This window comes from Gastrolobium bilobum, unplaced genomic scaffold, assembly GCF_033153095.1.
Source record: "Gastrolobium bilobum isolate Gb01-03AN ecotype WA unplaced genomic scaffold, APGP_CSIRO_Gbil_v1 utg15118, whole genome shotgun sequence".
Taxonomy (NCBI): Eukaryota; Viridiplantae; Streptophyta; class Magnoliopsida; order Fabales; family Fabaceae; genus Gastrolobium; species Gastrolobium bilobum.
Genome location: NW_026897539.1, coordinates 22,039 through 156,426, shown reverse-complemented (window position 1 = coordinate 156,426; position 134,388 = coordinate 22,039). Strand labels below are relative to the sequence as shown.

General features: G+C 35.0%; 5 protein-coding genes across 5 annotated transcripts; 2 read left to right on the top strand and 3 right to left on the bottom strand.

Moving 5' to 3' along the window:
• Window positions 1-29,652: 29,652 nt before the first annotated feature.
• On the top strand, window positions 29,653-32,967 carry LOC133307863 (pentatricopeptide repeat-containing protein At4g33990). Its single transcript, XM_061508418.1, has 2 exons — window positions 29,653-29,750; window positions 30,343-32,967. Exon 2 carries the CDS (start codon window positions 30,393-30,395, stop codon window positions 32,862-32,864), a length of 2,472 nt encoding a protein of 823 aa, XP_061364402.1. The 5' UTR covers window positions 29,653-29,750; window positions 30,343-30,392; the 3' UTR covers window positions 32,865-32,967.
• A 16,396-nt stretch (window positions 32,968-49,363) lies between these two features.
• LOC133307861 (egg cell-secreted protein 1.1-like) lies at window positions 49,364-49,774 on the top strand. The gene has a single exon (XM_061508416.1). It carries the CDS (start codon window positions 49,364-49,366, stop codon window positions 49,772-49,774), a length of 411 nt encoding a protein of 136 aa, XP_061364400.1.
• A 1,899-nt stretch (window positions 49,775-51,673) lies between these two features.
• LOC133307867 (protein trichome birefringence-like 43) lies at window positions 51,674-57,094 on the bottom strand. Its single transcript, XM_061508422.1, has 5 exons — window positions 56,856-57,094; window positions 56,365-56,536; window positions 54,424-54,599; window positions 54,161-54,319; window positions 51,674-51,974 (listed from the first exon to the last, which is right to left on the bottom strand). Exons 1-5 carry the CDS (start codon window positions 57,092-57,094, stop codon window positions 51,674-51,676), a joined length of 1,047 nt encoding a protein of 348 aa, XP_061364406.1.
• Window positions 57,095-61,474: 4,380 nt separating this feature from the next.
• LOC133307868 (protein trichome birefringence-like 43) lies at window positions 61,475-69,646 on the bottom strand. The gene is made up of 5 exons (XM_061508423.1): window positions 69,408-69,646; window positions 67,188-67,359; window positions 64,014-64,189; window positions 63,754-63,912; window positions 61,475-61,775 (listed from the first exon to the last, which is right to left on the bottom strand). Exons 1-5 carry the CDS (start codon window positions 69,644-69,646, stop codon window positions 61,475-61,477), a joined length of 1,047 nt encoding a protein of 348 aa, XP_061364407.1.
• Window positions 69,647-85,636: 15,990 nt separating this feature from the next.
• LOC133307860 (uncharacterized) lies at window positions 85,637-86,816 on the bottom strand. Its single transcript, XM_061508415.1, has 3 exons — window positions 86,668-86,816; window positions 86,290-86,599; window positions 85,637-86,074 (listed from the first exon to the last, which is right to left on the bottom strand). Exons 1-3 carry the CDS (start codon window positions 86,814-86,816, stop codon window positions 85,637-85,639), a joined length of 897 nt encoding a protein of 298 aa, XP_061364399.1.
• Window positions 86,817-134,388: the final 47,572 nt, after the last annotated feature.

Genomic DNA, 134,388 nt, shown 5'->3' with positions numbered 1-134,388 from the left:
GGTGGTGGTGGTTGCGGCGGTGGTAGTTGTGGTGGTGGTGACGGTGGCATGGTGGTAGTGATGGGTGGAGTGGTGGTAATGGTGGCGATGACATCGTGATGGTGAGGGGTGGTGACGACGGCACTAGTGGTACGATGGCGGCGGCGAAGATAGTGGCGGCAGTCGTGTTCGGGATGATGGTGGTGGTGGTGATGATGGTAGAGGTGGATAGTGATTGAGAGAGACAAATGTTTCTCATTTTATTTCCGGGAACAAAAAAACAGAAATTTTTTTATTCTTTTTTCTGTTCCCCAGCACAAAAATTAAATCGGTTCATCCCGAGAACAAAAATAATAAACTGGTTTTACCAAACGAGTTTTCTATCCATTTCTGTTCCTAGGAACAGAAATTAAAAAAGAATTGATTCCGGGAAGGTTGTCATGCACACCCTTAAATACGTCAGACCTATATAAAAACCATAGGGGCTAGTCTGGCCTATTAGCCTGTGTAGGCTCTGAATTACAAGTCTGGCCTGACTTATATTTAAAAAATAAAATTCTTGGCCTAGACCTATTAGCTTGTTTAAGCCTATTAAACATTCAACAATTAAAAGAATAACTAAAATAATATTACTCTATTATTCAAAATTATTAAAATCATTATTTTATTTATTTTATTTAAAATAAATAATATGATATAGGCTGGCCTGTAGGCTTATAGGCCTGATATGTACAAAAAAATCCTATGACCTATTTTCTAAATAGGTGTTTTTAAAGGCCTAAGCCTGTTCTATTTTACTATTTGTAATAGGCCAAGCCTGCCCTAATATAGGCTAGGCCATATGTAAGAACTCGCACCGCTAAATTAGAAAATTAATGAGTTAAATATGATTTAAGAAATATTTCCATAATTAGCTTTGGATAAATATGGAAAGAGTATGATAATTAATATTAAGTTACTTTTCAGAAAGAAAGTGCAAACACCGGGTATTTCACGGTATAAATGATATCGGCAAAGTAACTCAACAAATAGAAATAAAAATATGAATATTCCTATAGAAATATCTAGGTTAAGAATATCAAGTTTGAGGTGAAAATAATAAGCAGTGATATCAGAACTAATACTGGCTATTTTGCTGCATAAAATGCGTATCGGTGAAGTGTTTTGGAAAATTAATGTAAAAATATGATAATTCCTAGAAAAATGTCTAGGTCAAGGATCTAAAACATTAGAGTTAAACAAAGAGCAAAACTAATTAAACTAATATTGTTAGTTTAAATGTGTGCATCTATATATAGTTAATGACACAAAACCCTAGAGTGATCCTAACACATGCTAACTGCCTCCCTTTAGTGTGCATGTCTGATGAGTGACTCTTCTCTTCCTGTCCAAATAAGCTTAAGTTCCTCCATGGAAACCAAGCAAGATTTCACCTTTGTTCATCTCCTTTCACTTTGATCATCCCAAACACTTGGAAGCAAGAAACTTGTAGGATAAAACCCATTCTTGAAAGGTTTAAGCTGCTGCCTTGTAAGGTTAGAGAACTATTGTTCTTTATTGAGTGAGTTGGAGGCCTTTACACCACCATTGGAGCGCCAAGGAGTCACCTTTAAGAAGAAAGAACATTCCTTTGACAAGCCATTTTCGTGCACTTGTTTTGGCAGCAGTGGAAAGTGGGTTGTAGACCATGAAGTCCCTTCTTTTTTCTGTTTTGAAGCTCATGGGTATATTCCTCAACACTTCCCTTAGTGTTTTTATGAAAATAACATATTTGCAGATGTAAAATTATGAGTTTTGATAACTTGAACGTTGGTTGATGAATCTAAGTGTTAAAATGCATGCTAAGTTGATGGGATAGATGTATCTACATGAAAGATGGTATTTTAATGGATATTTTTGTGCTGGGCTGCTATTTTTGGCCATTGTCACGAAATATCCGGATATGATATCCAGATATGGCATATCCAGATATGATATCCGGATATGTAGAAAACAATGAACCTGTTTTAGTAAAAATTCGATATCTGGAGCTTCAAAGCTCCAAATAGAGTGACATTTAGACATATGTGAAGCTAAGACATAGGGCTACAACTCTTTAAAATTTTGTAGCCATTGGATAAGTGGTTTGACCGTAGTGTCAGTTTTAAGTCCATCTTGGTTGTTGGAAATTCAATTTGTAGCAGTCACATTGCGAAAAACATAACCAGAGTTATACAACTCCAAATGAGACATAAAATATGTCGTTGAAAAGCTTGAGATGTCTAGTTTAACATATTAGAGTCTTAAAATTTTTGTTAAAGAGTTGAAACTGAAGTTTTAAAAATGGTAAAGACAGTTTGTGCATGGGGGCTTTAGGAGAAGCCTGCAGTACGCTAAACAAAAAAGAAAACATGTTTCATTTCACATGAAATTGTAGGATATGATTATTGATGATGTGTTTGCATTAAACCATATGGTGACTCGCTGGATTGTTTGGCTGTTGGTGACCACGTTGATACTGAGTTGGTATGAGAGAACTTTACCGATACAGGTAAGATTTCGTTCTTCGGTTTTATCTGTTTCTTGTTCTACCAAACCCCATGGGGGATTGGTTTATGTGCATGGTATGTTTTCTGGAAATTATATCTATTATGTTATGAGTATTGGATATGTTGTTGAGCTGGATTATGATATAGTGCATTTGCCATATGTATATGTATGTCGGGTATTCCACACGAGACGGTAATTCCTGAGAATTTCGGGCCACATACATACATTTTATTGTAGACGTACGTAATGCCTACATTTTATTCTCTGGCCAGTAGGATGCATACAGACATGACATGGACATATGTGACATTGCACACTCATTTGATAAATTGCATGGCATGCTCATTTTATATATTGCATTGTTTACTACTATAAATGGCCCGATATAGCCATTCTTTTTATCTTGTTATTAATCTGCTTCGTTATATATTGTCTGCACTATTTTAGAACTTATATTATACATGTTAGTGAGATTGGGGTGGAGGATTCCTTGAGAACTCCTTGTCTTACTGAGATTTCTGTTAGAAATCTCACCCCTTCTTGGGGCACATTTTCAGGAGATGACGTTCATGAGACGGACACTGATAGAGGCAAGAGGGCAGCATAGAGATTTCAATATTGTTATGAGTCATGCATATTATGATTATTCATTCTACTATGAGGAGACTTTCTTATGACTATAGTTGATGGATTATGTTGTTATTTGTGGTGAGCATAGGGGTTGTCTATGCCACTATTAAATAATCTATTTATTTGTTGACTTTAGTATTTGTATTGTAGCACCATGAGTTATGGATTCTTTTGAATTCTTATTTATGAGTATGAGGTATTTCAGATTTTATTTTAGTGTTACAATTACATAAGGATTGTTATTAAAAGAAAAAGTTAATTCACTATGAGGATTGGCCTGGTTTAATTATATAAAATAGTATATTGCTTCTGCGATTAATTATTGCAAGTTGCGCTTTAAATACCATTTGTATGTTAATACACCGGCTGCAGACGAGGTGTTACACCGTAGGCCTCTATAGGCTGGCCTAGCCCATTTACATCCCTAGTTGTAGGACTCCAAATTGAGTGTGGTTTGTACCAAATTGAATATATGCAAGTCTATTATAACATATCAAAAATTCAGGGCAATCTAGTTTGACAGTGCTCGAAACTGAGCTTTAAAATTGAGTGTGTGAGGTATCAAATTAAAGCTTAAGGTGTCTAGTTTCTTATTTTAAAATATGGGATTTTTATAAGTGTCAGATCGTCCCTAGAATTAAAGAGAGTAAATAGTGCCCGAAACTATCTTGTTTGACAGCATACTGCATTGAGTTTATAAAATCCATAACTCCTTCGTTCCTTAATGAAACGAGACACATAGCAAAGAAATGAAGCATATACCACATTAAGGCTATAAGTACAAAAATGGTGACCAGTACAGCTTCTTCACTATCCTTCCAAAACAGTCAACTGCCAAGAGTTGTTTATGGATTTTTGATAATGACCATGTCGTACGTCTAAGTCATACAGTCACTATATACGTTTACAAATCAAAACACACCCCCGAGTAATAGTCTAAGGGTGTCAAAATCACTCGATACCACATAACATGACACGAATTTGACACGACATGAATATACATAACACGAACATGACACAAAATTTTTTTAGTGTTAGAATCTTCAACACGAACACGACTCGCATATTTTGCGGGTTGATACGATCTGACACAAATAACATGCAAATTATGGGTTAAAACAGTAATTGACAAAAAAAAAATTAAAAAGAAATATAGGTCAATTCATGTTGACACGACACGACACACAACACGACATGAATTTTTTCGTATCATGTTTTCCCAATATGAACATGACACAAATTTTAATATGGGTCAACCCGAACACAAATTTTTGTGTCGTGTCAAGAATTTATACCCCTACTCACGACAACGCCATTGAGAGTATGAGAAACTCGCTCAACGAGATTAGTGTATTATTATCCACTTATTTTTTCTTCTATTTTTTTTGTCTTAAGCCCTTTTTTTTAATTTAGATTATTTTTAATTTTTTTTGTAAGCATTTTCATTTTTATTTTTACTTTTAGTTTTTGCTATTACCATGGTAAGTTTTTAACATATTTTTTTATCCTTGGTCTACTTTCTTCTTTTTGATTTTGACAAATTTAATTTTTTTCTGTTTTCATTTTTTATATATTTTTTTCTTTAAGTGTTATAAGTTTCTAACATATTTGATATTATTTCTTCTTTTTTATCTTTTTGTTCTATTTTTTTCTAAGAAGGGTAGAATAGACAAAGTTTAGTTTCTAATAATGTTAAAAATGAGTTTGGATGAAAAAAAAATACAGAGAATAAGTGCTTAAAAAAAACATAAGGTACCTACCAAAAGAAAAAAATAAGAGTATAAGTGATTGAAAATATATTTTCCGTTAAACATATCATCTTATCATCATATTTAAAAGTAGACCTAATTCGTTGTGTTGAGCTACCACTTAAAAGTTGCTTTAAAAAACAATTATTGAAAAAGAAACACTTGCAAGTTGCAACAATGTCATTAATTTATCAACCATCTTATTATCATATTGATTTCGAGTAAGTTCAGGACTGGGAATTAAAACATAATGACCATTGATGTGAAAGACGACAGTAGATTTTCAAATGAAAAAATTGGAAAAAATGAAATGAAGTCGTCATCCATCCATTGATGTGCTATGATGCAATCCACAACTGTAATCTTTAATACCCTCATATCCAGTGACCAGGTACAATAATGTTGGAAAAGGACACATAGTACCATTATTTCAACAGCAAAAAACTCATTAGTAGTTTTACCATCTTAAAAAAAAATGCAAAAATAATGTAATAAAACGTATTAAAATATGGGAAATAATACTCTTATGCTACATAAGAGTACATCATTTTACTACACTAATTCGTTTTTCGTGCCAATTAATTTTTTTTTCTTTTTTAATATAAAATATGGGACCCACATTTAACTTCTCTCTATTTTTTTTATCTCCTACAATCCTACAACATAAGAAAACTTAAACCCTTAAAATATAAATAATTTTAGTATTTATTTAAATTAATTCATTCAGTATCTAAGAATATTAATTAAAAACCTTTTAAGAAAACTTTTAGGAAAAATTTCAAAAACCTCTTATGATTTTCCTTTGGATCACTTAACCCCTTATTTTTTTATTTTTTTATTTTTTTTATCACTTACCGCTTATGATTTTTTTCTTCCAAGTCCATTCTTAATAATGTTAAAACTTAATTGATATATTTATTTTATCCTTCTTAAGAAAAATACTTTAACCAGCTAGTGTATAAGCTTTCCAAGATTCTAAGGGTGTGCATGACAATCATTCTATTCTCTAAAATTGTTTCTGAAAAGAAACAATTATTTTCTACTTCTATGTCTTGAAACAGTTTCTGAAAAAAAAAATATTTAATAACATATTTTATTTTTTTTCCGAGAAAGAGAATTGCATTTGAATTATTTTATCTTATCATCATATTTAAAAGTAGACCTAATTCGTTGTGTTGAGCTATCACTAAAAAGTTTCTTCAAAAACAATTATTGAAAAAGAAACACTTGCAAGTTGCCACAGTAGTCATTAATTTGTCAACCATCTTATTATCATATTGATTTCAAGTAAGTTCAGGACTAGAAAAACATAATGAAAGAGCCACACCTATATGTATAAAGCGGACAGTAGAGTTTCAAATTAAAAAATTGGAAAAAATAAAATGAAATTGTCATCCAACCATTGATGTGCTATGATGCAATGCACAACTGTAATCTTTAATACCCTCATATCCAGTGGCCAGGTACAATAAATGTTAGAAAAGGATACATAGTAAAATTATTTTAACAGAAAAAAACTCACTAGGAGTTTTACCATCTCAAAAAAAATACAAAGGGTGTGCATTGCATCCAAGTTAATACCGCTCATGATTTATGTTCATCCAAGTTCATTCTTAATGATGTTAAAACTTAATTAATATATTTATTTTATCCTTCTTAAGAAAAATACTTTAACTAGCTAGTGTATAAGCTTTGCAAGGTTCTAAAGGTGTGCATGATAACCATTGTATTTCCTAGCACTTTTTCTGAAAAAAAAAAAAAGAAAGAAAAAAAAACAATTCTTTTCTATGCCTTGAAAAAGTTTATGAAAAAAAAAAAAAAATTGATAACATGTTCTATTTGACAGACACGACACCGCAACAAGGAATTTAGAAAACCCAAAAGATAAAACCCAATATCCTCAAAATGGATATTAATGATCTGGATCGGATGGTGGTATTGGAGGAAGAAAGGGGAACGACGAAGAAGATAGAGGCTATTGTGCTGGTAAGTGTTATAAAATAAAGGAAGAAATGGAAGAGAGAAGACAACAAGAAGTAGGGCAGAAATCTAATTCTCATTCAGCTACACTCTCAATACAAACAAGGTCAATATATTGTAAAATAACGTGTTGTACCCATGATTGCGTGATCTCTCCACCTCGAGGGAATTGGTCCTTGACTTTCGGCTGGGGATACTCTTAGAACAATTTCTATAAAAAAAAAACAAGGTCAATATATAACATCACAACCATCAATAAGGGAGTAATGATCCATTAGTGCGATGGTTACATAATCATGAATGAGACATAATTACACTGTTACTACCAATGGTAACGTAATAGTAACATAATTTAAGTCATCCATATTTTATAATATATATATATATATATATATATATATATATATATATATATATATATATATATAGAGAGAGAGAGAGAGAAAGAGAGGGGGAGAGAATCCTTTGACACCAGTGTCAAATTTAAAGTTTGACACATCATCTGAGAGCCATTACATCAAAAAAAGATCAACAACTCTGATTTGTAAGCATGTGACTTTATTGATTTTTATTATTTAACGGCTCTCAGATGAGTTGTCAAAATTTAAATTTGACACCTCATCTGAGAGTCATTAGATCAAAAATGATCAATGACTCTAATTTGTAAGCATATGTCTTTTTTTATCTAATAGCTCTCAGATGAGGTGTCGAATTTCACATTTAACACTGGTGTCAAAAGATCCTATATATATATATAAGATTAAGATTTATGATTTTTTATTCTAACATTAGTAGAATTTGATCCATATATATATATATATATATATATATATATATATATATATATATATATATCAATTTACACCAATGTAAGAATAATAAATCTTAAACTAATTCTTAATTGTTAATTTCTGTCAAATTAACGGTTGCGATTTATTGGGTCACCATAAAATATTAATTTTAAAGACATCATAACCATTACATTACATGCATGGAAAATAACGGTTAAAATTTGATGTAAGATTTATTATTCTTACATCAGTTTAAGTTGATTATATCTCATATATATATATATATATATATATATATATATATATATATATATATATATATATTAAATAATAAAATTCCTGAGTGAGGTTATTGTTTTAAGGGAAGGCAAGTTATAAGACTAGTTTGTAATAAATTCTGTTGAAATAATTATATTACGGAACGCGCCTATCCTTTTCTAACAATAATATTGTACCAGGTAACTGGTAAATGGTATTAATGAGTTTGGTGGAATTCTCCCAAATAAAAAGAAAAGAGTTTGGTGTATATCGAGTCATAGAACATCAACGGATGGATGACATTTTATTCCTACTACAGCTTGCAAGTATTTCTTCTCCAATTGTTTTTTTAAGCAGATTTTAAGGGGTAACTCAACGCACGTTTAGTAATGATTATTATTTCTTTTTTAAGAAATGATAGTTTTCTTCAATTTGTAATTGGTTCTATTTATATTTAATAACTCTAATTTATTAGATATGTGCGTCAAATGTAATCAAATCAATGACTAAGATTAAGTTTTAATATTTTTTATTCTTACATCATTATAATTTGATCTTACATTGTACTTTTATTTGCAACAAATTCAAAGGGGAACATAAACTAATTTATTTATTTTTACCATTTTCTACCTTTGTTTTTTTCAACTCTCATAACCTCCTTTTTCACCACTAAGCATAAAAAGACACAGTGCTCATGTTTACACCCTACCATAAAAATTATGCAATTCTATCCTATCTAAGATAGATATGTATGTGGAGTGGCTAATTAAAACATCAGGTCATTCAAAAATAAAAAAGTCTAGACTCAAATGGGTAAATAAAGGGTATCATAATGATTGACTTTTTTGCTAAGTAACTAAAACAAGAAAAAGTTCCTCAATCATATCAAGAGTGCATGTAATCAACCATCTCAGAGAGAAAGAAATAAAACATGTTCTAGAGCATTTTCAACAGTGAAGCGCACACCAAAAAGAATAAAATTTCTGTTTAGGCTCAAAATCTCATAGGTATGGTGCATGATTCAGCTAACTATACTCTCTCTCAGTCACTCAAAGATGTAATTCTAATATTCTTGCTGACTTTTAGACATACTCAATCAGTGCTCATTCATCAAAAACAAAACAAGTATGCATGTCATCGCACTAAGGATCAAAATCATTAACTAATTCCCTTATCAACTCTTCATTTTTACACAATCCTAACTCTTAACAACAAATCAATCACAGGGGAAAGAAAGAAAAATTGAAATGCAAAGAAAGGTTGATAGAAACTTCCTCGTAAACAAAAAAATTGCATCAGGTGCTCAACAGGGTCTGAACTGCTATTATATATGATGGTGCTCCCCATTCCCAGATTTAGAAGTTTGTTGTCCCAAACAATAACTGTATATTAGCAACAAAGAGTACTTAACGACAATAATATTCAGCAGTAGCATCAGTGTCAAGCACGTTACGGGGTGGGTAAAATCTTGTATCTTTTTTTTTTTCCAATAAACTCAGGGTGTCCTCACCCCGTAGAATGAGACTAATCCCTTCGTGGCTTAAAGCAAGAAGGTTTTCACCACTGGTCCTAAAGTGCTTTTCGTAGGAATCGAACCCATGACTTCATTAGCCACCAGAGCCCGACCCTTGAGTTGCAATCCGCTTACCAACTGAGCTACACCTTGGGGTTAAATCCTTGTATCTTTATATTCTTCATTTGACTGCATTTGGTTCCACATCTTGACCCTAGTGGCCAGTGGGATACTGGTGTCTATCCCCACTTAAACTTTTGTATGTATAAAAAAACTATTTCAGTTTGTTATGGACCTGTATAAAGGGTCCATTGAATGATAGGCCCAATAAGGAGCAATCCAAGGTTCAAATCAAGTATAATTACAGATAATATCCATCAAGGATACTAATTCTAATACGACAACAAAGCGGACAGGCCTGGGCCCTTATCAGAGGTACTAAAGGCCCACATCATACTACCCACAGGTAACCTCTATAAATACAAAGGTAAACCCTAAAGTACGTTATGCTCTCCCCTTTACTGTTATGTTGTCACTGTGCGCACACACACACCTCATTGGCAAAAGCCGTTATTAGTTCGTTGTGCACAGTGATCTGCTTGGGTCAAGGGTATCTCTTTCATAGATACCTTGGAGAGGGCACTAGATCCAAGATCAACATACCAGCCTATTGGGTTGGACATCTCTATCTCCAAGACAGAACATTGGCGCCATCTGTGGGGAATTCTTATTTGAATTTGACATTCCCACCATTCTGACTGAAGATGGCAGTCCAAACAAGGAGTAATAGCCAACAACCACATCCTCAAAATCACCCGCTGGATCCAAAACTGGAAGAGTTGAATCGACCTCAAAACCAGCATGAGAATGACATATATTACGACCATGTTCATGTCAGTGAGGGTGTCAAACACAGCCTCCACCCCAGCACCTCGTGATCGAGTTGTGGCTCCAACTCTGAATAACATCCCTCAACATCCTAGGGGTAATGTTGCTGCTCACGTCACCTAACCTGTGGATCCTGACTCCAGACTTGCTCAAAATGCGACCGCTGCAGTTTTACGGTAAATGGAGGAGATGGAGAATCGTAACAACCTCCAGCGGCAAGACTTCCAGAGAATGTAGGAAGAAAATACCAGGAGAATGCAGGATCTGGAGCAGCGCTTAATAGGGATCATAGGGCCTGGAATGAGAGAGGCCCCAGGCCGAGAGGCTAATGGCCGAGAAGGGAAACACAACTCAGATCATGCAAACCGGGTTACCCAGTTAGAAAACCAAGGGAGGCCCAATCCGGGAATCACATCGGGTGCAGACCCGATAAACAATGGAAGGCCCAATCTTGGGAGCATGTTGAATCCGAACCCAGAGAACATTGCAATGGGTGATAAGAATGTTGTTGTGCAAACTTTGACCCAGAACGCCTCAGCAAGAATGAATGGCTAGAGAAACCGGGATGGTGCACATCCCCACCAAACTACTCAAACCACCAGAGGACGAGCTGAACCCGGTGGGTATAGGAGGAAATACATTAGGGGGTAGTATAATAACAGCCCCTTCACTAGTGAAATACTGAATGCTTCTTTTCTGGAGAATTTTGATTCGGCACGCTTGCCGAAATATGATGCAAGTCAGGACCCACAGGTCCACTTAGACGCCTTCGACACGGACATGTATATCTGAGGGATAGATGAGCCACTCATATCTCGGATATTTGCCATAACGTTGACTGAGGCAGCGCAGACATGGTTTTCAACCCTTCCTTCCAATTCTATTGGATCTTTCGAGGAATTTGGAGAAAAGTTCCTTCTGAATTTTGCAACCAGAAAAAAGCATCCAAAGTCTGAGTTCTCCCTGGGAAAGATACGATAACAACCCGGAGAAACTCTCCAGAGGTATCTTAACAGGTTTAAAGTTGCTGCTTTGCAGGTGCCGGGTTTACAAGAGAATGTCCATGTTCACCTCATTGTGGCTGGCCTGGATGGATCATCTAGACTAGCCAAGTCGGTTTACAAGGACCTTGTGAGGACGTTGGAGGAGTTCAGAACTCATTCCAAGAAATACTTGGAACTCAAACAAATGGAGATACCAAATGCGCCATCAGAGGAAGGTAAAAGAGCAAGCCCAAGAAGAAGGAGCCCGGCCCTAAGAGAAAAGGAACGACCCGGAAATAAAAAACCTAAAGAAGCAGGATCCTGGATGATAGAGACTGGGTTGGAAGATATGAGAAGTATACATCGTTGAATGCCTCACTCTCTCAGATTTGGAGGGAATTGGTGTAAGAACCTGCACCGTTAATTAAGGAAGTTAATTAATTAATTGTGTGAAATTAGGAAATAATTTCATAATTGACCCTAATAAATGAGGCTTAAATAATTATGGTAAGTTAGTAATAATGTTGAAAGTCGCTTTTCTGACGAAAAGTGCAGATACTGGTTCTGCTACTCGGTATAAATGTGTACCGATGAAGTATCCCGAAAAATTATAATAAGTGCATGAATATTCCTAGAATAATATGTAGGACTGTGATTTCAAGTTTCAAGTTAAAATAATGAGAATTGGTGCTAGAATTGATACTGGCTATGGAAAAGCGCGTACCAGAAAGGTACTGCGAAAAATAAAATAAAAATATGTTAAATCTTAGAAAAATGAGTAGGATCAGATTCCAAAGTTTGGGATTAAAATTCTAAGTGTAGCTATTTTTGCTAATACTGTGTGTTTAAAACTTAAGTGCCTATATATATTCACATTTTGCACAAAACCCTAGGTACTCTTGCATTGCTACGTGAGTGGTGGCTGACCAGCTTCTCCCTTCATTGTTCCATTGCTTGTTCTCTTCCTTTTGTGAGCCTTAGATGCCACTTTCTCCTCGTTCTCTTCATCTAAACACATTGTGAGTGTGAGAGCTTGCATTGGGAGTGAGTTGGTGAGCTTATTTCTGAGTTGTTGATCTCTGGATTGAGGACTTAAAGGGCTGTTATTCTGAGTTTGGGAGAGTGGAGCCATTGTTCATGCCATTGGAGGCTTCAAGGAACCATCTTTGAGTAGAAAGGTCCAAGCTTGTGTTGTATTTTCGTTCCTTGATGAAGTCAGAACCTATGTGCTGTGTAGGGGACTTCTTTTCTGTTTCATTTTCGGATTTTTGAAGCCTTAAAGGTATTCATGATCACCTCTTTGTTATTTTGATGATTTAAGCTTGTTTAATCGGTTAAAAAGTAAAACTTGGATCATTTAAGTAAAGGAATGTGTTTTTGAGTTCTTAACATGCTTATGAACATCTGTTTAGGGAGTCATTGGACTCCCAATCGCTTTTGGACCCTTAAAAATGGGATTATGCAGCTGTCTGTTCAAAATTCTGCATTCTGTTGGAGAAGTATTTGAATACTTTTTGTGTAGTATTCGAATACTTGTCCTCTGGTAGTCGAATACTCCTTGCTGGAGTATTGGGATACTTTTCTGGGAAGAAAAGTATTCAGATACCTTGAAGAAGTATTCGAATACTGTGTGGTATTCGAATACTTGGGTATTTGGTATTCAGATACTGTGGTATTCGAATACTAAGGGGTAAAGTAGTCGAATACTTTGTGGTATTCGAATACGTAAGTGAAAGTATTCGGATACTTTCTGGAGACAAGGAGTATTCGAATACTCATCGGGGAGTATTCAAATACCTCCTGCAGAAACAACATAAAATGAGTTAAAATGAGTAAGAAAACCTTAATCACTTAATGTAACCTAGATAAATGGTTATTGATGATTATGTACTGTATAAACAGATTGTGATTGTGCTGTTTGTGGGCCTTGAGCTTGTGTGGACTCTTGGCTTAGATTGTTAGCTTGCAAGGTAAGCATTCGTGTCCTCGGTTTAGCCATTGTTTGTTCCACCATGTCCCATGGGGGGATGGTTATATGCATGATGTGTTTTCATGTATTTTTTTACTGAAATGCTATTGAACTGTTAAGTGCAAATGCTATATGATATGTATGTGGTGTTCCGCCTAGATAGGAAGCCATGGGTTGGTCCTGTGGGCGGGTACAGCATGGGCGTGTACTTATGTGGGTAATAGACGTATTCCTGCATTTCTCTGATCAGTAGAATAGTTATAACACACATGGCATGAATATCTGCTGCATTGCACTGATTTTGGAACTGATATTGAATTGCTGCTTTTAGGACTTATATTGCACATGTAAGTGAGCTTGGGGTGAAAGATCATTGAGGACCCCTTCTCTTACTGAGATTTCTGTTTAGAGATCTCACCCCACGTTTGGGGCACGTATTTCAGGTTCAGGTAGTGCGGGGGTTCAGACCTCTAGCGGCAGGAGGCCGGAGCTTAGCTGATTGCATGCTATTATGATGATATTGTTGGATGCTGACATTGCTTTATCTTTACTGTCATGTTATTTGATTTGAGACTGATGTTGGGCGTTGTTGCCTTATTTGGTGAGCATGGGGATTGTCCATGACATGTTGACTTGACTTTATGTTTTTAGTTGTTTCAAGTTGTATAATTGTATCAGGATTACGTCTGGACTACGTGTTGTAGATCTGTGACTTAGATACTCACTTATTTATTTATGAGGTATTTCAGTTAGCTGTCTATTTGGAATTTACGTAAGGCAATGTTTTGAAAATGAATTAGGTAATTCAACTTGGTAATGATAATGACGTAATAATTGAATAGAAAAAGATATTCCGCAAATTTTTAATTAAGCATAACTTAATACGATGATGTGTTAACAAACCGGGTTAACACGGGGTGTTACATTTTATGGTATCAGAGCACTTTCTAGGAAAAAGCCTGTATGTATTGCAATAACTTAGGATGTTTGGTTGCGAGTCTGTCTTGTATGTTTCCTCTGATTGGGTTTTACTATGATGATGCAATTGACCACATTGTGTGGGCCTGATCAACTCATTCTTTGTGTAACTTGTGCAGAGTCATAGTAAATCCTAGAAACCGTGAGACCACTGAGGATCAGCCGGATCCTGTCCTGACTGCATTGGCTGGGATGCAGGCGGCTAGACTAGCCGATCAGGAGGCCACTAGATTGGCCAACCAGGCGATGATGGACGCCGTTTCAGAGGCAAACCGGAAGGCCACGGAAGACGTTCTTGAAGCAAACAGGCTGGCGAACATGACCATGATGAGGGTCATGTTGGAGGAGATGGGGGCTGGCTGCACTGAGGGTCAGTTTCCTCCACCACCACCTCCACCGCTACCACCGCCGCCGCTTCCACCTAGTCTTCAAGACGACAACCAAAGCCATGTTGAGGGCATTGGTCATGTTAATGGGGTGATGGAGCCCTATGTGGAGCCTGATGAGGATCGCGATATTATAGACCGCCGGCTTAATGCTTTCCGCAAGCATAAGCCACCTTCCTTTGATGGGTCGTTTGATCCCATTGCTGCTGCGAGATGGCTGCAGACATTGGAGAAGATCTTCCGAGGTATGCAGTGTACTGACCTGTAGAAGCTGATGTTCGCCACTTACATGCTGGAGGGTGATGCACATGAGTGGTGGATGAACACCTCTCGTGCCTATGAGATGCAGGGTCATGTTATGACATGGCCATTCTTCGAGGACTACTTTTTGGGCAGATACTTCCCTTATGATGCGCAGGAGAGGAAGCAAGCGGAGTTTGACAGATTGGTTCAGGGCTCAATGTATGTTGATGAGTACCTGGCCAAGTTTAATGAGCTTGTGAAGTTCGCCCACTTTCGGATGGTTGTGCCCACTACGGGGTGCCTTCAAAAAGATGAACCTTGAAGAGGAGGACCTCAAACCATGCATGATAACCTTAATAGCTTTTAATGGAGAAAATACACCTCCTAAAGGCTACATAGATCTAAGGTTGACCCTAGGAACGAAGGAAGCGTTCAAATCAGAAGAGTGAGATTCTTAGTAGCTGACTTCTCGTCAGAAGACAATATAATTCTGGGGAGACCAACCATACACAAATGGGGCATGCTGGTCTCTACAAAGCATCAAAAGATAAAGATGGTAAGCAGCAAGAATGAAATCATTACCATCAGTGGCGATGAAAAAGAATCTAGGGAATGCTACTTTGAAACAGTCAAAGGGAATGAAGGTGGACATTTAAGTCCACCCCGGATACGTCCGGGGGATAAAGCCGGCAAAAAAGCAATCCCTCATCATTCAGTTTAACCTGTCAATGTGGTTGAACTGGATATGAGAGAAGAAATGATCCTCAGGCCAGAACCAGATAGGGAATTAGAAAACCTTGTGCTGGGAAAAGAACCTGGTCAATTTACCCGAATTGGTAAGACCATAGATCCCCGCATTAAGGAAGAGTTAGCCGGGTTTCTCAAAAACAACACGGATGTCTTTGCATGGAAGTCATCAGAGATTCCCGGCATTGATCTAACTTTTTGTTGCCACAAGTTGGCAGTTTACCCCGGATCAGTACCAGTTTCGCAGAAGAAAAGGAAGCTGGGTGTTGCGAACACGGCAAGTATACCGGCCGTACAAGTAATAAAGTGATTAAGTAAGAGTATCGTTCCCACGAGGACTAAATTCAATCAATAGTTTACCGTTTTTATTTAAGCTAGACAATTCAAAAGTAATTTCGCAAGTAACCAATATTTAATTAAAATCAAATAAAGATGACAGTAAAAGAAATTAATTAAAAAGCTAATTTGAAATAAAAATTGAGTTTTAAAATCAAGAATAAAAATGCAGTTAGGTTTACTTCACCTCTGATCCTTCTTAATTGGTTTAATTACAATTTAATAATATTCTATCTCAATTATTTCAGACAATTCTTCATCTAAAAATTAATTGGTGAAATCCTAATGTCTTAGTTCTTTAACCCTTTAAACCAATCGGAATCCTAATGTCTTACAAATCCCTTTTAGATTAAGCCTTAAGCGCGATGAATTACAAAAGTTTGCAATTCCTACAAGTCTATGTCTAGATCATGCAAGAAATGGTGTTCTACCCCTATCTAGATCAAGATCCCAATATGTCTATTGTGAACCCTAACCATCTTTATCCCTATATAATTGGCCAAATCATATAAGAATTTAAACATGCAAATCAAGGTAAACACAAATAATTTGAGATAGTTTATTAATGAAAAGAATTAAACCAAAACAAGGATTCACGTCGGATCCATATTCCTAACTACTAAGAAAATTAGCCAAACATATTCATGTCTGACTTTAACAAAATATTAAAAGACAATTGAACTAAATTCCTGGATAAAGATTGATGAATCTCCACGTTTCTGCTTCGATCCTCCTTCAGTTCTTCACCGCCTCTAGCCTCTGAATCCCAGTCTCTATGCGCACCTTCCTTGCTCTTTGTCTTTGTCGAATTCTTCCTTTGTGTTTGCAAGAGATGCCTTTTATAGGGATGAAACCATATCTTTTAATTTTCCATAATATCTTCAATAGAATCTTCACTAGAATCTCTAATCATATCTTTGATCAAATCCTTCAAATCTTCCCCTTTTTATTTAATGGAAAGATTTCCTTGAAAATATTCAAATGAAGATTTGATAAGATCTTGAATGATTCAGAAATCCAAAGCAACTCTACTCGATCTCTCTAATTTATCTCTTTATTGAGCTGAAATTTACTGCAAAATATAAAAAAATATTATAAGAATATTATTGAAAATAAAATAACAATTTAATTATAATTCTCATAACTTTTAATTACTTTTAATCAATTTCATGCTCATATTGATCCTTAATACATAGTAATTTGGAGACTCATCAGTTATTCCAAGAGAGGGAGAGATAGCCGCCACACTGATGTGTGTGTTGGCTAGGATTTCAGCGGAGAAAATTATAGAAGAAGAGTTACAAAACTAAGGAAGAAAAGGAGCTATATATGTGGCGCCTCATTAACCTAAGACTAGGTCAAATCAGCACCCTCATCAAATCCCATTCTTAATGGGTAATTTCCTTAATTTTATCCAATCAATCCAATTGATTGGTTTTCCTAATTTTAGCTAATTGATTTAATTAATTGATTTCCTTTATTTTATCCTATCAATCCAATTGATTGGTTTCCCTAGTTTCAGCTAGGTAAATTAATTAATTGATTTCCTTAATTTTGATCGATCAATCTAATTAATTAGTTCCTTTATTTTCTCCATCTTCATTAAATCTAATTTAATAACTATATTTAAATTCAAATTTCAAATTCAAAATTCAAAATTAGAATTTGAATTCAAATTTCGAATTTGAAATTAGAATTCAAATTATTTTTATTTAAATTCAAATTCAAAATTATTTTTTTATTGCCAGGGACTAAAAAGGATTTCGTAGATATTGCCAGGGACCAAAAATGATGTTTACTCTTAATTTTATTAATTTAACATTTAAATTAATTAGGTTACATCGTGGATCAAGTTCAACTTGACCCATGATGCCACCTACCCTTTCTTGGCCCAATATGTGGGCTTTACCAACTTAGGCCCATTATCCCTTATTGGGCCCAAACCACATATGCTAGAATTCAAGACAACTTAAGGTGTTTGTGTGCAATCCATCAGGCCTAACATAGCCACTGACATAAATGGGCTTGGGCCCATTAGGCGCAATCCATCTAATGACAACAAAGAGCACTAGCAATGTTTTATTGTCCCAAAGCAAGTTGAGTTCATTGAATGATCAACTTGTTATACTTATTTGGTTATCGTGTGCATTGTCCTCTCATCTTGGTTATCCATCTCATTGACCTAGGTTAAGAAAAACGTATCAACCCCTGTGGTTTAGGGTTAGGTTTTTCCGAAACAGAGAATCTTCATTTACGGACTCTAAAGAGCGGGTCATCTCATGACTCCTTTACTATGCATAGATTCTCGAATCCCGTAAATGTCATCCCGGTTTCACCAGTCTACGGATAACCTAATCTCTCATAGAGATTGACGAATTCCTTTAGCTTGTCACACTACCCCTGAGTCCTTAAGGCATGCCCAAGAGTATACCTACGAGTCTCCATGTTACAGGCATACAAGGTATACAATCAAAGCGAGCCTTTCAGAGCATAGGTCTATATGACAACGTCAGGTCTAAGGAAAGACACACCCAAATAATAAGAGACATTACCTGTTAATACTATGTATGAGATTTCCTTGTAGTGTCTCTTTGTGGGTCAATTCAGTTCGAGCTATTCTCCAATAGGTCAACCCACGAGTCAGCTAAGACATCTCCATGTCTGTAGCTCACGAGGACTATACCTTGCATCTCCATGCAAGTAGCCGAGTCATGCTAGTCTTATCCGAGATCACCAATGCCCATTATCGGTATCTCTAGACTAGGAACATATTTCTGGCAAAGGACATATGGTTTCATTGAGCCTTCATGATCGTGATCCATATCACAGATCCTCAATATGACACTCGTTCCATTCCAAGGGCTTTATCCAGTTACTCATATTCAATATTTGAGACATGCAATATAAAACAAGATAAAGAATGCTTTTATTAATAAAATTTATTCATAACAATAAAGAAGAACATGGGTCCATCTGACTCTCAGATTGTCTCTAGTAAGGGTGTTAACGGGCCAAGCCGAGTCGAGCTTTGGTCTTAAAATGCTAAGTCTGTATTTAAATGTGTCAGCCTGGTCAAGTGTAACACCCTGTATATATCTGGTAGTGTTATCATTACATTGTATTAAGCGGTGCTTAATTTAAAATGCGGAATATTCTTTTTCTTTTCAATTATGACGTCATTATCAATTACCATCTTGATTACTTAATCAATTTCATAAAATATCGCCTGTATGTAAATTGCAATAAGATATCTACTGAAATACCTCAATATATAAATAAAGTGTGTATCTAAATCACGGCATTACATCTCGTAATCCGGACAATATCCTGATACATTATTACAACTCCAAATAAAACAAGACATAAACAAGTCTATGTGTCATGGACAATTCCCATGCTCACCAAACCAACAGCGTCTCAACAAGATAAACATAATCATAACACGAACTAAAAACATAAAGCAGCATGCATATCCAGCATCCAACATGTCAGCATAAAATAACAGCAAATCTAACTCAGCTCCGGCCTCCTGCCGCCTGAGGTCTCAACATTACCTGAACCTGAAATAAGCATTCCTCAAACGTCAGGTGAGATCTCTAAACAAGAAATCTCAGTAAGACAAGGGGTCCTCAAGGATCTTCCATCCCAAGCTCACTTACATGTGCAATTTAAGTTCTAAAAACATTTATATCATTATCAGTTCCAAAACTATGTAGTGCAACAAATATCTATGCCATGTGTGTAATCACTATTCTACTGGCTAGAGAAATGTAGGAATACGTCTATACCTACATGTTGTACAAGGAACACCGCTTGCACCTCACCCACAACCTCACCCTATTGTATGTTCTACATACTCAGGCTTACCGTATAGGTGGAACACCTCTATGCATATCAACAAGGCATTAACATATAACAGCTCAACAGCATTTCCAAAACATCAAAAGCATGTAACACAACATGCATATACCATACCCCCATGGGGCATGGTGGAGCCACAACATGGCTAAACTGAGGACACGAAAACTTACCTTGCAAGGTCACTATCCAAAACCAAGAGTCCTCACAGCTCAAGTCCAACACACAGCAGATCACAATTTGATTTAGGACCAGCAAGTGTATCAACATACATAACTCAAAAGTATTAACATAAAAACTACGTTCTCCTTTAACGATTTATGTCTTAAGGCTTCCAACAAAGCCACAAGCCCTCAATCACATGATTCTGACTTAGTCCATTAATTACAGAAGTTCAACTTCATCAATCTAGGGTCCACAAATCCCCAATAGCCTACTGTACACACAACACAGCTACTGTTCTACGAAATCCCAGAATATCTGGATATTCCACGGGGACATATCCGGATATGCAATATCCAGATATCTCAATGTCCATATCCGGATATACAGATTCCCATATCCGGATATCCAATATCCAGATATCCCAAAACCCCATATGCGGATATCACATATCCGGATATCATATCCGGATATCCAATATCCGGATATTCCACGGGCAGATATCCGGATATTTCACGACAGAATGCAGCAACTGCATTTCGTGAAGATATCCTTCAAAGGTTGGGTTTTTACCGATTTTAAACACTTAAACATGCATTTCTAGGTGTGTTAAGCATTACCCAACAACAAGTTATCATCTTTTAGCCTTAACATGCATCAAGCTTCCATTTTTAAGCATTAAAACTCAAGTTAAAGGTTTGTACAACATACCAAGGCTCAAAACTCAGAACAAAGAGGCCCTTGGAGCTCACTAGACACTCCCAAGGTTTTGTCTCTCACTGCACACGAAAATGGTGCACAAAGGTGGTTCTTTTACACAACAAGGAAGCTCCTTGAAGCTTCAAAACACCTATGGAAAGCTCCCTCCTTCCCAAAACGTGAAAACAACAAGCTCACCCTCTCAAGACAGAAGCCAAACTCAGAAATGAAGTCTCTTTCTCACTCACAAGGATTGTTCACACTCACCCAATGTGTTTACAAGAGAAAAGGTTAAGAATCAAGAAGGAAATGGCATAGAACCTTAAGAAAAGGGAGAGGAACACCAAAGGGCTGAGTTTCTGGTCAGCCACCAACATTGTTCACGCAGGGATTCTGTTATCTAGGGCAATGTGCCCTTAATGAGGGTATATATAGCCCACTTAAAGATTAATACGCAGTATTAGCTTTAATTGCTACGCTTAGCATTTTAATCCCAAACTTTGGATTCTGAAACTACACATTTTTCCAAGAATTATCATATTTTTATTATATTTTTCCGAGCACCTTTCCAGTACGCGTTTTTCATAGCCAGTATCAGTTTCTGGCACCAGTTCTCATTATTTGGACTTGAAACTCGTTTTACAAGTCCTACATATTATTCTAGTAATTATCATGCACTTACATTAATTTTCCGGGATACTTTTTCGGTACGCATTTATACCGACTAGCAGAACCGGTATCTGCACTTTTCTTGCGAAAAGAGACTTTCAGCATTCTTAATCACTTACCATAATTACTAAAGCCTCTTAATAATTATTAAGGTCAATTATGGAATCATTTCCTAATTTTGCATAATTAATTAATTAAATACCTTAATTAACGGTGCAGGTTCTTACATCAAGCATGTTACCTGTTATAAATATAATTATCGGCCTGTGACCTGACTTATTTACAAAAATTAAAAGCCTGGTTTAGCCTGTTTAGAAAAAATAAGACAATAAAAATTTATCCAAACAGAATATACAATCAACAACACTAGTAATTTCATATATATTCATAAATTAAATGTATATCCAAACAAGATAATATAGAATAAAATCATTCAAAAAGTCTGTTTAACTAATAAAATGGGGTGAAATAGATTGAGGAGAAAGATAGGGCTATTACAAGTAGTATAAAAATATAAATAATAATAATAATATACTATGCTAGCATGGGAGGCTCTAAGGCCGAGCTTTTGAATTGGAGTCTGGGGCCTTTTTATTAAAGGAACTTTTATACAAGTTCAAGCATGGTGCCAACAATTAATTTTAGACATTTAAGCTCAGGCCTTCACGAGCCGAGTCAAAGGTCCCTGATTCATTTAGCACCCGTAGTCTCTAGGACACCTATGTAGTAACATTTTTAACAAAACATTGCTATCATGCAATGATTTATTCTCAGACCTCAAGTCATTGACCTCCTTCCTGAGCCGACCAACGTCGGTAGTAAGCTCCTCAACCTTGTGTCCCAGCTGGGAAATGCGATCACTCGTTCAGTGCACCGACGATCGCCAGCTAGAGCCGCCTCTTGAATAGCTAAGGCCCGAGCAATAAGCATATACGTGCTGTCAACCACCGCCTAATAGTCAATGCTTCCAGGAACCTCTATGTTCAGGACTGGATTTGCGAAACCCATAGCTAAGTCCCTTTCAGTCAACTTCAAAGTCTTATACAGCGAGACAGGCACTGTCAGACCAGACATCTCGGCGCTTGGAACTCCACCATCCGTGAGATCCCCAATGATGAAGTCTACAATCTCGCCCTGAGTGACGAGAACCATCCCAAATCCACCTAGCATAGGAGAATCATGCTTCCTCACTTGGTTAGAGAGTTTCGGTTTAACCACTGCCAGCTTAGTCTTCTTCGGCACCGGGGGGGCATCTCAGCCCTGGACCACTTTTGCCCGAAATGAGCTTGGTCCGATTTGACGGGCCACCCAGGAGTTTTCTCCACTGAAGAATGTAGACCTAATTCGTTAGTTTATTTTATGTTAGAAAATTTATTTAGTAAAAAAATTGATTAGAAGATTTAAAAAAAAAATATTTCTACAAGAAAAATCACTATGATAGATGTGTTGAGCTACCACTTAAAAGTTGCTTTAAAAATAATTATTGAAAAAGAAACACTTGCAAGTTGTCACAGTGTCATTAATTTATCAACCATCTTATTATCATATCTTGATTTCGAGTAAGTTCCGGACTAGAAAAACATTACGAAAGAGCCACACCTATTTCTAAAGCCTACAGCTGAGTTTCAAATGAAAAAATTGGGGAAAAATTGTCATCCATCCATTGATGTGCTATGATGCAATGCACAACATTAATTTTTAATACGCACCAACACTGATACGGAATACGAGACACGATATAATATTTTAACACGTTAATTCTAAATTTTTTTAGATTTTGACATGTTAGGACATATTTTGACATTAAATAATATTTTTAATTTATGTAGTGTATGTTATATTTAATATTCAATAATTTAACAAAAAAATAAAACTAAAATTATAATACCTATCAATTTTGTAAAAAAAATAAGATGTAAATATTTATTATTATATTTTCAAATTAAAAATCTCTTATACACTCTAGTGAGATTTATTTGATGTCCATTTTTAATATTTAATTTATCAGTATGGTAAAACATCGATCAATTTTTTCATGATATGTAATGAAATTTCAAATATTATAGATGTTGGAGCGTGTCAGAGTGTCCAAAAATGTCGGACAGGACACGTTAGATTTTTTGATGTAATGGTGCAATATAGCCCACATATGCCCACATATTTATTAACTCAATATCTTTCATAAAAAGTGATTGGAAGCAAGTTGGAATGCATTTAAACTCAAATTTGCTGCATAATTTGCTTTCTGTCTTCCGAACAATTTTTCATATGAAAGATGATGGATTTGGATCTGGAATTCTCATAGATGTTATAAATCTCTCTTTTATCTTTCCAATGAGACTAAGATCACATCAATCCAATAAGAATAGCTCATGTTATGCCCAAAATACAAAACAATATTCTTGCTGTCAAGAAAGTATTCGATTACTTGATGAAGTAATCAATTACTTGATGTAGTAATCGATTACTTGAAGCAGTAATCGATTATTCCACGAAAAATAATCGACTATTTACTAGCCATAAAGAATATAACATCTATAAGCGACTAGTTTTCAATAGGAACACGATATATGCATTCCCAACAGCTCTAAAACATTTAAGGCATCATTTTTACATATAAGCATATTTTGAGAATATTTTAATCATCATTTACATATCTTTAAATATCATTTAAAGATCACACATTCTTGAGCTCATATCTTGAAAATTCATATACTCATAGTGCTTCAAGTTGTATTTCAACACTTAGTGTATATTTATTTCCATACACTTCCTTATTGTATTCTTGAGTTGAAAGGGTTGTTAGACCCATTGTATTTGAGAGGTTACCAAATACCTAGGTAAATTTGGAGTTAAGAGATTGTAAGGTTACCAAGTACCCGCAAACTTGGAGATTGTAAGGTATTCAAGAACCAGAAGTCTTGGAAGATTGTAGTAGTTTGTCAAGCACCCTTGAAAGCTTGATAGTTAGTTGAAAGTTGATAGACCGGTTTCAGTCTCGATATAGGTCACAAGTGGTGGTGACCGAACCAGGATATATCAAGTTTGCATTCTTCCTAACCCTTAACTATTTATTTTCAGCACTTTACTTATTCTTTAACAACTTGTATAGTATAAATCATTTGAATATATTGGTGAACATTTCAAATATCAAAGTTGGCATGAAATTGCAATTTAGAAACAAGAAAGGGGCTTTCGAAAAGTTTGCAATAGTAGCAGAGGAGAAGAAGAGAAATGCTAAGGATTGGAAGTCATTTGGTTTGGTTAGGCTAAGCCTCTATTTATAATGGAAGTTCTGGGCTCAAGATATGGGCTTCGTAGAATCGCTGACTCATTATTGACTCATTTGCTAACTCAATTGGATATTGTTGACTCAACCTAGTCCAATTTAATATACACATAAGGATAAATACTATTATTATTTTTTTGAAATTTATCACCATTACTATTTTCACAAATTATCATTGATATATCTTAACGGTTACAAAAAAATTAAATAAAAATCATTATCATTAAATCAATATTACTAACCATCAATAACAAACAATATCAAAGTTATAACACCACTTTATGTTAAACCCAATATATCTAACATCATAAAATATACGTAAGGGTATACATTATTAATTTTCATTTTATTATTTCTATTTTATTTTATTAATTTAATTATTACTATCTTTTATTATTATATTATATTATTATAAATTTGGGATTTTACATAACTTGAATTCGAAATTCAAGCATCATGGATCATATCCATGATATAAAAAAATCGCCTATCTCATCCAATCCCTTTATTGTTGCCTCAACAATGTTATACAAATAACAAAGTTGTTGAAAGAATGTCTCTAACCAATCTTTATCAGATGTAGATTTGGATAATTCAAAATTATCATTAACAACTTAACCTCTTGAATTCAAAATTCAAATTCAAATTCAAGCTTGTCTTCGTTCGTAGTTTAAATTTGAATTCAAATTCAAAATTCAAAATTTCAAATTTCAAATAAAAATTTTGAATTGGCCCAAAACTTATTTTGGCCAAGTCAACTATTTGACTTTCTAGGACTCATGGCCTAAAACCCTATTAGGCCTACTAAGACATTTGGACCTATTAGTGGAGAAACTAATTTCTCACTAAAAGTCAAAGTGGGCGCATGAAACAATTGGAATTGGAGTCCAACTCCAACTCCAACCAATTACACATATAGTCTTGAAAAAGTCCAATAACAATTATTGGCCTAAACTTGCTAGGTATAACCAATCAAGAAAAACCTTAGTGTGTGACCCATTAGGCCCAATTAGTCACTGATATAAATAAACTTAGATCAATTAAACTCCTTTAACAGGCTCAATTTATCTAATGACCATATAAGACACTACCAATGTTTTGCGGCCCTAGAACTAGTCGAGTTAATCAAGTGATCTATCTTTCTAATTTGGATACCGTGCTGACTTCATCCCTCATATCGTTGTTCACATTTAGTCAATAGCAAGGATAAAGTATCATATATCTTGATTGACTAAAATGTAGCTTTTCACAGAACTAGGAATCTTATTCTATTGACTCTAAGACAGATTATGACTCCTCATGATCTCTTACTATGCATAGATTCTCAAGTCAACTAGAAGTCATCCAAGCTCTACTGGTTATTGTGAACGACTAATCCCTTGTAAGGGATTATGAGTTCTTTCGACATATCCATCTATACTAATGTATTCAAGACATCATACCTAATAGCAATGTTATTAAAACCGGTCCGGTTAATGACCCGGTCGAGGTACTGGGTCACTGGTTCAAATAGTGGGTCACTGATTGAACCGCATGACCCGATAATTGTATATAAATCTATAATTTATATTAAAAAAATTATAAATATACTCAAATAGCTGAAAAAATAATATAAATTCTAAATATTTTAATATAAAAAATAATAAATTATACATTATTGTCCAATAAAGGATCAAACAAACACATAATGCTTGTTATATTGGTGTTTCAGGTTCAATAAACGACATCTCTAACTATCAAATCAAAATTCCATGTATAGTGCATAATTAAGATAATATTAAGATTGTAGGTACATAACTTTTGTAAGTCAATAAGTAACAGATCACCCAAATATGTCAATTATGATTTTTTTTTTGGAAAACTTTTTTTTTTTGAAAATATTTTTTTAAAAAAACCTAGGCTGGGTCACCGGTTTTTCACCAAAACCAGTCGGGTCGCATCGGGTTTGATATTTAACCGATCTAATGTGATAATCAGACCGGTCAGATGACCGGTTCACCGTGTTCCGGGTCGACCCGGCCGGTCCGGTCCGGTCCGATTTTCACAACAATGCCTAAGAGTACACTTTTCTCCCCACTTTTTAGGCAGATAGAGTTGTACAGTCAAAATATAACCCTAAGACATAGTGTTCGATGACATCCTCTGTTAGAAATTTTCCTTTATGTGGGCAATATTAATTAATTAGTTTTCTGTTTAAAAATTAATCGGGTTAATGGATATTCCAATTGTATTATTTTGATAAGCCTGTTGTGATCATGTTGAGTTGGGCTTTTAGCATTTGTTGGTATTGGACCTAGTTGGGCAGCAGTGTAGGCTTTAGTGTGACCCTGGTTTTCCGTGATGGGTGGACCTAGTGGACATAACCTCTTTTTAGGGTATTTGGCTAGGTCCCCTTTCTAACCTATTTATATTGGGATTAAGTCCCATGAGCCGTCATGCTCCCATCGCTGAGGCTGCCACTTTTGGAATAGGTCATAGAGAGGAAGACTCTAGCCGTGAGATCAAGGTTCTTCGCTCAGTAGATAAGATGGTCCAATTAGGTACACAAATTTCTCTCTGAATAAAAATTGATATATGGTGTTTTATCTATAATACATGTATCGATCTTCATGTTAAATTATTATATAAAAAATTCTTACATACTCAAGTCTAGGATGATCTGCACTACCAAACGATGAGTGACTTTACAAATCCAATAATACTCTCTACATTGAATCCTTGTGGAGTCACTAGGCGGGTTCTGTTCAGTGCCATATGTTCTCTAACAAATCCACCCACGACATCAGCTAAGGCATCACCATGCCTGCATTTCATGAGGTCCCTACCTTGTATCTCCATACAAGTAGATGATGTCGTACTAGTCTTGTTGAGATCACCAATGCCCTATCTAGGTGATTCAAGACTAGGAACAAATTTAAGGCAATAGACATGTAGTGTCCTCATGATCATGATCGTTATCATAGATCTTTGAGTGAACACCTTTTCTATTCTTAGGACCTTTATGTTCAGCAACCCATTTTAACTATACATTCTCGGGAATACATAGTTATAATATTATAGTTGTTTTTTTTCTCTCCTCAGTCGCTTTTCAGAACCTGTCGGCTGACGTGGATAAAGAAAAAAAAATCAACTTTAACATTATAACTATGTAATCCCGAAATACATAGTTATAACGTTAAAGTTGCTTTTTTCCGTCTCTCTTCAGTTACTTTTCAAAACTTGCATGCTGACGTGGAGAGAGAGAGAAAAAGCAATTTTAACATTATAATTATGTACTACTCGTAATACATAGTTAAAAAGAGTAGCTTAAAATAAGTTTATCTCAAGTGACTGGAGATATATATATATATATATATATATATATATATATATATATATAATAACTTTATCTCTTGCACACAGATATAAATAGATGAACCCCACTTTTCCCCTTTTTTTTCCCTTTCTTTTCATACTACTTGCATCTATGTGAAAGAAATAAGTTTATCTCAAGTGACTGGATATACATATATATATATATATATATATATATATATATATAATAACTTTATCTCTTGCACACAAATATAAATAGATGAACCCCACTTTTCCCCTTTTTTTTCCCTTTCTTTTCATACTACTTGCATCTATGTGAAAGAAATAAGTTTATCTCAAGTGACTGGAGATATATATATATATATATATATATATATATATATATATATATATATATATAGTCAGGATCATTTTACACCAGTGTAAGTTACACTCACAATCTTATCCGTTGATTCTATTTAAATCTAACGACTAAATTTTTTTAGTAATGTGAGCCATTGGATACAAGTGGATCAATGGTCAAGATTGAGTGTAAGACTTCTAACTCTTTCACCGATGTAAGAATATTCTGCCTCATATATATATATATATATATATGAGTCAGGATCATTTTACACCAGTGTAAGTTACACTCACAATCTTATCCGTTGATTCTATTTAAATCTAACGGCTAAATTTTTTTAGTAATGTGAGCCATTGGATACAAGTGGATCAATGGTCAAGATTGAGTGTAAGACTTCTAATTCTTTCACCGGTATATATATATATATATATATATATATATATATATATATATATATAACTTTATCTCTTGCATGAACCCCACTATTCCCCTCTCTTTTTTCCCTTTCTTTTCATACTACTTGCATCTATGTGAAAGAAATAAAGGCATCTCCTGCTTTAAAAAAACATTAACCTCATATATAAATCCAAATTTAGAATAACATATATAAGGAACCTAAACTCTTTCCATTACCAGTAATATATGTTGGAGATTAATAGCTTATTAGATTTTTTTTTCCTCTTTGAACTCTAGGTTAGGAAACGTTATTTTATGGGTTATTTTATCTCTGTAACTTAGTTATTGTAATGGGTGGTTACTAATTTGAATTTATATTCTGTCTATTTAAATTTTTATTATGTGAAATAAAAAATATCAAAGAATTAGATTTTGCACTTTTGAATTTGAGACAAAGCTTGCATAACAGAGCTCAACTTCTTTTTGACCAAAATATGGGTCCTAGTTATGTATTTATCAGCTTGGTATTAAAACCCAACCAAAAAAAATTAAAAGATTCAGTTGAGGCATTATCCATTAATTGTAGATGTTCACCAAAACTTTTATGAGAATTAATTTCCTTATTTTACATAAGAAATTTTTTTTATGCTATGTTTACAATATATGAGTGGGATCCACAAAAAGTGAAAAGACAAAAAAAATTAAGATGAAATCTAACTATATACTGTGAGTGTAGCATGAATTTTTTTTCTCAACTCTTATAGCCTAAATTATAAAAGCGTTGACAGTTTGTCAAATAATTTTACGATAAAGAATGAATCGCAAGGGAAACTAAACTTACATTACAGCGCTAAGAAATTCAAGAGTTCTGTTACCCTAAGCCCAATTGCTCTCTTCACTTGATAACTAAAATACTAAACCCCAAAACTACCAAAAAAATAAAAATAAAAATAAACTAAATCCCACCGCAGCTGTCGCCGCCACCCGCCATTTGCTTTGTACGGTGGACTTGGAGTTCTTTAACGAATCAGTCGAAACACTGCACTCCTCTTCCATCTCAGGTTACTCTCTCTCTCTCTCTCTCTCTCATATAGACACACAAAAGGCACTGTTTAATTTTTAGTATATGTACATTTGGATATTTGCAATGGCAGAACATGGTTAATGTTGAGCTCTGAGTCAAACCATTTAAATTATTATTGTTATTATTTCTTATAAATACAAAAACATCAACCTGTGTTATTGATTTAGGATAGGATTGGATAAACTTTATAAAAAAGTGTTTTTATGATTTAACTTTTTCTTTTACTTGATTTTGCATTTTTTTAATTTTATCCAATTATATATATATATATATATACGAGGCCTTAATTTTCTTAACATGATTGGTTATATATATAGTCTGTATGTTAAAATGTGGATTGCACCTTTGATAGTTGGCTCTTTGGTTTGATTGTCCAGATTGAAATCAATACTTTCATCCAACCAACCAGCCATACAATTGAATAGTGTGAACTCTCTATAAACTTTTTCAATTTGTTTGTTGTGCTTAAACATGATTCTTTCTATTAATTGATTAGTTTTCCTTACTTATAAGTTGTGTTCTGTCCTCTGTAGTTATCTTGTTGGTGACTTTTTTTTATTGCCTGATAGTTAGTCTTGCAGGATCTATCTAAGCTTTTGTACTGTCATACCAATGTTCTATGCTTTCTCTTCTCAAATTGGTGTCAATCTGCAAACTTGAGCTTGTTTCTAAGGTTTTGCCATCTCATCGATGGGTTTACCGATCTTTTTCGGCAACTACAAGTTCTCTGCAACTGATATCACGTGAGTTTGAGAACAAGAGAAAAGTAGCTGATTTTGATGTTCTATTCCATTCCTGCACAAAGGTTGATGTTGCTAAGCGGCTTCATGCTCTTCTTATGGTGTTGGGGAAAGCTCAAAATGTTCTTCTATCTACCAAGCTTGTTAATTTGTATGCTACTCTTGGGGATGTCTCGTTGTCTCGCGATACTTTTAATCAGATTAAGAGAAAGAATATCTATGCGTGGAACTCAATGTTAGCAGCATATGTTCGCTGTGGCCGATACTGTGAAGCTATGACTTGTGTCAATGAATTGTTGTCCATATCTGGTCCACGACCTGACTTTTATACTTTCCCACCTGTGTTGAAAGCTTGTGCACATCTAGTTGATGGGAAGAAATTACATTGCTTGGTTTTGAAGATGGGTTTTGAGCATGATGTATTTGTGGCTGCTTCCTTGATCCATTTATATTCACGGTTTGGTGCTTTAGATGTTGCCTACAAGTTGTTTGTCGATATGCCGGTTCGAGATGTGGGTTCTTGGAATGCAATGATTTCAGGGTTTTGTCAGAATGGAAATGCAGTAGAGGCATTATATGTCTTGAATAGTATGAAAGTTGAGGGGGTAAAAATGGATACAGTTACTGTGTCAAGTATACTACCCATTTGTGCACTGTCAAACAATATCCTTAGTGGGGTATTGATTCATTTGTATGTGATAAAGCATGGGTTGGTAGCTGATGTGTTTGTTTCCAATGCTTTGATCAATATGTATTCAAAGTTTGGTAGGCTGCAGGATGCACATAGGGTTTTTGATCACATGAAAGTGAGAGATCTGGTATCTTGGAATTCTATAATTGCTGCATATGAGCAGAATGATGATCCTACTACTGCACTTGAATTCTTTAAAAGGATGCAATTTGTTGGAATACGACCTGACTTGTTAACAGTTGTGAGTTTGGCCTCAATTTTTGGCCAATTAAGTCATCAAGGGTTTAGCAGGTCTGTTCATGGATTTGTTATGAGACGCGAATGGCTTGAGGAGGATGTTGTGATTGGTAATGCACTTGTGAATATGTATGCAAAATTGGGTGCTATGGATTGTGCACTTACAGTTTTTGAACATCTTCCTATCAAAGACATAATTTCGTGGAACACTTTGATCACAGGGTATGCTCAAAATGGTCTTGCAAGTGAGGCAATTGATGCTTACAACATGATGGAAGAGAGTAGAAAAATAAGCCCAAACCAAGGGACTTGGGTGAGCATTCTACCAGCATATTCCCATGTTGGAGCTTTGCAACAAGGAATGAAAATTCATGGGAGGCTAATCAAGAACTGTCTCTACTTGGATGTCTTTGTGGCTACCTGCCTGATTGACATGTATGGAAAATGTGGGAGGTTAGAGGATGCGATGTCCTTATTCTATGAAATTCCACGAGAAACTTCAGTTCCTTGGAATGCCATAATATCTTCTCTCGGGATTCATGGGCATGGAGAAGAAGCTGTACAACTTTTCAAGGATATGCTAGCTGAAGGGGTAAAGGCAGATCATATTACCTTTGTCTCTTTGTTGTCAGCCTGTAGCCATTCAGGTTTAGTCGACGAGGGTCAATGGTGCTTTGATATGATGCAGAAAGAGTATGAGATCAAGCCTAGTTTGAAGCATTATGGCTGCATGGTGGATTTGCTTGGCAGAGCTGGGTATTTGGAAAAGGCATATAATTTAGTGAGCAATATGCCTTTAAAGGCTGATGCATCCATCTGGGGTGCTCTTCTTGGTGCTTGTAGAATACATGGAAATGCAGAATTGGGTGCATTTGCTTCAAATCGCTTGTTGGAAGTTGATTCAGAGAATGTTGGCTATTATGTTTTGTTATCAAATATCTATGCAAATGTTGGAAAATGGGAAGGAGTAGTTAAAGTAAGATCATTGGCCAGAGATAGAGGATTAAGGAAGACTCCTGGATGGAGCTCTGTTGTAGTGGGAAGTATAGTTGAAGTCTTTTATACTGGGAACCAAACCCATCCACAATGTACAGAGATATACGAGGAACTAAGGGCTTTGACTGCCAAAATGAAGAGCCTTGGTTATGTTCCAGACTATAGTTTTGTCTTACAAGATGTTGAGGAGGATGAGAAAGAGCAGATTTTGACAAGTCATAGTGAGAGACTGGCCATTGCATTTGGAATTATCAGCACTCCACCAAAAAGTTCCATTAGGATATTTAAAAACTTGCGTGTTTGTGGTGATTGCCACAATGCAACTAAGTACATATCCAAAATTACTGAGAGGGACATTGTTGTGAGGGATTCAAATCGTTTCCATCATTTTAAAGGTGGGATTTGCTCATGTGGTGATTACTGGTGATGATCACTAATTCATGGGAACTGGAAAAGATTGGCCATAACTGAAGACCTTAATTACTGAGATTTGTCAAACCAGGCATTGTTTTGTCATTGTAGCGCAACTGCTAATCAGTAAGATAAATTTTATCTGCCAACCATATTCTTCAATTGAGCTTTAAGAATATGTTTTTTTGAGATTAAAAAGGAGAAAAATTGGAGCTGTAGTTCTGCCTAATTTTCCAAGATGTTGGGTAAATTCCTTCAAAATCATAATGATTTTGGGAAGTGATTGATTGTGTCAAAACAATCTAATAAACGAGAAACCTTGATACCATGGACTAGGTCTGATTATTAAATAATATATAAATATATCATACTAAAGTGCACAGCTGGGTTATTACCAAAAAAAAAAAGTGCACAGCTGGGTTCTTGCAAGGCATTATCCCTACAAGTCTTGTTGATTGCTAGACGGAAACATAATTGACCTGATATGTTTATTGATCATATTGGCTTCAATCATCAGCTGTTCCTTTTGTGTGTTCACTTCCGAGCCTTTGTCAATCTCTATCATATGGAAGTGAGTAGTAATGTGATTCTAGTTCTTTGCTTCTGTCAAATCTGAGGCATTTCTCTCTTCTCGGGAGGGCTGTTATGTTGACATCTATGTGCTTTGAGAAAGCTCATGAGATGCTTGGATATTAAGAAAAATTTGGCTTATTCAACAATATCTCAATTGGGTTAGGGCATATCGGTTGAAGTAGATTCTTCTTTTTGATCAATCAAAACCCCTCCCCAAACTGTACAAGCTTCTTCCAAAGCATACGGCTTTCTGGATGTAGATGATAATATCTATACAGGTGGATCTTCTATATATCGTAGAATTCTTCTATATATCGCACAATGACAGATAGTGGATTTGTTTATGTCTTTTGTTGAATCTTTTTCATAGCTCCATAGATAATTTGATAAGCCAGTGATTTTTTTCCGTGTCTGATTATGTTATTTCTGTTAGATATTAAGCCATTTGTATGCCTTCACTTAATAGTTTGAGCTTTTGCAATAGTTGGTTCATGATATGGCATCAGTGCCTATATGACAATATGGTCTAGAGTTGGATCCTTGTTAGCCTCATTCTTCTAAATAAAAAGTTGAATTTCAGCATAAGGTAGATGGGCCTTTCACTGTCAATGCTTCAAGCCAAAATGACTTTTGTGTGAGGGGCTTGTTAAATATAGAATCATTCATGTGTATTTTTTAAGTATTCATAATATTTGGTTTATGAAAACTTCATTGGTGCTTTTTATTGTTATTGTGAGCAACTAAATTTTTCTGGGTCAAAGTAATTTAAAAAAAAAATATATATTTTAAAAGTTTGAAAATTGAAAAATGAAAAAATAATTAGGTAAAACTAGAAATAACATGGGTCATTTAATTAATTTCTGATTCATTATATTCTCATTTCCCCCCTATCGTTGACGTTTTCAGTGAATAAGAGCCATAAGAGGGTTTCTTGATTACCCATACATCACACCATGACATCACCATGCCACCTACATCTTCTTTTGGCATGATCTCATTGTCTTCTTATTCCTCAGTATTTAAATCCTAAATACACCCAATTTGGCGTGATCTCATTGGTTGCTCATCTCATTGATGTGTTGATGCCACCTTCCCCTCATTTTGACAATCAATGCCTCTTCCCATAAATAGCTGAGAGGTCCAGAGGGAGGTGCTACTGTCGTTTTGGAAATAAAGAGGGTGATCATTTGGTGAAAGATTTGGCTGCTAAATTTGAGTGAATTCTAGCTGCTGTTAGTCATCCCTTGGTTCTGCATTTAGTTGTCGTACTGCTGCATTTCTGTGCACCAAAAATTCTTGATGGCTGAGTTCCACCCTTCGGCTGCTAAGCTTTTCTGATGTCTTTGATTTCTGCTTGAAGGTTAGAGTTCTTGCCATCTCATTTATTCATCATTAATGAGCATGAGATCTTGGTTGTCTTCATGTTCAGTAAAATATGGCTACGATGAATCTATGAGCTCTCTGTTGTTTTGTTTCTTGGTTAAAGATGCATGGAATCTTGCTGTCTTTCTTGCTCATACTTGTTCATAATTCTGCGTGAGTGTGGCACACTCATTTGTGTTGATTCTATGACTTATGTGCTATCTGATTTTTCTTGTTCAAGAAAGCTGACTAGGGAATACTAGGGCAGTAATCAGGAAGTGTTGTAAGCAATGTGGGATTGTTTGTAGTTGGGCTCGTCGATTAATTTTTTGGTGCTTTTATATACCTGTTTCAGCAAGGAGGTTTTAGGTACCAGTGGTGGTGGAAATGAGGTATATGGGTATGGGTATGGGTATGGGTATGGGTATGGGGTATCAATAAGGACTGGTTATCATTTATAAAGTGAGGACAAATGCTTATTTTCAGTGTTTTTGTCTCAGATTTAGTAGGAGGAAAGGCTTTGAAGAGTTGTGAACTAAGTAGCCTTGGTGTTTGATAGTTTGAGTGAAGTTTGTGTCTACAACGGAACATCAATTTTCTGGGTGCGGAAGCTGGACGATTTGTATAAGTTGATGCATTTTCCTGTTATAGATGCAGTAGGGAGGAATATAGCACATGCATGAGTATGCTGTTGGTAGGAAGAGAGTGCAGGTTAGGGGTCTATTTCTTTCATCATCAACATCAACATCAACAACACCTTTATCCCAAATTAATTGGCATCGGTGATAGATGAACCCAAATAAAAGATATAAAAGGGTTGAAAAAAGATACAAAATAAAAATAAAAATAAAAATAAAAAAGTAAAATAGTAATATATATATATATATTAGTGATAAAAGAAGGGGAAAAGAAGAAGGGGGAGATGAAGAGGAAAAATGACTAAAAAGAGACCATCTGGAATATAGGAATAACAACGGGTCTAACCTTCTACCATACTTATAACTTTTTTCCATTTCGTTCTAAGGCACACCGGCCGCCAATCTATTCAGTTTTGCTTTACTACCTTCCCCCAAGTAAGTTTCGGTCTACCACTACCTTTCTTTGTGTTGAGCTCTTGGTAACAAACTTTTGTTCTTACGGGAGCATCCATGGGCCTTCTCATTACGTGCCCAAACCACCTCAATCTATGTTCTCTCATCTTTTCAGCCACTAGTAATACTCCTACCTTTCGTTGAATATCTTCATTTCTCATCTTATCCATCCTTGAATAACCACACATTCACCTTAACATCCTCATCTCTGCTACTCCCATTTTATCCTCATGTTGCCTATGTGCTGGCCAACATTCAGCTCCATATAGCATTGCAGGCTTTACTGCTGTTCCATAGAATTTTTCTTTTAACTTAAGGGGGATTTTGCGGTCATACAAAAATCCAGATGCACTATGCCATTTCATTCTCCCTGCTTTGATTCTATGATTTACATCCTCATCAATCTCTCCACCTTTTTGCAAAATGGATCCCAGAAAGCATCTTTCTTGGGTACCTCTTGACCAAGTAGATGCACGGGATCTTGGTCTTCATCTCTTGCTAGAGAAAACTCACACTTCAAATACTCAGTCGTGCTCCGACTTAACGTGAATCCTTTAGATTCCAACGTGCTTCTCCACAATTCAAGTTTTTTATTAACACCGTCTTTGTTCTCATCAATAAGCACAATATCATCTGCAAAAAGCATACACCATGACACTTCCTCTTGAATATTTTTTGTTAGTTCATCCATAACTAAGGCAAAGAGATAAGGACTTAGAGTCGAACCTTGGTGTACACCTACCGTGATAGGAAAATAACTTGATGTTCCATTACAAGTTTTCACACATGTAGTAGCCCCATTATACATATCCTTGATTTCCTTTACATACTTTGATGGTACTTTCTTCTTCTCAAAAACCCACCATAAAACTTTCCTTGGAACTCTGTCATATGCTTTCTCAAGATCTATGAACACCATATGTAAGTCCTTCTTCTTTTCTCAAGTCTGTTTTTTTCATGCAGTGTTTTAAAATTCCGCCCGACCGCCAGGTTAACCCTGACCCCGTCTCTGACCCTCGAAACCCGGCTGGGTCTCGGTGACTCCCGGGTCAGAGTGGGTCACTGCATTTTTTTATTAAAAAAAAAAAAAATTCACATGAAACGATGTCATTTTGTGAAAAAAAAAAAATCGCTGCTAATCAAAATCCCAAACGTCTTCACCTTGGTGGTTCCTCCTCCTCTCCTCCACTCTGCCGTGGTGGTTCCTCCTCCTCTCTGTTGCGCCGCCGCCTTTCCTCCGCTGTGGTGATTCTTCTCTTCACTAATCCACTCTTTTTCATGGTTGGTTTCTCTGTTCTGAGCATGTATGATATTATTGTATTACTGAGCAATAGGATTTAAAGCTCTCTCTGACCCTGATGTATTTACTCTCATATCAAGAAGACAACCATAGATAAAAAATTATGCAAACTAAGACTTTTAAATTGTATCGCAATGATAGCGAATTGGGAAATTGACAAGGAGTATTTGAATTTGATGATATAACTTTTTATTAACTCTATTGGAATATGTGTTTTATACTTCGATATTTTGATACTTTGATTAGCTTGTGTAATATTGACGTGTAGATGTAATTAGTTGAATTATGTTAAATATATTTTGAATCTTTGATGATTTTGGTGGTTTGATTTTTTTGAATTTTTCATATAGGATATATATTTATTATTTTTTAATATATAAAAGCGGAGCAGTGGTAAAACTGTTCCTTCTTAACTGAAAGGTCATAGGTTCGAATCTAGGAAATAGCCTCTTTGTAATTATGCAAGGGTAAAGCTGCGTACAATGATTTCCTCCACCCCACACTCGCTAGTAGTAGTCGGGTTTAACGGGGAGTGATTTTTTTTAATATATAAAACTGGGTCAGCAAAGTGACCCCGTGACATCCCGGTTGAACCCGTGACCCCTGGCCTCGGCCGAGTCAATGGCCGGGCGGAGTTTTTAAACATTGCTTTCATGTGAGATTATTGGGCTTAAATAATTTGTTACAGGGGAATAAACCAGTAAGGAAGGGTACGAGACTTTGGAATAATGGAAATTGTCTTGTAACCAAAGGATACATGGTTTGTGATGAGATCCAATCAAATGAGAGGTGGGTGACAGCAAAACATTTGGTGAATGATATAGCAAATCAAGTTGTGCCAAATAGGTGTAGGTAGCACGAAATATTTAGTGTATGGTATAGCCAATGATTTGCTACCAGAAAAGTGTGTTGGTGGCATTAAAATATTGGGGAGTTATGTAAAAATGATGTCATGGAGTTGACACGAGGGTAGTCAAGAAATATCTTCACCCTCTCATAGCTCTTATACATGGAAATACAAGAGCTAAGGAAAAGTGAGAACATTTTTCCGGTGAGAGGGAATGGGCTCAAGGGTCTTGGATTACATGGGATGTTAGATATTCATGAGCCTTTACCTACAACTTATAATTTTAGGATAGTTGGTTCATGACATAGTATTAGAACTTCTATGACCAAGTGTTCTTGAGTTTGATTCTTATTATTCTCATTCTTCAAAATAAACGTTGAATTACAACACAGCTATTTGGTAGTTTCTTTGTCTTGTTTATACGAATCATATTAACTTGATCTTGGGCTGCTAGTCGCTGGGGATGTGTACAGACTCACAGACCTGGTGCTATCGACCAGCCTGCTATTTTGGGTAAACAGATATTGGAATTTTATTTCATTGAAGTTGACCAGCGTGCTATTGACCAGCCCACAGACTTTTGTTGTTACTAGTATAAATCTGATGAAGAAAGTGTACTGTAATAGTAGAAGTGATTTGTTTTATGGGCTACAGGAATTATGCTTATCTTGACAGGTGGAGCTTTTGCATTTTACGATATTTTCTCCTCCTAGGCATTTTCAGTGTATTTAATGATCTAACAGGCTCATAAAATGTGCAGGAGATGAGACAAATGTTGTGAACATTCTTATTTTTTAACCAAATAAATTCAGATATTGGACATCGGCATCTAATCAACGTTATTTGACTAATCTCTTATCTTTTCTTCTCTCATTTTTATATCTAGTCACATATATATAATTAGCTATAGCTTGTATCAGGTGGATGTGTCTGTCTATACTACAGGTACTGATGTTAAACCTTCAGAAATTGCTAAATAAGGTTTAAAAGGGGAAAAAAAGGAAGAAAATCAATGTGGTTATTGTTGATACTGTTGATAGGCAGTAGGCTGCATTAATTCTTTATAGGATTGGAAATGTTATAATGAATAATTATTTCTTAATTTTTTTAATTTTAATATTTGATTCGCTTCTATTCTATTGGCCAAGACTCTTAATTCTAATGAAACAGATAGACAAAGCAATGATGTATAAGTTAAAAGCAGTGAAGCAGGCATGGAATCTTTCAGAAGTTTTGCTAATTGTGGATGCAATGACAGGGAAAGATGCAGCAGGTATTCATAATTGAATATATACTCTTTTACATGAAGAAGAAATTATTTTTTCTATAAAAAATTAAAATGAAAAGAAATTTCCCATATTTATGAACTGATTCTAAGTCAATGATTATCATATTATTGATCTTTTTTCTTTCTTTGGCTTTGGTATAATTAATTTGTTCTTGTTGCATGAAATGCGCATCAATAGATCAAGTTAAAATAAGAGAGAAAACTATAAAAAAATTTTATTTTTCAATATGCGCATATAACTATTAACATAAATGAAACCAGGGAACTATGCCACTATACTTACTATTTGGTTATTTAAACTGAAATTATTACATGAAATCATGCAGTGTGTATGCTTCTGATTCTATTGTTTAGGCTTCTTTGCCTTCCCAACCCATTCATGTATGGACCTACCATCGTATTATTAAGTAAGCTATGCAGATAAAAGCTCATGCCAAGTATAAAAAAACAACTGGATGACACCAATGGCTGCAATCCATGCCAACTGCACAAATGAGTGGCCATACAATCCTTCAAATTCTCTCCCTAGAAGATTGCAGAATGCGATGAAGCGGTAAGAGTTGTAGTAGCACGCACTACACGTTAGACAAAATGCTAATAGTGTTACACTTATATACTGTTTGTATCTAGTGTTATTGTATCTTAAACGACGTTTATTTTCTAAACCGAAAAAATATTATATATGGAAAAGTTCAAAATCTCTCCTACGATTTCTCTTAGAATTACTAATCAATCTGTTTCTTTTATCATGTCTATTTTACCTTTATAAAAGTCTATTGTCCTTTTGCATCCAAGTCATCTTTTTCTCAATGCTCTGAGATGGAAAAGTCATACTGCAATGCTATTTCTTTCATCCAATTCTGCTGTCTTTAAACTTTACAAAACTGCGAAAAAGCTTTTCAGCCCAATCATGTTAAGAAAAGATTTGCAATGGAAGCTGCATGTTGGCAACTAATTTTGAGCTTCCAATAGTGTGATAGACACAGTTTTGTTGCTAAGCAGTCCTACTAGTTGTACTCACGAAACTGTAATTCGTCTTCGAAGAAACCAGGCTTTTTCGGAGAACACACATATGAAAACCTCAGACCACATAGTTGATCTGTATTCAGAGAACTTTTGAATAATCTATCATGTAGCTTAATTACACTGTCCCAACAATTTTATTTGTTGTTATTGCAGAATGATCTCCTTGATATATGTGGGCCACACCAAAATCATAAATTTTGGGATTTAATTCGCTGTCAACTAGAATGTTACTAGTTTTTTTTTTTATATATAAGTGGAGGGCCAAGCTCAGAAAAAACTACAGAGTCAACTGTTGCATGTTAACAGACACATGCTCCATCAGCAAATTCAAATAAAAATGGTTCCAAATGGAATCTATGCTAACAGGGGGAGAGGAAAACAATCTCAACTCTTCACCCTTGAAGCTTAAACCAAACTTAGCTAAAAAATCAGCAACATCATTGGAATCTCTAGGAATATATTCCATTTGAAACTGATCAAAACCAGCAGCAGAGATTTTAATTCTGTCAATTAAAGCAGACAAGCCACAAGATCCAGATTCTGCTTATAAGCAAAGAATAACCTCCTTACTATCACACCCAATCCACACCTTGGATAGCTCTAAGGTAGCAGCAAGATTGAGACCTTGAAGGATACCTTATAATTCAGCTTTTAGGGGAAAGCAAGGACCTATATTGCAAGAGAATCCACTCATCCAAGCACCATTCAAAGAAATAGAAAATCCCCCACAAGCTCCTAGACAGGTTGATTGGTTAACAACGCCATCAACAAAAATTTTCACACCATCATAACCTTCCCCTCGATCAGCTCCACCAGATGAAATGGAAAATTCAGGTACTAAGGAGAAAGGATCAACACTGCTATTTCTCTTATGCCAGCCAAATACAGTAAAATCCTGTGGATCGGGTCTTGAGGTCTAGTAAAAGAAACATCATGAACAGTAGAGTTCCTCCATTGCCAAAGGTACCAGCAAGTAACAAAGAAAATTTCCTTCCACGAATCCCAGAGATGAGAAACAAAAGGTTTATAAAGATTAGTTTTAAACCACTCTATTCCTTCAGCAGAAAGGAAATTGATAGGAATATTGCCCCCAAACCATCTCTCCCAGATGTTTCTTGCCACTATGCAGTCTCTAAGGGTATGCATCATAGTTTCCTGCTCCAAACCACGGGTAGGACACACTGCCTCCCCTCCACTCCAATGACAGGTTATGCTTCGAACAAGGAGTTTATTTAGGCATGCTAACCACAGAAAAACTGCAATTCTGAAAGGACCTCTCCATTTCCATATAGCTGACCAGATTCTGTCTTTTTCAGGCCTGGGGTTTAACCAGTGGGTGTACGCATTTTTCACCATGGATGTGCCTGGTCTAACCATCTTCCAGTTGAGCCAATCTTCAAGATTGCTGAGCTTAGGGGGAGGAATAAGACTCAGTTTATAACAGATGGAAAGATCCAAGAAGTTTACCAGATAATCCCAATTCCAATCCTCAGTACTAGGATCTACAACATCCCAAACTTTGATTTCCAAATCAAACAGAGGAGGTTTGAAAGAAGCTAAATCAAAGAGAGTTTTCTGCCATCCTCCCCATACATCAGTCCAGAAACAAACAGATTTGCCATTCATAACCACCCATTCTAGATGCTGTAACATCTTAGAGTGAGCTAGGCATATGTTCTTCCACAAGGTTGAGTCACTGGTTTTAGCTATTAAGCTACGGTTAGGATTTTGATTCCTACCATATTTTCCTAGTAAAACCTGAGCCCAAAGACTATTTTGATTCCACCCATTATAATAGTTTTTATTATTTTAATTTTTTAATCCCAAAATATCGTCATTTCGGCGAAAATTAGATAAAATTATAGATACTTTTTTCCCTATATATGTGTATGTGTGTGTTTTGACACTAATCCTTTCACTCGTTGAGAAACACAATTCCCCTTTTGAGTTATTTGATATGTACTAAACTCCGAAATAATGATATAATGCATGCTTATGGAGGGTTGTGTTTTCCCGTGCCTAATTGCACGGGAGAAAACCTTGGGTACATTAAATATAGATATATCATTACCTAATCAATTTTTTTTTTGGAATTTAGTGGGAATAATAAAGAAAAACAAGGGTATAAATAAAAAATAATTTCCCTACTTGAAAAAAAGATATACAAAAGTACATCTACTGTATTGAAAAAATTTCTATTTCACTGACATTTCCCGTTTACTTGTTGGCTCATGGTTTGTGTTGAATTTGAAACATTGGTAATTGGTATGGTATTGTAGTAGGCAGTGTTATTAAAACCGGACCGACTCGGCAGGGTCGATTCGGTCGGGTCGATCCGGAAACTGATAAATCGATCATATAATCGGTCCGATTGAAGTAACGGACCGGTCATATATCAGAATCGGTGTGACCCGGTCCAACCCGACTGGTTTTCATGAAAATCGGTGACCCGGTCGGTTAACCGGTGACCCGGCCCGGTCCAAAAAATAAATAAATTATTTATTTAAAAAAAATCATAATGGACATATTTGAATATTTTTTTGCTTATTGACTTACATAAGTTATATATGTACCTACAAAATTAATATTATCTCAATTATGTACAATCCAAAAAAATTTGATTTGATTTATAGTTAGAGATGTCGTTTTCTAAACTTAAAGCCCCGTATCACGATCATTATATTTTTGTTTGATCCTTTATTGGATAATAATATGTGATTTATTATTTTTTATATTAAAATATTTGAAATTATTATTATTATTTTTTAGATATTTGAGTATGTTTATAATTTTTTAATATAAATTATAAAATTGCATATCATTACCGAGTCATGCGGTTAAACCAGTGATCTACTGGATGAACCAGTAATCCAGTGACCCAGTACCTCGACCAGGTCAATGACCGAGCCGGTATTAATAACATTGGTAGTAGGTGTTTTGATTGCAAAAAAGTCACCTTATTATATATATATATATATATATATATATATATATATATATATATCCCATAAAACTAAAATAAAAACAAATAAAATCTATTTTAAAATTTAATTAAAATATAGGTCCATGAAAAAAATAATCAACATTGCACAATTTTTTCTCCTCAAATATTAATTGGTTACAAGCCCATTGCTCACTTTATCATACCCATATAAATATATTTTACTGTTGTTTTTTATTTTTAAGTTCTTGAAAAGTAAAAAAGAAAAAGAAAAAATCAAAACAAAAACAAAAACAGATATTTTCTAATGATTTTTCTTTAACAATAAAATCGTGCATTATATTTGAGTACGTGATAGAAAAATGGTGCTAATAATGAATGAACAAAAAATTAACAAAAACCTGTGCATGAACTGTGCATAATTTTATTAATACTTTTATTTTAATTTTACCATGAAAAGCTTTTACAGAAATTGGTCCATATTGTGGACTTAGACGCTGTTTCTCACAATTATAAAATAAAAAATTGAATTTGTTCATATATCTTTCACATAATGTCATTTGTTAGTTTGTATTTTTTTAGAGTAAATACCATTGTTGGTCCTCAGCAAATTTTACGATGTCCGCTTTAGTCCCTAGCAAATAAAAAAATTATTCGTGGTCCTTAAGAAATTCAAAATGGATCCATTTAGTTGAAATCATGATCCCTCACAAATTCAAAAAAGACCCTATTAGTTCCTGACTAAAATATGTCCATTTTGAATTTCTTAGGAATCACGAATAGTCTTTTTATTTGTTAGGGACTAAAGCGGTAATCGTGAAATTTGATGAGGACCGAAAATAATATTTTTTTTTGTAATATGCAGACTCTATGTTTATAAAAATATCATTCCCTTGTCTATTTATATCTTAATAACATAAAACAATTCAATGAATATTTATGAATTGATTTATCTCTATTGATTAGTATTTTCAGAGTATGAAAAAGATAGAACTAGGCTACAAGGTGAAGAGAGAAATATCTTTACATAATAAATAACGAAAGAAAATATTGTGTTGAATATTTTGTTCGCTTTCTTAATGATATGGTGATGATACATATTTATAGGCCTAAAGGAAGTTTCTAGAGGGACTAAAATTTATTTTTTAATTTCTAATCCTTACTTTTTTCATTAATGAAACAATATAATATTTCCAAAGCTTGATCCCGGGAAATTCAATATTTCTAGGACTGTCATTTTCTAAATTTTGGGCTTGGGCTCTCAAAAAATAAAAATACGGGCCACATCTTCAACTAATAAGGGTCCATGGAATTATATAACTGACAGAGACACTTACAGAATCCATTAGCATTTAAATTCCACAAAATCTTATCACAAAGAAGATGAACATGTCTGTCTGTCTTATTCACTTCCCATATGTAATCACTGCAAAATTATTGTCACACTCTTCATCTTCCCATACACCAGCTGTTACTAAGCATTAAATACTCCTCTTACTTACAATATAGATCCTGGTAATTCTCACAAAAACCAGTACAATAACTCTGGATCAAAGATGATCAAGAAAAATTAGTACGGTCATGTCTTCTGCGGATCCAAAAAAATATTATTTATGTCCATACATTTAGTGATAGGGTTCGGAGACAGTCTCCCAAATTTTTTTTTTAAAGAAAATTTTAAATGTATTAAAAAACAAAAATTATAAATAAAAAAAGAAAAAAATTCAACTTAACATAAAAGATTATTTCCAACACATTTTTTTTAATCAAGCTGATTTGTTGTATGGCTTCATAAAATATCTAATAAAATATATGGCATCCCATTCCATCCCACCGTATTCCATTCATTTCCATTTCATCTCTCATTGTATATCCAAACAAAGCTTAATCTCTCATTGTATATCCAAGCAAAGCTTAATCTCTCATTGTATATCCAAGCAAAGCTTAATATAACCAACATTATGCTTTACTAATATGTTTAAAAAACCAAAACCAAAAAAAAAAAAAAAAACAAAATTTCAGATTTTTATGTCCGCACTTGGGACAGAGACGACCAAGTAGGTCCGCCGTTGATCCTAAGTAAGTTTTCACCTCAACCATCCACACTAAGCAAAAACATTCACCTTTTCTTCTAAAAATAAAATGGCTTCCACTCACAACCTCTTGATTCTTGTTGCTTTGGTAACTACTGCATTGATACCATCAACATCTGTGATTGAGTCCAGATTGCTCTCCAATCCATCCACCAAGAGCCTTGTAACTAGGATGAAGATAGAGGATGTAACAGCCCCAAACCCTGTAGCAAGATATTGTCCGCTCTGCCCCGCGCACAAGCACCGTCGAGCTCACGGTTTTACGTTTCGGGTTACTCCAAAATGCCTCCTACAAGGAAAGGTATTCACACCTTTATATAAGGCATGCTTTGGTAACTACTGCATTGATACCACCAACATCTGTGATTGAGTCCATATTGCTCTCCAATCCATCCACCAAGAGCCTTGTAACTAGGATGAAGATAGAGGATGTAACAGCCCCAAACCCTGTAGCAAGATATTGTCCGCTCTGCCCCGCGCACAAGCACCGTCGAGCTCACGGTTTTACGTTTCAGGTTACTCCAAAATGCCTCCTACAAGGAAAGGTATTCACACCCTTATATAAGGCATGCTTCGTTCCCCTCTCCAACCGATGTGGGACATTACATCCTCCTCCACTGGGAATACAGCGTCCCCGCTGTACACACCGGTCCAGGGCCAGGCTCTGATACCAAATGTAACCGCCCCAAATCCTGTAGCAGGATATTGTCCGCTTCCTCTCGCGCACAAGCACCGTCGAGCTCACGGTTTTAGTTTCGGGTTACCCCAAAAGGCCTCCTACTAGGAAAGGTATCCACACCCTTATATAAGGCATGCTTCGTTCCCTTCTCCAACCGATATGGGACATTACAGAGGTAAGTCCTCAAATTGTTGGGAATCACTGTTTCAGCTCCAAGCATGCAGTGGTGAAATAATAACATTTTTTCTCAATGGTGAGACTTACTTAGGCCATGGTTGTTGCCAAGCAGTTAGGGTAATTGGGCATGATTGCTGGCCTAAACCTAACATTGTTAAAACTTTAGGGTTCACAACTGAAGAGACTGATGTATTGGAAGGGTATTGACGTATAATGATGAGGCTGTTCATTCACCTCCACCACCAGAACCACTCTCTGAAGTTAAGACAGAAGCAATAGTTCCATAAGGAGAATTATTATTTTGGCATTGCTGCTTTCCAATGAATAAATAATAAAGGTGAATTTATTTTTATTTTTTATTTTATTTTTTTTTAATGTTGCCACACATCCGTACACTCACTGAGAAACACAACTCTGTTTTTGAGTTGTTTTGATGTGTACTAAATTATGAAACAATGATATGATATACATGTAGGGTTGTGTTTTTTTGTGTCCTAAGGATTGTTACACGAGCATTTCCTTACTTAATTTTTACTCGTTGGTTCATGTTTTGTATTGAATGTACTGAATGTGAAACGTTGATAATTAGTATGGTATTGTTGTAGGTGTTTTGATGGCAATATATTTTCTTGTTAAGTACCACTAAACTAAATAAAAAATAAATAAAACCCATTTTAAAATTTATTAGAACTTTAGGTTCAAGAAAAATAAATAAAAGAAAAGAACATCTCAAATACAACCCTTACACAATTTTCAAATATGCCTCAAATCTTTATTGGTTACAACTTACAAGCCCATTCTTCCGGTTTATCATACACATATAAATATATTTTATTTTAAGAATTAAAAACAAGGGATAGGATATTGTGATACCCAAGTTATGTTACACCAATGTGACACCCAGTCAATCTTACCGTTAGATCGCTTATGTTGATCCAACTGTTATATTTATTTCCATCTTTGTATGGTCATGATTTCCCAAAATTAATATTTTATATTATTTCTACCTTTGTATGGTTATGATTTCTCATATTTAATGCTTTCACTTTAAATTTGGGAAATCATGACCATACAAAGATGAAAATAAATATAACCGTTGGATCAACATAAGCGATCTAACGATGAGATTGACTGGGTGTCACATGGGTGTAACATTATTTGTGTGTCACAATATCCCATCCCTAAAAACAAATCTACATTTTTTATCATTTTTCTTTTAACAATAAAATCCTCCATTATATTGGATGAGTGGAGTAAACGACGGTTTTGTATTAGAGAATGATATTTACGCAATATTTTATAATTTTCTTTCGAATTTAATTATAGCATCATTTATGACTAGTAACCACTCAGTTAAAATAAGTAATTATTCATTTAAGTAAGTTATTAGTAATTTTTTATAGTTATTTTTGTATGTTTGGGGAAATAATGCGTGATTCTTTTCTCTAAATAACTCTCGTGTACTCATTTTAAATAATTTGAACTTTTCATATTATTAGGTAAGTATTAATTTTTAAATGTCCTTAACATTAATTGTTGCAAAGAGAGTATTTGTGTATGCTGATAGAGCAACGAGAGAATTCAATTATCAAAATGATTTAAAAATAGTGCAACACAAAGATGAAAAAAAAAAAATCTTATTAGCTCCGTTTTCCTTGATTATTCCATTAAAAAAATGTTTACCTTGGTCCTATATTTTAGGTAAACTATACAATATGTAGCATCGATCCACTCTTTTTCTCTACCTATTAAAGCAATTAATTAAAAATAATGTTTACTTTGAACATATTGTTTGGTAAATTATATATGTATGTGACTTCAAATAAGAGCTATATAAAGAAGAATGTTAGGCACCCCAGGAAGACACCAATGCGTGCAGGCCATGTGATGGTAACTTGGTGATCCATAAAGTGAAGGATGTCCAACTTTTCTGATTGGGAAACCTTCTCTAGAATCATCTCTGAGCTAATATCATGAAATACATACCAAGTTAGCATATTTACTCAATACTATGTTCTATCAATAATGATTGATTTAAAAAAAAATTGTGACACTGGTTCTCAGGGTTGAACCCGCCTTAGAATTGTGCAAAATTTTTGAAGACTATTCGAGCTTCGTATAAAATTAAGAAGTTTTATTTTTTATCTCCGTAATTGATTTCCGTTACATAGATATATATATATATATATATATATATATATATATATATAATTGTTATAATTATTATATTATTGTAGTTATTGGATATTTCTATATATCTAGTTTAATTGGTTAAGCTATTTGAATATTACAGCAACACAACTTGTTTCAGTTTAACCAGTAATAAGTTGAAGTTCAACATGTACATCATTATCCAAAGTCCAAACAGTTGTTTCCATTCTCAATGGAGTCAAGATTCCATACCCTCCCTCTTTTCTCCTCTGCCATGTCAACCAAAAAGGGGTTGTGGTTGAACATGATCGAAATGATGTGAGCCTGCGACTTATGTGTAGTAACACTAAAAAAAAAAAAAAAAAACCAAAAAGGAGGAAACATCGGTTTTTGTTGAATTCAATTATTCAAGTAAGAACTTAGAATAAAATAAATAAATAATATTTTAAATTTACATTTGAAAAGTTCACTAAAAAAACGTTGAGTTAGACTCATGTTTATGAAAATATATTTTGTTGGAATAGTGAGACCAAATCTATCGAACACTGTACTATTAAGAAATGAAGAAACGAAAACTCCTCACTTAATAAATTATATAAAAATAAAAATAATTTGTTCTATCCTATTTAGCACAAACAACCTTTGGTGTCCAAATTAATTTTTGTAAAATTTGATTTCCAATCAATGGACGTACAGGCATAAGTTCAAGCTTAATTGTTACTAATGGCCCATCCAAAAAAAAAAAAAAAAAAACGGAGACACATGGTCACATAGACATTCGGAGAATCAATTGGCATTTAAATTCCACAAAAACTTGATCAATGCAGGGAAGATGAATATCCACTTCCCATATGTAACCACTGTAAACTTATTGTCACACCCTTCATCTTCCCCAATACAAAAACTGTTTCTAAACATTAAACACTCCTCTTACTATATAAACCCTGAGCAAGTTTTCTCCACAACCATCCACACTAAGCAAAAAATATGGCTTCCACTCAAAATCTCTTGATTTTTGTTGCTTTGGTGACTACTTTATTGGTCTCGTCAGAATCTGTGGCTGAGTCCAGATCACTCTACAACCCATCCACCAAGAGTCTTGTAACTAGGTTGAAGCTAGAGGGTGAGCCCTCAAATTGTTGGGAATCACTGTTTCAGCTCCAAGCATGCAGTGGTGAAATCATAACATTTTTTCTCAATGGTGAGACTTACTTAGGCCATGGTTGTTGCCAAGCAATTAGAGTAATTGGGCATGATTGCTGGCCCAACATTGTTAACACTTTAGGATTCACAACTGAAGAGACAGATGTATTGGAAGGGTATTGTGATGAGGCTGTTCATTCACCTCCACCACCAGAACCACTCTCTGAAGTTAAGCCAGAAGCAATAGTTCCATAAAGGAACAACTATTTTGACATTGCTGGTTTTCAATGAATAAATAATAAAAGTGTCTTTTTTTTATTTTATTTTTTTATGTTGCCACGCATCCTTACATTCACTGAGAAACACAATTCTGCTTTTGAGTTGTTTTGATATGTACTAAACTATGAATCAATGGTATGATATACAAGCAGGGTTGTGCTTTTTTGTGTCCAAAGGGTTGTTACATGAGCATTTCCCTTCTTAATTTTTACTTGGCTCATGTTTGGTGTTGAATCTGAAACGTTGATAATTACGAGGGTATTGTTGTAGGCGTTTTGGTGGCAATAAATCACCTTGTTAAATACCATTAAACTAAAATAAAAAATAAATAAAACCTATTTTAAAATTTAATAAAACTATAGCTCCAAGACAAAAAGAAAAGAAAAGGAAAAGAACATCCCAATTCCCAAACCAACCCTTACACAATTTTCAAATATGGCTCCTCTAATCTTTGTTGGTTACGAGCCCATTCGTCGAGTTTACATTACACATATAAATTATTTTATTTTATTTTATGTTTTTGATAAGTAAAAATAAAATAAAAATAAATACATTTTTAATCATTTTTCTTTAGAGGCAAAGTTTAATATACCCAATATCCAAAAAAAAAAAAAGTTTTATATACCCCCTTCTATTCTAGCGCACTTTGATCTTGAAACTTAAAATAATGCTAGTTGATCTTGAAACTTAAAATAATGCTAGTTGAACAAGTTAGAGAAAAGGACTAAAATGCATATTGTAGAAAGTTTATGGGTGATCTTACACATTTACAAAACTGATAGCATAATTAAGCTGGTCCGGGTCGACCTGTTAACCCGGTCTACTTAGGCCAAGTCATAAAACTCGATCGGATTGTATATTTGGTTTAAATTTATTTATTTTTTAAACCCGAACCTGATTATACTTTTATTGGGAAGCAAAGCGCACACAACCCTAAATTGAAGACGGTAAATTGAATTTTTTCTCAAAATTATTAGATGATGTGTTCTTGCACATGCTATCTCTCTCTCTCTCTCTCTTTTTTTTTTTTTGTATACAATCTCTCTTTTGTTTTTTTAATATAACGTGCTATCTCTTTTTACTAATATTTTTATGTCGAGATAAACCCAAACTGTGAAAAGAGAATAACGAGATAGTTTCACCAAAAAAATAAAAATAATGAGAGGTTACAAAAAAATTGATAGTAGAGAGAGCTCCGGTCCTGAATATGGAGTAATTGGCGGTAATCGCGGCGGAGTAAAGCATACATGCAATACCGCTACTGCATGCAGCTAGCCAATGCGCGCATTTCAATGTGCCTTTCTGGCTTCTTAGATATACCGAAAGACTTTCGTTTTAAAACTCACTAAAACATTACAAAAAAACAAAAAAACAAAAACTCGCTAAAATATGAGAGTAATATGTAATGGAATCAATTAACATATACTCATTGCGTTTCAAAACTTTAGCTTTGTTAATTATTAATAGGAAGGGATACGTTTACAACTTTTTTTGTTTGTAACTCTTACAACCTCAACTATGTTCTCTTGGGAGAACATAGAGTTCTAAACAAAAAAAAGTTAAACGTAACCAGCCTCATTATTGATATATTTAATTAATTGATTTTTTTTTATTAATTGTTTCGTGATTTATTAAGCATTTCTCTGTTTCTTCTTCCCTCTTCACTAATCTTGGCGTATTCAATTCAATAATGTGAAACCGACATTTTAATTTAATTTAATAATACCGATATAAAATATAATATGACATACCATATTTGATGGGCCTATAAAAAATCAATATTGATTTGTTTTATTGCTCGAATAAGAAATGTATGTTCTTTGGGGATACATTTTATTTGTAATACTATTAAACAATAAAAATAAGATTATGCACTTAATCTTGAATGAGAATCGCATATAAAAGCTCATTCCAAGTATCAGGAACACCAGGTAGGCACCAGTGGCTGCAATCCATGTCCCTGTGTCCTCCAGATCCATAAACAGATGGGTGGCCATCTTTCCTCATCTGTGATAGGGTAGTAATTTTGAGCAAATGCACAGGCTTTTTCATGGTTCCTATCACTTTCTCTAAAACCAACTCTGCTGGGTGTGGACCTCCTGGGTACTTGAATCCCAACACTGGCCTAGTTTGTCCTTCACAGGAGTTTGCTCCTGGTTCTCCCCATTCCTTAGCACTGGAGCAATAACAATTCAGACAAAAGTGAATTCCAATTCTAACTCCAAACATTTATATATTAATTTCTGATCAATTTATACCCATATAAAAATAAGAACACTTATATCCTTTATTAACCGTAACGATTTACGTGAACTTTCATCTCTAGAAAATTAAAACCGTTAAATGCAACGAGAATTAATAATTTATAAAGATTTTAGAACTCTTACTCTTACAGTGGTATATGTTAATAGCTCCCTGTATATCTTCCCCATATATATAGTACAGGTTTAATTTTATAATGACAACATACCTTTTGTAAATAATATTGTTTCTACGGGAAACTTTATTTTCACACATTGTGATTGTGTAACATATCATTTAACCTCCTTTGATTTTAAACATATTACTTACATTCATTGTGGTGAAATATTTTATCATTTAATCTCGTGTGATTTCAATTTTTCACTTAGACCACTTGTGGTTATAAAAAATTTCAACTAGGCCCCTTGTGATTTAAAAAATAAAAATCTAAATATCTAAATATTTAAAATAAATTTTCTCTCTCTTTTTATTTTATATCCTCATCTAATGCATTTAAAGTTTAAAAAATATTTCAAGTTATTTATTCTGAAATTAATTTATACATTATATTATTTTTTATTCATTTTAAAAATATATTTGAAATTAAAAAAATTATTTTTTAATAAAAACTAAATATGTATTATCAAAATAAGATATTTACTTTCTTTAGATAATTTTATAACGATATCAGATAAAAACAGATAAAATAAAATAATATTTGATTTGAATTTATTTTCTTGATAAAAATAAGTGATTTTTTAATATTTTATTCTATTTTTTAAATCATAAATGCATTAGGTGACGATATAAAATAAAAAAGAGATGTTCTCCAAAACAAAAGAGGGAAAATTAATTTTAATATTTAATTTTTAAAACCTTTATTTTTTGTAACCACAAGGGATCTAAGTGCAAATTTGAAACCACAGGAGGTTAAATGATATATTATTTAAGCACAATGAGGTCTAAGTGATAAATTTAAAATCATAAGGGGTTAAATAATAAATCAAAAAATTACAATGGGCAAAAATGAAATTTTCCCTTATTCTTATAAGATAATAGTGTTGGAAATTTAAGTGTGAATGATAAAAAGTCGTGCATTAAGAAGTAATGAGTTAAGGATAATACATATAAATGATAAGATCCATTAATCCAATAATTTAAAATTGGGTTTAATGTTTCTGCTTTTCTACAGAATTTTTTTTTTTTTGCCACACTCACATAAAAATGTGTGGCTCCCATTATAGAAAGAAAAGAGAGAGAAAATTAATAGTGAAATTCACTCTTTTTTATGTGAGCGTGACAAAAAAAAATTTCAGAAACATTTTTTCAGTAAAGATGTTGTATCAGATTCATTTATTAATTATGGATTTATTAATTAAACCTATTGATGGGTGAATAGAGAAATTCCTGATTTGGGCTTGTCAGCCGTTGCCCAACAAAAAGTGGGCTAACTCACTAAGGGTACGTTTTCAATTCACTCCCTCGTGACAATTGCCGATAAGTTAAAAGTTACTTTTAAGCTAATAAAGTTAAAAAAATAACTTAAAAAAAGAGTTAAAATTTGTTTGATAATTACTTAAAAATTTAAATTTAAAAGTTATTTAGAAGCTCAAACCTCGTTTCAAGAAAAACTTATAAGAGCTTAAAAAAAAAAAAAAAACTCCTCCTAAGAACATTTGGTTTTTGACTTTTGGTTTTTCTTTCCTTATAATTTTTTTATTTTATTTTAAGAGCTTTTGTAAATATTTATTTGACCTAACTTTTGTTTATAAAGAGAAGAGAAGTTAAAAGAGAGAGATCCAAATAGGTACAAAGATTAAAAAGTTACAAGAAACCAATTAATCATCTTTCCAACCTAACGAAAAGGCCATCTATATGCAGCACTATAGTTCCATGCGTATGCTCAAGCTCATCACAATACATTGGACTATGATTATAGCATGAAGGGTTACCTTTCATAAAATTATAATTATAAAGATTTTGTTTACATTATAATATAGTTTAAGGTGAAAGCATAAATTCAAAATGAATAAAAAAAAATGGCCCTGAAGAAATTGATATAATAATTTTGTAATTCTAATGTCATTATAGTCAATTCATTAAGTGGCAGCAGACACTTACTTGATATGATCCGGAGAGACTCCTTGGAAGAATACCCTTGTTTTGGTAGGGTCAACATTGTCATTAACCCATTGGGCCCATGTATTCAATGCTTTCTCATATGCAACCAAACGATCCATGTCTCTGAATGTGCGATGCCCTTCTTGAATGAAATCCCATCTGCAAGCACAAAATATAATGAAAGAAGATTCCGAAAATTAATACAAAGTTAGCGTGTGACATGGGATTAATTAAGAGTGTCTAGCTATGGTGATTTTACATACGGTTGTTCCCTTCCTGAGTGAAGCCACCAATGCCAAGAGTCAAATATCAACACATCTATTCCTTTCCACGTTTGGCCAGCTTCAATTGAATCTAATTTCAGGACTCGACCAATACTTTCGCTAACAATGTCCACCAGAAATGCATTGCGTGAGAACATCAACTTAACACCATAGGCCTGCAAATTATGTGGTACACAAGCAGTAAGTTATGTAATATTTGACAAAGAAACAAGTATCTACTCCTAGTTTGAAATTTAATCCATTATCGGTTAATCAAGATTCTATGCCAAGCGCTAACCAAACAACTTGTTATACACGTCTTGTTTTATATTAGTCAATACCTTTTGCTATACCAAACACATGCTAAGTTAAAATTCATCTTTTGAAATATGTAGAGTTTATTAGTCATTGATTATTGTTAAATTTGTGAGCTGTGGTTAATATTCCAAAAAAATCCCAAAACTCCTGCCCTTAAGTTGATAGAATAATTTATTTATTGGAAATGCATCTATTATAGGAGAGTATCTACAGTGTTATAGATGCATTGAACTTTTAGTGTATCTTTCATTCATATTGTAACACGTGTTTTATTTTTGTCAAATTATATATAAATAATTTATTTTAAAATTAAGTGAGAGAGTAATTTAATAAAAAGTAAAATACATATCACATTTTAAATAAAAGATGCACCAAAAATACGTTACTACGGTACCACTAAAGAAATTTTCCTAGACCGTTTCCAGAGTGTTTTTCCAACCTCCTAATAATACAAATTTATCAATGGTTATGGTCAACCACATTCATGAATAATTAAAGGGAAATACTACTCTCATTTTACATGAGGTAGTTATCTCATTTTCTCTCACATCGAAAATCGCACCCCTTCTTTTTTTTTTTTCTTTTTTACTTTTTAATGGTAGACCCCACTTAAACTCTCTCTATAGCATGAGATAATACTCTCATGTAACATAAGATTAATATTCCCCATAATTAAATTAGCCATTATTCATGGTTGTGGGCCAAGGAATAATGATTAGCAGTTGACTCAACAATCGAATGGTTAAGCACTAGGTTCATAAAATAGAGGATGATTTTGCAAAAAGAGTATAATATTAACGCCTACACTGGCTCTGTTTCTTTGGGGTGGGCCCATTTCAAACTGAAAGAAATTTAAAAAGGCTTGAAAAATCATTCATATGCATGTAATAAAATATCTTCATGATTACTTCAACAATGCCAATTTGTACGTTTGGAATTTCACACTATCGATTAAACTATTTTCTTCTGTTGAAACTTCCATGTGGGAAGATTACACAGATGAGATTTTTTCAATTGATTAAATAACTAGTTCTTAGTTAGTAATACAATTATACTATATTAAAATTATGCTGATAAGTTATCTGCCTGTATCGGTTTTTTTCCAAAAATTATGTTGTTTCTTCTGTAATCTGTTTGGACAACTAAAATACTTTTATTTAAATTTTTAACTATGTTTACCAAAGTATTACATTAATATTTTTTTATGGATATCACCTTCCTTCTAAATTGTTTGGTTACATTTTTTTTCCTTGCATATATGGTATCTAATGTCTTGAAAGTCAAATACTTAATAAAAATACCAGCTGTTAGGAGGTACTATTATATCATTGAATGATTACATATAAATTGTTTTTTTTTGTGTGTGTGTGTGGGATTACATATAAATTGTTATTACTTGACAACAATGCTTTATTTAATTTCAACATTTTCCATGCATGGATGCAACCCAATGCATATTTTTTTAATTATGCAATTAATCATTTGGAGTCAAAGAGGGAAAGCACAACCACCTTAACATAGCTCAAGTGACTGGGGTAGGGTGAATGTGAATTTGTTGATAGGCTTTAGTTGAGAGAATGACTAAGAGAAGAGGAAGGTGAAAAGTAAAGACAAAAATCTAACCGGGAAGGTGAAAGTGGAGAGAAGTCCACTCCTCACTAAGGTGTATTGGGCTTGTGGCACTGCTACGTGAAGCATGCAAGTGAGTGATTGCCATTGATTCAAACTCAAGGAGTCCCCAACAAACATGATGCTCTTCCCTCTATGTCTTCTTAAGAAGTCTTCACCATTGAGTCTGTACAAAAAAGTTCATTCAAAATCATAAGATGGCGAAGAAAAAAATTCAATTTTACTATTATAATTATTATGTATATAGTGTAAATCAGTTGTTGCAAAAAATTTTGTTTGCAATTAAAGAAGAAGTATATTTCCCATGTATAAAAGACCAACATTGAAAAAAGGAAAGTTTTTTTGAAAAAGAAGATATCACCATAAAAGTCATGCATCTATATCCATCTGATTGGGTGAGAATTGATCAAACGGCATGGCACTGATAAAAAAGCAAAATAACAAAATAAAACTGACACAATGAAAAAATAAAAGAGGATGTGTACCTTGGTAAGTTGCACCCTGTGGGTTGCCATCTATACTTGAGATAGAATTTATCAGGTCTACCATTGTTTTGACAATCAAATTGTTTCTCTATAAAGGGACACTGTGAGTTTTCATATAGAGGGTATGCATTATCATAAACCCAATTCCCCTGGAAAAGATCACAACCACTCTTTGCAAATCCTCTTGCCTGAATGAGAAAGGCAAGAAACAGCACAAAAGATATGGTGAAAGACCCCATAAGAGTTAAAGAATTTGAAAAGGTGGTAGTAGCGGTTGGTCGTAGAGCTTAGGATAAATATGACAACCAATATATAGGAAGGGTAGTGCATTTCCTTTTGTTGTTGCTGTTGTTGATGATGTTTGGATTTGTAGTTTTTTAAATAAATTTAATGCAATGGTTTAATTGGTATCTGCCAAAATGGTGATGCAAAAAGCCGTTGCAAATGTATGTGGTTTTCTATTTAGGCATGAATTATATATGTAAGTGAGAGTCAACAAAGGAGAGCATGAAAGAGAGGTAGAACTTAAAAGGAAACAAATTAAGAAGGTATTTGATGACATTAATGAAGTACTATTCTCCTATGATAAATTGGAAGCGTTTGGTTACAACCATATAGTATTCTCCTATGCTAAATACGTTATTTTTGGTGACAATTCTCCTATGCTAAATAGGAAGCGTTTGCTACAACCATATAAACTTAATCTTTTTTTTTTTAAACTAAACTTAATCTTTTATCATTATAACAATGAAAAAGTGTTTATCATTCTAAAGAATGTAAAGTTGTAACATTTTAAGTGAGAGAAAGAGATAGATAAAGGAGGAGAGAGAGTGGACAAAAAAATGTGAAGGTGTGGGTCCCACCTCTTTGTGAGAGTGAAATGATATAAGTTGTGTCATTTAAAAGGATAAACATTTTTTTCCTATAACAAATTCGAAAGCTTCCAAAATACTCTTATGAAATTTTAACATTCCTTATTTTGAAAGAGTAAAATGAATAAATATAATGAGTTTGATTAATTTAAAAAAAATAAATAAATGAACAATTTGAAAAGATTATATCAGTATGTAGATTTCTAAACTTTCTAGTAATATTCAAATAAGTCAGCTAAATTTTAAAATTTTGTATTAATTCTTGTGGTTCACAAATTTCAATTCACTACTAGAAAAGTCGCGAATAGTGAGGGAAATTTGGGAGGGAAAAATTTCCTTGCAAACTGCGACGGAATTTGCAAGAGAAAAACAATTGCGAGGGAAAATAGGCGAATTTTCCCTTACTACAACACCGTCGCAGAATCCGTTGCAGTTTGGTCGCAATTCCGTTGCAATTTGTGAGGGAAATTAAATCCCTTGCAAACATCATAAGTTTGTGACGGAAACTAGCGAGGGAAAATATTGGCGACGGAAATTCCATCGCAAGATCTAGGACAAAAAACTGCAACTGAAAATTCATAATTTTCCTTGCAATTTCCCTCGCAATTTGCGAGGGAGTATATTCCCTCGCAAATTGCAACGGAATATGTCCCTCGCAAAATTCAAAAAGAACATATAAATCAAATTTATAAGGGACATTGGCATAAATTAGTCGCCGCCTTTGTGGCAGATATTGAGTGCGTGTAGTGACAATAATGCCTATGTCAGCTAATCATAGGAAAGATAGTGACAATAGTGCCTATGACAGATAATACTCTAAGCAAGTGTTACACTCATTTTACTTCATATCTAATGGTCATTTGTCAGTTGGAGCTCTTGAGAGGGATTCGTACAACTGCAAACAGAGGATGTCAGTATTCCTGCTCTAATTTTGAGCATTGAGGTACAAAGCACTATTAAAAAAGTATGAATTAGGGACGAATTTTTGAGACGGAAAATCGTTTGTCCCTAATTGGAACGGATTTAGAGACGGAAAAACAATCTGTCCCTATTAGGGACAAAATTAGCAACGAAATAAGTTCTATCTCTAGTAGGGACGAATATTGAGATGGAAAAATATTCTGTCCCTATTTGGGACAGACTTAGGGACAGAATATTTCCAATTTTCGTAACCCGTCTCTAATTTCGTCCCTAATAGAGACAGAATATTGTCCGTCTCTAATTAGGATATGATTTATAAAATTCGTCCCTAAATCTGTCGCTAATAGGGACGGAAAATAATTCGTCTCTATTAGGGACATAATTTTTCCATCCCTAATAGAGACGAAAAGAATTTCTCCCTAATAGAGACAGATTTAAGGACGGAAAATAATCTATCCTAATTGGGACAGATTTACGAACTTAATTTTGTATTTAAATGTGAATGTTTATAAAATTGTAAAAACATGAACTTTTTGTTGGATTATCTAGATTGTATGGGTGTTAGTATGTGTGCGTGATGAGCTTCCAACTTGCTATGCATTAGAAGTCAAATTGAACAATGAATTGACATAAATATAACCAAAAGACACGAGAATTGTATTAACAGTGTTTTCTAAATAGCCTTTTTTCAAAACTTGAGTCAGTTCTATTTTACTCTATATAATAGGTCAAGTTTGGCCCAATGTAAGCCGGGTCGTATGCCCTTGATAGACTACCTAATTTATTTACACCCCTACTTGAGGATAATTATAATTCTAAAATAGACAACTTTATCTATCGTTAGTCCAATAATGATCTTAGTTTATCTAGAGGGTTGATTTTAGAATAATCAAATATGATAATATAGAGTTGATTTTATCCTCTCTTTTTTGTAAGGGTTGATTTTATCTTAAAAAAGTAAGTATAAATTGACAAACAGATAGTGCCAAATGCCAATCAATACATTAACTAATATATTATTAAATTCATAATTAATAGTGTATTATAAGGATAATAATTTGACATTTTATATTTACTATATTTGACACTAATTATCTTTTATTTCTTTTTATATTTTCTATTCTTTCACACCATTATTTCATTTCCCCCTTTACTTCCCGCTTTCGTCGTTTCACCTCCCGCCTCCCCCCTTTCATCTAAATTTGGTAGCCATAATACTTCTGAATCTTTTCCTATTGTTCCATAATTTCTCTAAGCAATAGAAGGGCTGATAGTATGGATTTTTACATCTCTTTCAAAAACACTGGAATAGTTGTAGGTGGCAAAAGCAAGATTGTCGTGCGAGTGACTGTGAGAGTGTATTCACCTTGAATTGGGAAGAAGAGAAGAAGCATGAAGATCCATCACATTTCTAGCCTCCAAGACAATTATTCCTACTTATAATATTCTAATTTTGCATTTCTGAGTTTCGATTTTGGGCAATATCTGAATCTGGGTTATTTGCAGGATCGTGGACGAGACTACCAAAGAAGTTGCAACAATGGACCCCGTTGAACCGGAGAAGGTTCTCGAAGCTGCCAATTCACATGGCCTGAATCTCAAACTCGTTCGCACTACCCACCATCACTGGTCCTCTAACTACTCTTTTCCCCCCTTTTTTTTAGTTAAATTTCATGACTTTTGGAAGTTGGTGGGTGTGATTTAATCAAATAATTTTTTTTTTGTAAGAGTTGATTTTATCAATTTTTTGTGTGCTAATTCTTGAAAATAGGAATAATACTAAGGTGGAATTTTGTAACTATTAGTGGAAACAGAGATTAAAAATGAAACCAAAAAATAAACAAAAAACCGTCTAAATATCTAAATTCGTAGGAGTTATGTCTATGTGAAGCTAAAGTATTTCATATAAAAATGATTGGTGAGTTTCTTTCTTAAAAAATGTAAACGCTCAGGCACACTGCTTCGCTTTTTTGCTTAAAAAATGTAAAAATGATTGGTCGCGGCGGAGTAAAGCATACATGCAATACCGCTACTGCATGCAGCCAATGCGCGCATTTCAATGTGCCGTTCGGGCTTCTTAGATATACCGAAAGACTTTCGTTTTAAAACTCCCTAAAATCTGAGAGTAATATGTAACGGAATCAATTAACATATACTCATTGCGTTTCTAAACTTTAACTTTGTTAATTATTAATAAATTTAATTGATTGTTTTTTTATTAATTATTTCGTGATTTATTAAGCATTTCTCTGTTTCTTCTTCACTCTTCACTAATCTTGGCGTATTCAATTCAATAGTGTGAAGCCGATATTTTAATTTAATTTAGACTTGAAAATTTCCTGTTGGAGTCAAATTAAATTCCCAAATAATAATACCGATATATGACGTCATACCATATTTGATTTTTTTTTTTGGATTGCTCCATTGGTTTCCGGGGCTTCCCCCCGATTATGTCCGGTCTGATCCGGGTAGATTACCTAGCATTGACAGGTGAGTCTCCCAGCGAAGATTTTCTGCATACACAAGGTCTCGAACTCGAGTTCTTACTTTAGCGAACCTAAGTACCTTACCACTTGAGCCAACCCCCGTTGGTATCATACCATATTTGATGAATCTATACAAAATCTTGATTTATTTTATGGAAAGAGTTATGTTATTTTGAAAATACACAAATATATTTTTCGAAGTATATAGTTTGATTTGTAAGAATTTTTAAACAAAAAATTTATAAATATAACATATCTCATGTTTTATTGCTTGAATAAGAAATATATATTCTTTAGGAACACATTTTATTTGTAATGTAATAAAAATAAGATTATGCACTTAATCTTGAATGAGAATAGCATATAAAAGCTCATTCCAAGTATCAGGAACACCAGATAGGCACCAGTGGCTGCAATCCATGCCTCTGTGTCCTCCAAATCCATAAACAGATGGGTGGCCATCTTTCCTCATCTGTGATAGGGTAGTAATGTTGAGCAAATACACAGGCTTTTCCATGGTTCCTATCACTTTCTCTAAAACCAACTCTGCTGGGTGTGGACCTCCTGGGTACTTGAATCCCAATACTGGCCTAGTTTGTCCTTCACAGGAGTTTGCTCCTGGTTCTCCCCATTCCTCAGCACTGGAAGAATAACAATTCAGACAAAAGTGAATTCCAATTCTGACTCCAAACATTTAAATATTAATTTCTCATCAATTTATACCCATATAAAAATAAGAACACTTATATCCTTTATTAACCGTTGATTTTGCCGACATTTAACGATTTACGTGAACTCTCATCTCTAGTAAATTAAAAACGTTAAATGCGACAAGAATTAGTAATTAATAATGATTTTAGAATTCTTACTCTTATGGTCATTGTTGTCAAAAATAAGTGTAGAAACATACCAAAAAAATTACGTTTTTTACATTTTTACTGAAGTGATACATGTTAAAACACAAGTAAAAACTCTTCCCCATAAAAACTAGTAAAAACTCTGTGTAAAAATATAAAAACGATAGAAACACAATTTTTTACGTTTTAATTTAAAAAAAATGAAATGGGTTAACATTTAACCTATGATCTGATTTTTTTTTAATTTTTAAAAAAATAAAATAAAACCAAAAAAAATTCTATCTCCATTTCTCCCAAATCAAATACACAGTATCTTCTTCCAGCTATCTGGAAAAACAAACCTTGCGGGAGGTCACTGTATTTTCATTTAGGAGTTGTTAAATTTTATTCTTTTGATGTTTTGGAACTTGGTTATAGGAGTTGTTAAAGTCTTTTTGTGTTTTTAGAATTATGTCTTATATAGTTATGAGATTTATATATTTTAAGGGTTCATTTTTTCTGCAGTTACTGCAAATAACTTATCTGCAGTAAGCCAATACGACGTCGTTTTGAGACGAAAATTATGATGTTTTTGTAATTTTAATTTATTTTAGGGTTATAATAGTCTTTATATTCATAATTTTTTAAGATTTCAATACCAAAATGACGTTGTTTTAGGAATAAATGCAGATAACTTATCTGCATTAACTGCAGAAACATTTTTCCCATATTTTAAATATGAAGTTGTTCTTTGAATTTTGAATAGTGACTTGTGTGATATATTTTTTACATGCATATATATATAATTTTGTATCTTGATCTTAAGTAGTATAAACTTAACGTTTTGTGTCATTTTTACGATTTACGTCTCTACTATTTCCCATATTTATAGTAGAAACTCAATTTTGATAATATTGCTTACACGCTGTATACCTTCCCCATATATATAGTATAGGTTTACCTTTATAACGACAACATACCTTTTGTAAATAATATTGTTCTTATATAATAGTAATATTGGAAAGCGAATGATAAAAAGTCGTGCAATGAGAAATAATGAGTTAAGGATAATACATATAAATGATAAGACTCATAAATCCAATGATATAAAATTGGGTTAAATATTTTTATTTTTGTTGCAGAAATTTTTTTCTGCTACACTCGTATAAAAATAAGTGGCTTCCTTTGTAGAAAGAAGAGAAAAAAAAGTTATAGAGCTCACTCTTTTTTATATGAGTATCGTAGAGAATTTTTTTTTCTATAGTTAAAGCAAAAATATTTCTATTTTTAATATTTTGAGTTAAGATGCGATATCAAATGTATTTAATATAGGTTTATTAATTAAACCTATTGATGGGTGAACAGAGATCTTACTGGGCTTGTCGGGTCGCTGCCATACAAAAAGTGGGCTAACGGGCTAAGGGTATGCTCTATGTTCACTGCCTCGTGACAGTTGCCGTACATAAAAGGTTTAAGATTGAAAAGTTACAAGAAAACAATTAATCATCTTTCCCAACCTAGCGAAAAGGCCATCTATATACAGCATTATAGTTCCATGCGTATGCTCAAGCTCATCACAATACATTGGAGTATGATTATAGCATGAAGGGTTACCTTTCATTAATTTATAATTATAAAGATTTTGTTTACACTATAATATATTTTAAGGTGAAAGCTTGCAGGCAAAATGAATAAAAAGAAATGGCCCTAAAGAAATTGATATAATTTTTTTTTAATTTTTGGCTCATTATAGTCAATTCATTAAGTGGCAGCAGATACTTACTTGAGATGATCTGGAGAGACTCCTTGGAAGAATACCCTTGTTTTGGTATGGTCAACATTGTCATTAACCCATTTGGCCCATGTATTCAATGCTTTCTCATATGCAACCAAGCGATCCATGTCTCTGAATGTATGATACCCTTCTTGTATGAAGTCCCATCTGAAAGTACAAAGTATAAGGAAACAAGAGTCAGAAAATTAATACAAAGTTAGCATGTGACATGGGATTAAGAGTGTATCTAGCTATGGGAATTTACATACGGTTGTTTTCTTCCTGTGTGAAGCCACCAATGCCAAGAGTCAAATATCAACACATCTATTCCTTTCCACGTTTGGCCAGCTTCAATTGAATCTAATTTCAGGACTCGACCAATACTTTGGCTAACAATGTCCACTAGAAGTGCATTGCGTGAAAACATCAACTTAACATCATAGGCCTGCAAATTTTGTGTTACACAAGCAATAAGTTATGTGATATTTGACTTGAAACAAGTTTCTACTCCTAGTTAGAAATTTAGTACATTATTGGTAAATCAAGATTTTATGCCAAGCGCTGACCAAATTACTTGTTATAGACATGTCTTGTTTTATACGGGGTAATACCTTTTGCTATACCAAACACATGCTAAGTTAAAATTAATCTTTTAAAAATATGTCGAGTTTATTAGTCATTGATGATTGTTAAATTTGTGAGCGATGGTTAACCTTCCAAAAAAATCCCAAAACTTCTGTCCTTAAGTTGAAAGAATAATTTATTTATTAGAAATGCTTCTTTTATAGACCATTGCCAGAGTGTTTTTCCAACTGGGTCTGCTCCTAATAATACAAATATCAATGGTTATGGTTAGGGGTGTTCAAAATGTCCAAAAGAACCAAACCGATCCATAATCAAACTGCTCCACATTTTAAAAACCGGTTATTTTTAAAAATCGGTTTCATATGAAACTGCATTTTATTTTATAAACTGGTAATTTATCAAACCATAAAAATAATTGGTTATCCATGGTTATTCATAACCAAACTATTTTGGAATTAAAGAACAAATAAGTATTATTTTTTATCCTTAACATTAAAATGTGAAAATTACATAAATATGAATCATTTTTAAATGTGACATTATTCAAAAAGTCTCAAATACTAACAAAATTTATCGAAGAAAAATATTTCGTCGAAAATTTTGACAAAAATCATATTACGTAGAAAATAGAGACGAAAAAAATTTCGTCGAAACTAGAGACGAAACAAGATTTTGTCATAATCACTGACATAAATTTTTGAGGGACAAAAACTTTCAGACAAAATTCTTGATAGAATCTAAATTTCGTCGAAACTTTCGACAGAAACAATTCTGTCAAACTTTTCAACGAATAATAATTCTGTAAAAAATTATGACGAAACACATTTTCATAAAAAAATGGACAGAAAATAATTTTGTAAATTTTTTTTACTGAAAATATTTCCCTCCAAATTTTCGACGAAAAATATTTCCAACAAAACACATTTACAGCGAAAATTTTGACCAAAAATATTTACGTAAAAAATTTTGCGAAAAATATTTCAATTTTTTTTTGATTGGACAGCATCTAAATTCCCTCCAATCATTTCCCTCCAATCATTTCCCTCAAATTTTTTGACGAAAAATATTTTTATAAAACATTTTGACGAAAAATACTTTTGTCAAATTTTTTTTTTCGAAATATTGTTCGTCATAAAATTTTTACGAAATTTTTTCATAGAAATGTGTTCCATTGAAAATTTTGATGGAAATGTTTTTTATCAAAAAATTTGACGGAAATATTTTTCGTCGAAATTTTTTGATGGAAATGTGTTTCGTTAAAAATTTCGACGAAAATTTTTTGTCAAAAAGTTTAATGAAAATGTTTCCGTCGAAAACTTTCGACGAGATTTGAATTCCGTAAAGAATTTTGATGAAATTCTTTTTCGTCAAAAGTTTTTGAAGGAAATGTGTTTTGTGGAAAATTTTGATAGAAATATTTTTTCGTCAAAAATTTCGATGAATATGGTTTTTTGTGAAATATTTTGAGGGAAATGTTTTGACGAAATTTATATTCCGTAAAAAAATTCGACAAAAATAATTTTCCGTCAAATTTTTTTACAGATATGTTTTTAGTCACAAATTTTGATGGAAATATTTTTCGTCAAAAATTTTTGCGGAAAATTTTGATGAAAATGTTTTCCATAAAAACAACGTGAGCAATTTCTATACGAATCATCTCGTCCTGAGAGTTCCAAAACGATGAAGATTCTTGCAAGAAATAGTTGGTCATACCTATAACCGGGAGAAACAAACGACTACTTATAAAAATAGCACAATTCATCAAAAATCGATTTTGAATTTGTTAAAAAACCGGTTTTGAACTTGATAACCGGTTTGGACAAATTAAAAACTGATTTTAAAAAAAAAATGATTCGGTTTAAAATTCAAACCGTTTAAACTGGTTGGGTTTGGTTTTTGACAATAACCGAACCGAACGCTCCATGCACACCCCTAGTTATGGTCAACCACATGCATGAATAATTAAATTAGCCATTATTCATGGTTGTGGGCCAAGGAATAATGATTAGAAGTTGATTCAACAATCGAATAGTTAAGCACTAGGTTCTTAAAATACAGGATTTTTTCATAAAAACAGTATAATATTAAAATCAACACTTGCTCTGTTTCTTTGGTATGAGCCCATTTCAAACTATAAGAAATTTCAAAAAGCTTGAACAATCATTCATTTGCATGTAATAAAATATCTTCCTGATTACTTCAACAATGCCAATTTGTACGGTTGGAATTTCATACTATCGATTAAACTATTTTCTTCTGTTGAAACTTCCAATGTGGGAAGATTACACAGATGAGATTTTTTCAAAAAATTAATTAACTAGTTCTTAGTAATACAATTATACTGATAAATAATCATTGTTTTTCTCTCTGCTTGTATCCGTTTGTTTTAAACAATTATGTTGTTTCTTCTGTAATCTGTCTGGATAATTAATAAACTTGTATTAAATTTTTAACTACGGTTACCAAAGCATTACATTAGTCCTTTTTATCGGTATCACCTTGCTTGGATAAATTGTTTGGTCACATTTTTTTTCTTGCATGTATGGTATATAATGTCTTGAGAGTCAAATACTTAATAAAAGGACCAGCTGTTAGGAGGTAATATTATATCATTGAATGATTACCTATAAATTGTTATTACTCGACAACAATGCTTTATTTAATTTCAAGATTCTCCATGCATGGATGCAACCCAATTCATATTTTTTATTATGCCATTAATCATTTAGAGTCGAGAGGGAAAGCACAACCACCTTAACATAGCTCAAGTGTAGGGTGAAAGTGAAATTGTTGATAGGTTTTAGTTGCGACAATGACTAAGAGAAGAGGAAAGTGAAAAGTAAAGACAAAAATCTAACCGGGAAGGTGAAAGTGGAGAGAAGTCCAGTCTTCTCTAAGGTGTATTGGGCTTGTGGCACAGCTATGTGAAGCATGCAAGTGAGTGATTGCCATTGATTCAAACTCAAGGAGTCCCCAACAAACATGATGCTCTTCCCTCTATGTCTTCTTAAGAAATCTTTCCCGTTGAATCTGTACAACAAAGTTCATTCAAAATCATAAGTGGGTCCAATTCAAATTTCATGGCTTTTTTTTTGGAAGTTAACCCAACCCTCATTACATATTTAAACTGGCTATGCGACTAATGGAGCGGGTCAGGATAAAAATATTTAAATTCCTTCCAAATATGATTTATGAGAATCGAATCAAGGTTCTTTTCTTTTCACTTATTCAGTTTCCTAGTTACCAACTGAGCTACCACTATTTGGTAAATTGCATGGCTTAAATATTTGTTTAATGGTCTTTTGTTGGGCTCTATAATATGGCATGTGATCTTAATTTGAAGAAAAAACAGTTGAAAGCAACTTTACAACAGCACCCTCTCAATGGAGGAAGTCTCTGCCGACTTATGCACTTAAACTTTATGTTAGTTTACATATAAGCTTAACAACCTTACAGAATCTTTAGATATTTGATAATTTAAAGGGAGAGTCCAGCAAAAAAATAATGGATTTGAAATGTGCAGACAGAAGCAACAAAATGTCTTCAGTTAATTAGGGGTTCACAAATCACAAAGACAATCTTTCATATTCTTTAATTGATTTGATGAATACTGGGTTAGAAAAAATCTGAAGGTTGTTGAATAATGTCACCTGGGGGAGGCTGTTAAAGAGAAAACATACCCTGGATCTGACATATTTTGGAAATGTGGTACCAAGATTGGTTAATGTTTTATATGGCTCATAAGACTTAAGTCATGTTCAGACTTTCTAAAACAAGAGCAATGTTTGTTTGTTTATTTTTCCTTTATTTTTCTTTCCTTTTTTCTTTTTTCATTTTGGGATGAGTAAAATATTAAATGGCAGCAACAGAATGAAAATTATGCCAAATTTAAATTAGATCTCTAACATATGAAAGGAACAAACAGTATTAGGAGAGAGAGATAAAATGTCATACTTTCATCTATAGGATTGATAGTGACCCTTTAGTTGCTTTAATAAACAAGTAAACAGTCATTTCTCGTTTTAATATTTTCCTTTTTTGTGGTTTACTCTTGATAGAGGTAACAACTGAACCTGAGGAGTTGTGAAATCTCCATCAGATATCACATTTGATTTAAGCACAGAATCTTACACTAAGGTAAAATACAAAAATCCAAAACAATTAACCTTTTGGGCTGTTCATTAATTTCATGGCTTTTTATTATTTTATGTTTTTATCAGAAGGTCAATACCTTGACAAAGGTATTTTACCCATAAAAGGAGCACTAATTAATTAGTTGTTTATTGGTAACCTTCATGCATAGAGTCCTAAAATTCCAAGGGCAAATTTATATTGGGGTTACTAGTTAAAGATACTTTTCTCTAGTTTTAACCATGTAGAATCCATGACTGGAATTTCCTTCCTAATGTTTTAATTTCCCATGTTAAAATGTTTTATTTGTTTTTCCTGTGAATGAGTGAGTTTTTTTGTTGTTTTTTTTTCCTAGGTGTGGAATTAAAGTTTAGAAACAACAAAGCATGGTAATTTATAGTTGAAAATCACTAACAAAAACGAATGGCAATAAAGTAAGGTAACATAACATAAACATAGAGATCACCTCATTAAGTAAAAATCATAATTTGGGTCATCCAGAACTTTTAATCTAAGGAATAAAAAATGGCGGGAAAGAAATCCTGCCCAAACAGAGCTTCTGTCAACTCTGCTAAGCCTCAACCCCAAATTCACCCGGAAAAAACAATTTACCTGTTCCCTAGGAATTTACCTACATCAATAAATTTATCTCTCTCTCTGTTCTTAACTTAGTTCGCATTGTCCATTTCCATATCACTAGTCAAACAACCAGCAGTTTCAAAAGTAACTGACATGGAACATAGTAAAGTAAATAATAACGTATATATAAAAGACCAATATTGAAGAAAGGAAAAAAAAAAAAAATTGAAAAAGAAGATATCACCATAAAAATTAAAAAGTCATGCATCTATATCCATCTACTTGGGTAGGAAATAATCAAATGACATGGCACTGATAAAAAAGCAAAATAAAATTGACACAATGAAAAAACAAAAGAGAATGTGTACCGTGGTAAGTTGCACCCAGTGGGTTGCCATCTATACTTGAGATACAATTTATCAGGTCTACCATTGTTTTGGCAATTAAATTCTTTCTCTATAAAGGGACACTGAGAGTTTTCATATAGAGGGTATGCATCATCATAAACCCAATTCCCCTGGAAAAGATCACAACCACTCTTTGCAAATCCTCTTGCCTGAATGAAAAGGGTAAGAAACAGCACAAAAGATATGGTGAAAGACCCCATAGGAATGAAAGAATGTGAAAAGGTGGTAGTAGCGGTTGGTGGTAGAGCTTAGGATAAATATTACAATCAATATATAGGAAGGGTAGTGCGTTTCCTTTTGTTGTTGCTGTTGATGATGACGATGATGTTTGGATTTGTAGTTTTAGTTTATAAATGTGATGCAATGGTTTAATTGGTATATGCCAAAATGGTGATGCATTGATGCAAGAAGCGGTTGCAAATTCATGTGGTTTTTTTTTAGGCATGAATTATATATGTAAGTGAGAGTCACAAACAAAGGAGAGCATGTAAGAGAGGTAGAACTCATAAGCAATATCACATGGATTTAAATTAAGAATCACAAGGAACCTAGTTATAAAACCATCTTACAATGATAAGTCTATTTTTATTTTTTTTATTTTTTATGACACAGTATGTTCTTATCACTCCAAACTCCAATGACTTAACTCACTTAAGTGGGTTGCGGCGTGGGTCCGAGGAGTGCTCTATCCAATATTTAATAGCAGTTAATTAGAACATGAGAAGGGATGAAAAGGAGAGATTTTTACGTGCCATCACATGCACTGTTCGGCTAGAAAATAATGCGTGATAGTGAAATTGAATTTGTTGATTTTATAAATAAAATTTAAGTTGTAAACTACATATGGCCATTTGCTTTGCTTTTTAAAAGTATTTGAAAATTTTATTATAATAAGTTTATCCAAATGATCCTTATATTACTCTGAAGAAATTATGTGTAAATTAAATTAATGATCAACTAAGACATTATCACTTTATATCATTTGTTTAATATTATTAATTTTTCATTTGAATTTATGTGAAAGGCAATTTACTAATTAAGAGGTAAGATTACGTGTTGGTAAAATACGCAAGGTATACAATAATAAAAGGCAATTACTGAAGAAAGAATCATATCTACGTTCTTAGAATCAACAATATCAATTCATATTTCATTATTTGTGACATGAGATATTTCATGAAGTTTTCTCTGTTTTCATTTAGGAAAAGGGACAAATTATATTTGTCTTTTTTGAGTAAAACAATTTTAGTTACAAAAACCTAGCGAATGGTTTTAATAAGTCTGATTTTTTGCATAGAAGACAAATTACTGCCACTCAAAAGAAAGAAAAAAACAAATCAATGTATTGAAATAATAGGTTATCTTATTCAAAAAAAAAGTTTATCTTAATTGCTATTCGGAGTATCAATGTTAGAGAAATATAAAATCAATAGACTTACTCAATAGTTTAAATTTTTAGGTTAAAATTATTCTTTACATAGTATTAGAGCCCATGTGACAAAGTAGTCATGAGTTTGATCTTCAATGTTCTCATTCTATTAATAAAAGTGATTAAATATTGCGAAATTTCTTAGCATAGATAACTTGAGCCTGATGCATCATCCACCCTTCAAACTCAACGAGCTCTCGTGTGGAGGTGTATTAGAGAAATATAAAATTATTAATGTAGTTTCACCTAACAACTTAAACTTTTGAGTTAAGATAATTCTTTATAGTCAATTCAATGCATTTCAGGCAGACGCAATGACACTCTGATTTAGCAATATTATTTGAATAAATTATAATAATTTAATAAAATCACTTCTATGCTTACTTGGAATGAATCTGAATTGAATGTTCTTGTGCTGAACATAATTTCTCTATTTTGATATAGAGGATTGATAGATGCTAGAGTATAATATAAACCATTAAAGAGACCTTCAGTTAACAGTTTAAGATTTTGGGTTGAATTATAGTGCTTTATATGGTATTAGAGCCTCGTGTCCCGGGTTCGATCCTCGCCGCCCCCCATTTTCTTTGTGGCTTTTCTTAGCATAGGTAGGCTGGGGCTGATGCATCATCCACCGTTCAAGCCCAATGAGCTTTTTTATGAGGAAGCGTGTTAGAGATATATAAAGCCATTAATGTAACCTCACCAAAAAGCTTAAGTTTTTGGGTTGAATTGGTTCTTTACATGGTATCAGAGTCTCGGTGTCCCGAGTTCGATCCTCGTCGCCCCCTATTTTCTTTGTGAAATTTCTTAGCACAGGTAGGTTGGACCTAATGCATAATCCACCTTTCAAGGCCAATGAGCTCTCTTGTTGTAACATCCCGAGCGCTGACGAGGGCAGGGAGTGATCGTCGGTGCAAAAGGGCATGGACAAGGAGCGGCTCCTGGCAGGCTTCCAGCGACGGGGGTACATAAATGAATCAAATCAACACCCGAAAGAGAGGGATTCCAGAGACTGTGCTGGTATGAGACGGTACAGTTGGGAATAGCTTATAAGAATTAATTGGTACTAGCTATACTAACAAGATGCATCTACTTTTCGGTAACCCGGAACGGAAGAACTCCATAGTTAAGCGTGCTTGACTTGGGACAATTCTGGGATGGGTGACCTCCTGAGAAGTTTTCCCGGGAAGTGTGCGATGAGGATAAAGCACGCTGAAAAGTCTCGTGTTAGTGTGTGGGGACAGTTGTTGATCCTTGCAAGTTGCCAGGCGTTACACTTGTGAGGAGGCATGTTAGAGATATATAAAATAAATAAAAAACCTTCACCTATTAGCTTAAGCTTTTGGGTTAAATTAATTTTTATATGGTATTAGAGCCTTGGTGTACCGGGTTCAATCTTCACCCCTCACTTCTTTCTAGTGGAATTTCTTTCTTAGCTCAGGTAGGTGATCCAGTGCATTTGTCCACCCTTCAAGCCCAATGGGGTCTCGTATGAGGTGGTGTGTTAGAATATAATATGAACCATTAAAGATACCCTCACTTAATAGCTTAAATTTTTTGGTTGAATTAGTTCTTTAGAATAGGTTAAAATATGTGCTCATTCACCCCAAGCAATTACGCTTGACACGTTTTAATTTTTGGTTTGTTAGGGTTGGTCATATTTACCTATATCGATTGATTTAATCAATTGGATGAAAAAGGAATTTGTGTTGAAGTGGTTCCGTGCACCTAATTACTTTATTGGTAGTATTTTTATATCAGATTGATGTGTATTTCTTGCTATTGATGGTTTAACGCACAATGCTCGAAATGTTAGACAATAAGTGAAACGCAATTGAAATTTGTATGATGCAATTCTATATTCAATTAATCCACATATATGGCTTACTTTAATCTCATTTTGTTGTTGAAAGTAATACTTAAAGAAGTACTTGAAAATTGGAATAGTTTCAACCAAAGAGATAGGCTTAGTGGTTAAAGACATCTACTAGTGTCTTGATTACATAGGTTCTGAGTTTGAGTGTAAAGAATTAATTCCCCAAAATGTAATACCCCGTGATGTGAGGAGTAGGCTTAAGATTTTTTGGAAAAGAACCTAGTGTCAGATAACGTCAAAGTTGAATTAAAATTGTCTTCACTGTAAAACAAATTTTTTAGTGACATCAAATGTTTGGAGTTATTTGAGATACGTGAGTTAAACACTTATGTGAGACAAAATATGGTCATGATCCAATCCTTTGTTACTACCGGCACACATGCTAAATATATAATATTTAAATTCAAGTTAAAAAATAAATTTAACAAACTTTAAACACGTAATTGGGAAAATGTTCCAAATAGAGCCGTTATGATATAAAATTTAACAACGGGTAGCACGTGTATTGAATCAATCTGAATATGTTCGATACATGATTCGGTTCAATACCAATTTGAACAGATTGTATTCGGTTCAATATTCGTGCTACCTATTGTCATCGTTGGTACTGGTCCCGACAGAGTCGACTTCATATAATTCGTAGAGTTTTGTGTCTTGCAGGTTTGTTCATATACACCTAAGTGTAGTTTTAATACAAGAGATGTGTGGTGCATCGTGCATAGGCATGTATATCAACTCGAATTAATGGAATACTACGCTGAATCGCTGATTGCAAGGTGTGTACGTCCTTCACCCAAAACTAAGAAACCAGTATTAATATCACCACAACCTTTTCCATCAATCTAATTTTAATGTTCTCTTTCATGCATGCATATTTCTTCTCTTCTTTCATATTCTTCTTTTTCTTTGAAGTTTACATGTTAATTTCTCTTTTTCTTTTTCAGAATGAGCTCCAGTACTACAAAAAAAAAAGAGTTATTTGGCAACATTTAAAAATGTGGCAAACATTAATAAAAAATGTGGCTAATAAACTTTACCACATTTCAATTTAATGTGGCTAATAGTAATGTTGCAATTATTTAGCAACATTTTTTTATTCACTTTGCCACATTTTAACTGGGTGTGGTAACTAGTGGCTAATTCCCAGGATGTTTTCTCTTTTGCACAATGAATACAATTTCAATGTGCAACTAGTCTATCCAAAGCATAATAAGAAGGGTTTGATGTTTGTCATTTTAAATGACATAAGTTATGTCATTTTAAATGACATAAGTTATGTCATTTTAGGAGAGAGATAGACACAAGGAATGAAAATCATGGGGTAGAAAGTGAGTAGTTCTTTTTATTTAAATTTTAAATAAAAATATATATTTTTGTGTCTTTCTCTCTCTTAAAATGACATAATTTTATGTCATTTAAAATAAGAAACAGTTTTTCCTAATAAGAATGTCATATGTATCGTGGAGTTGTATCCATGTATTCGAGCTAGTGGGGAGATACCCATGCATCACAATTTTAATATTATTGATTAGTCCAATAACAATTAGGTTGGATAACCCATGATTGTGTCTGGTTCATTGGTTGTTTATATAATAACCCAAATATGTAATGGTGGATTTAATTATAGATTAAGAAATTTATGATAAATATTAAAGAGTAATTAGATGACAAGTATAATTAAAATGAATTAAAGTCACATTAGATGAAAAAGAGTAAAAATAACAGTATTGGGTAAAAATGCCAGTAAACAAAGTTATCTTAAAAGTGAAAGTAAAATTATAAATATTGACATAAAAATATTATGGACTAATTTGTAAAGTTAGAATGAGAGATAAGTGAGTGGGATAGATAAGTTTCTATCCACTAGATTAGTTTCAACTCACTTAAGTAAACAAAACTCTCTCTCTCTCTCTCTCTCTCTCTCTCTCTCTCTCTCTCTCCCCCTTATTCCTTCTTCTCGTCGACAGAACCCCCTCCCCCATTACATGAAATATTGAAATTCTCCAAAAAAAATCATAGATAGAGCTAGAGACCTCCAAATAACTTGGTTTCAAAGCCAAAAGTGTGGCAAATCCTCTCTTCTTCAAAGCCAAACCATCGTTTTCAAGTGAGGAGTTGTGTGGAGTGAGATACCACCCCTCTATCATTTCATTTTGCGATGAATAATGCACGAAAATGTGAGGATTTTCTGAATTGTGATGGTTGGTTGTGGTATATTCATGATGTAGAGCTTATCCTAACATTGTTTTGAGCGATTTCCACGGAATAGAATCCACATTCGCTTGAGTTGGAGATTTGTGAATTTTTAACATTGAGGTAAGTCATGGTATGGATAGTTAGAGAGTGATTTGGATATAGCTTCCTTTGTTAAATGTGCTTACGATTGCTTATTGATGAAAGACAACAAAAGAAATCATCGTTTAGCTCACTATAAAAAATCATGATTTTTTTGGCTATATGTCAATTTCAAAAATTTGATGGCTTGAGTAGTTGGAGGGTGATTTGTAGGTGAGTCCCTTTGTTAAACACGTTTGGGATTGATTCCCGTAAAAGGAAAAATTATGAAATCGCCATTTAGAACACTTTAATAAATTGGACTCAAAATCAAGTGATATTAAAATGTGGAAACCTTGGTTTTGTGTAAGATTCACGTTGAGTTTATAAATGTGCATATTGATGGATATGTGTTCATTGGTTATAGTGTGAAACAGAGAACGTAAAACCCCGTTCTAGAACCGATTTGTTAACATTACGTATAACATTAAGTGCAGTTACAATCATAGCAATTGAGTTAAAATACGATAAACTTGTTCCTTTTTGTAAATAAACATTTATGTTTCAAACTAAGTTCGTAATTAAAATAATTCCTAAAAATAACTATAATTATAACTTAAACAATATGTGGTACAATTGATGTTTATTTAATTAAGTCATAAATTGCTCCACAAAGTGCCAAGTGGTCCCCTTAGACCAACAAGGCTTAAAACTTAATTTATTCATGTTCCGCACTAAACTGTCTTCACTTTTTATTATATTGGGAATTCTCTACTTTCTATATGATTTTCATCCTGTACTATGTTATAGATCTCTTCATTAGCTTCGTATAGGTTCAAACTGACCTAAATTTGGAGCACCGTAGCTCAAGTTATGAATTTTCTAAGAAGATTGTGTTGTATCCATAAGGGCCCGACACTGGTAACGCAAGACCGGAGCCGATAGCACCACAAAATGAACTCTCTTCTATTTTACGGTGCTAGCAGTGCCAACTTGACGCTGGTAGTGCCAAGGATACATTTTTCTTCTATTTGGGCACCGCTACAGTGCTGCAAGCGCTAAAGGACAGGGGATAGGGGACAGACACCAGAACAAGGGATTAAAGACTGCTTTGGTATTTCACTCATAACTTAGGTTATATTTATCCAATTAACGTAATCTTGGTCTCGTTGGAAAGCTATGAAAAAAATATATAACTTCGAAGAATCGAAGAAGACTAAAGAATCCAAATATATCATCTAGGATATGAAAATGGACCACAAGATTGGGTATCCTTATATTTATACTGATTCCCAACCCAATTGTCTTCTTTCACCTAATTGACATTGTATAACTACAACAGTACATAATCCTTGCCATTTCAAGGTTCACATGATATCAAAATAGGCATTCATGCCATTTCATCATATATGCAATAAGTACAATATTACATAATATTCAAATGTCTTTAATACATAGTCATGGAACTTAGCTACAAAATACTATGCTCAAATCCTTGGCTCCCTTCTACAACATGAGATACCAAGGGAGGAGAGCATAGGCTAAGTCCACAAAAATAAAGCATGATGTATATATATCAAGTGGCTATCAAATGTAAATCCAACTCATGTTCATGTAACATATGCATAGGGTAACTCCAAAAATATTTGTAAGCATGTCATCTACATATGCAATCTACTTTGGCCTCCTGCCATCGGATGCTCTCACATCATCTGTACCTGAAAGGGGGTCCCCATAACATGGGGTGAGATGTACATATATATCTCACCCAAAGTTCACTTTGGCATAAAAGCATGACATTATGACAATAAAACATATAAGTATATATCAAATGCAATGTGTGCAATATTAATCTATTAGCCAGAGATCTACAACGTATGCATTACACAAGGAAGCAACCGTCTTGCAACATACCATGCATAAGGAAACAACCATCTTATGCATCACACAAGAAAACAACCATCTTATGTGGCACACAAAACAATATACACTTATATCTCACAATTCAAGCAATTTACATATACCATAAAACCACAATCCACTCGAAACTTGTTGGAACAATTAAAGGATAAATCTCAAGGTCCAAAAGTGTAAGAACCTGCACCGTTTATTTAGGAATTTAATTAATTAAATATGAGTTTATGAAATAATTCCATAATTGACGTAGAGTAATTATGGGAAGACTTGAATAATTAATATAAGGGTTTAACAATGTTGAAAGTCGCTTTTCTGATGAAAAGTGCAGATACCGGTGAAGTATCCCAGAAAATTATAAAAAATATGTATGTATTACTAGAATAATATCTAGGACTAGTATATCAAGTTTGGGGTCGAAATAATGAAAATTGACGTTAGAATTAATACTGACAGCGTGAAAACGCGTACCAGAAGTGTTGCGAAAAATTATAAGTAAAATATGAAAAATCTTAGAAAAATGGCTAGGTTCAGAATATGAAGTTTGAGATTAAAATGATAAGCGTTGCTATTAATGCTAATACCGACGGATTAAACTTAAGCGTACTATAAATACTAAATGCACACTTCTCTAGGTCAGATTTTTGCATTCTTCTACGTGGGTTTTCTGGTGCATTTTGGCTGCCACCCCTTCTCTCTTCACAACTCTACAGTTTTTCCTTTAAGAAACACCAAACACACCATTGACCACCTAGAAGCACTCTTGATGGAGAAAGAATCAAACTTGAAGACCATTTTCGTGGGTGAGGTTGGACAGTAGCTAATAGTGGCATCAAAGTCTCCAAAGAACCTTCTTTTTCTGTATTAGAAGCCTTGGGTATACCTCTCAACCCTTTCTCTTGAATTTTGTAGAAAAGATTGAGTTTTGAACATGTTTAATGAGTAAAAATGATAACTTAGTGGACTACTAGTTAGAACATACATTAAAAGGGTAACTTGAACCTCTTTGAACCTTGTTGGATACTGTTATTACTTATGACCCTTTGGACACCGAGTCGTGAGGGAGGGTTTAGCGTGACAGGTAAGCTTTCGAGTCCTCGGTTTAGCCATTGTTGGTTCCACCATATCCCATGGGGGAATGGTTTATATGCATAATGTGTTTTCATGTATTGATATTTGAAATGTTGTTGAGCTGTTATGTGCAAATGCTTTATGATATGCATGTGTTGTGCCACCTAGACGGTAAGCCTGAGTATGTGGAGACATACAATAGGGTGACTCTGTGGGTGGGTGCAAGTGGTGTCTTGCACCGATTGTAGGTAATAGATGTATGTAAATCCTGCATTTCTCTGGCCAGTAGAATATTTGACACATGATATGATTATCTGCTGCATTGCACTAACTTTGGAGCTTATATTATTTTACTGCTTTTAGAACTTATATTGCACATGTAAGTGATCTTGGGGTGAATAGATCATTGAGGACCCCTTGTCATATTGAGATTTCTTTTTAGAGATCTCACCACACGTTTGGGGTGTAACACCCCGTTACCGGACCGGTGTGTTATCAACAAATATGATATTAAGCGCAGTTACAATCACAGCGTTTATTTGTAATTACGGGAAAACTTTTTTCTTTTTAATATTGTTTGTACTTTCGAATTAACTGTGATCATAACCCAAAAATTTATGCGGAATTATCAATACCAAAGCCTAATACCATACAATTCTTTCTTTTTAATGTTGCTAAGTGGTTCCCATACCAACAAAGCTAAGACTCATACATTCCATTTTTAACACTAAAGGCCTTAACCATTTTATTTACTCCAACAATTTTATGCCTATCAAATGCTTTTAATTTCTTAGTATGTTATATATTTTTCCTTCAGCTTCAAGTGGGTTCAAACCGCGCTCAAATCGGAGCATTGTAGCCCAAGTTATGAAATTTCTAAGAAAATGGATACTAAAAACCCCAGGACCCCCACACTCATAGCGTGAGTCCCACGCTCGTAGCGTGAGAATGCCCCAGAAGGCAGGGAGATTGGCGCCCATAGCGTGAGACTGGCGCCCATATCATGAATCCTGTGGCCTCCCCCTGATGGTTGGCGCTCAGAGCGTGAACTTGACGCTAAGAGCAGTTCTGGAGCAAGCACCAAAACAGGGCAATTTGACCTATCTATGGTATTTTACCCATAACTTGAGTTATACTAATCCAATTTACACAATCTTGGTCTCATTGGAAAGCTAATAGAAAGCTCTATAACTTCCAATAAGGTTCAGAGATCCAATTCCATCTTATAGGAGACGAAAATTGGGCAGCACTTTGTTTGTTTTTACAACATTTCCCAATTTTTCCAACTATGTACCTAATTCATTTTCATTTCATCATATACATGACCAATTCCCAGCTCAACCAATCCATGACTCATAATTCATTCATCAATTTAAACTTCCTTGAAGCATCATTTACATCAATTGGTTCTTAAGCATAAACCAAGTAGCATGGATAATCCCCATGCTCACCATATCCAAAATATATAACATAGAGATATACAACTTCATATCCAAATAAAACACTATGATCAAATGACTTAGAACCATATATAAACAACCAAATCATGGCAATACAATCTCATGCAAGCCAATGGTCGTACTCTAAGTCCAAGGTACAAAGTAATGCTAGTATGCACATCCTACGTAATCCTCCAAGATGCTATGCTCCTCATATGCCCTCATGATCCAACTCCTCCGTGCTCGCTATAGCCTGAAACGATGTCCCCAAACGCAGGGTGACATATACAAATATATCTCAGTAAACCAAGGGTACTTGAGGATCACTCCACCCTGTGGCGCACTCAATGTGAAACAATAACATAGTATGAAATGCATAACATACAATATCACAAACAACTGGGCACAATCCAAGAACATCCACATAAGGATTCCGTTCAAGGACCCCATCATATAACTCCCGGAATCTTCCTGGTGCCTCTCCCATGGATGAGACGACCCCATGGCAAAATCCAACTGGAACTCCTCATGAGCCCTATCCAGCGGAAGTCCCACGTTTGGATCATCCTGGTACCGCTCCCAGAGTCGGCCCCACGGCAAAACCCGACCAGAATCCCCAAAGGATATCTCTAGCAGAAGTTCAAACCAACACACATCTACTGGCCAGAGATCAAACAATTCACACACAACATGCTCCAAGCATGTCACACAATCAAGCAATAATGCATGAACATACATATTCACACAATGTCCAAAGGCACAAAATCCAACCACAACCTTCCACTAGGTGTGGTGGAGCACACAAGGGACTAAACCCAAGTTCCAAAGGTTTACCTCAACTCCGAAGCCAATGCTCCACATCGTAAGCTCCAAGCTTAATCCGCTTCTATAGCGTCCGTGAGAGGAAACCTATATAATCAACCACCATGACCATTAGTCGATTCGAACACAACAATTCACTTTCAAAATACTCACACACAAACTCATTCACTTAGGCCAAGGGTTGTTTACACTTATTGCTCCTTATACCTCATTATAGGTCAAATTTCCACATACACATATATGTATCTAATGCCCTTTCATCCAAATCCACATACCATACCAACCTACCATTTATTTGACACCAATCACAATCAACACCACCATTTATATCACTTTTTCATCATCAACACAATTTATGACCACAATAGGTCGAATTCTTCAAGCTAGGGTCCCAAAGGATTTTCAACCCATTCCAACATTTCTACACATCCTATAATCATAGAATCACTTCATACAATTTCTCCCTAAGTCAATTACACAATCCTATTAACAATCCAAAATCACAATTTCATGACATCATGCAAAATTTCATAAGTTATGAACATATTTTCACCAATAATTTTTATTGCATTTCTAGCTCAAATACATCATTCTAAGACATAATCATCTAATTTAAACCATAAGTTCATAACCTACGTATTTTTCTCGTTCATGTCATATTTTTGTTTCCTAAAAATATTGACAATATTTTCACGCTTATCGATCCAATTATACCGCAGTATTTTTACACCGGTAAAATCACTATTCATCAAATTTCCCGAAACTTGCCTATCCACTCGATTTTGCGTCCTGAATCCATTTCTGGCATTATTTTTATCATTTGAGATCTCCTACTCCATTTTTCATGCCTCGAGTTACGTGTTTGGTAAATTACTATTTTGCCATTTTCACACAGTTCGGCCTTAATCTCCGGATTTTCACTAATCCTTCCCTTTTAACCCACATTATAGCATATAAATTCACATTTAGATTACGAGGTGTTATATTCACCCCACCTTTTTGGAATTTTGTCCGCAAAATTAAGTTATACTTATACGCTAACTTAGGATACAGCCGGAGAATCTCATTCTCCCGTTCCCAAGTAGCTTTTTAGGTGTGCGGGCTTCTTACCTAATCTTAACATTGCAATTATCTTGCTTCTCAGCCTCTTTTCACTATGGCCCAGTATTTCAATGGGACCAATGGGAGACTTCAAGTCCTCCCCAAATTTCAATATCATCCGATATCATCACATGTGATCATCCCGAGCATACGTCGCAGTTGCGAACTTCCTCTGATTTACCAATTCATTTTCACAAGTTGGGTGATCTTACATATGGGGCCCATAATTTCTTTTGGGAAAGTGTGCTAATCTAGTTAGCTTGGAAACAATGTCCACGTAGGATCACATCCAGTCCAATTCAAGTCGTGCCTCATAGGCACATATCAATCTCCGACACATTTTATCCAGTACTTATCCTTCGATTGATTTTACACCTGCGAACTCTAGGGCTTTCGTCATTAAATCCTTTTTAGTACCACTTATCACATAGTTTTACTTTGTTATACAATCAAGTTTTCTAAACATCTTAGTTCACATTAAATAACGTTTCAGTATCTCAACAGTTCCTCGGCGCAATTTCACCGATTTAATAATATAGTTCCCGCTCGTGGTAATCCCATTCTCCGAGGGAATAATCTCTATTTATGGCCTTTAGCCCCAGGTTGTACATACACATCTTTACTCATGTTCTTAATCTAGAACGTGCAATTCCACTTCTGCACTTGCTATAAAACAGGCACCGTTTCTGTGCCCAATTGTCGAATCTGACCCTACAGGTTCACTAACTTCCACGAAAGCACATTGGCGAATCAATTCCCAACACATTGAACTGTTACCTAATGGACCACTCATTATAGTTTGCATATCACATTGGCCATTTCAAAGCCTTCAACAACAGTTCCACTATGAACTTCTACGTACAAGGTCATGCTAATACTTCCCATCAATTGTTCATTTCTTTCTCAACTTAGCCATCTTAAGGCTTAACATACAGTTCATCACTGATTTATCACATTATAGGTATATGCCTAAGACTTCCATTAACCACCATGTCTAAATATCGTTCAATACTCTTGCTATAAATTCCACATATATTTCATTCCTGTGCACTTTGTAAGAACTCGCACCGTTAATTAAGGTATTTAATTAATTAATTATGTGAAAATAGGAAATGATTCCATAATTGACCCTAATAATTATTAAGAGGCTTTAATAATTATGGTAAGTGATTAAGAATGCTGAAAGTCGCTTTTCGGAAGAAAAGTGCAGATACCAGTTCTGCTAGTCAGTATAAATGCGTACCGAAAAAGTATCCCGGAAAATTAATGTAAGTGCATGATAATTACTAGAATAATATGTAGGACATGCAAATCGAGTTTCAAGTCCAAATAATGAGAACTGGTGCTAGAAACTGATACTGATATGAAAAGCGCGTACCGGAAAAGTGCTCAGAAAAATATTATAAAAATATGATAATTCTCTGAAAAATGTGTAGTTTCAGGTTCCAAAGTTTAGGATTAAAATGCTAAGCATAGCAATTAAAGTTATAATGTGTGTTAAGTGACTTAACCGCCTATATAAGCCTTAGTGGGCACTAAACCCTTGGTGCCACTATTTTCTCTACGTGAGTGTTGCTGAGCTTGAAGTCAGCCACCCCTTTGTCACCCTTTCTCCTCCATTTGTGAGCCAAGTTGCCACCTTTGCTCCATTTCTTCTTCTCTTTGGTTGAGTAAACACTTGGGTGAGTGTCTTGGGAGGTTGAGGTCCCATCTTCTGAGTTGTGGGAGCTGGTGTGAGTCAAGGTTTGGGGTTGAGTTCTTGTGTTGGTGTGGTTGGGGATTTGTGTTGGTTGTGGAAGCTTCAAGGAGTGAACTTTTGTGTGAAAGGATCACTCTTGATCACCATTTTCGTGTGCCTTGAAGGTCAGACCTGTAGAGGCAGATTTGAGAGCTCCAAGAGCCTTCGTTCCTCTGTTTTGAGCTTTGGTGAGTTGTACCAACCTTAATCATGTGTTTGATGAGTAAAAGAGGTGTCTTGTCATGTTTAAAAGAGTTAAAAAAATAACCAACAGTAGTATGACCCTAAAACAGTATAAAGATGCATGCTCTAACACTTGATAGTGGTAAAAATGGTACCTTGGAGGGATATCTTCACGAAATGCAGTTTCTGCATTCTGTCGTGAAATATCCGGATATCTGCACGATAAATATCCGAATATGTGATATCCGGATATGGGATTTGGACATCCGGATATTTGATATCCGGATATGGGGATCTGGATATCCGGATATTGATATCCGGATATGGCCACTGCGATATCCGGATATGCCCCGTGGAATATTCGGATATTCTGGGATTTCGTAGAACAGTAGCTGTGTTGTGTGTACAGTAGGCTATTGGGGGTTTGTGGACCCTAGATTGATGAAGTTGAACTTCTGTAATTAATGAACTAAGTTAGAATCAAGTGATTAAAGGCTTATGGCTTGGTATGGAGCCTTAAGACGTAAAACGTAAAGGAAAGGCGTGGTCTTTAAGTTATATGCTTGTGGTGCATTATTATTGATATAGTATTGGTTCATAACAGATTGTGAATCTGCTGTGTTTGGACTTTGAGCTGTGGACTTTTGGCTTTGGGTGTTAGCTTGCAAGGTAAGCTTTTGTGTCCTCGGTTTAGCCATGTTGTGGTTCCATCATGTCCCATGGGGGTATGGTACATGCATGCTATGTTACATGCTTTTGATGTTTTGGAAATGCTGTGTTACATGCTTTTGTATGTTTTAGGACTTCCTGGGTATGTTCCTTTCCACGAATGGTCTACTCATTTAACTTGACTAGTCATCAGACCTAGTCCATAACATAATCATCATTACATGATTCCAACATCTTTCTCATAATTCTGCACCTATTTTCCAACTCTTAATAACTCATGTATCCTGTTACAGTTCCAATCCATTGTCTATTATGGCTCATAAAAACTATGCTCAACACTGTAGAGCAACTCATCAATCTTCTTAATCACCCCTCCTCTTTGTGACTGTAAAATATCTACTTCATTGGAAATACCATCACTTTTTCTCTGCATACTTCATTATGGCATGAGGAGTGCCATCATTCACTAGTCCACGCAGTCAGCACACAAGGATCGCCAGGTGGGTCTCAACTTCGAGCGGTGCACGCCTGGGACTTCCAAGAGCAACACCTCTTCGGATCCAATCCACAAGGGAAGCCCAGGACAATCTTATTAGTCACATTATTACCAACATGTATGTCATTGTGTAACTTGTACACCGAGACTCCATAATGAATCCCTTACCAGATTGAGCGTCCAATGACACTCCCAAGAGACAATCTCTTCAGATACTTCCCATAATAGATACAGGGATAGGGGATCCCCTTGGTGTAAGCCTCTAGAAGGATCAAAATCACCCATTTTTCCTCCAATCCATAAAACATTAATGCGAGACGTTGTCACACACTTCATAATGATATTGATTAAAACTTCTGGAAATCAGATCTCGTCCAAAGTTCTGAGCAAGAATTTCCAGCAAACTCAATCATACGCTTTGACTAAATCAATCTTGATGGCCATGTAACCTTTCTGCCCCTCATCTTGTTCATGGAATGAATGAGTTCCTGCACAATTGTGATAGTATCCTGAATTTTTCGGTTGGGGATGAAGCTGACCTAATAGGGTGAAACAATCTTCTTCATGATGTGTTTAAGTCTTGAAATAATAGTCTTGGACTAAAGTTTATATAAGACTACACATAATGCAATTGGTCTAAACTGAACAATTTTATCTGGCTTCTTAGTCTTAAGAATCAGAACTAAGAGAGTTGAGTTAATCTCGCCAATTACTTCTGGTTGATCCCACATTCTTTTGACTGCAGTGCAAACTTGATCTTTCACTTTGTGCCATTGCCTCTAAAAGAAAATGGCAGGATATCCATCTATGCCAGGGGTTTTATAAGCTCCCATTGAGGATAGACATTTCCATATTTCATAATCATTGGGAGGTACCACTAACGCCTTCAGCTCTTCCTGTTCCAATCTTTGCCACACATTATCAGACATGATCCGTCTACGATTATGCATTTCCTCCGAAAAAATATCTTTATGAAACCTGCAAACGTGCTCTTTTATTTCACAAGGGTCTTCTATCCACTCACTCAAACTATTTTTGAGTCTTGTAATCTTGTTGTTGCACCTCTTCATCATAGTCTTGAGATGATAAAATCTAGTATTTTTATCCCCATTAACGATCCACTTGTGTCTAGATTTCTGAAACCACATAAGTTCCTCCTGATCAAGCGTTAAATTCTAATTATTATGCAGTTGACCCTCTAATTCCTGCAGTCTTGGGTAGTCTCCATATTCTTTTTGGATCTGAATATCTACGGTTTTATCAGCTAGATATCTCTTTCTATTATTACTATTCCCATATACATCTCTATTCCACCTTTTTAAATGAGGAGTAAAATTAGAGAGCATAAGGTTTACTTCGATATATGAATACCACTTGTCCTCTATTAGACTTCCAAATCCTTGGTGATCCATCCAAGATGCCATGAATCTAAATGGCCTATCACTCCAACCTTGCATATGATTTTTCATGGATAAAAGAAGGGGATTGTGATCCGATAGAATTCTGGGAAGAACTTGAATTGCAGCATCATCAAATTTCAATCTCCACAATATATTTGCACAGACCCTATCAAGTTTCTTAAATACCCTATCAAGATGATTCCACTTTGGACCCTGCCATGTAAATTTTGCTCCCAAACAAGTCACCTCTTCCACTTGACAACTATCTATGAAGGATTGGAATCTTTGGCATTTTGCAATATAAGTGTTTGAGCCTCGTTTTTTTCACTATTACACCTTATATCATTAAAATCACCCGCCATTATCCAAGGCTCGTTAGTTGATTGACTGATGAATTTCACTTTCTCCCACATTTCATGTCTAATTACCTCTTGAGGATTATCATAGATAGTCGTGCGTATAAAACGTCTAATATTTTCAATCTCAATTCCTATGTGAATATACTGATTGGATTGACTAATGACTTCCACTTTAGTTCCCCTAAAGTCCCACATAACCCAAATTCCACCAGAAAATCCAATAGCTTCTTCAACTATAACTTTATCAAAGTTTATCTTTCTCATAAGCTTACTAAAATTACTTCCATTTATCCTAGTTTCCATTAAGGTAACCAGACACACATTATGTTTTCCAACCATCATTTTGAGGGTACAACCAAATTTAGACTTGGCTGCCCCTCTACAATTCCAAAAGATGAAAGACATTAAAAAGGTTGGGAGTTCGATGCAGGATGAGATTGCACCTACAACATATTATTCTTAAACTTTGTAGTATTCGTCATCTGTGAAACTTCGTTACCTTTTGAAAGCTCCACTGATTTGCGAATAGGACCAGGATCTGGAGGTCTGGGTTCCCTTTCTATATTCCTCATACTTGATGTATTCTCTTCTACCATATGACCAACCACCTCACTAGATGGTAATTTTGTGTTTGGCTAGGCGTGCTGGCTCCTTTATGAAATATCAACTTCCATTATATCCTCTTAAATCTGATCAACAGACACCTTTCTTACAACTTTATACACTTTACTTGTGCCTTCAATATCACTTTTTCTTTCGGCATGTCCCTGAAAAAGGAAATTATCATCTTATCTCCCTTCCCACACAAGTTTGTACTCAGATACTGTCTCTACCAATTGAACTTTCTCCCTAACTTCTTCTTTTTTGAACTTTCAGTTTGAATAGATGGCCCTTGACTTCCTACTTTAGTTATTGCACTCTCTTGCTTCTAATCACATTTCTTTGCCTCATTTCCATCTGTAACGCACGGTCGCTTCAAGAATCAATGACTATCCCCACATTCTAACACGAGACTTTTCAATGTGCTTTTTCTGACTCGCACACTTCCTGGGAAAACTTCCCAAGAGGTCACCCATCCCAGAACTGCTCCAAGTCAAGCACGCTTACCTATAGACTTCTTCCGTTCTGAGCTACCAAAAAGTAGATGCATCTTGTTAGTATAGGTAGTACCAATTAATTCTTATAAGTTATCACAAATCGTGCAGTCTCATACTTGCACAGTCTTTGGAATCCATCTTTTTCGGGTGTCGATTCGATTCATTCAAGCATGTAACCTCCCGCTGGAAGCCTGTCAGGAGTTGCTCCTTGTCCATGCCCTTTAGCATCGGCGATCACTCAGCGCCTTCGTCAGCGCCGGGATGTTACATGCCCACCAGCTTCCGCCTTGTTCGTCCTCGAACCACACCGTACTGGAGGAGAGGCCCTTCTCTGATACCACTTGTACGTTCGACCGCTTCAAGAATCAATGACTATCCCTACATACTAACACGAGAATTTTCAGTGTACTTTCTCCTCCCTCGCACACTTCCTGGGTGGACTTCTCAGGAGGTCACCCATTCCAGAATTGCTCCAAGTCAAGCCCGCTTAACTATGGAGTTCTTGCTACCGAAAAATAGATACATCTTTTTAGTATAGGTAGTACCAATTAATTCTTATAAGCTATCCCAAACCGTGCAGTCTCATACATGTATATCTTTGGAATCCCTCTCTTTCGGGTGTCGATTCGATTCATTCATGCATGTAACCCCCCACCGGAAGCCTGTCAGGAGTCGTTCCTTGTCCATGCCCTTTAGCACAGGCGATCACTCCCCGCCCTCGTCAGCGCCGGAATGTTACATGCTCACCAGCTTCCGCCTGTTTCATCCTCTAACCACACCGTACTGGAAGAGAGGCCCTACGTTCGGCTGCTTCAAGAATCAATGACTATCCGCACATACTAACACAAGACTTTTCAATGTGCTTTTTCCTCACTCGCACACTTCCTGGGAAGTTTTCACAGGATGTCACCCATCCCAGAATTGCTCCAAGTCAAGCACGCTTAACTATGGAGTTCTTCCATTCTGGGTTACCGAAAAGTAGATGCATCTTGTTAGTATAGGTAGTACCAATTAATTCTTATAAGCTATCTCAAACTGTGTAGTCTCATACGTGCACAGTCTTTGGAATTCCTCTGTTTTGGGTGTCGATTCGATTCATTCATGCATGTAACCCCCCGCTGGAGGCCTGTCAAGAGCCGCTCCTTATCCATGCCGTTTAGCACCGGCGATCACTCCCCACCCTCGTCAGCGCCGGGATGTTACATACCCACCAGCTTCCGCCTGGTTCGTCCTCGAATCACACCGTACTGGAAGAGAGACCTTCTCTGATACCACTTGTAGCGTCCAGTCGCTTCAAGAATCAATGACTATCCCCATATACTAACACGAGACTTTTCAGTGTGCTTTTTCCTCACTCACACACTTCCTGAGAAGTTTTCTTAGTAGGTCACCCATTCCAGAATTGCTCCAAGTCAAGCACGCTTAACTATGGAGTTATTCTGTTCTGGGCTACCGAAAAGTAGATACATCTTGTTAGTATAGGTAGTACCAATTAATTCTTATAAGCTATCCTAAACCATGCAGTCTCATACCTGCACAGTCTTTAGAATTCCTCTCTTTCAGGTGTCGATTCGATTCATTCATGCATGTAACCCCCCGCTGGAAGCCTATCAAGAGCCACTCCTTGTCCATGCCCTTTAGCACCGGCAATCACTCCCCGCCCTCGTCAGTGCCGGGATGTTACACCATCCTTTATATTCCCCAGGTTTATCAACTTGGTGTTTGATGTTCTTCTCGGCTACGCTTCTCTAACCTTATTCCCATTGACGTTTCCTCCTTTACCATTCTGAAATCTTCCTTATCGAGCCCTAGAGACGACCAACCATGTACCAAACTTGGAAGTTTTATCCTCTCCATCTCTTATGCCTTCATCAGTTTGATCACTTTCCATGTTTGATGTTTTCGCTCCATCCATTTGCACATGCGTTTCAGTTTTAGAAGCATTGGGGCATGCTTCTGAGTTATGTCTATATTTGCCACAACAGAAGCAGATGAGGTGCTAACCCTCATACTCCACTTGCTTATATCTCCCTTCAATATAATATTCACTCTTCAAAGGTTGACTAAGATCCAACTCCACGCTAATTCTAGAAAATTTTCCTCTAACCAACGTAGTAGTCGTAGCATCCAATCTTACAAACTTCCCTAGCCAATTTCCCACTATTTTCATCAATGGTGTATTCACATATTCAATAGGAAAACTTGGCAATCTCACCCAGGAAGTTACATGATTGATAGATGCTTGAAGTGCTTGAAAATCTAGTTCCATCATTCTAATTGCCAGATAGTGATCAAAGATTATCCATGGCCTAGCTAATAAAGCAAACTCCATATCATCATTCTTTTCAAATCTAACCAAAAAATAATCATTCTCAATGTCTGTGACAGTAATCCTACCTGCCCTTGCCCACATGTTCTCAAGTTTGTTTCCAGGATCTCCACGTCTTTTTCTTAAACTGATTTGACAACTTAAAATTTGTCTTAGCATCATCTCTAGTTTCTATCATAACCTCTGTATGATTTGGCTGATTCTCCTGTTGTTCCTCCTAGTTTTTCTCCACCAACGTACCATCTTCCTCATCTGAATTTTGCTCATCTTCTAACTCTCATTCTCCATTATGTTTCATTAAAATCTCCTTAAAACTTGTCTGGCCATCCATCTGTTCCTCTTCTCGTTGCACTATAGTATGATCATTAGAGAAAACATCATTTCACCCTTTGATTTTCCTCTTACTTCGCTGAATGATATATGTTTCATCTGACGATAAACCACGTTCAACCGTCTTTTGCATGATTAGGGCATAAATACTTTTGCTACTTAAATTATAAAGAGGAGAACATTCGTCTTGAAAAAAAAATTACAATTCTCCCAAAGTTTCAATGCAGGATGTAGTTTAAATGGCTCAATTTGAACACTGCACTTAAAATGATCCTTTGATTTCTTTTGATATATATATATATATATATATATATATATACGAAAAAAGTATATGTCATTTTAAATGATATAAGGTGTGCCATTTTATAGACACAAAAAGGTGAGACGTACACCTTTTTTTGTCTTTATTTTTCTTTCAGTGGGATCCATACCTCTTTGTATCTATGAAAACTCACCATTGAAAAATACTTTTGTCCTAAGCCTTTTTTTTTTAATAAAAACATCATTTCATGTTTTTGTTTAAATATTTTCTTATCTTTGTGATTTGGGTTTAACTATTTAAAATTACTTTATTAAAAAAATAAAATTGAAGTCATCTTTTCCAAAATTTGAATCAGCACAATGATGTATAAATTTTTTGTATGGTACTCCATCCTAATGTAGTAGATATGATAAAGATTTTTATATAGTTAATTATGCTAACTTAAACCTTGGGTGTTATAAATTCATTTTTAAAACATTGATATGATTTCCTATATATTTAGTAATTTTCTTTATTTCCACAATCTTGGCATTGATGTACAACATTGATTATATAACTCACTATCCGCAAGTGTTGTAAATTTTATAAGAGTTTATGTATAGCTATGATTTCCTAATCTTTATACAACAATGGATTCCTTTTCAAGAAACAAAGTCATTTCTAAATCTTTTTTCAATTTAATAAAAAGGTTTAAACAAAAACATTTAAAAATAAAACATGGCTTTGAGTTTCCTATTGCACTTAACGAAGGATACATCGAAAGTCGAAACAATTTTTTTTCGTCAAGCCCAATTTTTTTCCCAATTCAATTTTTTTTTTATAAATAAAAAAATTTATTTAATTCTATTCTTTGAGAGTGAAACATTTTTTAAAATTTATTGATTATTTACATAATTAATTTAAAGGTCACCATTTTTTAAGTGGACGTAATAGAGTGCTAACACTTTCCTTACTCGTAATAGACTTTCAAATCCATTTCTGTTTTCAAAGTCCATCTTTATAAAGAAAAAATATTTTTTCGATGTTTTCCCGAATTAACATCGGTGGCGACTCCATATTTTCTTTTCTAAATAATTTTGGGTCATTATAAGAATTCTAGGTTATTTCGTAACAAATAAAAAATATAAATAATGATAATTAGTTTTATGTCTATGTCAATACTCTTGAAGGTTTATCATCAGAAACGCGGAAGCGCATCGTACCGATGCGATGAGGAATGAAGACACCGCTTTGATTACCTGGGGTGAAGAAGCGAGCGTGACAATTTCTCACCTTCAGTTCTCCTTGTCAAGCCTCACGATCTTGCAGCAACGCACCATGAACGGTTGCAATTTCGATCTACGGTTGTTCTTTCAGGCTTTGACTCAAGGGGATCAGGGGGTCGTATGGGCAACTGTTCAGATGATGAACGTCTGCCTCTTTGGTGTGTTTCCGATGACTGTAACCCTAGGCGGCACTAGGAGGAAAGAGAGTTTATATACTCTGCCCAATCCAAAACTAGCCCTAAGCTTCATGGGTTAAAATTGGACTTTGGGCTCACTCTCACTAAAGCTATTGGGCTTAAGTGAAAAGAGCATATTAAACCCAACAATCTCCCACTTGCTCTTTCGGACATAAACTTGAGTTCATAAACTCAAGACTATGTAGCCCATAAGCCATCATCATCTGATTATACAACCCATCCCTTGTCTCAAGCTAGCTTGGGGATCTACCATCTGTTATTAATCAAGGTTCCTGATAATCAACGAATAATTATCTAATTCGGTGCTACTCCACTAAAAGCCCGAACTTGAACTCCAAGATTAACAGCACTTATAACATGAATATGCATCGCCCCTTTGTAGAATGTCTATAATTGATTGACAAGTTTTCTGTAACTCAATCAATTATTTATTCCTTTGACTATGATAGTTTCTCTAATGGATTACATGCACTGGCCAGTGTCTTTAATATCGAAGTACCGAAACATATCAAGGGGACATATCCTACAAATTCCATGTTGTTTATCTCATAAATACCAATAATCAAATAATCTCACTCTCAAAATACCGAGTTATTGGCCGTCAATAGATCGAACCTCACCCGTTGGTAAATCAAAAAAATGAAAACTATTTGATTACCTATTTATAATAAATTCAGGATTAAGAGCAATTACATAACTATAGTTAACTGGAGATTTGAAACCTTATGACAGAAAAACAACCTTAATCAAATCTCTCCTTGATCCTTTCAATGTGAATGTTAATTCACACTAATATTTTACAATGATTATGACAAAACCATTTCATAAAATATTGCAACCTAAATAAAGTGCCCAACTTTATTTAACGGCTGTGAATCCATTCATCAATTGCGAGAACCTATGATCATGTCCTCCACGAACGTATCCATATGATCATATACTCCACAATTTGATCCGGACCTTAATGTTTGTAAATAGTGTGCAAAATAAATAATACCTTATTTGTAAAATTCAGAAAATGATTACATTATTTCATTGTCTTACTCCAAGAGCACAATGAACCCAATATCTCTCACTCGCTTAATGCAAGTTTGGGATCTTCCTAAGACCCAAAGAAGTAACATGCCTCTCGAACACAAGTTCAGGTAAACTCTTAGTTACTGGGTCTACAAGATTCACCTCTAATGCTATATGAGTTTAGTGAAAAAACTCATAGCTCGAGGTTGATTTTCTTGAGTCAATATCTACTTGAAACAACTGAATTTGTGAAAGCTCAGCTTTTCAAGACTCCCACTAGAATATACCAACATATAATCTCTTGTTCTCCAAAAATACTTGAGTACATGCTTAACAATAATCTTAGTGTTCCTCTATATCCAGAATGGTATCATCTCACTACTCCCACTACGTGACAGAAGTCTGGTTTAACGCCCAACATGATATGCATGAGACTACCTTTGCCAAAATATAAGATATCCTGCTCATGCATTCTTCCTTCTCAGAAGTCTTTGGTAACTCCTCAGGAAGATGAATTCCAGATCTGAGAATTATAATTCTTCTCTTAGAATTCTCATGTTGAATTTTGGCAAGAGTTTTGTCAATGTAAGTAGCCTGAGGTGATGCCAACAACTTATTCTTCCGGCCTCATAAGAGTTTTATACCAAGAATATAATTGGCTTCCCCAGTACTTCCATACCAAAACACTAACTTAGCCAACTCTTTATGCTTGATATTACCTCCATATTGTTTTCAATAAGGAGCATATCATCTACATAAAGTACCAAAAAATCTACTGTCTTCCGTTGGGGCCTTTACATACAAATACACATCATTCATCAAGGTTCTCTCAAAATCAAAATTTTGATAACCTGATCAAAACTGATGTTCCAAGACCTGGATGCTTGCTTAAGTCTATGAAGTAGACTTTCACAACTTGCATACCTTGTGTTCCTTCCCATTTGCTATAAACCCTTTTGGTTGTTGTATGTAGATATCCTGACATCCAACTCCCAAAATGAAATCTCATAATTGAGACTTATAGCAACTAAGAGAATCTGGATAGACTCAAGCATGGCGTCTGGCAAAAATTGCCTCCAAGCTAGCTTTGAAGGTTTTCACCTTCCTGTCCATCCTCACTTTGCCTTTTATGTTCACATGCACCTTGAGGATTTTACCCCTCTTGGTGTCTTTACTAGGACCGAACAAAGTTGAAATACAAGTATTTCATCTCATTGTTCATGGCTTGAGCAACACTTGATTAACAACATCTTCTAGTGCATTATCGTAACTAGTAGGATCAATGTCACTCAACAAGAGACAACTTGAGAGTTAACAAGGTTCTCTCCCACTACGAATGTACTGCACTAGACCTTGTGTATTTATAGGTAAAACAAAGAGTGGGTCAAATGGTGGATCTTCAATTTCTTGAGGATCCGCTTATTCTTGATATTGTTCCTCCACATGTGATACTAATATCTCTAAATAATTTGGGTCATTATAAGAATTCTAGGATATTTCGTAACAAATAAAAAATATAAATAATGATAATTAGTTTTATGTCTATGTCAATACTCTAAGGTTCTTTATTTAATTATAATAACTAGGCTAATTAAAGAGAAATACGGTTGACAAATTTTTAGTTTTAGGTTTTGGTTTGTGCTTTATTAGAAGAAATGGTTATTATGATAGGATATGCATATTTATAGGTTGTGCTTGACGATAAGAAATGTACTAGAAACCGCGTAGATGAGTGACTTACCTAAACTTTGGAAAGTATATGCAAAACGTATATTGAAATTTAATAAGCAATAAAATGTAGATGCCCCAAAATCAAAAGTCATAGGTGAACAAGGGTATATTACATGTTATCTTCCTGCACAAGATGGTGAAAATAATGCTTCTAACAATTGAAGGAGGTAGGTTATATTTAGAAACATTTTGTCTATAAACTCTTGTAAATTATATTATGTATACTGATGGGACAAAAATTCGTTCCCATCTAAGCCCATTTTGATGGCAAAATACCATTTGTTCCCTCATCTGATGAGCAACTTTTGTATTAAAAACACGTGTTTATATCTTTGTGACAAAAACAAAGTGGGGAACGGATGATGATGTAATCATTTGAGAGATATAGAAAAAGGGAAACAGATTGGGAACATTAAATACACCTGCTCGACTAACTCGATCTCTTTGTACACTTTGCAGGTAACGTTGAAAAGAAGCTTCCTGAGTTCTCCATTGACTTGTTGCCTGGTGTGGGCCTATTTCATTAGCTCCATACCGGATGTCGCCACCGGAGTTGGCGGAGCTAAAGAAGCATATTGAAGATCTTTCAGCGAAAGATTTCATTCGACCGAGTGTGTCTCCCTGGGGAGCACCAGTCATCTTTGTGAAGAAGAAAGATGGGACAATGCGATTGTGCACCGACTACAGCGGTTGAACAAGGTGACAATCAAGAACAAGTATCCCCTTCCTCTGATTGATGATCTGTTAGATTAGCTCAGGGGTGCTTGCGTGTATTTCCAAGATTGATCTCCGGTCCGGATACCATCAGATTCGGGTGAAGCCGGAGGATGTCCCTAAGATCGCGTTTCGTTCGAGATACGGTCACTTTGAGTATTTGGTGATCCCGTTTGGACTCACCAATGCGCTGGCAGTGTTCATGGATTACATGAACAGGATTTTCCAGCCGTATCTGGATCAATTTATGATCGTCTTTATTGATGACATTCTGATTTACTCCGAGACTGAGGAGGAGCATGCGGAGCATCTGAGGATTGTTCTGCAAGTGCTGAAGGAGAAAAAGCTTTATGCTAAGCCTTCTAAGTGTGAGTTTTGGCTCAAGTCAGTCAAGTTTCTACGACATGTGATTTCAGCGGATGGAGTTGCAGTGGATCCCAACAAGATTGAGGCCGTGCTGGATTGGGAGAGGCCCAAGACAGTTACGGAGGTGAGGAGCTTCTTAGGTTTGGCAGGTTACTATCGGAGGTTCATCAAGGGTTTCTCCACAATGGTTCTCCCTTTGACTCGCCTAACCCGAAAGGAGACTCCATTTGTGTGGACTCACGAGTGTGAGGATTGCTTTCAGGAGTTGAAGGAGAGATTGACTACTTCACCTGTTTTGGTCCTTCCTGATCCTGAAGAGCAGTTTGAGCTTTACTGTGATGCTTCTGGAATGGGGCTGGGCTGTGTGTTGATGCAGTCTGGTAGAGCTGTTGCTTTTGCTTTGAGGTAGTTGAGGGTTTATCAGTAGTTGAAGCCTCATGAGGAAAACTACCTGACTCATGATTTGGAGTTGGCTGCGATTGTGTTTGCTTTCAAGATTTGGAGGCATTACCTGTTCGGTATGCAGTTTGCGGTGTTCAGTGACCACAAGAGCTTGAAGTATCTGTTTGATCAGAAGGAGCTGAACATGAGGCAGAGGAGATGGATGGAATTTCTGAAGGACTACGACTTTGAGTTAAAGTACCATCCTGGCAAGCCCAATGTGGTAGCTGATGCTTTGAGTCAAAAATCCGTGAGTCTATCCAGTTTGACGATGGGTGACTTGGACCTCATAGAGAAGTTTCGAGACTTGAAGGTGACTTCCTTGTTTGGGGGTGCACTTCTTGAGATGGAGACTGTGAGAGTCCAGAATGAGCTTATGGAGAAGATCTTCGAGGCGCAAGTCCAGAGAGAGTGTCTCGACTACGTGAAGAACCAGGACAGTGTGTCTTGGAATGAGGATGGACTTCTGTTGTTTCAGAAGCGTGTTGTGATTCCTCAAGGTCCTTTGACCGAAGAGGTTATGGCGGAGGCCCATAAGGGACAATTTACTGTTCACCCTGGTGCTACAAAGATGTACCAAGACTTGAAGAGGAATTTCTGGTGGCCATGGATGAAGAAGGACATAGCTGTGTATGTGTCCAAGTGTTTGATCTGCCAGAAGGTGAAGATTGAACATCAGAAGCCATCTGGTAAACTTCAACCTCTTGAGCTTCTGGAATGGAAATGGGAGAGCATTTCCATGGACTTCGTTGTGGGCTTGCCGAAGACTCAGGTTGGCTGTGACTCGATATGGGTCATTGTGGACAGACTGACGAAGTCTGCCCATTTTTTTCCAGTAAAGGTGAGCTTCACTACTGAGCAGTTGGCCAAACTGTATGTTCGCGAGATCGTGAGGCTTCACGGGGTTCCCGAGAGTATCATCAGTGATAGGGACCTGAAGTTCACATCTCGGTTCTGGGAGGCGCTGCAGGGAGCTTTTGGTACTCAGTTGAGATTGAGTACAGCCTATCACCCTCAGACTGATGGACAGACTGAGCAGACTATCCAGACCTTAGAGGACATGTTGCGGGCTTGCACGTTGGAGCAGGGCTCGACATGGGATAAATACCTTCCGTTGGTTGAGTTTTTGTATAACAACAGTTTCCATGCTAGCCTGGGCATAGCACCCTACGAGGCGCTCTACGGTAGGAGGTTTCGTACACCTACCTGCTGGTCTTAGGTTGGGGATCATGAGTTGTTTGGCTTGGACTTTGTCCAAGATACCACCCTGCAGATCCAGATGATCAGGGAAAAGCTGAAGCAGGCGCAGAATCGCCAGAAGAGTTACTACGATGTCAAGCATCGACCACTGGAGTTCAGTGAGGGTGAGCACGTGTTTGTGAGACTTTCACATGTCACCGGTGTTGGACGGGCACTCGGAGTGAGGAAGCTGAGCCCGCGGTTTATTGGGCCATACCAGATCCTTGGTAGAGTAGGACCGGTTGTCTACCGGCTTGCCTTACCTCCGAACCTAGCCAACATCCACGACGTGTTTCACATGTCTCAACTTCGCAAGTATGTAGCGGATCCTGCGCACGTGGTGCAACCGGATGATGTGGAGGTTCAGGAGAACTTGAAAACTCCAGTCGGACCACTCAAGATTCTCGATCGTGGCGAGAAACAGATGAGGAGCGAGATCATTGCGATGGTCAAGGTGCAATGGTCAGGAAGGACTCTTGAGGAGTGTACCTGGGATCGAGAGGAAGAGCTTCTCCGGCAGTATCCCGAGTTTCGATACAGTTATATTCTGATTTTAAGGACAAAATCCTAAAAAGGTGGGGTGAATGTAAGAACCTGCACCGTTAATTAAGGAAATTAATCAGTTAATTATGAGTTTAATGAGATAATTCCATAATTGACCCTAATAAATATTATGAGGCTCTAATAATTGTAGTAAGTGAGTAATAATGTTGAATGTCACTTTTCCGACGAAAAGTGCAGATACGAGTTCTGTTAGTCAGTATAAATGCGTACCGAAAGAGTATCCCCGAAAATTATAATAAGTGCATGATAATTACTAGCATAATATGTAGGACTTGTAAAACAAGTTTCAAGTTAAAATAATGAGAACTGGTGCCCGAAACTGGTACTGGCTATGAAAAGCGAGTACCGGAAAGGTGCTCCGAAAAATATAAGAAAAATATGATAATTCTTGTAAAATTGAGTAGGTTAAGAATCCTGAGTTTGGGATTAAAATGCTAAGCGTAGCAATTAAAGTTAATAATGTGTGTTTAAGCGTTAAGCCGCTATAAACAAGCTTGTTGGCCCAAAATCCTAGGTATTTTTCTATTGCTACATGACTCTTGGAGGGGTTGATCAGCTTGTTACTGTTTCATTGCCTCCTCCTCCATTTTGGTGAGCTTGAGACCATTTCCTCCTTTTTCCCTTCATCTAAACACTTGTAGCTTGTGTGAGTTGGCCTTGGGAAGGTGTGGAGTGTACCATTCTGAGTTTGTGGCCTCTGTGAGGAGGTGAAGTTGCTGACTTTGGGGCTGTCTTCTTGGGTTGGGCTTGTGTGACCTTGTTCTTGGCTTCTTGAGCTTCAAGAAGCCACCTTTTGGCACAAAGGGACAAGCTTGAAGTGTATTTTCGTAGCCTTGTGAAGTCAGAACCTTGGAGTTGCATTGGAGGCTTCCTTTCTGCTTCATTTTCGGAGTTTAGAGCTCTTGAGGTGAGCCATGATCGCCTTAGTGTCATTTTGAGGCCTAAAGCTTGTTTAATCAATTAAAAAGAGGAACTTTAACCATTTGAGTAAAGGAATGTGTTTTTGGGTTCATAACATGTTGGTGGTTATCTGTTTAGGGAGTCATTGGACTCCCAATCGCTTTTGGATCCTTAAATTTGGGATTATGCAGAAGTTGGCTCGAATTTATGCATTCTGTTGAAGAAGTATTCGTATACTTTTCGTGTAGTATTCGAATACTTGTTCATGGTAGTCGAATACTCCTTGCAGGAGTATTGGGATACTTTTCTGGGAAGAAAAGTATGCGGATACCTTTGAAGAAGTATTCGAATACTGGAAAGTATTCGAATACAGTAAGGTTTATTATTCGGATACTTGGGTATTTGGATACTGGGGGGAAAGTATTCAGATACTTGGTAGTATGTGAATACTTTAGTGAAAGTAATCAAATACTTTCTGGAGAGCTGGAGTATTCGAATACTACTCGTGGAGTATTCAAATACTTCCTATAGAAACAACATGTAATGAGTTAAAATGAGTAGGAAAGACTTAATCACTTAATGTAATGAGCTATGATTATTGATGATTAATTATGGTATGGGCAGATTGTGATTGTGCTGTTTGTGGGCTTTGAGCTTGTGTGGACTCTTGGCATTGGATAGTTAGCTTGCAAGGTAAGCTTTTGTGTCCTCGGTTTAGCCATGTTGTGGTTCCACCATATCACATGGGGGTATGGTTATATGCATGCTGTGTTACATGCTTTGGATATTTGAAATGCTGTTGAGCTTTATGTGTAATGACTTTTAATATGCATGTGTTGTTCTATCTTGACGGTAAGCCTGAGTATGTGGCGTCATACAAGACGGTGATCTGGGGTGGATGCAAGTAGCATCTTGCACTATTTGTGGGTATTAGACGTATATAAATCCTGCATTTCTCTGGCCAGTAGAATAGTATTGACACACATGACATGATTATCTGCTACATTGCACTGTTTTATAAATGATATTGATGATCTGCTTTTGAACTTATATTGCACATGTAAGTGAGCTTGGGGTGGAAGATCCTTGAGGACCCCTTGCCTTACTGAGATTTCTTGTTTAGAGATCTCACCCCACGTTTGGGGAATGCTTATTTCAGGTTCAGGTAGTATGGGGACTGATGCCTCTGGCGGCAGGAGGCCAAAGCTTAGTTGATGTTTAGTGTTGTTCATATTATGCTGGCATGACTGAATTGGATGTTGTTTATGTTTTCCGCCATTATCTTTATGTTGCTGTTGAGTTGAGACTTTTGTTGGGCTTTGTTTCCTTATTTGGGTGAGCATGAGAGTTGTCCATGCCACTATATTGTTAGTACTTTTGAGTTGAGTTGTATAAACTGTTAGATGGTTCGGTCTACGTTTTGTAGTTCCGTGACTAGAGACTCATACTTATGTTATTTATTTAATGAGGTAATTCAGTTACCTGTTTATTGCAATGTACATACAGGCGATGTTTTGAAAATGGTTAAGTAATCAAGTTGGTAATGATTAATGACATCATAATTTAAAAGAAAAAGATATTCTGCAATTTTAATTAAGCGCAGTTTAATATGATAACATGGTAACATTACCGGATATATACGGGGTGTTACAGTATTCATGTACTTATTATAATTTTTCAGGATATTTCACCGGTATGCATTTATACCGTGAAGCAGAACCGGTATTGCACTTTTCACCTGAAAAGCGATTTTAAGTAGTATTCGTCTTTCTAAATATTTATCTTACCATAATTATACAAATTCTATATCAAATTTATGTTCCGACATCAATAATCTTATTTAATTAATTATTTAACGATGCTGGTAAATTGGTGAGAATAACATAGTATTCTCCTATTGTAAATAGGATGCTTTTGGTGACTAAGAGATATTGTTCTCCTATGCTAAATAGGGAGCGTTTGGGGACAACGATGTAACTTCCAAAGTGTTTGGTGACAACAATGTAACTTCCAAACAACTCGTATTGAAATTTTAACATTTCTTATTTTAAAAAAGTAAAAATTTACTAACAATTAAGAGTTTCATTAAAAAATTTATAAAAGTAAATGAGTAAATAAAAAAGACTAAATCAATATGTTGACTTTTTATCTTTTGGTAATGTTCAAAAAAGTTTCTAAATTTTTAATTTTTTTATTAATTCTTGTAGTCAACAAATTTCAAATTGAGGCTCCAACGCTAAGTGTTTAGTAGAGGAGAAATTTTTTTTATCCGGAAATCTTGATTTTCAGAAATATGATGAAAACATTCAATTTACGATAATATTCAAAAATTAAAAATTTAAAAAAAATTCAATTTCTCAGAAATCTTACAAAATACCTTGTACCAAACGTCCCCTTAAAGAATAATAGTATGGTCAAATACAAATAAGGAATTTTGAAAGCATACCAAAAAAACAATAATAAACAAGGATAAAATAAAGCTAATGGGATTAATTTTACCCAAAAAAAAAAAACTAATGGGACATCATGAGGTTTAGAACAAGAGATGCCACTAAGCATTGATTAGTAGGTAGGAACTGTGACTCGAGCAATGCTATATCCTATTCCTCTAAAAGCATTTAATGCATTCAAAATAGAGAAAGTATTAACTTAAAAATTAAATGCATTTAAAATATAAAAAATGTTTAGTATTCAATACTTGTTTACTCAAAGAAATTAAGGGAGTTATTATGAAGATTTAAAATAATATTTAAATCTTGTAAGCTTAATTAAATTATATAAATTATATGTGAGTCTTACTTTAATTTTTATGATTCGATCCACATCTAACTGACATATAATCAGAATCTATCCCCTCCTTTGAACTCTCGAGCTCTAACTCTTTGTTCACAAACCATGGCAGCATTGAACCCAAACTCGAATATGCAAATCTTGCCAGATGAGGTAAATATGCCTAATTGCTTGATTTCTTTTCTGAAATTTTCAATCTATCCTTACAGATCTTGTCGCATTTCAATTTTCCCTCATACTCATGCATCACTCATTTCACCTATATATACCCCCATTATGTTGAGACAAGGTGTGGCAACACAAAAGGTCTAAATATATGGAGATATATTAGCCCATTTTAATTTTTCCAAATTCTAATTTTTGTTGTTATTTTCAATTTAGGTTATCTATCAGAATATTTTCAATATTATGAATTCTATTGAAAATGAACCTTGGTTATATTTCCCCATAGTTCAAATAAATGGATACGCTGAAGAAAATTTCAGTTATCTATCTTCCAATTTCTCTCTATTTCTCTTATTCTATCCCAGTCTTCCCAACTTTGAGCTCTGGAACATCAGATCACCAATCTAATGCTCAATGCATAGATGGAACTAAATGCTCTTAGGCTTCATCCACGATATGTACCATAAGCTAGATCTATGTCAAGAGGAGTTGCTTTGGATGCAAATCCACGGTACTTTGTTAGAGGAGGTTGGTCAGGAACAGCCTCACTCACATGGAAATCCATATTTTTTCTTCCTCTACCTTTTAATCTATATTTTTAATTTTCAGGGGTAGGGCTCAATAAGATTTCAATCATTGACTCAGCTATATATATATATATATATATATATATATATATATATATATGGGAAATATTATATTTACAAACTTTTTGTTTACAAACTCTTACAAGCTATACTATGTCTGACCGGTCATATATTACACTATGTACTCCTGAAAGTACATAGTGTACTTCCAGGAGTACATAGAGTAATTTGCAAAAATTTGTAAAAAAAAAATTATAAACGGACCATTCCCCATATATATATATATATATATATATATATATATATATATACACTCAATCTTGACCATTGATCCACTTGTATCAAATGGCTCAAGTTACTAAAATATTTGAGCCCTTAGATATGAGTGGGATCAACGGACAAGATTGAGAGTGTAACTTATATTGGTGTAAAATGATCATGACCCATATAAATAATTGAGAGTGTAACTTATATTGGTGTAAAATGATCATGACCCATATAAATATATATATATATATATATATATATATATATATATATATATATAATCAACTTATACCGGTGTAAGAATAATAAGTCTTACAACAACTCTTAACTAATCAACTTACACCGGTGTAAGATTAATAAGTCTTACACCAACTCTTAACTGTTAATTTTTGTGTATCTAACGACTACGATTTATTGAAAATTAATAATTAATGAGTGTGACCCAATATATCACAACCGTTAAATTGACGGAAATCAACAGTTAATATTTAATGTAAGACTTAATATTCTTATACTGGTGTAAGAATAATAAGTCTTACACTAAATTTTAATCGTTAATTTCTGTGCATCTAACAATTGAGATTTATTGGGTTCCACTCGTATATTATATATATAAGGAGTCAATAAATATATATGAGATGCTCTTTAGCTGATATGAAGTTGAGGATAAAATGTTAATTAGGGTTAACACTCATAATACATTTCTTCACCCACTATTTCTCAAATCAGAGCTCAAGGTCTTTACCCTAAAATCCTTCCCTCTTTATCAAGTAGCTTTACCAGGAGAACTTGTTTCCACGGTTTAAAACAAGTATCAAACACCTACTAAGTAGCGTTAAAAAGTGGACATGAATCAAAATTCTCTCTTTCATGTCCTTCCTCCTTCACAATACAGTTCACAATCAATATGAATTATGTGATTGCATCCAAAAGTATGGAATCTTGTGTGTCATCAATCTCCTTATTTAGGATGTCATTGTATAATATGGTTTGAACCCCTTGGGATTTAATACCTTAAAGCTTCTCTATAGAACATCCTCATTATCGAAGGGTGATTAGTGAGAGATACAAAACCAATATGAATCATTATATGAGAGCTTAAAACTTCTAGAAGAATTGATCATTCACATGAATGGTATCAAAAACTTGTTTTAAATTGTTAGGCGAAGATAAATGATTGATTTTATATTTCTAACATGTTTCTACTGCCATCAAGACGTCTTGCACTTTACTCTTCCAATAGAAGTAGATTGACTTTTATGAATGAATTATTAAACAAATATAATCTGATACAACTGATAAGAGTTTTCATTTGATAGGATGCATTATAGCTTTGCTTGAGATCATGCTTTAGTTTGAGATTTTTTTGTTGTTGTTGGGTTTGAGATTCTTCACTCACAATTCAAATCTTGCTCTTTATGTTTTGAGCGAATATGCATCGTAAGCTTTGGAGAGATATGTGTACAATTTAATTTAATTATTTACTTGTTTGTGTTATTTTTAACTCAGGAAGAGTTACAAATAATTCCATTGAAGAGTACTCATTCAAGCATAGGAGATGATCAAATTATTGATGCAGTTCCGATTTCCTTTTGTTTACCAGAACATGATGCTGCTATCAACAACCCAGTAGAGAAAGTAATTTATATTTCATTTTCAGATTATAAACCCATTTTTAGTCCAAAAGACTTCAACTATTCTATTAAACGATAATCTATTTTCTAACCTAATCATATACTTGCAAAACGTTGAATGTCTGTTTGATTTACATAAATATGTTTTTCAACGATATATATCTTACATATTCTTTTTTAATGATATTTTGCATTTAGATTGGAAGTCCATCTGGGCAAACAGCTTCATTCCCAAGAAAAGTGAAGAGACCTAAAATACCACCTGAATGGCTTCAAAATTGGCGAATTAATTTTAGAACGCGAAAAAATGGAAGGGTTGACAAGGTATGTACTCAATTAAAATAACGATTTAATACTCATTTATTTTCTTCTTGTTGAGGTAAACAAAATGACTGTGTATATCTTCCTTATTAGGACGACTCTCTCTCTCTTTTTGTTAATTACTAAGAAAATTCTGTATAGTGAAGGAATTGCTAAGCAAATTTTGTCGTTAATTTCATCTTTGCTATTATTTTTCCTCACAAATTCTCTTGTTAATTTCATCCTTGCTACTACTAATTTCATCCTTGCTACTTCTCTATTTTATTAGTAAAGAACATAGATAATAGAGATTTATTCTCTTAAATATGTTTCTTTAAGTTAAAAATTTCAACAGTATGTTGCACATTTAGTATAAACAAATCACTTTCCATTATTTGAAAAGTAAAATATTTGTGTATTAAAAATATTTCCACGTGTTTATGTATAAGGGTACTGGATTTGATGGACTAGGGCAATGAAATATTTTGTGCAAATTCCTCAGTTCAAGTCAATCTCACTTTTGCGTAATTTATGAAAATGGTGAAAGTCAGAAAAGACATAAGTCGTACTTGTTACCCCAAAATTTTCTACATTAAAAAAATTAAAAAAAATTAGCCTAAAAAAGAATTCTCAACATTGAGATATTGACGAAAAACTTGCCAGTGGCTTCTTTTAATGGCTTCTCCTATAGTTTTCTCCGATTTTGTTCTATCTCTTTTATCATACTATCCCTACATTTGATTCACAAGTTCCTTAATGTAGCTATATTATCATTTATTTCTTAATCGTTGTTACTCCAACTTCATGCTGAATATATATTTGTTTTTTAATCTTATCTAATTTCTTATATCCACAAAATTTTCGCAACATTTTAATTTCTCTAAACTTTTTTTTTTTGGTCTTCAACCATATATTTATTAGCGTAAATGATTCCAATATTATCATTTTTTTTAATCTTTTCAATATTTGTAAAACATACTAAAATAGAGAAAGGCTTTTCAAAACAAATCTATTTGTTCAGTCTAACTGCTCTGATCTTTCCTATATAATTTGTTGTTTTCTCTTACTCATTGTTATTATCTACTATATATTTCAATTTAAGTTATCTATTTCTTTGAATTGTGCTTTTGTTAAATGCTTTACTTTATCTACTTCATTGTCTTTTACTTTGATTTTTTATTGGGTCAATTTTTTATCATGTTGCTAAAAAAAAATTATCTTATGTCACTCATTATAATTATATACTCTGGGAAGTGCATAAATATAATATTAAAATTAATTTTTTTTCTCTCTTCACGTCAGCTGACAACTTCTGAAGAAAAAAAAATAGCTTTATTTGCACTTATAATGCGTGACACAAAATAACTTTTTTCCAATTTTCTTCTTTATTTGCACTTATATTTTTTTCATCCTTTTTGAAATAACAATCTAAGCATTATCGAGGAATTTATAAAGGAAATTATTCCATTTGCCAAATAGAGATTCAATCTGAATGAAAAATTAACACAATTTCGTGCAAACAATATGCCATTGTTATGTTTTCCATTCGACATACTTTGAACAAATGTTATGATTAACACCAACAGTTTTCAACATAGCTTTTCTGTTAAAAATTGTTTTTTTATATTAATCATTTAATAAGAAAATTGTTGTTTTGCAGTACTATTATCATAAGGATGACTTTATTTGTCGATCTTTAAAAGAGGTCGAGAGATATGAGAAAGAAGGAATTCGACCTCACCGTAAAGCAAAGACACAAGGCAAAGATAAAGAAAAGAATAGCACTGAAAAAGAAATCAATGTCAGTATGCTTATTAATTTTAAAAAATATGGAAGTTATCATTTTTATTTTTGGGAAATAATGATCACCATTTTTTTAATTACTATATTCAGTCTGTTATTTTATGATTTACTATCATATTTTTAGGGAATGTCTGCTGATGAGGGAAAAGAAGAACTGCCAATTGAAGTAAGTATCCCTGTTTTGATAGTTCAACTTTTTTATTACTAGTCGACATGTTGTTTTAAATATTATAGTTAAAACTTTCTGGGAATGCTTACTAATGAGAAAAGCAAAGAAGTCCAACATGTTGTGAGTATGTTTATTTCAAAAGTTTGTACCACTTGTTACTATATAATCAATATGTTATTTTTAAATATGGCTAAAATTGTTAGGGAATGCTTGCTAATTCCATATTTATTAGAAACAATAATTATAGCATTTTCTATGGTCCAAGAAAATATCAGTAGTCAATGAATGAATGTACATCTCATCTCCTATACGGTTCAATAAGTAATTCCATAATAAACTATACGTGCACTAGTTAATCTATACGTATATTTGAGCTCAAATTACTATTATGAGGCATCCTTGATACTGTCAACTATCACATCGGGACATGGCACAAGTGTAAACATTTGATGTATTCATTTTTATCGAAAATAATTATCTCATGTTATCTCATGCAACAGAAATAAAATAGTGGGATCCATTATTTTATTTTATTTTAAAAAATTAGTAGATCACACTATCTTGTCTCTGTTTCATAAGATAATTATCTCATGCAACATGAGATTAATAGATCCCTTCATTAATGTGTCATAAAGAACTATATGGTGTAATATTTTTTGTTTGTACTACTTAAAAAACTTTTTTAACACTCACATAAAAGTGAGTCAGTCCCGCTGATATTTTATTTCACTTCTCTTTTTAATGGGATCAACTCACTTTTATTTGAATGTGATTGAGATGTCTTTTCCTGTAGGAAAAGTAAAAATATTTTCTCCATATATATATATATATATGGAAAATGTTATATTTATAATTTTTTGTTTACTACACTAAGTATGACCGGTCATACTTAGTCTAATTTGTAAAAAAAAAATTGTAAATGGATCTTTCCCCTATATATATATATATATATATATATATATATATATATATATATATATATATATATATATGGGCAGGATCTTTTGACATTGGTGTCAAACTTTGAAATTGGACACCAAATCTTAACCGTTGATTTTCGCCAATCAACGGTTATAATTTCTGCCAATCAAACTCATTAATTAATTATTAAAATTCTCAATAAATGCTAATCGTTGATTGGTGAAAATCAACGGTTAGGATTTTAAGTCAAATTTCAAAATTTGACACCGATGTCAAAAGATCCTATATACATATGTATGTGTGTGCGCGCGCGTATGTGTGCAAAAAACAACCATTATATAGCATTTTTTAAGGTACTAGGAAATCTCAATAATCAATGAATGAATGTACATCTTGTCTACAATGCGGTTCAAGAACCAATTCCACAATAAATTATGTGTGGACTAGGAAATCTCTCAAGATAGCTTTTGAGAGATTTCCTCTAAATGATTGCTCTTTATTTATCTTTTTAAGTCCTCAAATCTTAATCATTGCTCAAATGCTCGAATTTAATTCAATTATCCTACAAAATGTCAAAATCATTTACATAAGTCAATAATTCAAACTCCATGCTTTTTAGTTATAAAACCTCAGAATTCATGCTTTTGACTATGTAATTCATGTATATTAGCCCTAAAAATTGATAAACTAAAGGTTTATCAAGCACTATTTTCAAACACAAACATAAAATTACTACAACACATTCCATGAATTAATGGATGGGAAATTAAGAGAAATTCCTATAACTTACACATAATAGATGCCTGACTCCCTAAGTAACTTGTTTTTTACTCTCAAACTCCAAATTAGACTCCCTTGTTTACAATGCAAGGTTGGTAATGGCTCTGAATATCATTTTTGCCCCAAGCACCCTTCAAGGTCAAGCCGAGAGACAGAGAAAATAGTGGGAAGAAGGTGTTGTGAAATAATCTTCTAGCTTTGGTCTTGTGGTGGTGGTATTTAGAAGGAAGGAGACTTTAGAGGAGGAATGTGGTGGGTGAAGGTGATTGTGTGAGATAGATGAAGGGAAGGAGGGATGTTGGATGGATTTGACTAGACTAGTGGGGAATGCGCATGGACCAAAATACCCTCCTTCTTGGTGAGTTGATAAAAAAAGAAAGGGTATTGTAGGTAACATATTTTTTATGTTTGGGTCAGAAAAGGAAAGGTTGTTTATTTATTTTACTAAGGGATTGTGCTAAATTTCATTCGTCGCAAAATTGAGGGTGTAGAAAATGTGTGTGTGTGTGAAAGAAGGAATTCATCCTGGCCGTAAACGGAAAAACCTAACCAAAGTGAGTTTCCTTATTTGGAAGTTTAGCATTTTTTAATTAATTACTTGTCAGCATGTTTGTTTTATGTTTTACTAAAAGTTTTAGATACTGCTCAGTAATGGTGTAGTTAATTAAAATACTACTACTAACTAAAGGGAGTATCCTAAGTCATTCAGAGGGAGTTATTAATGACGGATTTGAGTAATTTGCATGAGATTCTAGTGTCAATATTATATTTAAAAAAAGAAAAGAAATCACTTCCCGTTAAGCCCCAAGTAATGAGGGTAGGGGTAATAACAATCCTTATATACACACTTTTATCCTTACCTATTTACAAAGAGATTACTTTTTAGATTTGAACCCATAATTTTTCAGTCACACAGAGGAAAAACTTTAACACTACTGCATGCTAACTCTTTGGGTCATCATTGTTTAAAAAAAAAAAAAGTGAGTGTGCTTATTTTGAAAGCTCAACATATTTCATTACTATTCAACATATTTGAAGTTTGACTTGTGGATAATGTGTCAGGTCATGCTTGCTAACAAAAAAGGAAAAGAATTGCAAACAGAAGTGAGTATGCATATTTTGATTGTTCAGCATTTTCATTTACTAAAGAATTGCAAAAAAGGAAACGAGATGTTTTAAGGTTTGTTGCTTAAATTTCCAGGGAATGCTTGTTAATGTGAACAACAAAGAATTACACACTGAAGTGAGTATGCTCCTTTTGAAAGTTATACATTTTTATTACTATTAAACGAGCAGTTTTAACTTTTACTGCTAAAAATTTTAGGCATTATTTGGGAGTTAAAAAAATGATAAGGGAGAAAAATAGAGTGTTAATGAAATATTTTTATCATTTTACCCCGTTTTTAAAATAAATATAATTATTATATTTTAAAAATTAAATTAAATTTAAAATTTCTAACAAAATTATTTATGTACTTTTCACAATACTAAAAAAGATAATATTTTTGAAGAAATTTTTACGTTGCAAACGATACAAATTTCGTCACAAAATTATTTTTTCGTCAGAATACTTTTCGTCGAAAAGCGACAAATTTTTTTCTGCTATAAAAATTTTCACAAAATTAAATTTTCTATCAACATTTTCGAAGAAATTTAGTTTTCGTCAAAAGTTTTGACGAAAATGATTTCCTCCATCAAATGTTTTAAACAAAAAAAGAATTCCGTCAAAAATTTTGACAGAATGTTTTCCGTTCAAAATTTTGATGGAAATGTGTTCTAACATTTCGACGAAAATTGTTTTGTCAAAAATTTTGAGGAAAATGTTTCATACGAAATTTAGATTCTGTAAAGAATTTTAACAGAATATTTTTTCTGTCAAAAATTGTTTTTGAAACATTTTTGTCAAATTTTTTTGAGAGAAATGTGTTTTGTTGAAAATTTTGATGGAAATGTGTTTTATCAAAAAAACTTGAAAGAAATATTTTTCGTCGAGAATTTTCGATAGAAATTTTTTGTCAAAAAGTTTAACGAAAATGTTTCTGTCAAAAACTTTTGACAAAATTTAAATTCTGTAAAGAATTTTGATGAATTTTTTTTTCATCAAAACTTTTCGATGAAAATGTGTTTAGTTGAAAATTTTGATGAAAATATTTTTTGTCAAAAAATTTGATGAATATGTTTTTTTGTGAAATATTTTGAGGGAAATGAAATATGTTGACAAAACACAACAAAATTTTTTACAGAAATGTTTTTAGTCACAAATTTTGAAGGAAATATTTTTCGTCTAAAATTTTTGCATAAAATTTTGATGGAAATATTTTCCGTAAAAAATTTTGACGTAATTGTTTTACGTCGAAACTTTTCGATGGAAATGTGTTTCGTCAAAATTTTCGACGAAAATATTTTCGTGGAAAGTTTTGAAGGAATTTAGATTCTATCAATAAATTTGACTGGATTTTTTTCGTAAAAATTTATGTCACTGATTATGGCAAAATCTGGTTCCGTCTCTAATTTTGTCTTTAGTTTTGACGGAAATTTTTTGACGTATATGATTTTCATCAAAAATTTCATCACTATTTTGGACGAAATATTTTTCGTCGATAAATTCTGTCAGTATTTGAGATTTTTCTGATAATGTCACATTTAAAAATGATTCACATTTATGTAGTTTTCACATTTTAATGTTGAGGGTAGATAAGTAATTTTTAATATTTTTCCCTTCAAACCCCCCAAATTGAGAGAACTTTAATTTTAAGAAGAAAGAGGGTTTTGGAAGGTTTAGGGAAAATCCTCAATTTTTTACCCTCATTTTTTTAAACTCACAAACAAGGGAAGAGCTTTCTAAAACCATATATTTCCTTTCTTTCCCCTCCTAAAATCAACTCCCAAACAAAGCTTTAGAAAATGGGTGCTAATGAACAAAACAAGGAAATACAAATTGAAGTGAGTATGCTTCTTTTATCAAAAAATATGATATGTTATTCTTAAGGTTTGCTGCTAAATTTTTCAGGAAATCCTTGTTAAGGAAATACTCAAAGAAGAAGACATAAAGAAAGCATATGTTGAACAGTTTCTGGCAGAAGCTCACTATAACCTTCTTCACATGTTTGATGGTAAACAAGGAGGCATCGAAAGGTAAGGTTTTCTATTATGTATGTGGCAGTAGAAAATATACAAAGTAAATGAAAAAAAAAACTATAATCGTGCTGTTTAAGACACCTATATTACAAAGATAAGAACCTTCAATAGATTTAGCATTTTGTTAGGTTTTACACTTATGATTTGATTTGATTTGAATTTTCTATTTTTGGTGGTTTGACCTAGAGCTTATTTCCTTTTTTTTAATCTAATTGATAACAAATGGTGATAAGGTTGGATTTCCTTGATCAATATTATTATTTATTACTCATTATATAACAAATGCACTTACCACGTAGTTTATTCAAATATGAACACTTAACACGTTAAACTTACTTTTGGTTTTTGTATTGAACTTGGAATTTCTTGGATATATATATATATATATATATATATATATATGAGTTTGTTTTTTTGCAGTTAATGCAGATAAATTATCTACATTGAGCCCAAAACGATGTCGTTTTGGAGCAAAAATCAAGGTGTTTTTGTAATTTTAATTTATTTCAGCGTTATAATAGTTTTTATAATTATAATTTTTTAATATTTCAATACCAAAATGATGTCGTTTTGGGAGTAAATGCAAATAACTTATCTACACTAACTGCGGAAATATTTTTCTTATATATATATACTATTTTTTTTATGAGAACTAAGAGACTTTTAATTTTACTAGTTGATGTAGTTTGATTGGAAGACATGCGGTCTAATATTTGATCTTAAAATTTTATATTCAATAAGAACGAAAGTAATTTGAATTCAATGATTGTTTGTTGAATTAAAGTTCTATTACAATTTGGTAATGAATGGTTTTGGATCTTCGGTGTGATGTCAATAGTTAAAATAATATTGAAATTTTCTATAACCAATATAACATTAGATCGTTAGGTATGGACTAAAATTGAAACATTATTATGGTCATAAAGAGTTTATCGATGTCAGAATATTATTTACTGTTTTTCTTTCTGGTTTCTCGGTCCTATTTAAATTTGATCGGTCATATAATTATTACTTAATACACATTAGTTTTTTTTTCTTTAGTTTACATGCACGGGCATCGCACTAATGTATGACAATCGACAAAGAGTTCATTCAGTATTTGGAGACATATAGAGACTCCTATTGATAAAAAAAATATGCTTGCTGTAAATTGTTGGATTTATTTATTTAAATTATTCAAATTTATTCTATTATATTTATTACAATTATGTATTGTCTTTGGGTAGCTGATTTGTGTTCCTACTTTTGCTATACCGCAAGTTATTGATTAACAAACACTTTTGACTCACTCAGTTGTTTTTAATGTTTTTCGAAAAAATAGGCGTTAGAGGAGCGGATTCGTCGTACGCAAAATGGGATTGATTCAACTCTTGAATTTTCAGCATTCTGTTTGTGTTGAAACAGTACTCCAACTATTGGACTTAAACTGCTTTTGGATATTTCACATTGCTGACTTGTTTGTTATCTTTGATTTGTGAATGTTGAATTTATTGTGGTTTGTTTGATACAATTCAATATTTAAGCTATGTATATGGTATACTTTAATTTCATTGCGTGTTGTTTAAAGTAATCCATAAAGAGGTGATCGAAAATCGCAACAATACATACCGAAATTGCTATGATTCTTGATTATCGGGTTTTGAAGTTTGAGTGCATGAATTTAGTGTTGGGATTATAGCCTGAGGACAAGAAATCTTTTAGAAATCTAGTACTAATACGAAATACAGTCAGATTTCTATGCAATTTATGGTGATTATGTTTTCGGTGAGTGATGATAGATATAATTGTTAGAAAATTATATTTTCTAATAATTATTGTGGGTCACATATTATATTAATAATTATATTGTGCTATTTATATATATTGGGTAAATTAAAGTGATCAGGTAAATATTTCCAAATAGATTCCTAAGTGAGTATGGGCTGAATGAGTGGATATCGGTGTTGGGCCAATTAGGTATAATGGGAGCTTATTGGCCTAACAATAAAGATAAAAACACTATAAAGGTCGTGGTCCCAAAGACGTCAAATCAACAACCCTAGTTTCTCTTCCCCATCAAGAGAGAGACAGCACACTAAGGAATTTGGTTTTAGGGTGATTTGACTGAGGAAGACTACAAACCCCAAAAGACAAGATCAAAGTTATTCCGCTGCAATGGAGACAAGTATGCCTCCATCTTTATGTTCTTATTTCTTTATGATTTGGTACGATGGAGCTTGGCTTGTTATCACCATAAGATTTAGAGGAATTAAAAAATTCCAACAATTGATATCAGAGCCATCGTCATATTGAATTATGAGGAAATTAAATTTTATGATTTTTATATATGATAAATCATGAAAAGTTTTGCTTTATTGTCTTTTGGCATAAGGGTTTATTTTTTTTAAAATTGAAAATCCACGATTAAAGATTTTCAATTTGATTTCAATTTAAGTTATTTCAAAGTTTTATGTTGATTCGCTGAAGATTATATAGATTCGACATATTTTGAAGTTTTCAATTAAAAGTTTTATGTTGATTTCAATTTGATTTCAAACAAATAGTGTTGCGATTTTGATATTGTTGAATATGTCGAAACCGGTTCTCAATTCGTTCATAAAGTTTGACAAATGTAAATCAAATGGAATTTTATATAATAAAAGGAATTACATGAATAGAATGGATTCAATGATTTCGTTTTCGGACACTGTATGTATAATTCAATTTTCTCGATAATTGTGCCTATTGGTTATATATTCACAATTGATAATATGCATTGATTTCGTTTCCGGACACGTACTGTATGCACAATTGATTTGATTTGAAGATTACAATATATTCAATTATAATTGTTTTAGATACCGTATCCAAAATTCAATTGATATTGTTTTCTCGATAATTGTGCTATTGGTTATAATTGTTTTTGCGATTTATTGTGATACTGTTGCGACAATTAATTGCTTAAATACATGTTTTAATGCAAATACTAATGTCTTATAACTGTTAATATCTGTGTCGTTATTTATTTTGTGATGAAAATAGTATGTATGAAAATACATTAAAATTGATAATATATATTTTTTAAATGGGTTTGTTGGTCGCAATGTTCACGTTTGGAATTAAACTATAATAGATTTGTTAGCCACCACAGTGGCCAAATTTATAAAGGTTAATTTGATTTCAAATAGGTTGGTCATATAAATATATTTTATTTATGCAAATAATAGTCGGCCCACAGGAAGGTTATTGTTTGGCCAAATAACATATGTTGTGTGATCATGTGTGTGTTTATTGCTTATGCGGATAGTGATCGGCCCTCAGGAAGGTTATTATTTGGCCAAGTAACAAACATACCTGTGGTAATAAATATGTGACAATTATCAAGAATTATCCATGTAATTCATAGTCGGCCCACAGGAAGGCTATGATTTGACAGGACTTATTGTCAATGTTTGATTACTACATTAAGAGTACCACTTACAAGTTGATATTTTTGTCCACAGACTAAATATTAATGTTGTGCTAGGTATCTTATAATAAACTCATTTTACTTCGGATTATTTGTCTATATCATGTATGTAATTTATTTATGATGGTGTTTGAATATATATCATATGACATGATATTAGTATGTTATCTTATTTTGTTCTCTGGAGACAGTTTCTGCTACCGCTGCCAATTATGTTGCTCAAGTGAATTCGTTTCCAATGCTTAATGGGGCAAATTTCAAGCTGTGGAAATTGTTCTTGGCTGCATGGATCTCGATAATCCACTAAGGACTGAGAAACCCACTTCCACTCAGGAACATCCAAACACGGATAAAATTGAGAAGTGGGAACGCTCAAATCGCATGTGTCTGATGATCATGAAACGTTCCGTTCCGGAGGCGTTTAGGGGCTCGATTGTTGAGACTACTGATGCCAAGTTGTTTCAGAAGGAACTCGAGCAATACTTTGCTCGAAATGAAAAGGCTGAAATTGGTCAAACCTTGTCCAAACTAATAAACATGAGGTATAAAGGAAAGGGAAACATAAGGGAGTACATTATGAAAATGTCTAATCTTGCTGGAAAACTAAAGGCATTAAAGTTAGAGCTGCCCTCTGAGTTGCTCATGTACTTAGTTATTATCTCTCTTCCTGCACAATACGGTCAATTTGTGGTGAGTTATAACACTCAAAAGGAAAAATGGACTCTTAATGAGCTCATTTCTCAATGCGTGCAAGAGGAAGAGAGGTTACAGCGAGAGAAGAATGATAGTGCTCACTTGGCATCAACCTCCCAAGAAAAGAAAAGAAAGAGAGCTAAGGATAATGCGGATGCTTTGCCAAAGAAGCAAAAGAAGCAGGACCAGAAATTCACCTGCTTCTTTTGTAAGAAATCTGGACACATGAAGAAAGAGTGTTCCAAATATAAGGCATGGCGCGAAAAGAAGGGTATGACTCTCACTTTAGTTTGTTGGTACTGGTTCTGTGGCACAAGCGTTTAGGTCATATCTCTAAACAGAGAATTCAGAGGCTTGTGACTGATGGAATTCTTGAACCCCTTGATCTGGATGATTTTGAGGTGTGCATTAAATGCATAAAAGGGAAACATACAAACATAAGGAAAATAAGTTCCAACAGAGCTTCAGACGTCTTAAAATTGATTCATACGGATATTTGTGGACCATTTCCTATAGCCTCTTGGAATGGTCAGCAATACTATATCACATTCATAGACGACTATTCAAGATTTGGATACCTATATTTGATTAGAGAGAAGTCACAATCATTGGATGTGTTCAAAGAATTTAAAGCTGAAGTTGAACTTCAGTTAGGCAAGAAAATTAAGGCCATTAGATCTGATCGTGGTGGTGAATACTATGGTAGATATGATGGATCAGGTGAACAACGTCCAGGGCCCTTTGCGATCTTCCTAAAAGAGTGTGGAATCGTCCCGTAATACACAATGCCAGGTAAACCTAGCATGAATGGTGTTGCAAAAAGGCGAAATCAGACTCTTAAAGACATGGTAAGGAGTATGCTATGTCATTCTTCATTGCCAAAATCACTTTGGGGAGAAGCACTAAAGACTGCAGTTTATATCCTTCATAGGGTTCCCAGCAAAGCAGTGACAAAAACCCCTTATGAGCTATGGAATGGAAAGAAACCTAGCATAAGGCATTTAGACATTTGGGGTTGTCCAGCAGAAGCAAGGCCTTATAGGCCAAATGAAAGAAAGTTGGACTCAAGAACAATCAGCTGCTATTTTGTTGGATATGCTGAACGTTCTCGGGGCTTTGAGTTTTATAATCCCACTACAAGATCCTTTTTTGAGACGGGAAATGCCAGATTCCTTGAGGATGTTGAGTTTGGGGGGGAAGATAAAATAAGGAATGTTGTTTTTGATGAGGAAGAAAATTATATTTCTATTCCTAATATTGTCATCATTCAAGATGCAATTACGGAACAAGCAATTAATGATCAGATCCCTGTTCATGACATTGTTATGGAACAGGCTTTGGTCTCTGACATTGCTTTGGGTCAAGACAATAATGAACCACCCCCTATGCCACCTATAGAACAAACTCAACAAACTCAAGAAGTGCCATTAAGGAGATCCACTAGAGAAAGGAGAAATGCAATTCCAGATGATTATATTGTGTTTCTTCAAGAGCATGAAAATATTTTAAGCTTGAAGGAAGATGATCCAATCAACTTCCAACAAGTCTTAGAAAGCTCTAATGCTCATAAATGGATTGATGCCATGAAAGATGAGATGCAATCTATGAAAGACAACGACGTTTGGGATCTTATTGAGTTGCCTAAAGGTGTGAAACCCATTGGTTGTCAATGGATATTTAAAATCAAAAGGGATTCAAATGGCAACATCGAAAGATATAAGGCACGTCTATTTGCTAGAGGTTTCACTCAGAAAGAAGGCATAGACTATAAAGAGACTTTCTCTCCGGTTTCTACGAAGGACTCCTTTAGGACAATAATGGCGCTTATGGCTCATTTGGATTTGGAGCTACATCAGATGGACGTAAAGACAACGTTTCTCAATGAAAACATTGATGAGACAATTTATATGGTGCAACCAAAAAACTTTGTATTGGGAGATTCAAAGTTTATGGTTTGCAAATTGAAAAATTCCATCTATGGCCTTAAGCAAGCTTCTCGTCAATGGTACCACAAATTCCATCGGGTTATTATCTCCTATGGCTTTGAGGTGAACTTAGTGGAAGATTGTGTGTATCACAAGTTCAGTGGGAGTAAATTCATATTTCTGATACTATATGTTGATGATATCTTACTTGCCAGTAGCGATATAGGCTTATTGGATGAAACCAAGAAACTTCTCACTAAAATTTATGAGATGAAGGACCTTGGTGATGCATCTTTTGTCTTAGGAATACAGATACTTCGAGATCGCGCTCAAGGTATCCTACGGTTATCACAAAAGGCCTACATTGAAAAGATTTTGGATAGATTTGGCATGAAGGATTGTTCGTCAGGAGATACGCCCATATCTAGGGGAGATAAGTTTAGTCTCGCCCAATGCCCTAAAGTTAAGCTTGAGATGATAGAAATGACAAAGGTACCTTATGCTTCGACAGTAGGAAGACTTATGTATGCCCAGGTTTGTACTCGCCCTGATATAGCATTTATAGTGGGAGTGTTAGGAAGATACTTGAGCAATCCAGGAATGGATCATTGGAAAGCAGCCAAGAGGGTTATGCGGTATTTAAAGAGAACAAAAGATTATATGCTTACATATCGGAGGTCAGATGAATTAGAGATCGTCGGATATACTGACTCTGATTTTGCTGGATGCCAAGATAGTAAAAGATCCACGTCAGGTTATGTCTACATGTTGGCTGGAGGAGCATTTTGTAAGCACCCGCACCGTTAATTAAGGTATTTAATTAATTAATTATGCAAAAATAGGAAATGATTCCATAATTGACCCTAATAATTATTTATGAGGCTTAATAATCATAATAAGTGATTAAGAATGCTGAAAGTCGCTTTTCGGAAGAAAAGTGCAGATACCGGTTATGCTAGTCGGTATAAATGCGTGCCGAAAAAGTATCCCGGAAAATTAAAGTAAGTGCATGAAAATTACTAGAATAATATGTAGGACTTGTAAAACGAGTTTCAAGTCCAAATAATGAGAACTGGTGCTAGAAACCGGTACTGGCTTTGAAAAGCGCGTACCGGAAAGTTGCTCAGAAAAATATAAGAAAAATATGATAAATCTTAGAAAATTATGTAGTTTCATAATCCAAAGTTTGGGATTAAGATACTAAGCGTAGCAATTAAAGTTAATACTGTGTGTTTAAGTGTGAGTTGGCTATTTATACTCCTTTAAGGGCTCACAACCCTAGGTAACAGAAAACCAGCGTGAGTTCTCCTTGGTGGCTGACCTCCTATACTGTTCCATTGCCATCTTCTCCATTTTGAGGCTTTATGATCATTTTATGCTTGTTTCTTCTTAAAACCTTCTCCCTAAACACTCGTTCTTGTTTGAGTGAGCCTTGGGAGGTTGGAAGACACCATTTTTCTGAGTGATCAGCCACTGTTCTTGTTTGTTTGGGGGCTGACCTTGGTGGTTGGGTTGAAAGAAGCCTTGTCTTGGTTTTTGGTGGTCCTAGGGTTGATCTTTTGTGCTAAAGGGTCAACCTTTCTTACCATTTTCGTGCATCCTCTTGTGACAGTAGCTTGAGACTGATTGTGAGTTCCAAAGGGCAACCTTTCCTTCTGTTTTGAGCTGGGGTATGTGTACCAACCTTTAACTTGAGTTTAAATGCTTAAAAATGGTACCTTGATGCATCTAATGACTAAAAGATGATAACTTATTGTTGGGTAATGTTGAACACGCCTAGAAATGCATGATTAGGTGTTTAAAATCGGTAAAAGGGAACCTTTAAGGGATATCTTCATGAAAATGCATAAACTGCATTCTGTCGTGAAATATCCGGATATTTGTCGAACAGATATCCGGATATGTGGTTTTGGGATATCCGGATACTGGATATTCGGATATGTGAATCTGTATATCCGGATATTGCATATCCGGATATGGACAGTGAGATATCCGGATATTGCATATCTGAATATGGTCCCGAGGAATATCCGGATATTCTGGGATTTCGCAGTACAGTAGCTGTGCTGTGTGTACAGTAGGCTATTGGGAGTTTGTGGACCCTAGTTTGATGAAGTTGAACTTCTGTTTTTAATGGACTGAGCCAGAATCATGGGATTAAGGGCTTGTGGCTTTGATAGAAGCTTTAAGACTTGAAAACGTAATGAAAAGACGTTGTCTTTAATTGTATGCATGTGGTACATGTTTATTGATTTATATTTGGTCCATATCAGATTATGATCTGCTGTGATTGGACTTTGAGCTTGTGGCGTTGGATAGCTAGCTTAGAGGTAAGCTTTCGTATCCTCGGTTTCGCCATGTTGTGGTTCCACCATGTCCCATGAGGGTACGGTTATATGCATGTTGTGTTACATGCTTTTGATGTTTTGGAAATGCTGTTGAGCTATTGTATGTTAGTGCCTTGTTGATATGCATGGAGGTGTTCCACCTATACGGTAAGCCTGAGTATGTAGAACATACAAGAGGGTGAGGCTGTGGGTGAGGTGCAAGCGGTGTTCCTTGTACTACATGTAGGGAATAGACGTATTCCTACATTTCTCTAGCCTGTAGATAGTGATTACACACGTGCCATAGATATCTGTTGCACTACATAGTTTTGGAACTGATAATGATATAAATGCTTTTGAACTTATATTGCACATGTAAGTGAGCTTGGGGTGGAAGATCCTTGAGGTCCCCTTGTCTTACTGAGATTTCTAGTTTAGAGATCTCACCCCACGTTTGGGGAATGCTTATTTCAGGGTCAGGTAATGTTGAGACCTCAGGCGACAGGAGGCCGGAGCTGAGTTAGAGTGCTGTTATATTATGCTGCAATGATTGGATGCTGGATTTGCATGTTGTTTATATGCTTATAGCTTCAGTTATGTTTATGGAGTTTTATGATGAGACTGGTGGTGTACTATGTTTATTTGGTGAGCATGGGGATTTTCCATGACACCTAGTATCGTTATGTCTTGATTATGTCTTGAGTCTTTTGGTGTTGTAATAATGTATCAGGATATTGTCCGGATTACTTGATGTAATGCCGTGATTTAGATACACACTTTATCTATATATTGAGGTATTTCGGCTTTTTCACCTTTTTACCCCTTATTAATTAATTAATAACCATTTTATCCCTGATTCGAAACTATTTATCAATCTGCCCCTCTTTAGTCGACTACATTGCATTTTTAATCGACTAAATGACCAAAACAGACAAAAAATGGCTGCTGGGAGATTTAGTCGACTAAATCTTCATATTTTACAAAAAAAAAAAAAAAAAGTCAGTATGATTTTAATCGATTAAGTAGAGAGATTTAGTCGATTAAATCTCCCAACAACCGTTTAGTCGATTAAAAATGCAAGATAGTCGATTAAAGAGGGGCAGATTGGTAGATAGTTTCGAATCAGGGGCAAAATGGTTATTAATTAATTAATAAGGGGCAAAAGGGTGAAAAAACCGAGGTATTTCAGTAGATGTCTTATTGCAATTTACATACAGGCGATATTTTATGAAATTGATTAAGTAATCAAGTTGGTAATTGTTAATGACGTCATAATTGAAAAGAAAAAGAATATTCCGCATTTTTAATTAAGCACCGCTTAATACGATGTAATGTTAATATTCCGAGTATACACGAGGTGTTACACTATTTCTTGGAAGAGTGTTAAACAGACACTCGTAGCTTCCTCTATTATGGCCGCTGAATTTGTAGCTTGTTTTGAGGCATCCAACCATGGGGTATGGCTGCGAAACTTTGTCACAGGGCTGCATATAGTGAGTGGTGTTGAAAGGCCACTGAAGATTTATTATGACAATAGGTCAGCAGTGTTGTACTCCAACAACAACAGAAGCTCTTCAAAATCGAAGTACATCGATATAAAGTTTCTGGTTATTAAAGAAAGAGTTCAGAGTGGTCAGATTTCCATAGAACACATAGGGACGAACTCCATGCTTGCGGATCCGCTTACTAAAGGCTTAGTGCCTAAGGTATTTCACGAGCATACTACTCATATGGGTGTTGTTTTGTTCGATGACACTACGGTTTAGTGGGAGTTCTTTATGTTGGTGTTCTATGTAAATAAATAAATGAAATATTCTTATGTTTGTTTTCTGCAGAATAAAGAATTCAATGTTATTTTCCCTCTGAATGTATTAAATTTTGTGCTTGTGTTTCTGCTTTGTGTATGTAGAAAATTTAGGATTGATCTCATAAAGATTAAAGTAGGACCAGTTGGAAATAGGCATGGTAAGATCACATTGCATGTAATTTCCATGCCACTCATCCATACTTCATCTATGTCATTGAATATATTGGTGCGATGACCATGGAAGGTTTAGTTACACTTGAAAGTGACAAAAGCCGCCATGATCTCATATTGATATAGGAGGTGGACCAGATTGTATCTAAGGAGGAATCTAAAGAAAAAATAGCATACAGTTGCGCATTAAAGATATATGATATAATTATCTCAAGTTAATATGTGGCCCAAGTGGGAGATTGTTAGAAAATTATATTTTCTAATAATTATTATGGGTCACATATTATATTAATAATTATATTGTGCTATTTATATATATTGGGTAAATTAAAGTGATCAGGTAAATATTCCCAAATAGATTCCTAAGTGAGTATGGGCTGAATGAGTGGATACCGGTGTTAGGCCAACTAGGTGTAATGGGAGCTTATTGGCCCAACAATAAAGATAAAAATACTATAAAAGGTTATGGTCCCCAAGACGTCAAATCAACAACCCTAGTTTCTCTTCCCCATCAAGAGAGAGACGGCACACTAAGGAATTTGGTTTTAGGGTGATTTGACTGAGGAAGACTACAAATCCCAAGAGACAAGATCAAAGTTATTCCGCTGCAATGGAGACAGGTATGCCTCCACTTTTATGTTCTTATTTCTTTATGATTTGGTACGATGGAGCTTGGCTTGTAGGTGATAGTTATCACCATAAGATTTAGAGGAATTAAAAAATTCCAGCAATCGTCCAGTCCACCTCAACCAGTCCACCTCCCCGTCCAGTCAAACGCAAGAAATATATAGGATTGAAGACTATATTTTTCGCAGTGTAACCTGAAGTCATGGAAAAAGTCTTTTAATTTTCTGAGCATTAGGTCTTTCAGTTTTTGCGCTGCAAACCGTGTAAAGGTTTGGACAGTTTAAGTGCATTTTAAATACATAATCGAATCCAAAATGACGGTAGCTCAGTTGACACATGGAAGCTGAGCAGGTGAGATAAGAGCATGTATTATTTAATCTTCATCGATACCATCTTTGTGAGGGGTTTAAAGCCTTAATACTGGTCACACCCCAAATAGAATTGTCTCCATAAAGAATACATGTGGTTTATCTAAAAAAATGCACAAGCAAGAAGATATGTTTTTCCCTTGTGTCTTTTGAATTAAACCCTGTGAACATACAACCATTTTCTCATACTTCCTTTTGTAGGAGCAATTGCAACATGCGGGAGTGTTAAGACCATTGCAGTTTGGATGTAATTGATCATCATTGTTTTATCATTTACCTCTTGATTGGCGCTGATGTGAGATGATGATGTTCCACACGCTTAAGTTCTTTGCGTCACAGCACGAACTCACGAACTGATGTGGCAAATCTTTCAAACTATCTCTCGAGGAGGAAGGGGAAGTGTGTGGACCAATCAGATTCTGAGCTTGCCTCTCTTTCTCAAAATGACCTAGGAGGCTGATGACTTAAGTGGTAGTACTTATATGGGTTCCAAGAAACCCTAGCCCTAAGCTCATTGGGCTCTCTAGGTTTCTTGGGCTCTTCTCATACTAATAACCCATTTGGGCTTTAGCTAAAGAGCACAAACCCAACAATCTCTCACTTGCTCTTTTGGTTACAAACTTAAGTCAAAAACCCAAGACCATGTAACCAATAAGTCATCATCTATCTAAATAAACACTTCATCCCTTGTCTCAAGCTAGCTTAGGGATCTACCATCTGTTATTAATCAAGGCTCCTGATAATCAACGAATGATTATCTAATTCGGTGCTATACCACTAAAAGCCTGAACTTGAACTCCAAGATTAACAACACTTATAACATGAATATGCATCGCCCCCTTTGTAGAATGTCTATAATTGATTGACAAGTTTTCTGTAACTCAATCAATTATTTATTCCCATGACTATGATAATTTCTCTAATGGATTACATGCACTGGCCAGTGTCTTTAATATCCAAGTACCGAAACATATCAAGGGGACATATCCTACAAATTCCATGTTGTTTATCTCATAAATACCGATAATCAAATAATCTCACTCCCAAAATACCGAGTTATTGGCCGTCAATAGATCGAACCTCACCGTTGGTAAATCAAAGAATGAAAACTATTTGATTAGCTATTTATAATGAACTCAGGATTAAGAGTAATTACATAACTATAGTTAACTGGAGATTTGATACCTTATGACAGAAAAACAACCTTAATCAAATCTCTCCTTGATCATTTCAATGTGAATGTTAATTCACACCAATATTTTACAATGATTCGAACAAAATCATTTCATAAAATATTGCAGCCTAAATAAAGTGCCCAACTTTATTTAACGGTTGTGAATTTATTCATCAATTGTGAGAACCTATGATCATGTCCTCCATGAACGTATCCATATGATCATATATTCCACAATTTGATCCGGACCTTGATGTTTGTAAATAGTGCGCAAAATATATAAATAAAACCTTATTTATGAAATTCAGAAAATAATTTCATTATTTCATCGTCTTACTCCAAGAGCACAATGAAACCAATAACTCCCACTCGCTTAATGCAAGTCTGGGATCCTCCTAAGACCTAGAGAAGTAACATGCCTCTTGAACACAAGTTCAGGCAAACTCTTAGTAACTGGGTCTACAAGATCCACCTCTATTCCTATCCTAGTTGAGTAAAACTTATAGCTCGAGGTTGATTTTCTTGAGTCAATATCCACTTGAAATAACTAAATTTTTGAAAACTCAGCTTTTCAAGACTCCCACTAGAATATACCAGCATATAATCTCTCATTCTCCAAAGATACTTGAGTACATGCTTAACAATAATCTTAGTGTTCCTCTAGATCCAGAATGGTACCATCTCACTACTCCCATTGCGTGACAGATGTCTGGTTTAACGCCCAACATGATATGCATGAGACTACTTTGCCAAAACATAAGATATCTTGCTCATGCATTCTTCCTTCTCAGGAGTCTTTGGTTACTCCTTAGGAATATGAATTCCACATCTGAGAATTTTAATTCTTCTCTTAGAATTCTCATGTTGAATTTTGGAAAAAGTTATGTCAATGTAAGTAGCCTGAGGTGATGCCAACAACTTATTCTTCCGGTCTCATAAGAGTTTTATACCAAGAATATAATTGGCTTCCCCAGTACTTCCATACCAAAACACTAACTTAGCCAACTCTTTATGCTTGATATTACATCCACATTATTTCCAATAAGGAGCATATCATCTACATAAAGTACCAGAAAAACTACTGTCTTCCGTTGGATCCTTTACATACAAATACACATCATTCATCAAGGTTCTCTCAAAATCAAAATTTTGATAACCTGATCAAAACTGATGTTCCAAGACCTGGATGCTTGCTTAAGTCTATGAAATATACTTTCACAACTTGCATATCGTGTGTTCCTACCCATTTGCTATAAACCTTTTTGGTTGTTATATGTAGATATCCTGACATCCAACTCCCAAAATGAAATATCATAATTGAGACTTATAGCAACTAAGAGAATATGGATAGACTCCATCATGACTTCTGGAAAAAATTGCCTCCAAGCTAGCTTTGAAGGTTTTCACCTTCCTGTCCATTCTCTCTTTTCCTTTTATGTCCACATGCACCTTGTGGGTTTTACCCCTCTTGGTGTCTTTACTAGGATCGAACGGAATTGAAATACAAGTATTCCATCTCATTGTTCATAGCTTGAACAAAACTTGATCAACAATATCTTCTAGTGCATTATCGTAACTAGTAGGATCAATGTCACTCAACAAGAGACAACTTGAGAGTTAACAAGGTTCTCTCCCACTACGAATGTACCGCACTAGACCTTGTGTATTTATAGGTAGATCCAAGATTGGGTCAAATGGTGGATCTTCAATTTCTTAAAGATCCACTTATTCTTGATATTTTCTGAAAAACATACAAGGCACACAATTACAAACAAATAATGCAATAAACAAACGAAATGCAAGTAGATTCTCATAACTACTCTTGTTTATTGTTAACAATCCTTCAATTTTCTTAACAAGGCTTACGATGGACAAGTCACTTGTAAAAACTAAAATTATTATTTGGGCCTTTAGTGCCATTGCCAGAGCCTCGATGGGAGGGTTAAAAATTTTACCAAAGTTGAATGTAATTAACCAATGTTTAATTTCAAAATTATCCTTAGTGTCCAAGCATTGCCGACGATGGGTCGTACAATACTTTACTAAAATTTTGAAATTATTAAGATTTAATCTAGTGAAATCCGATTAATCTTATCCGATGGGGCTTCAGCGGTAACCATTTCACTAATAAACCCACAAAATGGAGCCCGCAGATTTTAAAATTAATTAATTACTTTTAAAATCTTCACCCATTCAATATTTTTATTTAAGAATTTTCATAAGCTCTGCTGAATTCATTGTTTAATTTCAAAAGTATCTTTAATAATTTAGTATTGCCGATGATGGGCCGTACAATACTTTATTAAAAATTGTAGGAACTAGTACATTGGTATGCTTACCGAATCATCCTCATTTCACAATTACCTCTTAGTGCACAGGTCTCGTGTAGAATCTTCTTTTTTATGATTCCTCTTCACGAACAACTCACCTCAGCGCCACAGCACGAACAACCTCCTTGAAGTTGGATTGTGGCATATCTTCCAGACTATGTCTCAAGGGGAAATGGGAAGTGTGTGGGCACTCTCTCACTTTCAAGAAGATGACATTACCTCAGCCTCTATAATTGCCAAGTGAAGACTAGCGAGACTGATACTATAAGTGAAGAATATGTATGGGTTCCAAGAAACCCTAACTCTAAGCAGAATGAGTTTTAGCTTTATTGGGCTCTTCTTACACACTAGGCCCTATTGGGCTTTAGTGAAAAAGAAAAACCCAACAATCTCTCACTTGCTCTTGAGTACAAACTTGAGCCCAAAGCCCAAGTCCATGTATCCCACTAGTCGTCATCAACTGAAATTGCCCCACCATATGATGTCCGATTGATACGAAATTTTACATGAAGACCACCTTGATGAGACGAAGCCACAGCCACCGGAATCGCCCCAAACGGAGCTGGCATGCTCTCCCACGCGCCCATTCTTCCCAAGAGAGTGAAGCCCACTCTTAGATACTTCCGGTGGAGAGTGCGGGAGCGTCCGACCTCCGTTTTCCGCGATTCAACTTTCGTTTGACTTGATTTTTCGTTCTGAATCTTTCTATTATCTCATATTTTCGATCGGAGGACATATTCATCGCGAACAAGTACAAAATAGTCATGAATGTCTTCTTTTGGCATTGTAACACCCCGTATATATCCAGTAATGCTATCATACTATCGTATTAAGCTGCGCTTAATTAAAAATGCAGAATATCTTTTTCTTTTCAATTATGAAGTCATTATCATTACCAACTTGCTTATTAATCAATTAATAAAACATCGCCTGTATGCAATTGCAATAAAACAGCTAACTGAAATACCTTATTAATTAAAATAACATAATGTATATCTCTAGCCACGGAACTACAACACGTAGACCAGACGAACTATCAGTTTATACAACTCAACTCAAAAGTACTAACAACATAGAGGCATGGACAACTCCCATGCTCACCCAAATAAGGCAATAAAGCCCAACATAAGTCTCAACATCAACAACATAACAATAATGCGGAAAACATAAACAGCATCCAGTCCAGTCATGCGAGCAAATAAGCAGTAATATCATCAACTAAGTTTTGGCCTCCTGCCGCCAGAGGCATCAGTCACCATACTACCTGAACTTGAAATAAGCATTCCCCAAACGTGGGGTGAGATCTCTAAACAAGAATCTCAGTAAGGCAAGGGGTCCTCAAGGATCTTCCACCCCAAGGTCACTTATATCTGCAATATAAGTTTAAAAGTAGTTCATCAATCTCATTTCTAAAACAGTGCAATGCAGCAGATAATCATATCATGTGTGTCAATACAGGAATACGTCTATTACCCACACAATATGCAAGATGTTACTTGCACCACCCACGGACTCACCATCTTGTATGACGCCATATACTCAGGCTTACCGACTAAGTGGAAACAAAACATACATCTTATAAGCCATTGTACATATCAGCTCAAAAGCATTTCAAAATATCCAAAGCATGTAACACAACATGCATATAACCATACCCCCATGGGACATGGTGGAACCACAACATGGCTAAATCGAGGACACGAAAGCTTACCTTGCAAGCTAACACCCAAAGCTAAGAGTCCACAGCTCAAAGTCCAACACAGCAGATTCACAATCTGTTATAGACCAACAGTATATTAATAAACATACACTACAAGCATACAACATACGACAACGTCTTTCCATTACGTTTTACGTCTTAAGGCTTCATACAAACAATAAGCCCTTAATCATTTGATTCTGACTTACATTAATTAATTACAAAAGTTCAACTTCCTCAAACTAGGGTCCACAACCCATAGCTCAGTTCTGAATGAACAGTACGGTACTGTTCCTCGCAAACCCAGAATATCCGGATATTCCTCGGGAACATATCCGGATATCCAATATCTGGATATCTCTCTGGCAATATCCGGATATCAATATCTGGATATCCAGATTCTCATATCCGGATATACAATATCCGGATATTTCACGAGCAGATATCCAGATATTTTGCGATAGAATGAAGTTTTTGCATTTCGCGAAGATATCCTTCCAAGGTTCTATTTTTAACACTTAAACACATTAAAGCATGCATTTTTATACCCTCATAGGTTTACATACCAGTTGGTTACTTTCTTAACCCATTAACATGCAAAGACATCACCTTTAACCCATAAAAACCCATGATCACGGTTGAACAACTCACCAAAGGTTCAAAACAGAGAAGCAAAGGCTCTTGGAGCTCACCACACTGCCTCTCCAAGTCTGACTTGAAAGGTACACGAAAATGCTACCAAAGCTTGGCCCTTTCCTCACAAAGGAAGCTTCTTGAAGCTTCACAAGCCAAGAACAAGATGGCTCACACCCAAACTCCAAACTCAGCACTCAAACTGACCTCACACAGTGGCCAATAACTCAAAAGATGCATTCTCACACCCTCACAAGGATAGCCCTCAAGTGTTTACCAAGTAAAAAAGGAAGAAACCAAGTGAAAGATGACCACTTGGCTCACAAATGGAGAAGAAGGGGTGGCTAAGGGTGGCTGACTTCAAGCTCAGCAAAAACTCACGTAGGAGGCACAACATGGCCTAGGGTTTAGTGCCCACTAAGGCTTATATAGGCGATTTAACACTTAAACACACAGTATTAACTTAAATTGCTACGCTTAGCATTTTAATCCCAAACTCAGGATTCTTAACCTACTCAATTTTACAAGAATTATCATATTTTTCTTATAACTTTCGGAGTACCTTTCCGGTACACGTTTTTCATAGCCAGTACCAGTTTCTGGCACCAGTTCTCATCATTTTAACTTGAAACTCGTTTTACAAGTCCTACATGTTATTCTAGTAATTATCATGCACTTATTATAATTTTCCGAGATACTTTTTCGGTACGCATTTATACCGACTAGCAGAACTGGTATCTACACTTTTCTTCCGAAAAGTGACTTTCAGCATTCTTAATCACTTACTATAATTATTAGAGCCTCATAATAATTATTAGGGTCAATTATGGAATCATTTCCTAATTTCACATAATTAATTAATTAACTTCCTTAATTAACGGTGCGGGTTCTTACATGCATCTTCTTGGTCTTCGTTCATTACAATTTTTTAATACAAATAGAAAAATATACAATATTGAAATAAAAATTCAAGGAGGAAACCTAATCATATGGGATTAGCCTCCTTGTTACAACCCAAGAAAATACAAAGAAATTTCTACCATGGATTAAAGCCAAAACCAAATAAAGAATTGATTTTTAATGAAAAGAATTATAAGATACACATGCAAGATTCATACCATAAACATAGAAACCCTAGGTGCCATATTTCATTAAGCAAAACTAATTACACGAATAGTGAAACTAGATTCACATACCAATGTACAGCTAAGGCTCTGATACCAATTGTAGGAGCAATTGCATCATGCAGAAGCGTTAAGACCATTGCGGTTTGGGTGTAATGGATCATCATTGTTTTATCATTTACCTCTTGATTGGCACTGATGTGAGATGATGATGTTCCACACGCTTAAGTCCTTTGTGTCACAGCACGAACTCACGAACTGATGTGGTAAATCTTCCAAACTATTTCTCGAGGAGGAAGGGAAAGTGTGTGGGCACCAATCAGATTCTGAGCTTGCCTCTCTTCCTCAAAATGACCTAGGAGGCTGATGATTTAAATAGTAGTACTTATATGGGTTTCAAGAAATCCTAGCCCTAAGCTCATTGGACTCTAGGTTTTTTGGGCTCTTCTCATAATAATAGCCCATTTGGGCTTTAGCTAAAGCGCACAAACCCAACACCTTTATCACTTGTGCCTTCATATTTCTTGAGTTTTGCTTTTCTCGGGAATGTTTGACTAAAGGTTTTTCTCTGCCTCCTCTTCTTGTGTGGTGACCCGAAGATACTTTATTACATTCTCTCTGTTTTCTTTCAAATCACATTACTAGTACCTTCTCCTTTCTTTCTTTTTTCTTTTTCTTTTGAAAAAATTACGACTAGGGCCGGTAGGATCAACTTGTAAACCCCTTTGCTAATTAAAACAAAAAACGATATCTTTGTCGACAAAGCAAGATAAGTTATCCCACACCTTATTGATTTTTTTCTTTCCATGAAATCTCTTTCTGATTTCTATAACCATTGGATATCTTAAGACATCCTTAAATTTCATCATACTCTTGGTCCAAAACAGAGAACCCCCCAAATCAAAAGTCATAGGTGAACAAGGGTAGAATACATATTATCTTCCTCTTAGGCACTAGATGGAGAAAATAATGTTTCTAACTGTACCATTGGGATCTATAAGCCTATTATGTTCCCTTACGGGATGGAGTCACTGTAGGGATGATACCCTTAGCACAGGTAGAGACCAAGCTAAGAGGCACTATTCCAAGTATAAAGCAAGCAATCAACAATGGAGTTAGGTGTGTGTATGTGTGACTCAATGTAAATGGGCAGAATAACGATAAATAAGACACCTTCTTGGTGTGCCTAGGGGGCTTCTTTATAGGGGAAGGTGATGTGAACCTTGTGTGGGTTGGTGAGGAGGGAGAAACCCTCCTCGGGATCTGCTAGGGTGGCAGACGCTGCTGGGCGTGGCAGGCACTGCTATGATAACAGCGATGCGCCCCTATGCCTGGTGATGTCAGCATGTGACAAAGGGCATCTTCCTCTTATGGTATCTGGGGAAGTAACCTTTGGGGGTTAGTGTAACGCCCGGCCACTTGCAAGAATCAATGACTGTCCCCACACACTAACACGAGACTTTTCAGTGTGCTTTGTCCTCACTCGCACACTTCCCGGGAAAACTTCCCAGGAGGTCACCCATCCCAGAATTGCTCCAAGTCAAGCACGCTTAACTGTGGAGTACTTCCGATCCGGGCTACCGAAAAGTAGATGCATCTTGTTAGTATAGGTAGTACCAATTAATTCTTATAAGTCATTCCTAACTGTACCGTCCCATACCAGCACAGTCTCTGGAATCCCTCTCTTTCGGGTGTTGATTCGATTCATTCATGAACCCCTAAGCTGCAAGATTTGGCATGAGTCGCTCATTGATCGTGCCCTTTCGCACCGACGATCACTCCCTGCCCTTGCCAGCTCTTGGGATGTTACATGCCCACCAGCTTCCGCCTGGTTCGTCCTCGAACCACACCGTACTGGAAGAGAGGACCTGCTCTGATACCACTTGTAACGCCCGGCCACTTGCAAGAATCAATGACTGTCCCCACACACTAACACGAGACTTTTCAGTGTACTTTGTCCTCACTCGCACACTTCCCGAGAAAACTTCCCAGGAGGTCACCCATCCCAGAATTGCTCCAAGTCAAGCACGCTTAACTGTGGAGTTCTTCCGATCCGGGCTACCGAAAAGTAGATGCATCTTGTTAGTATAGGTAGTACCAATTAATTCTTATAAGACATTCCTAACTGTACCGTCCCATACCAGCACAGTCTCGGGAATCCCTCTCTTTCGGGTGTTGATTCAATTCATTCATGAACCCCCAAGCTGCAAGATTTGGCATGAGCCGCTCATTGTCCGTGCCCTTTCGCACCGGCGATCACTCCCTGCCCTTGCCAGCTCTTGGGATGTTACAGTTAGGGTCCCAAGACGGACATTTTGGTGTTTCTCCTAGGGAGTGTCGTTGCATTGGGGTTGGTGAGCTGACAGCTGGTAGGGCTGACGTGGATAGGGGGATGAGATTGGGCTTGGACCTTTGGGCCGCTGTATTGTTGGGCCATCCAGAACAGGAGCCCCCCAGCTTGGTAGCAAGCGTAGGTTGGTGCCAAGTTAAATGGCTTGGGCGCACCATCGGGGCGATTTGAGTTGTTAGTGTGGGTGTGGTGAGGGAACTCTTGATGTCTTGGTAAGTATTTGAGTCTTGGCGGTTCAGGGTGGGGTTTCGTACCATTTGTATCTTTGGCGGTATTCCTGATTTGCAGGAAATATGGCTTTTTGGTACCATTTGTTCCCGGGGGGCTTTTTGGACCTTTCATCCTTCCTAACAGGAAATGTGGCTTTTCAGTTTTCGAGGAGCAGTAATGATGGATGCTTCCATCATTGCAATTAACTGCATGCACTCAACCGTCACAAGGCACGACGCATTAATGTGACGTGAGGGGTGTCTTGTCCCCCTGTAATTACCATTTGGCCCCTCATCACAACCGCCTATTATGTGACGGTTGTGTTATCCTACGGTCGAGATGGTAGGGTGTTACACGTGTGCGCTATCCTGGTCTTTTTCTCCCTATTTAAGGGAGGCCTTTCCCTCCTTGAGGACCTTCTTCATAAATATCAGGGTCTTTGTGTTCCTGCCTTCCTTATTTGCGCTTTCTTTGTAAAAGTGCTCGTGCCGGTCTTCCTTTCTTCCATCTCTGCGTTATCTCAGGTACAATGTTTCTGGCTTGTATCTTTGATATTTCTTTAAATTTCTTTGGCTTTGCTTCTCTTCTTCTTTTTCCTGTGATGGTCAAGTTAATGAACTTGACTGGTTTGGTCTTGCCTGAGTTGGATGTTAAGGAGGAAGAGTTTGATGAAGCTTTCGACGTGCTTGATGGCTGTACAGTGGGGCCGGCTATGCAAGAATACCTTGCTAGTCGTGGTAGGGAAAGCATTAGCGTTCCCCCACATCGATCTTTAATTCCTGGGGTTGAGAAGTTACCCCATGGTAGGATACCTGACCTTCTGGGTTTTATTGAATAGGAGATTCTACATCTCTTGCCGGAGAGGGCTTTGAGACCTGTGGTTCGTTATTCTGGTGAGGCGTCTGGTTCCCATCTCAATGGTGGGCGCCAGGTGGTGACTGGTGAGAACGCTTCTAGATCTGGTAGGCGCTAGTCTGCTGGGTCTAGAAGGCGACGATCTGGTGGGTCTGGTAAAGGGGTTAGGTCTCGCCCTTCACGGAGGAGTCTTCTAGGTCTTCTGGTCGCCATTATGATAAGAGGATTGGTTCGCGCCGCCGTGTCTCGCGGCGTTCAGATTTTGGATCAGGGCGACTTGTTCGGCCTTTATCCTCTATTAATCGCTTACCGCAGAACCGTCCATTAGAGTATTATTACAAGCCTCACCCCTTAGGGACAACCCGTCCGAGTGTTGCATCTCTGGTCGTCTTGTGCACATCTCCTGGCCATATTCCCAACATTTCCCAGTCTTTCCATCGCCGTAAATATGACGAATCCACTGACAACTGTTTAGGTAGATACCACCCAGAGGATGGTAGGCTTATAAGGTATGGCGTGTGGGATGTCATTTATGAAGACCTGGGGCTGTATAAGATATCGCTTGCGTGGTGGCCTTCCTCTTTAAGCTATTCAAATTTTTACACATTAAGCTCTTCAGAAATCTCTAACTCTTCTGGTAAGTTTCTTATGTTTGGGTTGTTTTTTGATTGAGTTATTGGTAAGGGGATGCTGGTGGTCTAGGGAGTAGGAGTTGGGTGATATGGAAGATTGGAGTTTTACTCTTTGTTGATCTTCTTGGCGTCGGTTGAAGTGTTTGGCGACTGACTATGTGTTTGTCGCTCCCAGGTTTGATTTGTGGGTATTCTCTTGACTAATAGCGGTTGCGCAAGATCACGAACGCTCCCTGGCGAGGGATTGGGTAGACCCGATGGTGGCATCTTCTTCCTCTTGTTATACTAGTGGGGCTATTTTGGACCAGGCTTACCAATCGGAAGGCAATTTTGCCAAAGAAGAGATGAAATGGAAAAGCATTGCTGTTGGGGGCAATAGCCGAGTTTTGACAAGCCAAGCCACAGGGCGATTTCTCGATGGCGGTTCACGGTGTATAAGACTCACTTTACGGATTAGAAAGTTAGGTTTCCTTTATCTGAGTTCGAGATGGGGGTGTTAGCCCATCTACAGGTTGCGCCTTCTCAACTGCACCCTAATTCTTGGGCGTTTGCTCGGGTCTTTGAAAAGATATGTCGGTACTTTGGGTGGGTGTGCTCTGTGCGGTTGTTCTTTTATTGCTTCCAGGTGTCGCCCTCGTTGAAAAAGCTTGGCTGGGTTTCGCTAAAGGGGGGACCGGATTGGGGTCGATATTCGCTCAGTACGCCAATTCATATAAGAATTAGAGGGGGACTTTTTTCTAGATTCAACCCGTACTTAGCGAGGGGGAATTGCCTTTCTTCGTTGACCGA

Coding starts and splice junctions, on each gene's coding strand:
- LOC133307863 (XM_061508418.1), top strand. CDS start 30,393: ATGCTTTCTCTTCTCAAATTGGTGTCAATCTGCAAACTTGAGCTTGTT.
- LOC133307861 (XM_061508416.1), top strand. CDS start 49,364: ATGGCTTCCACTCAAAATCTCTTGATTTTTGTTGCTTTGGTGACTACT.
- LOC133307867 (XM_061508422.1), bottom strand. CDS start 57,094: ATGGGGTCTTTCACCATATCTTTTGTGCTGTTTCTTGCCTTTCTCATT. Junction 54,320..54,423: donor CACTCAGGAAGGGAACAACC/GTATGTAAAATC, acceptor TTGTGCTTGCAG/ATGGGATTTCATTCAAGAAG. Junction 51,975..54,160: donor GTCTCTCCGGATCATATCAA/GTAAGTGTCTGC, acceptor TTATTGCTCCAG/TGCTAAGGAATGGGGAGAAC.
- LOC133307868 (XM_061508423.1), bottom strand. CDS start 69,646: ATGGGGTCTTTCACCATATCTTTTGTGCTGTTTCTTACCCTTTTCATT. Junction 67,360..69,407: donor ACTGGGTGCAACTTACCACG/GTACACATTCTC, acceptor TTTGTTGTACAG/ATTCAACGGGAAAGATTTCT. Junction 61,776..63,753: donor GTCTCTCCAGATCATCTCAA/GTAAGTATCTGC, acceptor TTATTCTTCCAG/TGCTGAGGAATGGGGAGAAC.
- LOC133307860 (XM_061508415.1), bottom strand. CDS start 86,816: ATGGTAGAAGAGAATACATCAAGTATGAGGAATATAGAAAGGGAACCC. Junction 86,600..86,667: donor AAGTTTAAGAATAATATGTT/GTAGGTGCAATC, acceptor TTGGAATTGTAG/AGGGGCAGCCAAGTCTAAAT. Junction 86,075..86,289: donor TCTATGATAATCCTCAAGAG/GTAATTAGACAT, acceptor TTTACATGGCAG/GGTCCAAAGTGGAATCATCT.